Source organism: Chlamydotis macqueenii, chromosome Z, assembly GCF_036417535.1.
Source record: "Chlamydotis macqueenii isolate bChlMac1 chromosome Z, bChlMac1.mat, whole genome shotgun sequence".
Taxonomy (NCBI): Eukaryota; Metazoa; Chordata; class Aves; order Otidiformes; family Otididae; genus Chlamydotis; species Chlamydotis macqueenii.
In genome coordinates, this window is record NC_141593.1 from 54,818,916 (window position 1) to 54,963,094 (window position 144,179).

The window sequence follows — 144,179 nt, forward strand, 5'->3', positions numbered from 1 at the left end:
CCTGTGTCCTACACCCTGGGATGTGTTCTGAGGACGGCTAGTAAGTGTAAGCAGAGCAGAATTCATCAAAGCATAGAACGAGAGAATGGTTTGGGTTGGAAGGGACCTTAAAGGTTATCCAATTCCAACCCCTCTGCCATGGACAGAGACATCTTCCACTGGAGCAGTTTTCATATTATTTTGCTTATTCCTTTATCCTTCCTCATTTTGTTTCCTATTTTGGCTTTTTCTCCATACTGTCTTTGTATTTTTCCCCACTTCCTCCTTTCTTTTTGTACTTTTCTTCTCCAGTCTTCTGTCTCCACTCCCCAGAACCTTTTACTTTCAAGTCTAGAGCCAGCCTACGATCATCCCTCATTTCATCTTTCTGTTCTGAAGGCCAAAGCACAAATAAAAAGAGCCATCCTAATTTCAGTGAGCCCCTTTTTTCACTTTTCCTCTTCCCTGCAATTATAGTTTGAAAGCAAACAGCACTCCCCTTACCACTGGAAAACAGTATAGGCGTGAGGAACTCAGGGAATGCGTCAGCGTTACTCTGTGTTCCCTTCCCTTCAAAGTTAAAGAATGATGAAACCACTCGTAACTCATAGTCACACCACTTCTCTCCTTCATACCTCTTTTTTTTTTTTTTTTGAGAAGGAATATCTCATCCTGAAATCCTGAGAGTATGAAGTTGTAGTCTTGAGTGCAAATTTTGTGTTCTAATGCAACGGTGTTTCTGTGTATCAGCTGGATCAGTCATGCTATATATTTTCCCATTTACTTATTTTCTGTGCTGTTTACGTACATGTATATTTTTTGCTTCTATAATTATTTTTCTCAGTGGACAGTGTTTGATACCTTTCCTCTTCTGGACTCTTCATTTTGAAGCTTTACTACTGCCCAGTGTCACTTAGGTGTTTTCACAGCCTCTTCTGGGTGTACTCAAGGCCTTGAGATGCTGATATGGTCAAAGACAATCCCCTCTGTGATTTCTGCTCAGTGTCTGGAATCCAGATGTTCCACACAATAATTTAAAAGTTTTCCACGCTCAAAGAGAAACCAGATCAAAGACATCACCATACAATTGATTTTTCTTAGGAAGTCAGTGAGTGAGACTGGTTTTCACTTATTTTGAAGTGTTACCTGTGTGGAGAAATAGTCATGCTTACATAGAAATTATATGGACCATATGTGGGCATCATAATATTTTAAAACATTCAGAGTGTGTTGAAATTAAGCCTTATTGGTTGAATTGAAGAGTATTACTGAGAACAGCAGAGTGCACACATATGAAGTCTCATTGTCCTTTAGTCCTCAGAGTTTTAGGAGTGTTCAGGTTTCATGAACAAGTCAGCCATTTCAATCATCTTGTGATATTCAAGATATATAGCTGTCTCCTGCACCCAGAACAGGAATTATTTCCTGATTGCTGCAATTACTTGTTGAGAATCGTGACTTCTTGAGAGCAGCTTCTTCTGAGAAAGGCTTTGCAGCTCAGCATGTGCTTCTGGCCAGTAATCTGGATACACGTCCCTGAGTGTGCAACACAGAGTGGCTTTAATCTCATACAACCTGTCACAGTCTAAAACTTAAGATATCTCCTCTAAATCCTAGCTTGTCAGTAGTGATGGACAAACATCTTTAGAAGCCAGTTCTGCCTATCCCAGGACAAAGGAGTTACTGCAGGGAAGCTTAATTGCACTTTGCAGTGATGACTAGCTTAATTTGATGCTTTACTTATAGGGACAGTCGCATTTTAGAATAATGTTTGACCCTCTACAGGTTCAAAATTCTTTACAGAGAAACTTGAATTGTATTTCAAATTGGTTTGGAGTATATTGACTGAATAATGTGTTAAACCTTGTCTGGGTAAGGAGATCAGTTTAGGATGGTGAAAACGAAAATACACTTTTGTTCCCTGGTTGTTATCAGTGAGAATAATGTTCCAAATAACCAGGAAACAGTGTGGGCTTTTAGACTGAGGAGAGATGTGGAAACCGGCTCCTAAAGCAAATAATTTTGGCTCTGGCCCTTATTTGTTTGTCTTGCACATTAACGAATTCTTATCCTGATAGTAAGAAACGGTTATTGACAGTAGTGTAAAACGACTTTGGAGAGTTCAGTTTCAAGAGGTACCTGTTCCCCTTGCCCTACCCCCTCCCCCAAAAAATAAAAAGAAAAAAAGAAGTCCTTATCAAAGGCAGTCCAGTTAATTGGTTGAACATCTTCTCTTGGCATCATTTGGTGCTAAATTTGTTCATTTGCTACGTGGTATGTGTCCTTCCTGACAAGTGTACTACACAGGACGTTATCTTCAAATGAGAACTTCGGGCCGTATTCTTACAATGTAGTTCCGTATTCTTCCACAACTTCCCCTACAGAAAATGAGACCATTCACAGAAGAATGTGGTTCTCGGTGCAAAAGAGGATGAAAAATATAAATATATATAATTTCTATTTCACATTTATATGCCTGCATTACACACAAACAAATGGTTAAAAGAAGCAGAGAGGAGGCTCTTCAAGTTGTAAGAGACGTCAAAAAGGAGTAACAGACATTTGGCATTACTTCCTTTGATGTGTTAATTCGGGATCAGAGAACGAACACATCTTTCTGACAGCAAAGCTGGAGGAGCAGTGATGTGCGAGTAAATTACAGTCTTACCGTTTTGGAGAAACTGTAGTGTTTTAAAACACTCATGAGTCTTAAGGCACACACATTGAGAAGGAGCAAACAGATCCATGCTCCCACGAAAGACAATGAAGTTAACCAAACTCAAACAACAAGCACACAGCCGCCACTGGTGATCTTCAGTTGGTGAGATCACCTCCTTGTGCAGACAGCTACCATTTCGTTCTGGATTGCCTTAAAAAGTCTGGCTGTAATTAGGATGCTTAATTTGAAGCAGCCCGAAAGTTTTTCTTTTCTTTTTTTTTCCCTAAATTTTCCATCTTTGGGCTATTCTTAGTGTTTTACTTGCTATCTTTGTGCTTATTTCTAATCATTTAGGCTTGACATCGGAACAAAACCGCCGTCAGTTCTCACAGGGTGAGCCGCAGGGATCAGCAGTGCCCGTGAGACGAAAATCTGCGTCGCCGCTTTTTTTTCATTCGGGAAGCGGCAGACGCGGTCCGCAGCCGGGACGACACTGCGGTGCCGCCCTGGAACGAGCTGCTCGGGGCCCGGCACCGGCAGCAACACCAGGGGTCTCTGCAGCCCCGCGCATCCGGACGCGGCACAGCCCGGCCCCGGCCCCGGCCCCCCCGGCCTGAGGTACCGGCAGCGATCAAACCCGCCCGCTGTGAAGGCAAAGATGCCTCCGCGGCACCGCTGCCTGGGATGCGAGGCGCCGCATTCCATCGACGGGCAAAACAGCACCTCTTATGCCGGGCGGGCCATCCCCTTGCAAAAGCTGGTTTCGTAGATCAGCTGCTGCCCCCATTATCTACGATTGCTTTGCAAAGTTCAAACACACGAACGTTTGGTTGTGGTGCAGAGGCTGCGTTGGAAGAGCCGGGGTGGGAGGCGGGGGGGGGGGTGCTGGGGGACATTTGTCAGTCCCCTTTGGGCTCTCTCTTGCAGGAGGGCACGAGCAGCGGTGCTCAGCTGCGGAAACCATCTTCCTTCCCCTGCTCCCTGCTGCACCTGTGGTCAGGCAGCAGGCTGGGGGTCTGACGCACCTGGAAGGTTTGGGGAAGAACCAGCAGCTCCCCTTCAGTGCGCGAGAATAGACCGAAGCCGACAAGTAACGACGCCCGTCCATCCTCCCTTGAGAAGGGGAGCGCAGGACGTTGGTCTTCCGGTGGATTTGGGTCGCCGAGGACCACGTTCGCGGGGCCGAAGGGGGTTTGAGGGTTTTATCCCTCGGTCACCGCTGGGTAGGTACCCACCCTCCAGCGGGCTGAACAAAGCGACCTCTGTGGCCTTCACTTCGCCTGCAAGCGACTGGAACGGGGCTATTTTTGGGCGGCGTAAGGGAGGGGAAGGCAGCATCCTCGCCAGGGAGCGCCCCCCGGGGGACACCAGCCCGAAAAGCGTCGAAGTGGTGAAGTCTCTCTCCCTCCGCACGCCCGTCGTGGCTCCGCGCCGCTGCTCGGGGGCCGGGGCAGGGCCGGGGGCGGGGGCGGGCGGGCGGGTGGAGGAGGGGCCCGCACAGGCCGCCCCTGGCTCGGCACAGCAGCAGCAGCAGCAGCGGCGGCGGCGGCCGTGGGCTCCCGGCACGTCCGGTCGGACGGGGAGGGCGCCCGCGGGACAGGTAGGCAGGATCCCGTCCCGTCCCGTCCCGTCCCGCAGGTGCGATGCCGGGGGCGGATGCGGCGACATCCTGGGGCGGGCGAGGCGGCATCCCCGCCGCAGCGGAGCGGAGCGGGGTTTTTGCGGGGTTCGCCCTCGGCAGAGGTGTCCTCGGGGCGGCGGAGACTCACTTATCAGAGTTCTCCTGGTTTGACTGTTAGGTGGTGAAGCGGCGCAGCAGCCCGGCGCCCGCCGGTGTTTCTCTCCGCCGGGTCGCGGGTGGGGGGCGGCTGTGCGGCTCCGGCTCCGGCTCCGTCGGGGCTCGCTGTCCCCGGCTGGCACCGCCGCCGCCCCCCGCGCCAGCCGTCCGGAAGCGGGACGGGGCCGTCGGGGCTCCTCTCTGCAGAGCGGAGGATTTGCGCCAAAGATCCTCCTGGTTTTGAAAGGTCGCCGTTCCTTTTCGCGGGACGCTTTCGGCCGTCCTAAACGGAGGGCACATGCGGAGGCAGAGGGGCGTTTGTGTACCCGTGTAGATACGCCCGGCCTGCACGGGAAAACGCACATCTGCGAGATAAGACTTGACCTGGTTGCAGCCTTCGTCTTTCAGCAGAAGCGGCCGCAGAAGTTGTCAGTTGTGTGGCATCCTGCACAGATTTTCTTCTGGCGACAGTCGTAGTAGCGTAAATATTCCCCGTTTTGCGTTTTGGCCGAGAAGGAGGCTCGCTCTGGAACCGTGGGCACAAATCAATGGGGAAAAAGAAGCAGCTGCTTTTCCCAGAGTGAGCTGGGAGTGCAGGGCTCTTTGATAATCTTACAGATAATTTTAATGTTGCTGCCAGTCACTGAGTATTTAAACGTAGTCGAAGCAGACATATATTTCGCAGCATCACGTACAGCTCTGAAGTTTTTCTGAAGTACCAACTTTTGGCTATAGAGCAAGTTTTAAAGACCTCAGTTTGGAGCATGCTGTCAGTACTGATGATGTTTCATGGCATACATTCTCAGATTTGTAACTGAGCTTTGGGAGCAGCAGTTTGGAAAGCAAATTAACATAGTGACTCTATTTAGGAAAAATGGTTTTATCCAATAGCTTGGAAGAAAAAAAAAAAAGCCAAGTCTGAAGAATGACATTTGTTTCGCAGCCGATAAGCTACAGACCTATGCTGAAAAGTCTTAGATGCTTTGACTGAGCAGCATGTCTGATGTGAGACTGAAACTGAAAGCTGGCTTCAGGCTCCAGTTTCCTTGTCAACACCCTTAAATGGCACTTGTGCCCAATAACACAGTACTGGGAGTGTGTGCGTTCTTCTTGATGTGCAGGGGGGCGTGCAACTGTCTGTGCTGGAGACAGTATTTAGGAAAATAACAGCCTGGGTGGCCAAATTATCTGTATTGGTTGCCACTCAATGGCCCTGCAAATGAAATGGTATTGGAAAGCCTATTTTTATTTTCCATCTCAAGTCGGAAAGGCCAGCTGGGAAAGTGTGCTGCGCATTTTTAATAAGCTGGACAAACCGTGATTTATGCCCAAGTTTCTACTTGTTTGTTCATGTAACTCATGCACCTGCACAGCATCAAAACATGGGATTTTATCTAGTAAAATCTATTTTTTTCTTACACAGACAACTGTAATCACCACGTGGCCTTGTCAGACAATCAGATTTAAACGTTTATCACTCCTACAAGAGGTGGATCACTTGTATTGTGTTAGTATTGATTGTTAATACGCTGTGGAGATAGCATGGCTTTGCGTTTGGCTTCTTTAGATGGTGCTGTTGTAAGTCTGGAGTGTCAAAAGTCTTTGCTAGAAGATGAGCAGTTCACAGGACTGGCAATGAGTTTTCTGCGTCTCACTGATTTCAATCCATATCTTGCAAAAAAAATCCTCAACTGCTGGCTGTTCAGTGACCTGTGTGAAGTAAGCTGGTCCTATTTGTTTGATTTCCCAGGAAGTCACTTATCAGAGTTCTCCTGGTTTGAGTATTAGGTGGTGAAGCGGTCCAGAGTGTGTTCTCCAGGGGGAGGGCTGTGCACGCCAGTTTCCGTCCCCACAGACAGACCCAGTAGGCAGGAACGGGACTGCCTTTGCCTCGATAGCATGATGCTTTAGGCCTTTGTGTACCATAAATTTTACTGTTTAGTTGCTTTAGCTAAAATATGCATAGTGAATGCCAGCACTTTAAATGCACCTGGAGGTATGGGGTTGTGGCCTCACAGGGTGAGCGCGGTGTCCAGGGGTTGCAGTGTTAAATGAACGGTTCCAGCCCTGCATGTGAACAGGAGAGCTGACCAAGTGAACAGTCCTTTGGTGACTCTCATAACCCTTTTTTCCACAAAAGAGATGTGTCCTGCTCTATAGGGGCATAGACCTAGGGAAGCAAATGCAGTTTCACAGAAGCAGTGAACTCATCTATGCAAAGAACATGGGAACCATGCATTAGCATACTTAAGTTTGATTAACATCTAACAGTTTGGAGTGGGCTTTTGACTGCAGCTGGTAAGGATCCCTTGAATTTATATTCAGATTACTTGGCAGGAGTTTTACACCATGTCTTTACATCCCTTTTTCTTGCCTTTTCTAGGCATTTTCACTTCTCATTAGGGGAAGTAAGTGGCTTTTGAGGAAGGAAAAAAATAAACAGATTCTTTGCATATGTGCTACAGTTTTAGTCAAAACAAAGAAAGGTTGGTTCTTCCACAGAGATACTGTAACATGGATTTGATCCAATATATAAATTTTCTTTAAAATGGAACACAGCATGGAGCAGTAAAAATCCACTTTAAGCCTTTCTTTGGAGGTGGAGTGGAATGGTGTAGTGGAATTACAGTCAAAGTTCTTAAATCCTTATTCCCATTAAGCAATGTCTTCCTCGATCAGTGATGCCAGAGGCAACAGATTTCACTACATAGTAGTTATGTTGCTGACTCACTGTCGGCAATGGAATTTTACCTTGATTTTTAATGTTAAGAGATGAGTTTCCCAGTAATTGGTACTCATATTCCCCTTTGAAGAGTTGAAACATATGCTAGTATCTGTATATCATGAACTCAGATATAATAGCATTATTTTTTTCATCTATGAGAAGAATCTATGTCTTGATATTCCAAATGTTTTTCTTATGAAAAGAGTATGTATAATCTAAAGCAATCTGTCAGAAAAATAGGAGTGTTCTGGGGAAAGATTTGCTTTACTAGAATAGTTTTATTGATTGTGTCAGCGTTCTTGTTAATTAACTCATTCAAACTGTCTGGTATTTAATTGATGTTTTGCTTGTGTGAGGATTTGTGGTTCATGCCTTTGGATGCACACATTAGGTTTATATTAAAATGTAGACAGCCAGCTCTTCATCTTTTATCTGTGTTTTGTATCTGATTGTCAGAGAAATTAGCGCAATGTCAGCAATAAGGTACTGATTCTGAGCCCCTTTGATGTGAAAGACAAAGAAAGAATATAGATTGGGAAGCAGAAAGTGTAATTTTAACTTTGACACTGACTTGCTGTGTGACCTTGGGAAAGAAATATAATCTTTTTTCTGCTGCTGTAGGAAAACACTCTTCTAAGCTTACCAAATTATTTTTGTTGAACACACAGAAACACAAGTTAACTTTTGCAAAAAAACTTGACTATAAAGACTACTTATTAATTTGTCTTTTATTTAAAATAGAAACACTAGCACTGACAGCTGTAGGTTGTATGGCTCTAGTGTCTCACCACTCTGGTCACAGGAGCTGTACAACAGCACAAAAACAATAGCAAAAAATGATCTTTTGCCTTTTATAATCTAAAATTTAAGATGAAAAACATTAGGAGATAAGGAAGGACAGTGAAATAATGAAACCAGCTATCAAGCTACAGTCATATTATTATTCATTAAAAAAATCATTGAAATTAAAAAGTTTAAAGGTATTAATGATAGGTTTTTTTTTTTCAAGTAAGAGTCTTCAGATAGGAGACAGTGTAGAAATACTTCTTTGAAACACTGATATATTATCAATGAGGGCTGGTACCATGGCCCTGCCAAAGAAGAGGTCAACAGCTTCTTAAGTATGAGAAAAATTGAGAATGGGAAGAGACCATGAAAGGCCAGGGGAGGCTTGAAGAAGTCATGAGCTTAGGTTGATGTAGAAGGTGGATTTGTCAGGCGGGTCAAGAGAAGTCCAGCAGGGTTTTGTGGTGTGGGTGAAATTGCCCAGACCTGAGACTGGGGGGCCTTGATCCCTCCTGGGGGAGTCTCACATGGGCAGCAGTGGTCTGGGAGGGTGTGCTCTAAACAGTGGTGGAGGATGTAGAGAAAAAGGAGGGCTAGTCAAGGCCTCTCAGTAAAGAAAAATCATCAAGGGAGTGGTAGCATGTGTTTAGGACAACTGAGATGTCTATGAGGAGTAGCAGGGTGGAATACCAAACGAGAGTTTAGCAGAAGATATGTTACTTTGATGGACTGCAAAGGAAAGAAAAATGAACTGGACAGAAAACAGTAGGCAAGCTGGTATTTTGTTTTTTTTTTTCTTGCACACCCCCATTTCTGTTGGAAGGAAGCCTTTGCTTTGTTAAGTTTTCTGTACATCACAAGCATCATGCTATGAATTCTTGCTGCATCACGCTTATCTTCTTCAGGGGTAGATCCTGTAAGCCTTCTTCAAAGTGCGTAGTGCTGTATTCCATAAGTAAATTTACGAGACAAATATGCACAGCACAAAATGATTTGGAGAGACAGTAAGGGCAGAAGGATGTTGTTCTTGATATATTTTGGTCTTGGCCCTGTGAGAATATTTTTCATTAATGAAAACAAAGACATCCGTGCAGAGTCTCAATGAGTTCAGCATGTTCACAGCATCCTTTGAAGTTCCTCCCATACAGAAATCTTGTTTATCTACTTTTCAGGACTTTTTTTTGGGTACTTGGTGAATTTAAAGGATTTACACGGTAAGTAATAACATTGTCACCTGGCAAGTTACTCATCTTTGTCTTGTGGAAATGTTTTGATTTTATCTTGCAGACATTCTTCTGAAGTACCGGAGGAAAATATTCAAGTTGGAGATAACTTTGAATTGGGGGTTTTCTCATCTCCAACTGTTATTTGGAATGAAATACTCTGTCATCAAAGGGCTTAGGAAGAGTCATTATGAGATCCTCATTCGTGGTTTGCAGTGGATCGGGCCTGTGCTCTGCGGTCACGACGCGGCTCTGCCGCGGTGCCAGCCCAGGGCACGGGAGCCGCCTGAGAGCTCCCCAGCTCCAGCTCTGCCCCTGCGTTGTGGTTTCCCATGGGGAGCCAGCATGAGCTGGAGGAAGCTGTACGCTGCAGTCTCATTCTGATGTGTGGTTTTGACCGTCGTAGTTCATATCTAAAGACCAGGGTGACAGGGTGGATCTGCCTTGTGTTGTAGACGCAGGTGGGAACAGCAAAGTTGTTACCTGGTGGAACAAAGGGGACGAATTTGCAGCTGCAATGTTGTGCCTCTCCTCTCCTAAACTGGCTTTTAGGGGGATCCCACTGCCGTGGTGGCATCCTTCTGACCTCACATACTGGAAAGGTGAACTAAATCAAACTTGTTTCTATGCTTTCACTATCGTTGGCTTCATTCAGACCTTTTGTACCAGGGCAGTTTTTATTAACCATGTTGCTCAGCATCTGAGTTTGGTGTTGGTTCAGGGACTCACGCATAGTGATGTGGGATGATGGCTGTTTTATGTTACTTGCCCCTTTCTTCGTGTGACCCATAGAGAAGTTTCAGAACCCCTTGATTTGGATGAGTGCTTTTGAATCCTGACTTTTAAAGTTGCAGCATTGCTGAAGCGATTAACTAAAGAGGAGCAAGAGTTTTGATCGCAGAGCTCTGCCAAAAAGAGCCCCCAAAGTGAATGTTTTGTGTGAAAGCATGCCTTGCAGTTTAAGCCCAGAGTGACAATGATTGTAACACAACACTGTTCATGTGACAGCCAGACAAAACGGCCATTATGCATGGCTGGCTGGCATCAGATCCTCCCAAAGCCAATAGTCAGACTGAGCTTGGTTGCCCTGAGAACGTGAATACACTGGAAGCGCTTGCATGTTAAAAAAGAAGAAAAAGACACGTCTCTGTGTGTGCGCGCGCGCGCACGCGTGCGCAGGTGTGCGTGCACCAAGGTCCGGTTAAGTTCTAAGTACAAAATGACATCATTAGTTTGTTTATGTTTTTGTGGAAGTTGCTGTCAGGAATCAGCAAAAAGCATGTAATGTAGCACTGAGGACAGACATGGTGAGATTAAGACAGACTATGTCCACAGACCAAGTAGATCTTCCAGTTTTTTCGCTCTGTGTTACAAGATTGTTTCCTGCAGTGTGCTTCTGACCATGTATAACCAAGTTTTCTTTTCCTCTAAAGTGTTTACAAAATTTTGAGCTGTATTGGTCTGTCAACACACACGTTACGATCACTGTAACTTAGGCACAAGTGATGCTTATGTGTGCTTGTGGGAAGCATTTGTTTGGTGACTTGTAAACCCTCTTCAAAGGGTTCAAGGCCACCGTTAAGAATCACAGCACTTGATACTTCAAGAAATATCCCTGACAACTTGTGAGCTGCAACGGTCTTGGCCCCAAAGACGGCATACTTGCGTCAGCCATTGTAAATCTACTTAAAAAAAAAAAAAAGATACAGCAGCTGGAGTGGAAAGCTCTTCAATTAGAAATGTATTTGTTTGAAAACAACTGGTTTTGCCTCTGCGCCCTGAGGGCTGGATTGTGTCCTTCAGTGGACAGGAGGAGCTGGTGATCAGCACCAGAGGATGATTGGAGTTGCTGGTGATCACACCTGATAAAGGCACTTTGGCCTCATTCCCTAGCTACTGCTGTACATTACTATATTCCTTTCCTCCTCCTTTCCTCCTCCTCCTTTCCTCCTCCTCCTTTCCTCCTTCTCCTTTCCTCCTCCTTTCCTCCCTTAATTTTTTTTTTTTCTGATTGACGACCTTATTGAATGAGTGTTTGCTTTCAAATCCTGTTTGCTCCTAAGCACTTAGCTTAAGGGAAACACAAAATTTACAGAGCAGTCTTTGCCTATTTGTTTGTATATTGGTACTGGTATGAAAACAAAGCACCATGAGTTCAATTTCTTTATTTTATGTAAGGTTCAAATATTTTTTTTCATTTTTCTCTGACTGTTACACTTTCTGAATACAGAAATTCAAAATATAAAATTATTTCATATTCTGCAGTTCTGTTTTTTTTAGATACTGACATATTTTTCCTACTTTGTTTACACTTTCCTACTGAATATTTTACTTTAGAGAAGCTTTTGAAGTGCAAAGAGGAACAGAAAGCATTTTTTTTTTTTGCAACTGGTGACAGAGTAGTATTAAATAATTCAACTTTTTATTTATTTAGTTCTCTGTCATTAGGCTTTTCTTTGGAGGGATTTTCGTCTATACTTTTGGGAGAGATGAACACCAAAATTATGGCTATATGAAAAGTTTTATGTCATCAAGAATTAATGTGAAGAGGGTCAGGCTGTGTTTTGTGTTTGAGGTACAAATGAAAAATGAAGAAGTGTGCTGTATTGGTAACTGTATTTAAATACACAATACAAGTGTACTGTGAAGAGCTGGTGGTTTTGTTCCTCCTGCCTGCACCAAGGAAGGGCCAAGCTGGGTCCTGCTCCATCCAGCACATGCTGGGGGCTGCCCGCAGCAGCCGGCCCTCGCCCGCGCTCACCCCCCCGCGCTCCAAAAACGTGACTCTCAGGAGTGGTTGCAGGCTCTGTATGGACTTGGCACTTTTGCTGACAAATTCCTTTTTTATGCCAAGTTGCTTGTGCTTGAGAATCAAAACTAGAGAGCTTAATGATTTTTGTCTGAATTTTACATGTCAGTAAAAATCTCCACCAATTCTGGCCTGATGGTTTTTGGTGATTGTTTTCTTTCTTTAACCTGAGTGTACTTGAAGAGTCTCACTGCTCCTGGGAAAATAAACAGGAGGTGTTTGGTTCTGGGAGCAAGGTTGGCATAGTTGGACTCCTGACCAGCTTTCTTCCTCTTTTTGTTAGAAAGAAATACTGAGAATACAGCCCAACGGTTGTGAGAGGGAGACTGAGCTGTCTGTCTCAGAAGTTCAGTGATCTGTCTGAGTAAGTCAGGTGAACAAATGCTTGCTGAGGCTCAAGCTGGGCTGGACAGACTGTTTTTTTTTTTTTCCAAACAGTCCTCAAGAAAAAGATTGATAATATCTTTTTAAAAACTGTATTAGAAGGCTGCCAGACCGCATAGAAGTTAGGATTTCCTTTTCTCTTGCAAGCATATGGAAATGATGCTTGTGATGTCTGTCTGTGCTGCCATTAATGGATATTCGTAGGCTGCTGCACAGCCTTATGACAACAGTGGATTTTAATTATCTATATATTTACTTTTCTGTGCATAAGAATCTCTTCAGTTATGTCACTATGAGTGTCGTAAAAGTGCGTGTCAAGTGAACAGCACATTGTTCATCTCCTGAAGACGGCACAGCGAAGAGTCTCTCCAAATCTGAAATCCCATCTCTCAAGTGTCCCTTTTACTCAGTGAAAGGAAATTACCACTTCCAAATACTAATATTTGGATTTGTACAAATGAACTCATGTCCCAGATATGCTTTACTGTTCAAATCGCATCCGCCTGTACCACGTTTGGTTTTGGGACCACAAAATACAAGCACATTTGCGTGTGTATTTTAAAAATTATGGGTAGGGCTTAATGCAGAGATGATGCTGTATGATTCTTGCCTGCTATATGTGGTTTCTTATGGGTGTCGCTGTCACTCATCATATAAGCTCTCATGGTCCTGTTTGATGTTGTCAGATCCTCCAGTCCTTTTGGTATTTTCTGATGCATTGGAAGTACTGAAATTACTCTATTCAGTGACGTCAAAATTCTGAAATTTTGTTTTTTATGATGCAGCTAGGAATCTAGGAATTCCTTCTTCAGGAATCTAGACACCTGAAGAAGATTTTGTGGAAAGACGGGAAGGAGATTTATCAGTTGTGTTCAGTAAGTCTTAGTTTATATCCTCTCTAGAGTGGTGTTTACTTTAATAGAAAATCTAGATAATTGTAACAGATGCTTAAGTCCAGAGTTTTTGTGAACTCCTAAAGTTCCTGGGAGTACCATTTGTACCATTGTTCTATTTGCCCCTAATTTAGTGATGCTACTTCCAAAGCTGTTACTGATGTGCTTTGTGAGTTCTCGCGTGCTTTGTGAGTGAGCAGGTGAATATCCCCTGGTCGGTTCTTCCATCAGAGACTGCGTGTTCCCTGTGGACAAAGGCCCCCTTCCTCAAAGCAGCAAAGGTGAAGCAGTTGAGAAGTGATTAATACCTGTCCAAACTGGCTGTATGTTGGTTGGAGAGCATGGAAGAGAGGCAGAATAAAATGTTTGGAGCCATTATTCCTGCAAGGTGGTGTTGCTTTACCCTTTTGGTGGAAATATCTGTTATACTGGAGCTGAGCAGTGTTTGACTGGCTGCAGTCTACTATTATTAATTTGATTGCTTTTTATGCATAAGAATGCAAATTAAGACATTGGGGTTTTTTTTTGTTTTGTTTTGTTTTGTTTTTTTCCCCTGCCATGACGAAGATCTGGGCACCTGTGGCCAGATATCTGCTGCTTTGCGCTGGTGTTGTCTTCCTAGCATGCCACGTAGGAATGAAAAAATACATAACACTTTGTGGTTCCTCAGTGTGATGTTTATGAAGAGACAAACTGGAAGTCCAGAAGAAAAAAACCCAGCTCCTGAGCCCTGCTAGCTGTTTTGCTTGGCTGCTGAGGTGCAGGAAGGCTGATGGTCTACCAAGGATAACAGCCCCGGTAAAACTATCCCCTTCCCATGCAAGGGACTGAGGTCTTAAACCTTGGCCACTATGGGCTTCATGTGGGCTTGGCTGCTCTGGCTGTAGCCAGCTTGGGCTCTGAGGGAGGAGCTCTGCCTTTCCAGTGAATTGAGGAGGCATCCCAGTACGGGGAGCCTCTGTGCCGTGTACTCGGGTGTTGGACGTGGGCACTGCACCTTCCTCTGGTTTTCCGTTTTGATGACGGTGTTTCTGTTGAGAAGTTCGAAATCTGCACAAGGCTGCCTGACTCCATTTCTCCGCCACCAGCGAAATCATAGGCTGCCTCTGCACTATCGTCTTCCCCTTCCTTCTGCTTAGACAGTGAAAGTGTAAAAGAAGAAAAATAATTTGGGTTTTTTTTTCTGTCCTGGCCGCGGGCCTACCAGAGCTGTGCGTGGGCTCCTCCCGGTGCTGGGGCAGAGCGCGCGCCGGCTGGGGGCATTGACCAGCAGCACCGCGGGCTCATGCGTTTAACTCACGGCTCCTCCGCCTGTTCTGTAATGGAGCCTTAGCGCTGCCTTAATCCACGCCACATGCGGGTGACCCGAGCAAACCCTGTGGGAAGACAGAAGCCCTGTTGTGTGTTTGTGGAGCAGTTGCTCGGAAGCTGATGTACAGCTGTGGTTGGCTTGTTTGGACGTGAAGAGTAACTTGATCTTTTAATCTTTTTTTTTTTTTTCTCCTCAGACTGATATTGTAAATAACAACTGCTTCTGAAGGGTACCTGCCAGTAAGATTGAAATATATATTTTAAATTGAAGGGTAGATTTCATTAAGATTTTAGCTGTGTGCAAATAATGTGCTTTATTATTTTTTTAATAAATTAATTTTAGGTAGTTTCATTTCTTTTAAAATAAAAGGCATAAGGAAAGAGAGGCTGAGGGCCTGATTTTCTTACTTGCGTTGAGTAAATGAGGAATAGCTCGAGTGAAATCGGTGGTCTTTCAGAGTGACTGAGGTGAGCTGTGTGAACACGGATGCCTTGCATCGCCTGGGTAGTGAGTTACAGGATCTGTGAACACACACGCGTCTGTGTCATCCAGGTATCCCAAAGCTGCCTCCGCCAAAGCCAGAACAACTGACCTCTTCTAATAGGTTATTAAGTTTTCTTTTAGAAAAAAGCTGAATTGCCAGCTCTGTAAGGGACTCTGTTGAGAATTCATAGCACCGTTAGTGCTTTTTATGCTTTATGGTTGTTTTGGATTAAAGGCACTACATGTTGTTAATGTTGCTGTACAGATATGCCATAGGGCTTCACCACTTTAAGACAGAAAATAGTAGTGAATAGAAGTGAGTTTCACTAGTTCCAGGGAAGTTGATTAAACTCTGAACCCACAAAAGAGTGCATTTTTATTTACTGAATAAGCAGATCAGGTGACTGGTTGTTGAAAAATGAAACAAAAACACAGCAAGAGAGATGCTTCCTTGCTTTAGGTATCCTTGGCTGCTGTTAGATTTTTCCATCTCCATAACCCATTTCAGAGACCCAAGTCTTGATCTCATCTCTGGAACAATATTGTTCCTCTGCAACTTTAATGCACTTTTAAGATAGGCTCCATTCGTTCTTGCTGAGCACTAGTTCCTGCCAATTTGCATTATGTATGAATAACGACAGCCGGGATACATGCTCATGGTAAATGAACCTCAAAGGATGCAGTGATTTGGGGTTCTAGTCTGCACCACTGAAATAGAGAAATTTTTTTCTGTGTCTTTGCAGGCTGTCAACCTTTCTGTGTGTACCACCCTGTCTTACAAGTCATTTCTTATTTTGACAGTGGGTCAACTTCAGAAAATAGATTTTTGTTTCGTTTGGTTCGGTTTGCTAAAGTAGTACTGGGATGCAGGGAGGAAATGCTCTTTCTCATCTAGCAATGAGAGAAGGTGTAAAAAAAGTCTGAGGTTGCTCCCTCTTGGTCTTCAGTAGGGAGTTGTTAGAATGAAGTAGAAATCCATTGCAGTCACTCAAAAAATGTCTAGTGGCATTTGGAAACATCTCTGGAGGCTGCATCCTAGGATGTGCTTTAAGCTGCTGCTTCTCCTGTGGGAGCCTCTCACTACACTTCCAAAAATTACCCTTCTTTCTGTTGTATTGCTTATCACCAGGGGCATACCAAAGTTTCAGTACCTTGAGGTTTTCTCTTAGGCATAGATGTATGTTGTTCTCCATTGCAGTTTACAATAAGAGTACTAATGGGAAAAAATACGTACATGAAGAAGACAGACAAGAGGGCATTATTGACTTCTTCAGAGGTGACCCAAGTTCTCTTCCTTGTGGTATTGCTTGTGGCGATTCCTTTGTAAATATCTAAGGCCCAAAAGTCTGTATTTCATGGTTCTGATGCTACACCGATGGTAAGCACTGTAAGCATGATATGCATGTTATTGCTGCTGCGGCAAAATTCGAACCAGAGGCATGGGTCCTAAGGGTAGGCTGAAAATGGAGACTATCAGACCTAAATTCTGTTTTCAGCTCTGCTCTTGATGTGTTTTACGAAATGAGATAAAACGTTTAGACAGAAGTTTGAATATTTTCCGTGTACAGTGGGATTGTTAAAAGTAGCCTTAAGAACCAAAAGCCTTGGAGTATTAAAAAAAGTGTTGTAGATCTTACAGGGAGTTAAAAATACTGTATGTGAGATAATTACATAATATGTACTTAAAAATTAGTGTACCTAAGTAAGTGAATCCTACGTTTTGCTAAATTAAAGAGGTTGAAGGAGATTGGTTGTTTGCAAAAGGCACATGAAAGGAAAGAGACCCCGGAGAGAGAGGGCCACATGGAAACTTGCTGGAACCCCTTGCAGTATGGGGTTCCTGCCTTTTTTTTGCACTCCTCAGAGCCTTGGACTCCTGAGAGCACAACGAAGACCTTCAGACAGTGACAGAGAGCATCTGCCCTGGCTCATCTCACCCGTCGGGGGAGACTCTTTCCAAAAAACAGTCACTTGCTCTCCTGGAGGGAGGGAATTAAAGTGTCCCGGTCTGCCCTCTGGAGAGAAGAAAGATTTATTCATGGATTAGTTCACTGGGCAGCTGATAGGGTGGGTCAGACGAAGCACCCGTCACTTGCCCCAGCCCGTGGTAGACAGCTTTGCTTTTAACTTTCAACACAAGGGCATCCTTCTGCCTTTCAGGAGCGGATGCAATGGATACAGATATAGTTTTTGTTCCTCTTCTACACATTCCTGCCTTTCTTCGCACTCTCTAGAGCAGCTCAGAAAATCACTAAGAAAGGTCAAATAATCCCTTGCTCCTTACTGGATGAAATGGATGAAACGAAGTAATTTTAAGCAATATGGCAGCTGGCCTGTCTGTCTTCCTTGCTAACAATAGCAACATACATTTCTGTGCTCTTAGGAGAAAGTTTGTGTGAAATTGTAAAGAAGCAGCTAGTCGAGGGAGAGCGTGTGTGTAAACTCAGAGTTGTTTTGCTATGTCAGGACTGGTAGATGGTAAGAGCTTGGTTTTTAGAGCCAGAAGAAGCTGGCAGTAAAACCAGTCTAACAGTGGTTATTGGCCAGCCCAAGCACGGAGATTTCACCAGGTGTCATGATCGTCAGTCTGAATCTTTAGTCATCAAAATTCATCTATCGCCACCCAGCCTAAGGCCACAGGCATCATACGATCCCTCAGGGTGACTCCTCTGATCTCTCCCTCTTAGGTGGGCTTTGCTTTCCCCCTCCTCGTTTGCACTGTCTGCTGCCAGCGAGCTGCAGTCAGGTTTGCTCTCTCTGGACGCAGCACCCTGCTAAGCGGCCTGGAGCGTCCCTGCTGCGGCCAGCGAGGTGACCTGGCAAACACTGGCAGTGCTGGGCTGGTGGGTTGTGCTGGATTTCAAAAGGAACAAGCACTTTCATGACTGAGTTCAGGTTTCACCCCAAGTTTCCATGCAGATCGAAGGACAGCATCCGTTCCGTTTTCGCTCTTTCCCAGAAGCTCCCTCGCCACGATTGTCCGGTCCTTCTGCAAACGTGGTGCTGTTTTTCGGTGTCCTCTCAGCTGGTTGCTCGTCTGTTAGCAAAATAAAGCGGTAGACATACTACTGGACGTGAAATTTTGTCCTGTGCGATTTCCGAACTGTTACGTCTGTCATCTGTTCATGAGCGATGACACGTTCACACATTCAGATGACCACTGCATTTCCTCCTGAAAATAGTGAATGCATTTAATTTCCCTTTAAAAACACCCTGTGCATAATTTGCAATACTTGTTTTTATTTTTAATGAATGACTGAACCAAGGCCAACGTTCCTGTAGGTTTAACTGAGCGGCAGCAGAAGTTGTAACAGAGATGCTGCTAATGCCAGTTGGGCTCTAAGTTATAAGTCTGCTTACAAAGTTTGCCTGTTTTCTGGCACAGTCGCTGACACATACACTCCAGTCAATCACAGTAAAGTGCCTAATAACAGATGTGGCAATTAAGCTGAAGAATTCTGTCTCTCTCTTTTAATTTTTATTACAGAGAATAACAAAGTACCTCATTAAACCCACCATCACAGAGATTTTTTTTAATTTGGCATACGAATGTCTGCAAAAATTAGATCTCTGAATAGGGTGCCTTGTTATTAAAGACGCTTTGTCAGACAAATGCTATGAATAGACCATTTTTGTAATGACAGATACGTACTCATGCTCCTGCTGTCCTTTTACAACCCATACTGCAAAGAAGCACAGGTTTAAAGAAGACAACATGTGTCCTGAAGGATAACGTTTTGAGGGATTTAGGGCCTTGTACTCCAGTTAATAAAAATGTGGTCTTGATTCTTCTGGATTCAGATTACACTGCCTTCAGCTGGAATTAGCAGCAGACATTTAGGAAGGTTTCAGATAACCTGTAACCAAAGTAAATTACCATATTTTAATGGGAGAAGTTATCTTGAAAAAAGATATTAATTGCAACCAAAAAAAGTCTTCTTTTGATTGTTAGAGCTTCTGAGGCATTTTCCCTCATTAGTTTCTTTTAATGATGTACCGGGCACTCCTTTTAAAGGAGAGTCTGATTAAAAGAAATTAATTTAAGAATTTAATGATTTGAGATGTACTAAAATTATGGTAAGAGAAAACTGAAACTGATATAAATCAGAACTAAAAACTTTGATATGAAATTACTCTTTTAGTATCAAAGTGTTTTCATACATAAAATACAAAGTTGTTTATTCTGTCATTGTTGGAAAGAACATGGCTTTTACTGCCCACCTGGAGTATTGGTGGCGGTTTTATTTCTTAGAAGTATTATTTATCACTAAAGTACAGCACCTTGTCTTACACCTTCAGCTGTTTATCCAGGAGTGTACTGAATCTGCCTGCGTACATTTGCCTACATACATATATGCACCAGTGTGTAGGTGCGCATGCGTGCATACACACGCAAACACGTGAAAGAGAAAAAACCTGCAGACACCATTGGCACCTGGCAAGCTGAATTTCTCCCCGGGAATATTATTTTCTTCTCTGCTGACAGATAGGGAGACTACACACTAACATTATACAACTGCAAACATATTTTTAAGTTTGTAATACTTTTTTAAAAGAATGTAATTTTAAGTTTAGGTGTCTTAAATGTTCAGCTGCTCCTTAACCTGTTGTTCCTGTTATGTCTGTAGGTATTACAGGCCACGGATGTGATAATGAGACCAAATTGTCACCCTGTAATGTCAAGGAGCAGTGCAAATCAAAGAAGCTAGTGAGTGAAGGTCAGGGACAAAGCTCACAGATTGTTTCCATAACTGCAGGTGCTTACAAGCGTTATGAAAGGTATACAGTTAGAATAAAACTGAAGTCTTGCCCCAGTTCTCCTGGGGCAGTAGCAATGGTATACAGCTGCCACCAGTATAAATGGACACAGTACAATCACTTGATGATATCTCGTTGGGGCCTTCAGCAGTAGTAAGTTAACTGTGGTGGACAGAGACAGGGACATGGGTGAGAAGTGAAATGTGAAGGTGGGAAAATGGGGCTGGTCTTGCACATGTTAGTCTATAGAGCTCCTTCCCTTTATTCCAGCCAGTAGCAACTCTGAAAGATGCACTGGAAGGATCTCCCGATGTTGTTGAGCCACTTTACTGTGAAAATCAGAGTCTGACATGTTGCTCATTCTATAGGATGGCTTCATCAGGTTATATTGTAGTCTCCCTGAAAGCTGTTCAGGGCAGAATTTCCTTTGACTTTAATGGGAATAGGATTAATTGTGATTTTGTTAAAAAAAAAATAGAATTAACCAATCTCTTTTGGTTTTGCGTTATGGTCTTCCATTTTCCTTTGAGGAAGGAATGCAGGAGTACTAGATCCATTCTAACTTTAGCAAATGCCAAAATAAAAGATGGAAGAAGTGAATGAATGAAGTGTCAAAGGAAACACTTCTGGGTTTCCCATTCTCCTACTAGAATGTTTTGGATTTACTTTGCGGGGAGGGGTTGTGTAGGGGTGGGAGGCTTGTGCAATGAATCACAGATGCTTTGAAGTAGGTTGCTGGAGGTGGAAAAGAAAAACGGATAAGTGATGCGTTGAAATGTTCAGAAGCTGTTAAAATGAGATGGCATCAGAGTTAATTAACTTTTTTTTTTTAAAAAAAGCATATGATTTGAAAATTGAAGTCTGTAACAAAGTACTGTGATAAGGATTTACAGGAATGAAATGCTCGGTCTAAATCGTGAAAACAGGAGCTAACTGGAATGACAGCTTTGTTTTCTGTAGAACATTATTTGCAAAATGGCATTTCTTTGGGTGATTTATGAAGATAAATATACTGAAGCAGCGTTACCAACAAATTTGCTCACAGATTATAATGACTTCTAAGCAACCCAAAGCTACAAACAAATGAGGGTGTTCATATGTCCGATTTTAATAATGAAAGGGTCCAGTGAAGGCTGTGACAAGTGTGGGGACCTGCAGACTGAAGAATTTTGCTAGTGATAACGGAGGCTGTGTCTGGGAAAGGGAAGAATCTAATGTATGACGGAAATGTATTTGGAAAAAGAAAACATGCATGTAATGGGAGAGGGAAAGAAACAGAGGCAATCTTTGAAGAGGGCTGAAATAAGGAAGCAGAAGACGTTTAAAGGAAGGCAGGCACATTTGAAATGGATCCTAAATTGCATAGGAAGCTGAAGGAATTGTCTGAGTCCTGTAAGTGTGCTTTTTTGTGAGCTGGCACTAAACTGGAAGTGACACAGTGTCTGGAATGCTGGTACTTGAGATAATAGCAAAAGGGGGGTCACAAAAGCTGCAGTCAAGAGAGGGTAAAACCATGAATGAGAATTTCCACAGCAGTGGAACCAGGCAGTCAGTGTATTTAGGCAACCACAGGATTGTCCCAGGCAACTTGTCAGCAACCACAAAGTTTTCACAGTTGCATCCATGAATACAATATCCTTTCTTATGATTCCTGTTAGAAAAAAATGAAATATCAGTTGTCTGGTGATGCTATCTGCTTCAGGGACTATGCTAAAAATTCAATACAGATTTCTTATCATGTTATTCTGTAATAATCAGAGCTTTCATACATGCCACTAACTTGGGAAATAAATTTCCTTAAGCACATGCATCCAGCTGTTCTTACTCTTAGCCTTCTAGCATTCACCTGTACTGTTAAAACAGCACTGGATTAATATACAGACTGATGGTCCAGTAAGGAATATGTTATTTGATTAAAAAACTAAAAGGGGAAGAGAAGGGAAAGCAAGTCTGTGTGAATATGATTTTTGTATTGAGCCCTACACGATTTAGCCTCTCTTAAAATATGTTATTTGCTTTCATTACTATTAACTGACTGTTAACTGTCAACGGCCGCCCTGGGAAAGATGCCCAGGGCTGATAGGTGCCATCTGTGTACAGACTGAAAGCTGCTGGTCCCTGTGTCGGTGGCCTCGTCCTAGCCAGGGGACGTCAGCAGCCAGACCCTGGCTCCCACATGTCTCTGCATCCCACCACTGTTTCCTTCTAAAGAGTGGCCTGTGGCTTCCCTGGGAGCAGCTGGCCAGCCCTGGGGCAGTCTGCAGCTGTGGAGAGGGGCTGGAAGGGGAGGAGGAAGACCTTGAAGGTCTGGCTGGAGGATGCAGGCCGCAAACAGCTGCAATAGCTCAACCGCAAACAGGCAGTCAGCTGGGAGATGGCGGCCTCCAAAGATCTGCACATGCTTAAGAGAAAGAGATGGCGGTTAAGGGTGGCCTTCCTAAAACCAGGCTCCTGTGTGCCCTTCCCTATGCGTAGAAGGGGGAACTACTCTTGGTCCTGAGTTGTCCCCTGGTGACAAGCTGCACATTGCCATTACCCAAAAATGCCACCCTGAGGCAATGCTACCATTAACAGTATAGGCACACCCTGTGAAAATTTTCAGTGGTCTGTATTTACAAAATCGGTTTATTACAAATTCTTTTTAGAAACAAATTCCTTTTGTTTATTTTCTGCATCTCACATATAGTTTCTCCATCCGTTGCTTACTCTCGTGTCATTATTAGTCTTGGGACGAAGAAGTATTAAGCATCTTGAGGAATTTTGCCTTTTTTTTGGTACCTTGAAGTTAAAGCAATAAGTTATTGCCCACTAATACCCAGACCAGAAACAGATAATAAGGGTATTCATCTGATACAGTTTTATATGGTTCACTTAAAGTGTCTTGGGTAAAAGAAGTATATCAGGGATTGTGTTCTAGCTGCTATTTCAACTTCTGAAAAGTGTGCTTTTCAGATACTTTGGTTTGGATTCTAGGCAACTTTAACTGTCTTTATTTGGTAACTTTTCATCTGGGTGGAAAATAACTGGCCAGCACATTTAGCCAAAAGATTTTTGTTAGCAGTTCATCCTGTCGACTTCCTATGTGAATAATCTTTAAACATACAGTACCATGTGCTGTAGATAACCTTAATGATCAGAGGTTTGCATCTTCAAGACCTATACTTGTTTATTTGCCTGGAAAAAAAAGTCTTTCAATGTGAGCAGTGCTCTGATTTAGCGGACAATGACAGCTACAGTGAAGTGACCCCATGCTTGTGATGTTTGGCAGCCTGCCTCAGAGGAATAATAATGAGTCCATCTGCAAAGGATCTGTCATGCTGGCATTTGTCTTTACCATCCCTCCTTGCCTCGTGCAAACTTGACTTCCACTGAACTTTCATTCCCTCTCCTTTTAATACTGATTTGAGGGAGAAGAGGACTGATAAATGGATATATCATCCCTGCCAGCTTAGCGGCTATGGAAGCCCTCACATGGCAGCAAGTTAAGTTGGTGCGCCAAAAAGCGTCTTGCCAAAAAGTTGGTGGGCCACAAAGAGAGGCCAGAAGATCCTAGGGAAACTCTCATCTGATCTTGTACAGTAAGAAAAAAATCTTGTAAAAGATACTGCTGAGTGAGTTGCAGGGAAACACAGAGTCCTTGAGGACCTGGTTTGTGCTGGTGATGGAACTGCACTGTGCTTTTCTATCTGTACTGCAGTGCAATGCCGGGGCACGTGGTGCTATGGAGGGGCCGGCCATCTGAGACCATTCTGTGGCACTGGGTGGCATTGCTAATGTAAGGCTAGATGTTTGCCAAGAGTTAAATAATTGTTTCCTCTAGTGTTCGTAACTACCTTACTTCATTCTGGAAAGTGGAACTGTCCTTACAATTGCAGTCCAAGAAATTGTTTGACACTTATGAAACAATGTGCAGTGTGACAGCTCCCAACCTTTACAGGGTTCCACCTGGAAGTTTTCATGTTTAAGCAGAAGGTGCCTGCTCCAAAATACAGTTTAGCTGGTGCTCTCTGTTATTTAAGATCAGATAATGTATTATTACATTTATATGTAGAAGGAGTGGTACAGATATGCAGCCTGTGAAATGATAACATTATTTAAAGGATCATGATGCCATAGCTTTCAAAACAGGTATTTCCATGACTTATGGGCAAATAAACCCCGGTCTGCTCCAGACTTGTGGGTTATCAGTGTAGTCTCTGGAACCTGACAATTCAAGAGTCCTTCACTTCTGTTAACTCCAGTTTAATTGACCGATGGATCTGGAAGTTATTGGGCATGAGGCTAGAACTTATACACAGACACTGTGATTACATAAACCTCATTTTCCTAGAAATCTCTGATAATTAAAGAGAGACAGAAAAATGAAAATGGTCCGATCTATTAACTGAAGAAAAATGGCAATTCATTAATAATTTATAACTGTTTTTCAGGGGTACTCTTTTTTTGCCATGCACGACCTGCTAGCTTTTGCAAAGGGAAGCCTGGGATGTGGCTGCATTGGCTTGCAGAACTAAGCTTGTCTTAATTGGCATAAATGGCGGCCACCCCCAGAGGGACCTCAACAGTGAAAAAGCTTGCAGAACAATAAGTCTGTGAAGAGGAAAACTGGAGGGGCTAATATTTTTGTATGCTAGGGTAGAAAATAAGGAAATTTATTTTATGAAATTTATGTGCTAGTGGATGAGAAACACAACATGAACCAACAATGCACGCTTGCAGCCCAGAAAGCCAACCGCATCCTGGGCTGCATCAAGAGGAGCAAGGCCAGCAGGTCGAGGGAGGTGATTCTGCCCCTCTACTCCACTCTTGTGAGACCCCACCTGGTATACTGTGTCCAGCTCTGGAGCCCCCAGGATAAGAAGAACGTGGACCTGGAGAGGATGCAGAGAAGGGCCACGAAGATGATCAGAAGGCTGGAGCATCCCTCCTGTGAGGACAGACTGAGAAAGTTGGGGCTGTTCAGCCTGGAGAAAAGGTGGCTCCACGGAGACCTTAGAGCGGCGTTCCAGGGCCTGAAGGGGGTCTACAGGAAAAACAGGGAGGAACTCTTCAGCAGGGCCTGTTGTGATTGGGCAAGGGGTAATGGTTTTAAAATACAGGGAGGTAGATTCAGATTAGATGTTGTTTGCAATGAGGGTGGTGGAACACTGGGGCAGGTTGCCCCCAGAGGTGGTAGATGCCCCTTGGAAATATTCAAGGCCAGGTTGGATGAGGCTCTAAGCAACCTGTTCTAGTTGGAGATGTCCCTGCTTCTTGAAGGGGCTTGGCCTAGATGACCTTTAAAGGTCCCTTCCAACCCAAACCATTCTATGACTCTGTTCTATGAAGTTAATACACTGATCTGGCAGAGGGCTCAGTGTTTGGGTTAGTATCATTCATGGCTGGTCTTATATTTAACAAATCCATCCGGCAGGGTCAGGCTGTCAGTTAAGTGCGTGGCTAAGGCAACACCTGTCAGTTAGCACACATTTGGATGAGCAGGGAGGTTCGAAAGTAAAGAAGCATGAGCTAAGAGGGTCAGATTTGATTGAGCTGCATCAAGAAGGGCCCTTGTAATCTCTGATCATGGTGGGTGTGAAAAGGTCATTCAATTTAGGACACTGTTGGTTTATCGTTTAGCAAACTGTCATATTAGCTGCCCACATCCCACACATGTACTGTCAAGCTGGATTGCATTGCCAGATGGATTGCATGTCGATCTCTTCTGAGCTCTCCTAACTGGTGATGATGCCTTCAGAGTGACATATCTTGAGGATTTGAGAAAAGACCCGTCACTTTATTTACGTTTGCTGTGATTGTACTTCCTCAGCCAGTCTAGGGGCTGTGTAATAATGCTTCTATTCAGGTTAATTCATATTTAGTTTATGAGTGAGGCTTCATGTGACACAGTGTCAGACTGATTTACTGATGTCCAAAGGGAAAACGACTCCCACTCTTCACCCATTAATTCTCTAATGTAATCAATAAAAGCAATCAGTTTTTTTTTTCACAGAAGCTAACATGGGACTAATCATCATTGACAATATTAGGTCAGGTTCAAATTTTGTTTTGCCTGACATTGGTACTGTAAGAGATGATTTCATAAACAAATTGTGCCCCTGGTAGAGGAGCTGACCCTCAGGAGTGAGGAGGGTGTAATGTTATAAAAACCATTACGTAGGAAGTGAAGGACCAAACAATTCTTCACTAGAAAATCTTTAGAAAAAGTCTTGTCTGGAGCCCTGATTTCCAGTTGTGGGTGGCAGTCAGTAAGTCTGTTTTGGGGTGCTGGCTTTGTCATGCCCTGGAAAGCGTGAAGGCAGAGGCACCAGCAAGGGACTCTGAAGTAATTGTGGTTTACAGTTGAGTCTGAAAGTTTAATTATGATGGACAGAATGAAGATTTTTTTTTTTTAAATAGCATTTGCTGTACATGCAGGTTAATGCAATATAAGTGTAATTAAGCACAGTGCATGGGATTACAGCCCACAGAAGTTTGATGTGCCTGTGCCGTGTCACTGTAGAAAGACAGAAATGAGTGTTGTGAAACCTTAGAGATACCACAACAGAGTATGAGGAGCTCTTACTATTCTGAATTTTGTCTTCTAACTAAGTGCCATGTTCCTGCTGCATTTTTTATGTTGCAGTGGTAAAAATGCTTTTGCAACAGTAATGTGAAAGCTGCATCAGCATTTCCCTTGGTCTTGGGTCCATTATGTCATGTTAGCAACTGTACCGCACTATTCTCTGTTGCTCATGCAGTTCTAATCCTGCTTAATTCACTGACAGCGCTTGATTTTGCTGACCAAAAAATACTTGTTTGCAGCCTTGAGCAACCTTCACTTCTTTTGCATTGTTTTTCCTTCCCCTGCTCCCCCAGTTCCACTCAAATTTATTTACCTTTTGTCGTGGCAAATCTGAGGGAGAGCTGTGTGCCCTGAGTTTTGCTTGTGGATCTGCATTGGGTGGGTGGAGATCTTAATTTGTAATCGTAGCTCAATTTTGACTACACAGAGGAGACACATTTGTTTGCCTTTTTTAGTTACCTGTTCTTTCTCTGCTTTTGAGCCTGGACTCTATGGGGAAAAAAAACCCAAACCAAAGCAAAATGTGTGCAAAACTGTCAACACAGCTGGTAGTGGCAGAGAAGGTGCGTACCAATCTCAGATGATGGGTAGTAATGGTTAACTGTGCTTATACGGTGCACATACAGGCTTTTTCATCTGCTTACTAGCAAGATGCATGTAGCTTGTGTAGTTGGTCACGTGAAAATATATTTTAGGGGAGTATATTTTTGGGATACATGTACACCTGTTACACTATTTTAAAATGAGCTTGTTAGTAATTATGATATGCCTTGGGATGATCAGATTCATTTTTTAATATGACTATTATTGATGACTCTTAATATCTTTCTTTGATATAATAAACATATACTGAGCTAAATTTCCTTAATTAGAGTACAGAAACTTAGAAAAGTAGTCTATGGTTGCTTCATGCAGCTGCATTGCTTTCCTGTTAACGTTTTTAAACCATGGGCCTGTATTAAAATCCAGGGAAACAGAGAAGCCTCTGAGCTAAACACATCTCATGTTGAACAGTCTGCCTTAAAGATCCTGCCCAGGTGAGAGTTACAACGCAGCTTTGTCAGCTAAAGTTTTTGCCTCAGACAGTATAAGAAATGCTATGGGCAGATAATATTTTAGTGTTCTGTTGAGACATACATGTTCTGTTGTCTGCTTCAGTGAAGAAAGACTTGGCAGTAAAAGGCCATGGGCAAAGTTAAATTTGTTTTGTGGTCAGTCGGGTTGCAAAGTCAGAGACCTCACCTGCACTGAGAGAGTGGTACTTTCTGGTTAACAGTCAAAATGACTGGAAAATGTATTTTACTAACTCCCATATGAAGTCTGAAAAATGCCTTCCCCCATCCTATCCCACTTCATATATACAAATCTGTTGCTGGATACTGGAGAGCATTTTGGGAACAACCATCTGCTTCTTTGAAGTTCTTTATCATGGAGGTCAAGGGTGCTACTCACAGGAGGAAGGTCAATGCCTAGTAGCAGAATTCCTGCTCAGGAACATAAATGATACAATATGCTGTAGGGAGTCAGAGAAGTTTTCTGTCCGAGCATGAGTTGTTTGCTCTCTTATACATCTACTAATCACTGATTTGTGTAGAGAAGGCATTTTCCAACATGGGCATTTTCAGTACTTAAACCACAGCTACTATCTATGTGTAGATAGCAAAGATACTGAGGTGGTGTTGGATGAGATAATTTAAGCAATATATAATAAGAAAAGTGAATCTCTGAACAGGCTGTTTGCAGTGCAAACTGTAGACAGCAAGAGTTAAATGAGTAATCTGCATTTTTTATTGCTAATATAAACACTTTAGCAATGCTAATCAGTTGTACTGATTTTCTGTTTTGATTTTCCTTAATAATTAAGCAAGAGATCTGGAATGCAATCAAGTTTTACACTAGGGGGTTCATGCAAATGATTTAAAAAAAAATTGTTAAATGTATCCAAAAGGAAAGTTACTGAAGTTGAGAATAAAATAATAAAAAAAAGGAAATACAGTTTATAGTCTGCATAATCAAAGTGACTGTCTTCAGTGACGGAAATCACCACTTTGTTGAAGTTAATAGGTGAAAATACAGCTGCTTTTACTGCTTTTTAAACAACTGCCCATTGACTGCTCTGCTATGCAGTGTACATGCAGAGAAACAGTTACAGACCATGAAATGTCTTTCAGCAGCCCTGATTTTTCAAGAGGGATTTAGCAAAATGGGATCATCTCTGTGTTCTCAGATGTCTTAAATATAATAGTTTCTTTTTGTGAGCTTTTTTGTGTTGACTTCTGAAGAAGGTATTGTAAAGTAAGACTATTTCATCTCTTTTTCATGGCCCAGTGGACTTTTTTCTCGTAAAATGAAGTTATTAATGTGGTTTGCTTTGTTCTGTTCCACAGTATTTAAAGCAATAAATTTCTGGTTTTGATTAATTTACTTTGTTAAAAATATTTGTATTATTTCAGAACAAACATTTATTAGAAATTATTTTCTTATTATACCACAGATTAGACTCAATGATCCCCCCCCCCCCCTTTTTTTTAATTGGTAATCTCTGTAGCCACAGAGTGTTAAAATTAGTGTAAAAATTAGGATATAAGTCAAATGTTCACTGAAACAGAAATATCATAGCTTGAGTCATTACAAATTATCTGTTACCAGCATTCATTCTGGCATTTGTGGATTAATGGCAGGTTGGATTAAAAGTGTTTCAGTATGTAAATTAAAATCTTTTGCTTGAAAACAAAGATAGACCTAGTCAAAGTGTTAGGATAATCTTTTTTTATTTTTATTGTGTTACAATAGCTTTGTTACAAACAGAACTTTCATTCTATTCAGGAGTTGTATGACTGCAAACTGTATTGGGAATTCAACTTTAAAGAGTCGTAATAATGCAGGATAGCATGTGAGGCTCTCTGTTAACAATGTAAAGCAAAATCATTTAACTCCTTCCCCTAATTAATTAATTTTTTGCATGAAAGTTATAGGTTAGTTAGCAAAAGCACTGTGCATTTTTTTGCAAGTCCTGAGCTCTCATTGCACCTTCTAGTAGTGTCGTTTAACATCTTGAAGAACTGATAAGGAGTATTCACGCCTATTTGTAATTTCATTTATGTACTTGATTCATGTGTATATATAATTTCATTTATATATTTGCATTAAAAAAATAATGAACAATACCACTTGAGTCCTGTAGAACATCTTTATGTTGCTTTTTGTTCCTCTGACTTGCACCCCTCCAGGTGATGCTGTTGCTTGGGCCCTGCGGGAAGGCGGTTTATGGAGATACTCTGGTTGAGGTAGCACTCGAGTGTTAGGGCACAGCCTTTCCCAGGCAGACCCTGGGCATCACCTGAGCCCTGAGTGCTCAGGCATCCTTAGAGAGGATATGTAATTTTGGGGAAAAGCATCTTACAAAAGATGCTGGTTGAGATGAGGAGGCATCTGGGGTTTTTAAGAGGTCAGCGTAGGCTGCAGGACTTGGGGATGCTGCTGGCAATGAACAGAGTAGCACAAACCCTTCCTGTGAGTAAGTGATGCGCAGGATTTCTGATGCTGTGTTGTCAGCTGAAACTTTCTTCTCTTGCAATCTTGAGCTATCCTTTGTTTTAGATAGCAGCTCTGTGATTTGATGTGGACAAACAATCACTAAACAGACTGAGCCTGGCTGCCTGCAATTTGATGGGACAGTGGGACCTCTAAAATGCAGTTTGTTCAGCAGCTCACCACCTTGCCATTTGTGTGAAACTACTCCAGTTGGGTTCTGCTTCCAAAATGAACATTATTTTGGTGGTGCTAGGCAAGCACTGTGTGTTTCTTGAAGTGCCTATTGCTTTATATCATATATATTGATTATATATGGGTCAATGGTTTTAGCTCCTTTGTCATTTGTATAATACTGTTAAAGCATTATAAATATTTTTTTCTTACAGCCACCTTTTTGGAAAGATGGTTCTTCATTTGAACTTGTTTTTTGGCTTCCCTGCCATCCTCCTGTACCATTGGATGGGGACAACCTTATCTTTGAATCTGGAAGATCCCAATGTGTGTAGCCACTGGGAAAGGTAATATTTTCTTCTGGAAAATACATGACCCAAATCTGATTGTAATAATTATGTTTTGTTTTACTTGGTGCATTTTAAATGATTAAAATATTTTAGTTGAGTAATGCACTGAGAAGAAAAATCACATTACTGCATGTGTTGCTGGGGGAGGGGGAGCACAGTTCAGCCCACTGCTGTCAGCATGGCGCCAGTGCCAGCACTGAGGGTCCAGAAGCTGAGGAGGGATCACAGATAAGTGCAAATAAACCTTAATTGCAGTGCAATAGCAGCCCTGTCGCTCCAGCCAGCAAGTCGGCTTTGTTGGGAGCCCAGCTGAAGTGTCTCTATACCAATGCACGCAGCATGGGGAATAAACAGGAAGAGCTGGAGATGCTTGCACACGAACAGGGCTACGACCTCATTGGCATCACGTGGTGGGATGACACATACGACTGGAGCGTCAACATGGAGGGGTATAGGCTTTTTAGAAAAGACAGGAAGGGGAGACGAGGAGGGGGTGTCGCTCTCTACGTCAGCAACCGGCTGGAGTGTGTGGAGCTCTGACTGGGGATGGAGGAGTAGCTGACAGAGAGCTTATGGGTCAAGATTAGAGGATGGGGACGGACAGGGGACGTCACGGTAGGGGTCTGTTACAGGCCGCCTGGCCAGGAGGATAGAGCGGACGAAGTGCTCTATAGGCAGATAGGAGCAGCCTCACGGTCACAGGCCCTGGTCCTCATGGGGGACTTCAACCACCCTGACATCTGTTGGAGAGACAACACGGCAGGGCACAGGCAGTCCAGGAGGTTCCTGGAATGCGTGGATGACAACTTCCTCCTGCAGGCGATAGAGGAGCCGACAAGGAGGGGTGCCATGCTCGACCTTGTGCTCACCAACAGGGAGGGACTGGTGGGGGATGTGAAACTGAAGGACAGCCTTGGCTGCAGCGACCATGACATGGTGGAGTTCAAGATCCACGGGGCAGCAAGGAAAATATATGGCAAGCTCTCTGCCCTAGACTTCAGGAAGGCGGACTTCGGCCTCTTCAGGGACCTGATGGGCCAAGTGCCATGGGAGGCGGCCCTGGAGGGAAGAGGGGCCCAGGAAAGTTGGTCCATATTCAAGGAGCACCTCCTCCAAGCTCAGCAGAGGTGCATCCCGATGAAAAACAAGTCGGGCAAAAAGGCCAGGAGGCTGGCGTGGATGAGCAAGGAGCTCCTGGACCAACTGAAAGTGAAAAAGGAAGCCTATAGAGGGTGGAAGTGGGGACAGGTAGCCTGGGAGGACTACAAAGAGGCTGTGCAAGTGGCCAGGGATAAGGTAAGGAAGGCCAAAGCCCTGGCAGAACTGAATCTGACCAGGGATATAAAATGTAACAGGAAGAGCTTTTATAGGTATGTAGGGGACAAAAGAAAGTCCAGGGTAAATGTAGGCCCCCTCCGAAAGGGAACTGGTGTCCTGGTTACCCAGGACATGGAGAAGGCTGAGGTTCTCAATGACTTTTTTGCCTCAGTCTTCACCGACAAGAGTTCCTGTCCCACCACCCAAGCTGTAGAAGGTGCAAGCAGGGACTGCGAGAATGAAGAACTGCCCATTGTCCTCGAAGAGCAGGTTCGGGATCATCTAAGGAACCTGAAGGTGCACAAGTCCATGGGACCTGATGAGATCCATCCTCGGGTCCTGAGGGAACTGGTGGATGAAGTTGCCAAGCCACTGGCCATCATATTTGAGAAGTCGTGGCGGTCTGGTGAGGTCCCCGATGACTGGAAGAGGGGGAACATAACCCCCATTTTTAAAAAGGGGAATAAGGAAGACCCAGGTAACTCCAGGCCGGTCAGCCTCACCTCTGTGCCTGGCAAGGTCATGGAGCAGATTCTCCTGGAAACCATGCTAAGGCACATGGAAAGCAAGGAGGTGGTTGGTGACAGCCAGCATGGCTTCACCAAGGGCAGATCGTGCCTGACCAATTTGGTGGCCTTCTATGACGGGGTGACGGCATCGGTGGACAAGGGACGAGCAACTGACATCATCTACCTGGACTTGTGCAAAGCTTTTGACACTGTCCCGCACGACATCCTTCTCTCTAAACTAGAGAGACATGGGTTTGATGGACAGACCACTCGGTGGATAAGGTGTTGGCTGGATGGCCGCACTCAGAGAGTGGTAGTTAACGGCTCACTGTCCATGTGGAGACCGGTCACAAGTGACGTCCCTCAGGGGTCCGTGCTGGGCCCAGCCCTGTTCAACATCTTTGTTGGCGATATGGACAGTGGGATAGAGTGCACCCTCAGCAAGTTTGCCGATGACACCAAGTTGTGTGGTGCCGTGGACACGCTGGAAGGGAGGGATGCCATCCAGAGGGACCTTGACAGGCTGGAGAGGTGGGCCCGTGCCAACCTCATGAAGTTCAACCAGGCCAAGTGCAAGGTCCTGCACCTGGGTCATGGCCATCCCAGGCACAAATACAGGCTGGGTGGGGAATGGATTGAGAGCAGCCCTGAGGAGAAGGACTTGGGAGTGCTGGTGGATGAGAAGCTTAACATGAGCAGGCAATGCGCCCTTGCGGCCCAGAAGGCCAACCGCATCCTGGGCTGCATCAAGAGAAGCGTGGCCAGCAGGTCGAGGGACGTGATTCTGCCCCTCTACTCTGCCCTGGTGAGACCCCACCTGGAGTACTGTGTCCAGTTCTAGAGCCCCCAACACAAGAAGGACATGGACCAGTTGGAGAAGGTCCAGAGGAGGGCCACGAAGATGATAAAAGGGCTGAAGCACCTCTCTTATGAGGACAGGCTGAGAGAGTTGGGGCTGTTCAGCCTGGAGAAGAGGAGGATCCGGGGAGACCTGATAGCGGTCTTCCAGTACCTCAAGGGGGCCTACAAGAAAGATGGGGAAAGGCTGTTTAGTAGGGCCTGTTGCGATAGGACGAGAGGTAATGGTTTTAAAATAGAGGGGGGTAGGTTTAGATTAGAAATTAGGAGAAAATTTTTTACGATGCGAGTTATAGAACACTGGAACAGGTTGCCCAGAGAGGTGGTGGAGGCCCCATCCCTGGAAACGTTCAAGGCCAGGCTGGATGAGGCTCTGAGCAACTTGACCTAGTCAGGGATGTCCCTGCTCCTTGCAGGGGGGTTGGACTAGATGACGTTTGAAGGTCCCTTCCAACCCTAACCATTCTATGATTCTATGATTCTATGGGCAAGGTAAGTTCATGGAAACATGAAAGACTGTTTCATACTTATCTGAAATGCAGTCATCTTTTCGGTAGAGGTTAGGATGCAAAAAACACTACAGTGGTACCAGCAATGTTACACAACCATCTGGGTACAAGAAGTGAATAAAAATATCTTTTCTCAGTTTAAGTGAAAAGAAGCTTTTACATATGCAAAATATAATTAATCATATTGGAGTCTGGCCAAATTTGATTATGCTGATTCTTTCCTATTCAACATTCGGAGAATCTGAATTAAGATTTTTTAAATTTTTTTTGATGAGGTTTAGAATTTTATAACATACAGTTATAAATTAATCAGTTTGGTTGGTCTGTTTGTTCACCCAGTTTCACGTTAATTGCAAGGAGAATGCCACTATGGGTAGGAGAGATTGAGCCATAAACATTTGCAGTACCTCTTTTCTGGTGTAAAGGTTATAGTCGTGCAACCAAGCCTACAAGCAACAATTATTATTGTTATTATTATTACTGTGCCCATGATTGATCAGCTAGTCCCTGAGACAGTCTAACTGTTCACTTAACGACATCAGTTTCCTGCATTTAAGGTAAAGTGTGTTTTATGCATAATCACTGAGAATGCTGCTAAGCCACTGTACATTTTATTTGTACAAATGTACCATTTGTGCATTTATTGCTATGGCTGAATCTTTACAAAGAAAATTGAAATTTGTATTTACTTTTTTACGAAGTCTCTCTGTGTGTGTATATATATATGTATAAAAATAACATAAGGACTTTCCCCAGCTTCATGTGAAGCATTTCGAGTCTCTGCCCCCACTGTTGTGTACAATTTGGCTTATACCAGAGTGTGTATATGAAGTAGTTACCATCCTAAATACCTGTTTACACTAGTCAGGCACACGTCTATAATGTTACTGGATACTGCTCTATAATGTGTATACTTTGTTTACTGTTTTTATAGAGAAAAGTGGTTTTGAGGGGAGCTAGAATGTAGTGAAAGCAAAATGGGAAAAAACCTCCAAATATAACTGTTTACATTACATAATGTGTTTTAAAACAAACTAATCGACATCTCCAGAAAGAAAAATATATCTAGCAAGCATGCTCATTTTGTTGCATTAACTTTTTTCCTTCTTCTGCTGAGTTTCAGAAACGGGGAAGAGCTCCAAGTAAACTTACCAAAACATTCACACAGTTGCTCAGAGCAGGCGACAGAGGTATATAAGTATGAAAGAGTAAAACCTCAAATACAAGCTCTTTACTGCCGCTGTCACTGGTAATGATATATACTTTAAATAAATCTACCCCAGCCAGTAATAAATCGGTCTTTACAAATGACCGTCATCACAGCAAGTAGGGGCTCGAACAAAGAGCGCAGAACATTAGGCAAGCCTCGGCACCCCACCAGCGTTTTGTCAGACTGGAGCGGACAGCTGGGTGGATTAGGGCAGCTTGCCTTCACATGGATGTAGGAAAAACAGGGAGTAAGTTTGAGGCAGTTCGAGTAAGTGGGTCTGGATGTGCTTTCCCTCAGTATATGTGATGACAGTAGGAAGAGGAGATTGCGGCTGTTACCCTGCAATAGGTGTTAAGAGGTCAAAGAGGGTGTGAGTGAAAGTGAGTGAAAGCCGTACGGGCTACATACTTAGCAAGTGTTTTGGCTGGTCCTGGGAATTAGTCCTACCACAGGAACTTGCCATGCATTCCTGTATTTTCTAACCCCCTTGCGCAATCAAGGACTGAGTGACTGCCAGCACAAACAGCCTGCTGAAGAGTTTTCTGGGATGATTCAGTATTTTTCCGTTTTGCAAGAGCGCTCTGTTCCTCTTGCCCCAGTGACAACTCTGGAGGCTCTGGACTTCAGAGCATAGATTTATTTCTAGGACACTGCTCTTATATTTTGGCAGAAAATTATAATAGGACTTCAGTATAGTATTTCTAAAAAAAAATCTCTGTTAAAAATTAGCCAGTAAGCAAAATAAGGTATGGACTTTAATATTTATAATTTCTGATTACTAAATAGACTGTTTGATGACATAGTTGTGATATAATTTTTTAGTAATTATTATTTAGGTGTATTTCTGTGCTAACATCCACTTAGTATCTAAATACACTGGCAAACCTTTCCGCTAGCAAAGAAGATACTTTGCTATGGATACAGCTACAGTTTTAAAAATAACTTTCTCAGAAAACCCAGTGAGATTTTTCTATTTTGTACAGTAACAGAAGAAACCTTGTTTTCTGGCTCTTAACTAGTTTTCCAGCTATCCAGTGATGTTAGTAAGTTTACTGCCACAGGAGAACACATACTGCACACTACTTCAGTTTGCTGCTCATTTGAAACACAGGTGGTTTTGTTTGGTTTTTTTTTTTTAATTTAGGCTTACATTACTTTTCTTTAAATGCCTAGTAAATAGTATTTTGTCAATAGACATGATGGGTCTCCGCCTATATATTTTTGTTTGCTTGATGGAAGAAAAACCTTTCATTTGCTATCTTCTGTTTTATAAAGTTAATTGGTTAATGTTTTACTTAAACTTGAACTTTCTGTGAGTTTTTGTTGCACATGAGTATTTTGTTATCTTTGTTCCTTTCTATACCAGGAGTCTGTAAAAGACTCCTTTATAGCACAGTCTGATTTAAGTGACTTATCAATGATCGGTCTGCTTTCTCTCTCTCTCTCCCCAGTTACTCAGTTACAGTGCAAGAGTCATATCCACATCCTTTTGATCAAATTTACTACACCAGTTGTACTGACATCCTAAACTGGTTTAAGTGCACGCGACACAGGTGATGTATATTTGTTAATATTGTCAAACTGTTAATATTGTAGATAGTTGTAAAGATTTTGTGTCTGTCATAATCAAGTGTGATATGTAGGATATTTCAGGTATAGTGACTAACTATAGTCTGTCTAACTGCTGTGGTCTCAGTCAACTGGCAAGGGCTTGTCCAAACAATCACATATGCGGGTCGGGCTGTATCATTCCATGAAGTGCTAACAGAAACAGTAAATGAACAGATTGGGAAAAAGCGTGCAATGCACAAAATTAAATTCCCCAGACCCTGTGAGGTGTATTTGCTCAGAAGTGTCATGAGAAACCCATTGCTGCTTGCAATCATGTGTTCTGGGGAAAGCGTACGCTACTTGAAAGGAAAATAAAAAGATTTGTTAAAGAAAGCTCCTTGTGCTTGCAGAAAGTAAGCAAGAGGTGAATGATTAAAAGCTGGTGGCAGCTGTAAAAAGCATTTTCCTCAGAGGAATATGCCCATAAAATATGAACCATCAGCAGTGGGAAAGGCTCCCTGGGGCACAGCAGCTGCGGGAGACAGATCAGTACATAAAAAGCAGGTACTGAGTTAAAAGATTACATTTTGTTTACCTATGACACCATTTATCTGTGAGTTGTTCTTTGCTGGGAGTTCAGACTGCCTCAGGTGTTGTAGGGATGTCCTTACTGCTTGGTGGAGTATGTTGTCAGCAGCCAGGAGAGCCGCAGAGGGAGATTTACAGACATGGTGAGGAGCAGAAAGGAGGGAGTGGTGGGAGACCCCACTTCTGATAAATACTACTTGCTTATGTCAGAAGGAAGCTGTATTTTCTGCCATTCTTGACAGGTTTATGTCCTGATTTCTCTCTGTGCTGCTCACCACTGCCCTGCAGGACCGCCTTTGGCAAAACACAGCCGCCCCCCTGGCAAGAGGCATGCAGCAATGCCGACTGCTCAGGAGGTCCAGTTCTCCCTTGAGCCCTCCCATCTCTTGCCTTAACCAGAACTTCCCTTCTTGTGATGTCTCTGCCCCTAGAAAACTTGACTCATCCTTGGGAGGATGATCCCCAGACATCTTTCCCTTGGAAACTGGCAGCTGTAATGATCCAGCAAACTGATTTGTATTGCCAGCCTTTAGTCTCCATAGGAACTACTAATGGCAAAGGCACTGGTGCTGTGGTTTGCATGTTAGTTAAGCAGCCAAAATCCTTAACTTATTTTCCTGTTGTCTGGCCACCCATGGATGTAAGGCTTGCTGGGGAAGCGCTAGGACTCTTGAACGCAGCAACAGATAAATCGAGGTCTCTTTGAGTTTTTTTCCTCTCCTCTTACTGATACTTGAATGTTTTTTTAAATCTGTAAGAACATATATTGTTTTGTTTCTGAACCAGGAGTTTTATGTTACAACAATTCATTCTTTTCTTTAGGATCAGTTACCGTACTGCCTACAGACATGGTGAAAAGACGATGTACAGGCGTAAATCCCAGTGCTGCCCTGGATTTTATGAAAGCAGGGAAATGTGTGTCCGTAAGTTTAGCTTCTTTTTGCTTTGAAATTCCATGCATTTATCACTGTGCTGGTTTGACTCCTCTTTGATGGGCCACTTGTGGAAGCTGAGTTATGAGGGCTCAGTTGTTCATCGGTAGTGCACGTGCAGCTCTCACTGACGTCAGTTGGTCTTGTGCATATGCAAATGACAGGATAATTGGATCTCAGATGTTTAAGTAACCATCCTTAATGTGATTCTAGCTAATGATCATATGGAAAATGCACAACACAAGTGTCAGTGCATTTTCCAACACAGTAGATAAATACGAGGTTCAAAACTAGACGGAAAATTAGGGTAGGCCCTGGTTGATCGCCATACTTAGCTTGTCTTACAGATGCAGAAATCTGTAACAACTGTTTGAAGGCGGCAGCACTGTGTCTGTGTGGCACATGCCCCCGTCTCCACATCTTTCTGAGTCTAAAGATGAAGAGCTGTGCCCAGAGCCTGGCAGTGGCCTTGGCTCACACCTTTTTTTTTCTTGCTCTTGGTTGGCCTTGTGCAGTCCTAGGAAGGTCTCATTCTTAAAATGGTGTTTATTCAAGACCATCGTAGAAAAGTGGAATGAAAATAGAGGAGGTATTAATCCAGAGCCCTGGAATTGTGTGGTTAGTAGTTTAACATGGGGTTGTTCAAAGTCATACAGTGGATTGGGTAGCTCGATGCTGGTGTCGGCAGGACTGACAGCAGGGAACTTGCGATAGGTAAGCAGTTGTGAATCATTGCATGTCTTTGGAGATTGGCACATGTGTAGGGCTAAAAATGAAATAAATTCAATAGTATTTCAAATTATTTGTCCCTGTGAATGCACATGCACAGCAGGGACTCAAACAGTAAGTTTTCCAGAAGTCAAGGAGCCAAGTCTCTTCATCTTTTCATCTCCTTGAAAAACTGGGGCTCATCAGGGGTGATCTTTTGTACATAATGTCATTTGTATGTTGACCTGTCTGTATACTTTTATTAATTTTAGGAGACAGAAAGGGCATGCATTAGAGTGGAAAACAGCTAAATTCATTCCTTAGTCTTGCTTCAGCTCTTCTAATAGTGAGATCTAAAAAACTTGCAGAACCCTAGCAAACAGTGTCAGAGGGACTGAGGTGGTATAGTTGAATTTTTTCTGGAAATATGGGGCCCTGTAAGAGCAGATTGGTGAGGAGCTGGAGCGTCTGAACTGCGGGGTTTGCCCTTGGGCTTGCTGTCCAGTTTCTGAACAGGTGACTGATGGGCAAGCCTTGCCAAGAGAAAAAAGTGAAAAGCCCAGCTTATTGGGAAAGCCACAGCATGTGAGCTGTTTTGGCAGCTGCTTTGGCTGCCTTCATGTGAAGCTCTGCGTCACATTCCCCGACTCGGCTGGTCTGCGTGGGGAGCCCATCGGCACACTCCCACTACCCTGGAGCAAGGCCTGGACCAAGGCACATGTGAAGGGCTAGCTCTGTAGCAGCACATTCTCAGCCTAACTCTCTAAGGCGCAATTTTTTACCTGGTGGCTTCTTCTCAGCTGAGAATGAGAAAAATGGAGATATATTAATTGCTTTGTTGTCTGCCTTATGGCTATAATGATAGTGGTGAAGCATAGCACTCAAGGTATGGAGAAGCTTGTCCAGGAAAACGTTCTGCAAGAGAACAGATAACAAGAGATATGTCATTGCCACTGGATTTTGCAACCCAGTTTAGGAGATGGCAGTGCAGTGGATAAGTCTTTGGTCTTTACTGATAAATGAGTCTGAAAATCAATATCAGTATGTATGCTAAATGTATTTATTCAATACAAATGCTAACTAGTTTCTTAATTTTTGCCTTTTTGTTTCTTGTGAGGTGCATACTGGAAGTGACTGGCAGGATTTATTTGTATCACTGGAAAATTATACCCTGTGAAAGTCATAACACATCACACTATCCTTGTTAATATTTTTATTTTACAGCACTTCCTGGAATTTCAAAATGCAGCAGTAAGATATTTGATTTAAAGTGTTTTCTGCACATGAAAAAGGAAGGTCAAAATGATATTTTCTAAAAACAATTTTTAAAAAATTGTGCCTATCTGAGATCAGATTGGCGATTTTTTTAACCTTTGTTCTTAACATGTACATATTAGACTGATAAGAACCAATTTCTAACTACATTCAGTTATTATAGAGCATATATGAATGATCATATTTATTTTTTTGATTAAGTAGTGTACTTTTTAAAGTATATAACAGTTTGATCACGTGAGAAGTGTGATGATGACTCTTACGTGACTATAGCTTTTACATAGCTATAGTTTATGTAGTAAATTTATTCTATATTAACATAGTAATATTCGAAACCCAGTAAATTCAGATCACACTTGTACTAATTTTTTACTGTTATTACATAAAAATATGCCAAATGCTGATGATACTCAGGACATGTCTGCTCTGACTTCTGAAGCAATTTTGGAATGCCTCAGACTTCAAATTATGTAAAAATAAAGATCTCTCACTGGAGCTAGCTTTGCATTTATTTGATTCTGTAATGGTTTACCCTGGAAGGCGTTGAGAGACCTTCAGTCCTCATGATCTTCAGTTGGAGGTGAGGATTCAGGGCAAAGGAAGAGCTCAGCAGTTAACAGAAGGCAGCAAATATTTCATGCTTCCCATTGTTTCAACCAGCTTTCTTCATAGTGAACTTGTACATGCTAGAGTAGATGATGCCTGCATACCCTGTGATCAACCAGTTTAACTTGGAAAGCAAGTGTGATGCTTTCAGCTGAGATCAAATTATAAGAGACAGTGATGTGGGGAGATATCTTCTCTTATGTCATAATAGCAGAAATATCACTGGGAACACAAAATTTTTTTCTGCAAGAAAATGGTGATCACATTGAAAAACATACATGCACCTCCCCCCTTTTTAATATGCAAAGACAGAAGCAAATCAAAGCCATTTGAAGTGTTGCAGGTATCCTCTTTTATGCTGTTGCTGCTCCACAATGCACACAGCATTTCCATTAGGGTAGTTTTATTTTCCATGCAGTGTGGATTATTTTTTATGTAGTGGAGGATATAGGATGCTTCTAAAAGGCTAAAATATTTGTGATGCTGTTGATGTTTTGTTATTAGTTTGTTCCTTTCTTTGACTTCTCAATTTAGAAAGCTCAGTTAGAAAATTCTAGTGGTAGACGATCCTGGTATGATTCAGCACTTCAGTGCATGCAGTGATGAATTGAAATCTTGTGACTTCCTTTTTAAAATAATAGTTAGGGATCTACAGCGTGAATACCTAAGAGTCACTGTTCCCCTAGAGGCAGTACTTATTCGTGGTAGTGCCACTTCACTGCCTACAGAGGGAAGAGAATTATTTGTCACTGCGTAAAGAATTGCAAGAATATGCCAGATTCCTGTTGCTAAAATCTGTAAATGTTGCATTTGCAAACAAAAAGAATGACCAACAGCCAGAGAAAAGCACTGGCTGAAATTTAAGTGGGTTTTTTTGGAGTCTTTTGGAGGCCAGTCTGAACAGGGGAATTTGAATTCATCTTGCGTTACAAGATTTCGGTGGAATTGTGACTCTAACTTCCATACTTGTTCTTGAAAACTTTCAACAGGTGAAACTTGTATTATGTTTTAACTTTTTAATGAAAATTCCTCTTGTGTTTTGTCTTTGGATTCAGTGTCTACATACATATGGAAAATATGCAAATAGGCCTTTTGTATCACTTCTGTGAAAGTATTCGGTTTGTTTGTTCTTCTTTAAATTAAAAATAACTGTTGTGCTATAAACTATCCAAACTCTAATACAGAATTTTAGCATCCTTTTCTTTTGACTTATGCCATTGATAAGAAGAAAATAGTCACACTTGAAGTAGATATCTGTTAAGAGTTTTATGGAAGGCACCACGTCACTACAGCCATCATAAGTTTAAAAAAAATTCTATTAAGCAACTCAGATGCCTGTCTTTCCAGTGTTTCTGAGTTTGTTGAAATGATGCTGCATTTCCATCACTGTTAGTAAGCAACAAAGTGGCAAATTTCTTACTCCTGGCCTTAGAAAATCCATACTAGGTTTAGCGATTAATTTTGTCTCTTACTTAGTCCAAATAATTTACTGTCACTTATCTCTTAATATCAGTGACAATCCCTAGGAGATTTGGCATATGGATGGTAGGCTGAGATACAGACTGAGAAACTTTTACAAAAAAGTGTAGTCTTCTGTTTTGTTTCTTTTGGATTTACAAAATCCATTCAACTTTTCGCATGTTTCTGAAATGAAAGAATTCAAAGACTTTAAGATGTCTTTTGGTGGCTTTCTTGTAGAGTGACATATATGCAGAAGGTAAGTAGGTAGGCTGATCCTTGTATCATTTTGGTAGCTTGAACATTAACTTCACATACAACTGACAATGTAGCACGTTTCTAAGGACATTAAAGGAAGATTATGTCTGTTGAATTTCCTTTAACCGTGAAATAGAAAAGAAAACATCTATCTTAATGCATAACTGGATATCACGTACTTTAATAGCAACTAGTCATCAAGCATAGGAAAAAAGGATTAACCAAAGGATATATTCTAGCATACTGTTTGGAAGTGAATAATTTATTTGAATAAATGCATTTATAATGTAATTTAAAAGAAATGTGAATTTTATTTTGCACAATAAGTGCTGAGGGACGTTATTTTAATTAATTTTGAGGAAGTCGAAGTTAAACCCTGTGAAATATGTAGAAGAGGTTTTTTTCTATTTCCAGTCTAAAATGGTTTGTGCGTTCAAGTTTAATTCACAAGATTTTTAAAAGTTTAACAGCTAAATAAGCTTTTTTTAAAAAAAATTATTTTAAAAAAATAGATATATTTATTCAATTTGCTCTTTTCAAAGATTATGTGTCCAAATCAGTATAGAGTGATATTAGCAGGCATGCAGTATGACTTATTTTCTTGGAAGTAATTTATCAGAAAGAAATATTATGGAGATCTACTTAGAATCCAAAAGCATGTCTGGTTCAGATACTACTCCAGTCTTCCTAATATGAATTCTCTGTGAAGTTGATAGGAATTTTATTTAATAGATTTCAGGTATGAGATGTCATGAGATCAGGTCCTATTTCAAGTATATGCTCATTTGATGATGTGAATGAATTGTTTAAAAGGTGTAAGTCTAATTGCAGAAGTGTAGCTGATCTCCTGATCATTTACTTAGGTGCATGATGACAGACAAAATATTTAAAACTTTGTGTATTTTAATTGATTTATGTCTGGCTTTTCAAAATGACACAGCAACAGATCAAAGAATGCATGCATAAACTTTCATTAAAGAAAAAAATATCTTTTAAAAAATTTTATGACTGGAAATTCTTCTGTATCTTCTTTTAACATCAGATAATGCAATGCACAGCTATCCAAATGTAATCTATGGTGACTTACAGTGAAATAACTTCATGTGACTGTCTTAATCACAAAGAACAGATTCATAAAATGCCATTCCGAAATTTCAAGCTTTACCATGTTCCACTCTTCATATATGCTCTAGTTCGGAAGTGTGAGTGTAAGCTATATGAGGCACTGGAGTTGCTCCACTCAGCTGTAATTCTTTAAGTAGATACAGCAGTGGAGGAGCAATCTGCATTTGCACTGCAGAGGGTATGCAGGAGCTCATCAGCATATAAGTAGGCGTGGAATTGCAACTGTCTCTTGAGCTGGAGCACCATCTTCCTCTCTTCATTGATATCAGTATGAGACACGTGATTGGAGTTTGAAAGTGGCGGCTTGACCTAAAATTGTATTAAACATTCTACGCCTGTAGCATGACTAGCTTGATCCTTCTGATAGGAGCTCTCTTCCTGAAGCTGTGGTGCTAGGGCATGTCTGTGAGCATGTTGTCCAAGCCCTTGCCTCACATTGCTTTCAGCCTGCTGTAATAATGGTGTGGATGACCTGGGTGGGTTACCATGTCTTTACACATGGATTCACTTTGCTGAGCTTCCTCAGCAGGGCGTGTTCATTTGGTGAGTTACAGAAGTACCAGTGCCTGCAACTGTGGTGGGAACCAAGCTCAAGCAGCCTGGTGGACTTGTGTCCAAGGGATGGGGCAGCTCCTCTCGTGGTGCGGAAAGGGCTGCTGCAAGGAACTGCATGTGCAGCAGCAGGTATTTTATAGATAATTCAGGCTGGCTGATACTCTGTAATCGGAAAGAGCAAATCTTCCTTTTGTTTTTTTAAGAAAATGAAAGGATATGATCTGCCGAAATAGACCTGTAAGTTGGACAAGACAAGATTTTGGAGAAGATTTTGAAGGAAATAATAAGACACTGAAGAAAAAGGGGAAATGAGATGTAAAATGAAATATGCAAGAGTAAGCTCAGATTGCTTTTCATATGATAATTGATTTTTCCCTTGCAAAAGAAGATATGACTTATGCAATTCACTGCTGCCAGTGAAGCTTTGGTGCTTCTTTACACTGCTCAGTACCAGAAAGGCTTCATGTTAAGTTTTTCACCTGCTATTGCATTTAAGTGTTTCCTTATATCGTGTCCATCAATTCAATAGAAAACTGAGAGAAAATAGTTTATCTATCCTTAATGTCATTCATGTCTTTTCAGGTTGTTCTAGTGCTTTTTATGTTGTCCTCACCTTACACTTTTTTGTAGGTCGTGTAGTAAATTTTGGTTCTCTTAACCCTATGTTCAGTGCAATAATTTTTCTACAGATGCTGTCTCTTAGAATGTTAACTAAGATTCAGTTGCCAAGAATTGGTTAGCCCATAAGGTGTCTAAGAATGACTTATTTTGGTTACATAATAGGTTTTTATGTATATCCAGGGTGTAGAGAGAAGTCATTCTTTGATCAGATATATTTCTGGGCATTAAGAAACTTAAAACTAGGAAGTATTGGATATCTTTAATTATTTTGAACACCTTTTGAAACATTCTTGGCTTTAGTTTAGCTTCTTCAAAGAAAAGAACTACATGTTCCTCTTATTTGAGAAAGAAATGTGTGTATTTGTATACCATATATATATATATATGTAAAATTTTAGCTGATCTTCATTGAATTAATTTGGAAGCAGCAATATTTATACTGTACAAGTTTCTTCAGTAGTTCTTATCCCATATTTCTTCATCGTTAGAGTCAGTAGAGTTTTGACTGTCAAAACCCCTGACGTTGTTACCTACAGATAACTTCTATAGAGACTTAGTAGTGGTAGCTTGTTTTGAAGAGTTGTGTTGATTTATATTCTACTACTGGAAAATTGAAACACCACTTCAGTGGCTGAAGACAAGCTACTGTTGATTTATGTTGCTGTGGCTAAGAAAATAATACAGCTCTAATTTGTGAGATGCGTCTGCGTTGTGAACACTGTTACCCAAAGTTTCATCTGTTGTGCATTTGTTCTAAGACAACCCTATTTTATTATTGGAAGAAATTGATAATTATTTGTAGAGTGCCGTAGCATGTGCTTTTATATAGGGACTGTAGGAAGGACCTATGTACTCAGCATGGCATGAGGGGCAGTGCAAGGAGATGCTGGAAGAGCTTCTTCTGTACCCCTCGCTTTGTCCAGTTCCTTACAACATTTTGATTTTTGTATTTTTTTCCATCTGTCTCACAAAGTATGCGATGGAATGTTGCTTTATTGTATTTAGCCTTAGTGCTCAGAAATTTGGGTTGAATGTGTTGATATTCACTGAGTTCTTCATATATATGTGCACATGCAGAGATGTGTATGTGTATAGCTACTGTCTATTGTCTTACGGCTTGCTGGTAAGATTTTTCACATGTTTGGTTTAGGGGGAGCTTCAGTGCCCAAGGCAGCACTTATACTAGGCAAGAATCTTCAAATATACAAGTAATTCATGTCTAGTTATAAGACTAATGGACAATTGCAATGTATTATTTAAAGTAATTAATTTCATAATAAATAAATAGAGAGCAATGAAATAGCTTTTTATTAATTTCTTGTAACATTTAACAGTTAAAAATCCATATTCTCCCTGTTGATTTCTAATGAAGATCATTGTAATGCGCATCTGAAAAGTAGCTTGTTAGAAATAAAAGTTGAGAATGAAAACTAAAGGCTGTAAAAATATACAATTAATGGCTGGGATTCCGGATAAACAAAGATGTTAGTAATATAAGTGATTGATCTCTGTGTGGCTTTCTTTTTTCTTGATCATACAAAATATAAAGATGGCCAATGTGCTTAATCATGTTTAATTAGGAGAAAACCAGGACATTTTGCAAGTATTTTTCCTAATTACTGTAGAGCACTTTCAGTCCATTCAGAACTGAAAGTATGCACATGTAGTCCCGTTAAACTTCCTGTAAACACCAATTTTGTTGGGTTTTTTTTTCCCATTGTTCGTCTTTTATTCATTGGTATACAGCTCAGATTCCTGTTGTACTTTCTCTGGAAATGTTGGTACAAAGACAATTCTCATCCTGTGCACATTTTTAAAGTTTGGTGGTGGTTCAGACTAGAAGGAGAGTATTACAGTGTATGTAGTTTGGAAAGGCAGGGGTATTTTGTGATGAATAGGATGCTGGAAAACTGTTGTTGGTTGCAGATTGTTGCTCTTCAGTGTTTTGTATTCTGAGTCAGTTACATTGACCTGGGTATCAAAGCCATTTCAAGTTTTTCTTAAAAGTTTCAAATAAAAGCACTTTTTTCAAAGTAAGCCTTAACTGTAGAAACACATGCTTGCAAATCATGAAAAAAAATAGTAAAGAAAAATTTCATTTCATATACATTACAGGTTGCAGTGATTCACAGGGTTTGTATCTCGTGCCTTACCTTAATCGTAATCACTGTTTTGTTGTGCTTCATTTGAACTGTGCAACCATTCAGAAAAATCATTAATAAAATACTGGTGTGTAGCAAATCCTATTTGATCCATGCTGTTCCAAGAGGACCCCTCTTTATATGTGTGCAGAAGTTCCCCCCTTTTTCTTGTTGTGAGAGTTTCCTTCAGAGAATCACAGGGTGTTTGAGGTTGAAAGGGAGCTGTAGAAGTCATCTTGTCCCACTTCTCTGCCTAGGCAAGGGCCACCTAGAGCCTCTTGCCCAGGATTACGTTCAGATGGATTTCCAACCTATATCAGGGTATGACTCTTTTTTTCATTAAATGTGGACAATATTCTCTTTGTTAAATGTGAAGCTATTTGCGTAGCACCGAAATGGTTTTAGTTAGAGCCTTCAAACTTAGGAGAAGCAAAAGATAGTGAAGCAAGAAAACTTATTTTGAAGAGATGCCACCAAACATTAATACACTAATGTTTATTTTGCTTTTAAAAGGTATTTGAGACATGAAAGATTTGTATTAGGAATAAGTTTAGAATATTTTTCCTAGTGCTAGGAGTTCTTCTTTAATTCCTTTTTAAATTTCCTTCTCTGACAGCTCATTGTGCTGATAAATGTGTCCATGGTCGCTGTATTGCTCCGAACACCTGTCAGTGTGAGCCTGGCTGGGGAGGACCCAACTGCTCCAGTGGTGAGTTCTCACCTGCTTCTGCCTGTCTCATGCTCTTTCCACGGTGCTGTCCTCTCTTTTGGGCAGATTATCATTGATCCTGTGCTTGGGCTCCTGCTTTCTGGTCAGGGGGTTGTTTTGAGTTATCAGGTTACTCTGTGTGACCTGGATTTTCTTAGTTTACTTGCAAACATTGTTAGCCTGTAGCAGCACTAAATGTCATGAGCTATTTAGTGCTCAGGAAGACGCCAGGTAATACAGCACTTAGTAAAGCGAGTAAAGCGTATTTAACTACAAGAAAACCTTAATTTTTTTTATTTTCCTTATGCATAAAGAATGATGGTGCCAGGTCATGTTTGAAACCTATGAGCATAGCCTTCCTCACAACCCCCTCCTTCTTTTTCACTCGGCTACTAATTTGTCCTTTTTTCCCCTCACTCTTGCATTATTAGTTGCTGCCTGTCTGCTCAGTCTGTTTCCATTTTACCCTCACTGACCAGTCAGCTTTCTCCAACTCTCCTCCCCTTTCCCTTTGCCATGCGAGTGCGTGCGGGAGACGAGGGGAGCACGAGTGGACCGTGGAGGACGCCGGCGGCAGGAGATGGGGCGTGTTGGCACCTCTCCTCCTTGGCCTGCGGGTGCAGTCGCATGTGACCCAGCCAGCAGGTGGTCGCGCTTAATATGGATGTCGTGAGGATCCAGGCCGTGACACGCTTGGTGCAAGAACCTAGCAAAATGTCAAAAACACCAAGTGAAGCAGTAAAATAATACCAGTTCATGACCTTTTTAGTTGCTGCTGTTCTCTAGACTCTTTGAGTGTAAAACCGGGCACTGCAGGCTGCAGTAAGGTCTGGACAGAGGGCAGAAACCCCTCAGTGGCAGGACTCAGTTTCTCAGAGTAATTCTTGATTTTTTTATTTGTTACAGGTTTTTTATTTATTCTGTCTTTCTGTTCGCCTTTGTGTGGTCTTTGGAAATGTAATGTTTAGGCTGACATTACAACCATATACTTCATTACAGTCAAGTTCAAAGTGTGTCACTGCTAATGACTGTCTGTTTGAAAGGAATGTGTCTTAGTCAACAATTAAAAAAATGTGCTTATAATCTAAATTCCACAGACCATGTAAGATTCTGATTCATAAACCAGAGCTTGATGTCTTCCAAAGGTATTATACTGCTAGTTTACTTAGTATAAGATTCTTATAAAAATAACAACTGTGAAAAACCTAGATCATCAACAAGACAAAAATTATATGGTTGTATTTTCACCCTCAATTTTTTCCACTCAATAAAAATAGGGAATTGTTATTTTTTTGCAAACAAGGTGCTATGGGGACTCTGCATCTGGAACCGATCTGTTGTTGAGGCAGCGTATTTTGTGAAATTTGAGAGACAGAGAGAGTGAATAAAAATAGTTAATAATAAATTACATAAGAAAAAATGTAAACATTTTAAAATTATTACATTTGTTGTATAGTCTTTGAATATGCTTACATGTGATTCTTTCAATAAACAGCTCTAAAGAAACACCAAGTTTTGAGTAAGGCATAGAACTGAAAGAGTTAGCAGTGCAGTTACTGTAATACTGATCTTAATCTAGTGTGCTGAGTTATCAAAAGAAATTGTCAAAACAGGTTATCTTTCTTTCTGAATACCTTATGTGTCAAGCTCTTCTGTAACTCATCAAGTGTGCAGAAGAAACGTGTATCAATAGACATGCAGAACGGGGAGATACTGTTATTTATTGAGACTTCCAAGTTCAAAACTCACTGAAGGGCACTTTAGATGAGACAGGAACCTCTAAATCTGTCTTTGGAAATAATCCTTCCTCTCACAGGATTTTCTAGATTCCATTTCTCTGACCTGTCTGGTATAATTCATTTTGAATGTATGTGCAGCTCTTTTTCCTCTCCGTCTTCCTCAGCTGGTTGCCTTTGATTGCTTGTCACAGCAGCCTTAGTAGCAAAAGTATTTCTGGTGTGCATACACAACAGGCCAAAACTGAAAGGGCCTTTGTTCGTGTACCTTTGAGCAGTCTGATCTCTGGAGAGGCTGGTGATCCTCGAAAGGCTTCTGCATGATGCTAGAGCTAACTGGAACTGCTGAAATTCGTTTCGGATCGCTAGTGTAGTCCTAGGAGAAGGGAGTGTAGGCTGAGGAAGAGGGTAATTTTGTGTGTGTGTGTGCTGCAGGGACATTTGTTTTGGAATTTATCCCGTTCCATGTGGGCAAACTTAAGAAAGATGTTATTTTCATCAGATTGTCCTTCCAAGTTTGAGTGCTGCTGTTTGTTGCTAGCTGTGTGGGGTTTCCTTATCCATGCGTCTTAGAGCTACAGCGCAGATCAAATTGCATTGAAGAGCAGTGAATAGGGTTGTAAAAGCAGTAAGTGACAGAGTTTTGTCTCTCTGGCACAGAGTTTTGTTGTTACTTTTCCTATGTAAGCAATTTTCATATTTTGCCTTTAACTGTATTTTCTGCATGAACCCAAACTTGCTTAGTTTTAGTAAAAGGAAGGTACAATGAGATAAAATAAAGAGAAGCATTTTAAAAATAATTATTTTGTTGATATGGCAAGCTACTCATTCAAGAAAAATAGATGCAAATTGCCACACTGTAATAAAGTCTATCCTGTAAACATTTTAACTATGTAATTATTTAACTGAATAATGGAGAAGTAATGATTGCAAGGCAGGCCAGTGTTTTTGTAAGGCGGACACTCAGGAATTTAATTATTTCTGATGACCAAATAAAGTACTGTGATTGAAAGGGAGAGATTTTTCTCAAAGTGTGAGATATTAGGCAAACTTCCAGATTTAGTAATCAGTTCATTTTCATGGATGCGAACATGTCGGAAGCAACTGTTCTACCTGAGCACTAAACTTCTTTGTAAAATTGCAGAACAAAACTTTTTGTTCTAATCTCTATTAGGTTTGCTTGTTCTCCTTCCAAAGGAATTTAATCTGTAAGTATCTGAGGACAGAGTTAGTCCTATTGCAGCATCTGTCCATCTGTCAACCCCCAACTTGATTTTATCTGTTATTTCTCAATTGTATTTACCCAGTGTGTTTAAAATAAATTTTTTAATGATATGCCACATCTTCTATGTGACAGTGGCTTTCTGGATGGTAATTGCAAACAAGTGCTTCCTAAATGCTGTTATATTCTCTCCAGAAATTACAGTGTGATTGCATGGACTAAATTCTTGCATTGTACGCGAAAAGCTGAATAAGCAAGCTTCCTCCCCTGTCTTTGCATACCACTGTGTGCTACGGCCTAATAACCTTTCCAGGGACTAAACCTTCTGGGAGACTCCCATTTGCTTTTGTAGCAACCATTGCCTCCTTTTTGTGACAAGTCTTACCCAGTTCCTAATAGCCTACAGTAGGCTGCCTTCAGTTTAGGGAGAAGAGGGATAAAGATTTGACCAGCTACTGAGGCTGTCCTTTTTCATTGCTTAATTCTAGCCCAACCCATAACTCTCTCCTTCTTCACATCCTCTGCCTTTCTGAAAACCTTACATCCCACCTGAGTGGAAAACAGGATTGGATGTATTCTTCTGTGAATAAAACCTGAGTGGTGGTCTCAGAATTTGGCTAATTAAATTATATCTCCTTGGAGAACATTTCCCATGTGAGGTATATGTTTTCTTCAGGCCTTTTCTTTTTAGTAAAGGAAATTTACTGTATTAGGCAGTGTTTGCTTGCAGTCAATTTCAGTAGGAGATGATGAAGGAGATGATGATGACTCACATATATCTGAAAAGAAGTACTACTTGGATTGAGAGATTGCTTATTTGCAGAACAATTCCATTCTAGCGGGAGAGATGACAGTCATGTGAAACAAGTTATTCTAATAAAGATTTATTGACTGAGCACAGTAGTCAGGTCAATGACAAATGAGTGGACAGAAGATGTGTTGAACCGATCCCTTGGACTGAGCAAGTCAGCACAACCAGCACACTGTCAGCACCACTGTGAAGAGGTGTTTGTGAACTTCAGGAGTATAAGTTGAGTGGTTGTGGGCTGGTGGCAAGAACAAAATTTAGAAAAAAGGACACAATGGCAAAGATAGATATGTTTGTAGATAAAATGTAAACAAATAGATTTTATTGAAAAACAAATCAACCAACCCAACCTTTCTTCCCCAACTGGAATATGGTTTATTTCAGATTTTTAACTTGCATGTGTCAGATTGGATTGTTACATGTTGTAAGAGCGTTTTTGATGACAGGTTGTGTATAAAGCAGTCTTCTGTAAGAGTTGCTACATGTAGGGATAGTTGGCCGTCTAGATGTGTAGAGACAATCAAGCCATGTTTTACAGTTGTAGATTATGTTTTCAGCCTGTTTTCTGCCCACGGTTTTGCAACAGTATTTGCTGTAATATGTAATATATGGACCAGTTTGTCAGTTTTGAATGTGTGTGCAAGGTAGATACGCTTGCAGCCTAACATGGACCCCCACTAAGCAATCAGGACATTCGCGTTGTTTTGATTCTCATGCCTAGTAGTCCACAAATAATTCCTTCAAAATCAATAGGACACTTTCTGAAAAAGCTGGAGCAGAGGCAAAAGGCCAAAATCAATATTACACTGCCTCATCTGAAAAGGTTATAGCCTTTGTGATCCCCCAGCTGGCCTTATAGTAAAGCAAAAAAGGAATGACATGTTTATGACAAGTATGTTAGGATTGTTTATGGAAATGTGAATAGGCATTTTCTGGTTTTATTGTATTTAAGTAATCTGATATTTGTTTGAATCACTGGATTTTAATTTGTAATTTGATTCTGTTGGTGATTGATAGAGTTTCATTGGGCCTGGGAGTAGAACAAGTGACACTAAGGCATAAGTTGGCTCCAGGGTTTTATAAAGCGTGAGAAGAGAACTGTCTTTTTCCTTAATACATTAAGCTGAGCATTCAAAGCTGGCATCTCAGAGGAACATCTTCTTGCCTTTAAATGCACTTGTTAAGGAAGCTTTAAGGGTACAGTAGCTCTGCTGCTGTCAGATTTCCTTCACTGTCATGCGTGTTTTTAAAGTTCGCAAATTCCATGAAAATCTCGCTGTTTTCTTCATGGTACTTGGCAGATGCAGAATATGGCAGAAACTGGATCCCTTGGCATAGCTTGCGTGAGGCACTCACGTGAGTTACGAGCACTGCTAGTTTCTCATCGGAGCTTATAATTTCTGTTAACCCTGCAGAGGTGGGTGTGTGACTATTTTCCACAGACCCCCTTGCACCCCAAGTGAAACAGCGCCCTTGGTGTGGGTACCAGGCAAGGTGTCTGGGAAGGATCTTGTACACTCTGACGGCACAGCTTGTGAATCTTGAATTGAGCTTCTTTGACCAAGACATTGCTTTCCTTTTTGTTTGTTGAGAGCATTTTGACTAACAGAGCTTGCAAGATACACTCAGAAAGCTAGCTCATCCTTAAGTTTTCCAAGACATTCAGAAGGCTGTAGAAGTAGGTTCTGGTTTTGACCACATGCTTGCCACAGAAAGGCTTGATTCACGGAAGTGAGAAACTGCTAAACACACAAGTGAAACTGCAGAGTATCCTGACAGAGAGATACTTGCTTTTATGGAAAGTGTAGAGAATTCAAGTAGTGCAGAACTGCCTCCTGCCCTGGCTCCCAAATGACCACATGTGCAAGTGCATCCTGTTAGCAAAAATGACAACAAGTCATAAATAGTCTTAAATTTAACCCCTTCTTATTACATGTGTCTTCCCCATACTTTTCACTACTCTTAATTCTTCTGTAATTATTACTTCTGTAATTCCCCTGACTACTCCTCTAACAAGGCTGAATATCTTTTGGTTGAGAAACTAACCTGCCGGCAAGTTAAATCAGGTGCTACTAGGGAAAACAGGTATTAATGGAAGTTGCCATCACCTTTATTGTCAACAGAGTCACTACAGTGTCACTATGGTAGGTGGTATCAAAATTCCCAGGGCTGCACAGCAGCTGTTCTTTTCTAGTTTTCAGTACGACGACATAGTTGCAATTATATTATTCTTATTTCTTAATTTCTGTCCTATAAAGCATTTTGGTTTTGAAGTTCTAGGGAAATTAATAGATTTTATGGACGTGCTTCAGCATTTTGCTGAATTACAGTTCCAATCTTCAAGCAAAAGCAGAAACAAAAAAGTGTTTTCTACAAAACTGAGTTATTAAATTTGCTTATGTTGAAATTTACTGGCAGAAGGTATTGCAGTAAGTCATGATAGTTCTACTGATTGTAAACATTTTCTATATTAGAGATGCTTTTCATTTCTGCTTTTCACCATTTCTTAAACTGAGTATATTTGTGGTCTTCAACTCAGTTGATTTCTTGAATAATATCTATGTAATTTTTTTTCTTTTCTAGTAACAGTACAAAAGTATTTTTAATATTGGTTTTATTTCAATCTGCCTTATATGTTGTCAGACGTATTGTCAGTAGACAGCAGTTCATTTTATACAGTGCAATCAGATTCTTATAATTTTATAACTTTTCCTGTAGCAGTGATTATTTTGAACAGGTTGATCTAGTGGCAAGATAAAATGAAGACCACATCATCTGTGTATGTTTTTCTTAGCAATTATCCAGCCTTGTGTTCTGATGTCCAAAGAACTTTAAGGAGTCTTCTGAAATTTCCGGCGTGTGAAAGGCATATAGCTCCAGTCTTTCATAGCATCTGAAAAACACATTTTCATTGTTCTTCCACTTCATGGATCAAAAGGCTTTTACAAAGTAAAAAAGAAAAATCCCTAAATTAAATTAAAGCTTAGCATTTTGAATAAAAATCCTTTCTTATACACAAAACAAAAAGTAAGAATGAAAAATATGCCACAGGGTAAAAAGCCTAACAGTATAACAAATGAAATCAGACAGAAACAGAAGACTCAAAGAAAATCCAGATTTAATAGAAAGTGTGTTCTGAAAAAAAAACACTACTATGCATTTCTGTGTCTGGGATGTAGGTAAAATAAGTCTTTTACTAAAAAGCATTGATATTTTACAATTATTAAGAGTGATTCTCTAAGTAAGAAAGATTTAATTTCTGATATGCATGTGCATATATTTTCATAACATGCTGAGGTGCGTAGAACAGAGCATATAAAAAATGTCTGGAGAATGATCTCATGTTTTTATTGAATAAGACTTTGAAGGTTTTCTAAAAGGTGTTTTTATTCTACTTTTCAGAACAGCTGGCTTTGTTTTCAGTCTTTTTCAACTCATCTTTGAAATGTCCGTTTGCCACATTCCACATTTACTGTCTCGCAATCCAGTCTGACATACAGGGTGATGTCACTAGGGACTTAATACATCTTGTCAAATTTTGAACACACTTGAGTATTTATAGCTTTCAGAATCAATGGGAATACTTTTATTTGGCCTAAATTCCAGTTGGGAGAATTATTATCTGTTTCCTGTCCTGCATGAATATCCTAAGGGTAACAAACACCATCAATTTAGATCCACAGCTAACCAATCATAGTAGCAGAGAGTAGTTTCAAGAATACTCTCTAAACGTTCCAATAAGGATGATGTGGATTTAGATTAGTGATAACGTTCATATTTTTGTCATGGTTTTTGCTTAGTGAATCAATGAATGTTGTTCTGGACACAAATACACTCAGAAATTAAGATCATTAAGACTAGCATCTACATGACTATGGCTTTGCATGTCCTTATCAGCTAAGAGTAATTGAGGGTCTATGAAGTATTATCCAAGTTTAGTTTTGCGTAGACCAAACGTATATGATGCCTTAATGTAATATGTGACCTGTGTGACTGTTGCCATGTTATGTGAAATACCTTCTTTCCTGCAAGAAGGACATCAATCCAGTTTTCTGACAAAATTTTAATCTCATGTGGTGTTTGCCATGTCTTTGCAAGCCCCTGTATTTTAATTACGGCACTCTCTTTGGGCAAAACACGTTTTCAGGTACGCAAAATACAAGACTATTTAATACATGAATTAGAATTAAGTTTCTCTTTTGTTGAAACTTGAAAGTTAGATGGGCATACGTTGTGGATGGAGAAAAGGGAGGACTTCTCCTGGCTGTGTTTCCTTACTGAGGTATCAGAAAAAGAGTAGTGGTGAGTGGCTCCTCTTATCTATGAATTTAAATGCCACCTTCATAAAAAGTTACTCTATATTTTGCTGTGAAATTCTGGATGAGATTCATTAAATTCTGCTTCCTGACAGTTAGATATCTAAAGTATTAGTTCCACTAGTGTGGAACGAATGTGCCTTTATGTTAAGGCAAGCATGTTTCTTGCTTCTGGAACAGAGGGAAGAGTCATTGTTCCAAATACTAAACTCTGAACAGCCTGAGGGCAGTTTATGATAGCAAGATTGTCAGTGGGCTGCTCCTTTGGATAAATCAAAGTTTTCTCAGTACTGGTCTATTTTACTTACATTGGTTATGCTTGGGTATTAGTGGTGGTTATTCCCTGATAATGCAAGTCACTCGTGGGACCTCCTAGAAATGTTACTCTTTTCTTATTTATATCCTCTGCTCCAGAAGACTGGAATAGTTTTTAACAGGGCATGTTACAGTTGGTCTACTTCTGGTTGTAGATGGTGGTCATTCTTGCTCCATGGTGGATCTCATGATTGTCCCTGCTGGGGGTTTGTGAACTCCTTCTGCAAGTGAAAATACAGAACAGAAAGTTGCCTCTGCCCCTGAGAGAGAGAATCTGTGATTGTAAGAAGAGAAAAGAGGTAACAAAGCTGGAAATATGTAGGAGATGAGGAAGAAAGCAAACACTAGTAAATGACTGTGGCAGGTAGTGGTTTTGACACAGTTGCTGCATCAACTTTTTGCAGATTTCACAGGAAGGAGGGGTCATAAGGTAGGGTCATGAAGGAGTACAACATGTCAGTTTTGTGGCTTGGGTATGGAGAGCTATGCCAAGTTGTAGACGCAACTTGAGGAGAAACAAGGTAGACAATAGTCTGAAAATGCAACAAAGGGGCTAACATGACAGGCACTGTAAATGTGAGGGTTGATATTTGGACACTGAATGGGAAATGATAGATGAGAGATACACCATAAAGGCCATGAAAGTAAGGACAAGACAATAGAGAGCTGAGAGTCAAAGGAGGGATGCAAAGGAAGACACAAAGATTTAAACTTGTCCTTGGTGTGACAACCTAGAAAGGAAGAAAGGACAGTCAAAGATGGTGTTGAAGTTACGGGCAGCTTCAGTTTGTTTTACATGCTGGAGCAAGGAAAATCGACTTTCGCTTACTAAAGGCTGTGGCTCCTTGAACCTATCTGAACAAATTATGTTGGAGTTTTGAGGAGAGACAGAGAGAAAGGAATTCTGCGTATTTGTCACTGTTTGCTTATTTTACATTTGTACTTCACAATATTATTCCCAGTGAGGGAGCGTCCACCCTGTTTCTGCTGCCTGTGGTAGGGAGTTTTGTTTTCAGTTATTCTAAAAGACCATAAAAACACATTAGCCTAATACTGTGGTAAGAATCTCCTCTGTTTGGATGACAATGGTACATATTTCCAGAAACACACAGCAGTGGGAGTTGCAGAAAGATATGTGAATCAGAATAAAATCTCATTCTGTTACCTTGAAGCTACATACGGGACAGCCACAAAAAAGTAAATCTTAGTTTTGCTGTGATCTTTCGCTTTCACCTCCCCATTAGCAAAAAAAGAGAGACAAAAAGAGAAGAAAGATCTTTAAAAAAGCATTGCAATAAATGTTGTCGGGCTTGAATATCATGTAATAAAGGAAGCTGTAGCATACTTAAAAGACAGTTGCAAGTCAGAGTTTCTAAGGAGGTTTTTCTTCTGAAATGTTCTTTGACTTGATTTGGTAGTCTTATTTTGTTCTCATTATAGGCCATTCTTTAGAGAAGTACAGAATTGTAGGCGATCAAGGTGGGTAAAACAGACTCGACTTGGGGAAAACTATTCATTTATTTCTAAAACTAGCAGGAGAATGAGACAGGGAACAAGATAACCTCCCCCCACCCTCCCTCTTCCCAAGCTTAACATTATCTCTACTACCTTTCCCCCCTGAGCAGCACAGGGGGGAAGAGAAAACCAGAACAGGTGAAGGAAAGGACCCCGTGAGTCTACTGCGAAAGCTGATAGGGAGCAGTACAGCTAGCAGGTTCTTCTGTTTAAAACAGAAAAACCTGAGAGTGAATGTAACATACGTGAAAAAGGGAAGGAGAACAACTTTTGTTTTGAAGGTGCTCTGCATAAAACAGAGCAGCATTAGTACAGAAAACTGACCCTGGTTTACTAATTGGGTTTTGCATTTCTGCAGGATTCAGACTGTTTCCAGGAGTTAGTGGGGCTGAGATGCATCATCCTTGTGTCGAAATCATTCTCAACGTGGGACTCTTGTCTCTATCCTTTGCTCCCCTTTCATGTACACCTTGTGCTGAGACAGATGATTTACGGCTCCAAATGTGTTCAGAAGCCAGTAGCTTCTGAACAGATTTTGCCTGTGCGTGCATGTAGTGTTTGCATATGTGCATGTGCCTGTGACCTTGGTGCAGTCAGGACAGTCAGAGCAGCTCTTCTGATTAAACTCCAGCTGACAGTCTGTAAACTGACGATAGTCATTAACTCAGTGACTATCCCATTCCACCAGATTAGCAGCTGTGCGACTTCCAGCCCGGCTTTCCTAGTGTCTGAATACTAGGAAGCAGCAGAAATAGTCTGATGTAAATTTAGCCTCCAAAACTAATTAAAAATAAACCAGACTTGCCACAGGAAACATTTTTACCCTTTGCCTTCTTCTTTGTTAACAGTAAACTGAGCACCAGCTTCTGACAAATCACTTTAATTTCCCATGGGAAACACGATTATCAGTCAGGGGACACAGAGGTAAAACATGGGGTTTATCCGTCTCGTTCAAAATTATTATTTATTCCCATTAATCCTCCAGATTTCTCCACAGTTATTCCCATAACTCACAGACAGATGCTAGGCTGGTGACAGACCAGTAGAAGAGTGTCGTGCAGTCGTACTGTGGTGGGACTACTGTTGTGCTGGTGGAATGCTTCACCAGTCTGCTGCAGTGAAAAATTGTGTAGCCAGTATTTGTTACGCACCTAGCTGCTGCCAGGAGAATGGTTGTGAGACTGGAAATCCTATTAGCAGCTGTATGATGCTTTTTATTTTAGTGAGTTCCTGCAAACATAATGAGAAGATAATGCCAGGAAACTAATAAATTATTATGTACTGTGCAATACATGCCCTTACAGTAAAATAGTCGAGAAAGGTTCAAGTTCACAGACACAGCACGTTCACCTTGGACATCAGTAAATTTTCAGAGACAGCAGGACGCAACCCTGGGAGGCAGACTCAGAGTGGGACTGTAAAAAGAGCAGAGGGAATAAAAGGCCTCCACTGCTTCAAAAGTGAAGCAGTTTCTAGTAATACAGTCTCGGTGCCCGGGTGTTGGAGACAAACAGCAGTTTGGTCTGAGTGGCTCTGAGACTCATTACACTGAGTCTTCAAGCAGCTACATGAATGTTGTTGCTCTGCACCAAATATCCAATTTCCAGCTATTGGTGAAAGAAGACAAGCTTGCACTTGTCAAGCAAGAATAAGACTTACTTGCATGGTTATGTCTTTATATCTAGAACCTGTTCAGACCACATTCGTCCTTGACTGAGCTCTGCTCTGGAACAGTCGTGGTCTGGTGATCAGTCTGAATTCTTCTGTTTATCGGACATGCCAGGATAGGTTTTTTTAAAAAAAAAAAAGTTATTTTAATTTTTTTTTTATTGTTCCATGAGGAATGGCTGAAATGAAAATTGTCTATTTTGTCTGGGAGCAGGAGGAAGACTCTTATCTGAATCCAGCCCTAATGTGTGAAGTAAAAAAAAAGTAGAGGTGTTTGCTCAGTCATGACAGAGCATGCAACTGTCTCAGACATCTCACCATCCATACATATATTTATATATATCCCAAAACAGATGGTTTCCTGACAACAATTTAAGGACTGGTTGAGCATGACGGTTACACTTTCTATTCCATGCAGACGTGTTGAAAATAAACATACAGCGGTTCTAAATGAATGTGAGTGATCATGGGGTGATCGTGGGGAAAGGCAACTTGTGACATGCTGTGTGCTGTAGACAGCAGTGCATTGTAGTATAGCCCAGAACAAAACCCACATATCTTCAGAGAGGCCAGTAATAAGATCGACAGTTGTTCTGTCGGTTGTACAGTATTGCTGAGTGTTTATAATACATACAATACTTTGTCTTGTTCTGTATTTTGTTGTGTGTAGTTGCTCGCAATATCTCCATTATGGATGCATGTTCTAGTGACCTCTCCTGAAAAAAAAAATCTTAAAGAGTAGAGTCTTTAAAAGACCCTAATCCCTTTTTATTTATATAGCCTGAGTGAACAGCTCCTATAGCTGAATAGTTCCTAGCCTGAGGAGGATCCTTGAATTACTTTGCATTAGTCTAGGAAAGCATGCCTGTTCTGAGTTTGGCTTTTTTTGCCCCAGGAGGAGACTGGGAGAACAATGGTTGTCAGTCTCCAAGAGCAGAGCGCAGGCTTCCAGTCACTGCAATTGAGGTTTTCCCCTTGTACTGCTGTTATCAACTGAACATAAAAATAAAATCAGATCATTTGACCATATGATTAGCACATTCTTGTTGAACTCTAGGTGACCTTAATCTTCTGAGTCTTTACAGAACTCCTGTATTTCTCACTTAAGAAAAATTTCCTCCTTAACATTAAGGTTTTTCTTTTGATGCTGAAATAACCTGAGTGGTTTGCTTATAGGGTTTTAATGGACTACATTGAGGCAGACAAGGAAAGATTTACTTGAATGATCATGAAGACCCATTGGATAGCCAAATTTGTAACATCCAGATTAAGTTTAACCATATAATAGTTAATTTCTATTGCTTGGTGAAGCACTCGGTGTGTTTTCTTTTGCCCTATCAGTATATTGCAAGATTGAAAAGGAAATATTCCAATTATGTAAACAAGTAGGAACTTCTAGATTTAAAAAAAATCATAATCCTAAGTTGAGTAAGCTTTGCAACTTCCTTGTGGGACTTGTACAGTTGTCTGTGGATTTAGATTACTTTTTTAAGGTAGCAGGACTTCTCTGCGTAAATGGAAGCTCACCACAACCATACCTGTTATTTGACGATAGAGAGTCGTAACGAAGAGTGTTGACAATGAAGAGACTAGGACTTGCATTTACGTCACAGCTTCACTTTTCAAGTGTTTGCTTTTATTCTTAAGAAATTAATTTGTGTGCATAAATTAAGTTCTACTTGCCTTCCAAGATCCTTGAGGACCAAGAAGAACTGAGGATGTACTACATAACTATTTCCATTTTATAACTTCCTTTTTTTTTACAGTTGACTCATAGTGTCTTCAGCGCTGTAACATGACCTCTTATAAAACTGCTGTAAATTTTTCCTTCTACCCTTCAGCATGTGACAGTGACCACTGGGGACCTCACTGCAGCAGCCGCTGCCAGTGCAAAAATGGAGCCCTGTGCAACCCCATCACTGGAGCCTGCCACTGTGCATCAGGTTTCAAAGGTTGGCGCTGCGAGGAACGTTGCAATCAAGGGACGTACGGAAATGATTGCCATCAAAAATGCCAGTGTCAAAATGGAGCCACCTGTGACCATGTGACTGGAGAGTGCAGATGTCCTCCTGGATACACTGGTGCCTTGTAAGCAGAGAGTATCTTATTTATGGGGGAGAGACACAAGTTTTAAATAGTGCTAACAAGAGAAATTAAGTTTAGATTAACTTTTAACACTATGCTGTTGGTCTGGCTGATGTGTAACACAGGGAGATAGTGCTGAGAAGAAGCAGCTGAGCAAACCATGTTGCAGTGCACGTTCAGATGTGGAGCTGAGAGAAAGCCCTCTTTGTCTGGTCTGCTAAGTAAAAGCCACGAAAGTAGCAGCAGGAGCTTCTTCATGACCACTGTGAAAATGGTTTGGCTGCAAGTTTGGAAAATTGCATTGAAACGCAAAGTTATTTGGTGTTGTCATTCCAGAATAAATTTTGAGCTTTTTCAGTAACAATGAATCAACATCAACCACATAGCTTCTAGATTGCCAGATCTGTTTCCTTAGGTTTGTTGCACGGGTGCTATACAATATTCGGTGTGCATCTCTTTGTGTTGGACTGCTTTGTGTTTCATACTTTTGGCCAGAAAAGTTAACGATAGCATTAAAAATAAAGAGGTGTCTGGAGACGAGTGTGTGCCGAAGTAACGGTTGTCTCTGTTGTACACCACCACCTCACCAGCTGCGAGGACCTCTGTCCCCCTGGGAAGCATGGGCCACAGTGCGAGGAGAGGTGCCCATGCCAGAACGGAGGCGTCTGTCACCACGTCACCGGGGAGTGTGCCTGCCCGCCAGGATGGATGGTAAAAACACTTTCTGTAATTGACACAACCCCATAAAACTTCCATATTTGTAGATTTTGGGCAGCGTCAGAAAAGGGTAGCAAATGAGGATAGCAAATGCAGTCTGCCTGTAGCCAGGAGTAATGAGAAACGTATTTTAGCATAAGGAACTGGAATAAAATACTTGCAAACCCATCTGTTACTGAAAATAGTCCAGTTCTGTGTGGCCTTTTTAACCATATCAGATTCTGGGAAGCAAAAGACATGAATCATACTGTGATGAGGCAACATCCTTTATATTTTGTCTGGGAGTCATTCATTTCTAGATATAATATGATATTATGGGAGGTAACACCATTATATATTTTAACAGTGGGTTTTGTGCAGGTTTTGTATATATAGTGCGCATGGCAAAACCCCTAAACCTTTAGATACTGTATTAAATGTTGGTGATGGAAATAGGACATCAAGAACTTTGGCATTATCTTTAGACTTCCTCCGCTTTTGTCAGTGGGTAGGGAAAGAAGCTCAGAGCTGCAAGTAGCCTCCCCTGCTAACAGGTTGCCCACTCTGAGCTGGCAAATAATGGAATTGGAAGGTAACCGAAAGACTGGAAGGTGATTAAAGCCCTTTCTTTGAATACATTTGTAGATAATATTTATCAATTGTATTTGTTAACAATATTTTCTATTTAAGTGTCCATTTTGGATTAAAATCCTCATTTACTGAATTTTTAATGATCTCATTATAATTGAGATATTATATTGAGATAAACTGTGCCAGTGATCACTTTTTCACCAACTAGAGAATGTAGCTATAAATTATCATCTCTATTTTTGTGTTCGAGTTGCACCACTCACCTGACTACCTAACTTGGATTTTGGCCATTTTTACTTTTTATTCCACTATGTTAGACGAGTGAAATTATTGGTCGTAGAATACAAATGTTTGTATAAATTCTTGACTCCCTTTCTCTGCCTAAATACAGGTAATGAAAAACGAGATAGCGTACAGAGCAGTGATGGAAATTTTACAGTAGTGTGTGTCTTAACTAATAAATTGCTATTTAGTCCTTTGACTAATTTTCCATTCCAAGTAGTAATTTAAGCATAACTCTTTGTTAGTGTTAGATTTTTCAGTTCTGTGAAACAGAACTTTGTCAATACAACCTTTTTTGCTTTTCTTGTAAGGAATGTTTAAAGTAGCCAGGTATAAATTTTGCAGTATATTATGTTAGTTGAAATACCTGCACGTCTTTTGTCTGATGAAGTGCCTGTAAATACATTTTTCTTGAAATGGCTTCTTAAAAGTCTTAAGATTTGATGCTCCCCTCACTAGACAGGTGTAATAAGTTCCAAGGATGTAAATAGCAGTGCAGAAATTCAAAACCTGTTGAAGGCAAGCAGATATCCTAAGCTTTTAAGATACGCTGCTTTCAGTGTAATTACAAACAGCTTTTCCTTTCATCAGAAAAAGAGAACTTGTAGTATAATTGGGGCATTACAGCAATTACTGATTTCTACACCACTACTTGCTGGAGGGCATTTCCAAATGTCTTGATATATACTACTCTTGATAAATAAATTGGTAAGAGCTTGACATCAATTAGTCTTAGATGTCTAACTGTTTTCACTGTTGCTTAGAGATAGTGTTTTTCATAAGCTTTGGCTTCCAGAATGGGAATCCGTATTTAAAGCTGGAGAAGAGTTTGGCATTTCCAAGATCAGCACTAGACGAGTGACATAAGATCTCCTTGATCGTCCTTCATTACAAACCTTCTTTCTTGTCCATTCAAGCTGTAATACCAAATCTAATATTAAGACTTTTTTTCTGCATATGCAGGGCATGGTCTGTGGTCAGCCTTGTCCTGAGGGTCGTTACGGGAAAAACTGTTCCCAGGAGTGCCAGTGCCACAATGGAGGAACCTGTGACTCTGCAGAAGGTCAATGCCATTGCAGCCCAGGTTACACAGGGGAACGGTAAGGAAAACTTATTTTTACCAGACTGCTGAACCTGCAAGGGGTCTGCTATGACAAAGTTCACAAGCTGGTAGACAGCAGAATTAAAATATTTGTGATACAATTAAAAGAGTCTTATGAAATGTTTGCCATGTCACTTAGCTGAGGCGAGTGAGGAGTTAAAAGTGCCTATGTGATTACCCTTCTGTGAGGAACTGCTTGGTTTCAGGGTTTTCCTGCTGTGGCCCGTGCTCTGGCAGTGTCTTTTGGATCTTCACTTGAGTGGCTTGCAGAATGACGCAGTTTGGGGTATGGTGAAGGGGTGAGGAGGGAAGCTCTTGGTTTTGTGCAGATGTTTGGCAGTCATAGTAGCAAGGGAGGCTCATTTGGTTCCTCTTCAAAGTGAGCAAGCTGGAGAGTTGTCTCCAAAAGTATTTCATTCAAATGAAGAAGTGGCACAACTTTATTTTTTGACCTGACTGTTAAAAATTGCATTTGGTAGATTGGAAAGATGGTGTAGCAAGACATCATTTTTGAAGGCAGTGGAAAGTGGTGAAAGAAGTGTTTTCCTGCATATATTTTAAACAGCACACAACTCATTTGCTGAAGTCACTGGGGTCAGTCCAGGGGATCTCTGCCAACAGTAGTAGGTATTATAACCATATGCGCTTCCCACGCAAGTGTTCACAGGACATGGGGAGAGCTGTGCCAGACATAAGGGGAGAAAAAAACTCATGAAGAAGAGAAACAATTAGTCCAGAGCCTTTTGGATGCCAAAATTGAATTTGCATCTGTGAAGAAACAGTGCAGAAGGTGGTAGATACATTTAAAGAGACACAGACAAGTCAGCAGGGAAGTCTAAGGAATATCCATATGAGAGTTGGTGCACTGCACCACACTAATGTTTCTGAAAGCAATTAATTTTTTTTGTATCGAAATTTAAATCTGACTTTAATCTGAAATGCCTTACAGGCTGCAGCATTGTTATAACTTTTGCAAGTTTGAGCTCCCTCTTTTCCTGCAAAATAGTCTCTATTTGCTATTCTCTTGCTTTTCAAGATACTCCAAAGGCAGGAATGGGTCAGAAGCAAGGTTTCTTATTTCATGTCAGTGGACTGGCAAGGGAGGGAAGTCTTACAAGAAATGTATGGGTATTGTCTGGGCTAGAATGTACATACCAGCAGCAAAAAAGACGTTTTAAAATGTGGTAAACTATTCTCCACTTCCATGTGTAACTTCAACACTATTTGTCTGAGATTTCAGTGTGGTGGTGACTCCTGAAACTTAGTCATACAGCAAGAAAAAGAGGAGTCTTGGAGCATGTAACAGTTTTTAGGTGATCTCAGTTAACACAAGGGAATCTAATCTAATCTAATCTAATCTAATCTAATCTAATCTAATCTAATCCAATCCAATCCAATCCAGTACCTAAAGGGGGCCTACAGGAAGGACAGGGAGGAACTCTTCAGTAGGGCTTGTTGCAATAGGACAAGTGTTTCACAATAACGGAAGTAGATTCAGATTAGACATTAGGAAAAAATTGTTTACAATGAGGGTGGTGGAACACTGGAACAGGTTGCCCAGAGAGGTAGTAGATGCACCATCCCTAGCAACATTCAAGGCCAGGCTGGCTGGGGCTCTGAGCAACCTCGTCAAGTTGAAGGTGTGCCTGCTCCTTGCAGGGGGGTTGGACTAGATGACCTTTAAAGGTCCCTTCCAACCTTAACTATTCTATTCTAAACTAATCTAGTTTAAACAACCGTTTTAATTATTCTGCCTGATACTGATATCTGATTGATACCTGTCCTTACCACAAAGTGGAAAAGGGTCTTTCAGAAGCTACTGAAGATGCAATTAAAAAATGAAGCTGCTGGAAGTTTCCCCTTTATCAGGTGGACTTGGCCAAGTCTAGAGCAGACCTGCTGCTGGCCAGGGCCGAGCCAATTGGTGACGGAATGTTCAGTGATAACGCTTCTGCCATAACGTATTTAAGAAGGGGAAAAATAATTTTAAAACAGATAAAAGTTCTGAAGAAGCAGAAGCGGGGACAGAGAGGGGGAGGCGCGAGCCTTGTGTGCCTTGCAGCCCTCACCCTCTGGCCTCCTCCCGGATGTCGTCTGGGCCCAACTCGGCCCGGCCTGGCTGCAAGAAGTGGAGAGGAGATGAGATGTGAAGAGAACCTGAGAGGCGTCTGCCTGAGCCGGTTGTGAAGAATTTCTTGTGAGAGGAACGGCTGCAGATGCCAAGGTCAGTGAAGAAGGAGGGGGAGCAGTAATGCTGCTCCCGGCAGAGATTCCCCTGCAGCCCGAGGTGCAGCCCATGGTGAGGCCGGCTGTGCCCCTGCAGCCCATGGAGGCCCACGCAGGAGCAGAGATCCACCTGCAGCCCGGGGAGGACCCCACTCTGGGGCAGGCGGATGCCTGAAGGAGGCTGTGGCCCATGGAGGGCCCGCCCTCGGGCAGCTGTTCTGGAGGGACTGCACCCCATGGAAAAATGACCCACACTGGAGCGGTTTATGAAGGACTGTAGTCCGTGGGAGGGACCCCAGGCTGGAGCAGGGGAGGGATGTGTTCTTCCCCCGAGGAGGAAGGAGCAGCGTAAAGCAACAGGTGATGGTCTCACCGAAACCCCCATTTCATATTCCCCGCTGTCCCCTCAAGGCGGGAAGGAAGTAGACATAATTCAATATAAAGTTAAGACCAGGAAAAGGAACTTCTGGGGTAAAATTACTTTGTTCTCTTTCTCATTATCCTGCTTTGGCTTTAATAATAAATAAATAATTTTCCCCAAGTCAAGTCTGTTTTGCCCGTAACGGTAGCTTTAAGAATCTCTCCCTGTCCTTCTCTCAGACCTCGAGCGTTTTTTTCTTACATTATCTCTCCCTATTCCCTTGGAGGGTGGGGGGAGTGAGAGGGAGACTGCATAGCTTGATCCCTAGCAGGGCTAAACTACGACATCATCCTATGGATTTTTGAAGGGCAAAATCAACAAAAAAAAAGAGGTTTAGAATGAAATTCTGAAAATAAAGGTATTCTGGACGCATCATGAGTTTGGAAACACAATTAGAAAATATTCTTGTCAGAGACTGCGAAGCGTGATTGCCAGAGAACTTCCTGGCCTGAGCGTTTGCAGGGGCGTGAGTGTCTGCTGGCTATTCACAGTATTACTAAGTGGAGAATCTAGGTCACTTAAAAAAGTTACCGATGGATGGCTTTTGAAGCAAAATACTTGAAAATTTTTTTCCTTCGTACTTCAGGTCTCATTTAAGAGGGTTTGGTTTTGTTCTGGTTTCTGAATGTGAAGTGCTGTGGTCTGTGTATGCACCTTGTCTCCTTTGTTGGAGAGAAGGGAGACCTTTTCCAAAGGAATTTGCAGAGCCAGTGTTTTTAAGCCTGTTTAGCTAAGCAGCAAAGGAAACCAGAGACACAGGCACTTTTAAATATGAAGTTATATAAATTCCTGCTCTACTTAAGGGATGTTTCAGACTGGTGTAGGAGATTCCTCATAAACCATAATTCTCTTAAATCTCAAAAGGCTATCGTTTTTGGGAAATAAAACTATTTTTCATTTGTTTGATTTTCTCACAGGTGCCAAGATGAGTGTCCAGTGGGAACCTATGGAGTGCAATGTGCTGAGACCTGCAAGTGTATGAATGGTGGGAAATGTTACCATATTAGTGGTGCCTGTCTCTGTGAACCAGGATACACTGGAGAGCACTGTGAAACAAGGCTTTGCCCCGAGGGAATTTATGGTCTCAAGTGTGATAAAAAGTGTCCTTGCCACATGACCAATACCTGGAGGTAGGCTTTACACCCTTTAGCCTGTTTTGTTTTCCTATATAGAACATAGAAATACAAATATAATCTGAAAATAAATATTTCCTGATTTTTCTAGTACTTAATGCAAATGGAAGCAGCCAAAGAGTATTTGGTATTCTCTACCCATATCAAGAAAGAGCATGTCAACCCAAAAGAGCTTCTGAATTTTAGTACTTGCAACTACATTTGGTCTTAATATTCACCTCTGTATTTAGTCTCTGACCCATGAAATAAATGTTAAGACAAAGTGTGATCTTTTCCTATGTTTACAAAATGTATAAATCATTATATTGTTCACTGTATAGTCAGTATCCTGAGAAATTACTGAATTGGAATAAATGGAGGTATAGTCTTACAAGTTGGGCATGAGAGGAGAATCCATTTCTCTCTCTTCCTCTCTCTCTGTATAGATATATAAGAATTGGTGTAGGTGACTATTTTAGTACAAAAATTCCAAAACCTTACCAATTGTAAATCTAGGTTTCAAAAGTACTTTTTTTTTTTTGTCATTTAAATGGATTTTCTAGCAAACAGCTTAAAAATCTGATCCCTGGAAACGGAAGGAAAATAGTTTTCCATTTGGCTTACCTTTTACCATCTCTACTTATTCAGGCGGTAATGAGTCCTGGTTTTTCATTTTTTTGTGTCTTTGTGGGTTTTGCAGTGTTTCAGCATATTGTTATGAAAACCTGGAAAATAGCTTTTTGGAGACAAACTTTTAGCTGTGAGGGAGGAATGTCAGATGTCGGTCGAGGCAAGCCAACATATTTATAGAACAATTCTGGGCAGCTTTCTTCTGTTACAAAACACAGTTTTTCTGATGAAATAGTTTGGTCATTGTGCTTTCTCTTATGTAGTCACTTATACTTAATTGCATTACTAATCACAGTACCTCAGATAAGGTTTGTGAGCATAACCTGAATTTCTGCTGTTGAAAATAGCTGTGAAAGAAATTTGCAGAAACTATTGGCTGCCGCATAGAATGCTGCTGTATGTTGTATATAAGACGCACTTCTCCTCCTAGGTAAAACAAAAGCCTTTGGTCAGAATTTAGCAGTGCTTTTAAAGCACTCAAGCATATACATGGAAATACTTGTTCTCTTAGGCCTCCATGAAAAATTACTTTGTGGATTGCCTGAGTTGTTCAACATACCTTTCGTTGACAAACCACGTGACAGCAAATGGAATTCTTTTCACTTTCCATCCATATGCTTTCACAGTTGTGTGCTTGCACTTCTGTTTATCCCATTTACTTGAAATGTCTTTTGAAAAAATACAGATTTTTTGACATAAAATTGAGCAGTTTATTCATTGGGCAATGTCTTCAAGAATAAATGGCGCCATAATGCTGACCTGTGTAGCTCTCAGATTATGCTAGTAGACCAAATACTATTGTATTATGAATTATAGTTAGCTGTTTTCCTGAAAATTTGTCTGCAGACTGTTGTAGCAGCCTTGTTTAACAGGAACGCATTACACTGTATAATATTTCTGATATTACAGGGATTACTTCTGATTCATGTTCAACACAGCTGTTCCTTCATTTATACCACTGGAAGACAGCTTGTGGTCAAATAGGATCACAAATGTTCACATGTAAACAGCAGCATATGGCTGTTCTTTTTTTGAATGTTTTCCCCTCTGTATGGAAAATCAAAGGGAACTTAACAGCCTTGTAGGTGTAGGAGCATATTTACAAGGGGACAATGATCTATGAGGAAAACAAAGATTTTCATGCCTTGACAAGTGTGTTTTTCATATATAGGTTCCTTCCCTCTGGGTCAGGAAGATATTAAGACCACCAAATAACAGAAAGAAAAGGGCATCTGAGTAGTGATATAGAAGACAAAGCTCCCTGCAGACACTTTATGCTTTTGAGAATCTTTTGAGAAGCCAGTTGTGTCTGGCTGATTCACTAAATATGAATCAGCCAGGAGATAACTTTTTAAGCACATCAGGGAATATCCTCATCCCTACTAGTCTACCACAAGTACTGTTTGGGTGGGCTGTAGCCGAAGGATCTTCTTCATAGCATGAACCCATTTAGCAGCAATGTAGCAACCAGTAATGCCAGGGCACAAAAAAAGAGGGTACAATTCCTTCTTCAAATATGTTGTGTGTTTGTAGGTCTGGGATTTTGTTAGAACTTCTAGAGGGCTTGATACTGTAAAAGCTTTTTTCACCTTGGTATGACCGCTGGTTTAGATATTCACGAAGAGGAGCTGTTGGTAGGCCTAGAGCCCTAAGTTATTGCTTACATTCTTGGTATTCATAGATATAGAAATGAAATAAGGGTTAGTTAAAAAAAACTTAGCACCAAAAAATACTACTGTAAAATGTGTACATAAGTTGCAGTATACATGTATATGTCTAGCCATTTTCTTCAAATACTTAAAGATACAAAAAATTATGATAAACCATAGTTCAAAAATGTATATATATTTCTATTACTTTTTATGATTGAAGAAATTGCATAAAAACAGCATTTACAATAATTCATAATTTGCATTTTGGGTAGGCTAAGCTAGAGGGATTTCACTGCTGCTGTTTGTTGATGGCAGCTCCTGGGAATGAAAGGCAAGCTTGTTCTTGTTCTTAGCTGTGTCGGCAGTATTTATTAAATGCTTCGTAAAGGGTTAGGTATAGAGATACTTGAGAGATTTTTATTCTTTTTGAGGGATCCAGAGGGCAGCAGCACATAACAACCCTCTTGTGCCAAGAGTTTTTCCAGAAATAGCTCTTCTCTATTGCATCCTTTAATATATGTGACACTATGATTTTTCCCTTTTTGTTCAATGGCCAAGAATGAAACCAGAGTGAGCACTACCTGGCTGAGACTAAGACCACATAAAACACGCTTCCTCAGTGTGGCACACTGAGCTAGTGGGAGCAGGCCTGTGTCCCTGCCACTTCCATCCACAGTTTGTGGGGCTTACAGAAACTTCTCATTCTGAAGTTCCAGTTTGCAGGAGTGAGTGAAAGCCTAAACCACTTCTAGACTAGGTTTTATCACGCCTTTACTCAAATGGCACCTTAGGATCATTCAGAAAATGTAAAAGGAGCAGACTATGGCTGCATATTTATCTAGAAGTTTGCAAAGGGTATTTGTTACACCTATGTTACAGCACATGAAGGCGTTTCAGGTTGTTGTCCAAGCTAAACTTGAGATGTCCTTTTTTTTTTTTTTTTTTTTTTCTTCTTGTAAACTCTTTCTGTGATCTTTCACCACTGCTTCACACCTATAGGTAAGATCAGCTGGGGTGATTCTGTATCACCAACTGATTTGGTATAGTTCAGGCTGGAATTAGGGTTTATTCATGACATGAGCTCTAATGGGGTTTATTTTGTGTCATGCTTTTTTGAGATACATGTATAGGGTTGAGTGGAATTTTATTATTTGATACATGCTTAATTCATATAGTGTGAGTCTGTTTTTAAAGTCAAGATTAGGGCATTTTGCAATTTTACATTTTTCTAGTGGATTTATAAGTACATATATGAGAGCTTTTCATGGAAATTTTATATTACATGGGATGCTGCGGAGTTTGGTAGGATGTTGTAATAGTGAAACACCTATATAAATTACGTCAAAAACATTAAGTTCATCTAAGTCCATCAAGTATGTAATATCAACTACCCACAAGACTTTTTGTTTCTGTACAGAGTAGGGGGTTGTATTTCCAGAAAGTGTGAATAAAAGACCAGGAATAAAAGCAGATGTATGGGAAGTATCTCTCAGCATCTCTTTATTTCCCTATCTTAATATATAAATCTTATTGCCAATTAAGCTAACTGCATGTGAACCCATCAGAGAGATTCAGAAGCGCTCCAGCTTCCTACATTTAATTACAAAATATGGAATACTAATTTTGGTGTCAATCAATATATGTGCAAGTGTGCCTTAGTAACACTGACTGGGAGGCACAGAATATCAATGCTTCTGCTTCATTGCCCAATGCTTGCTCATGTGTGTGGTCTCCCACTCTTCTGAAAGAAAAACAACAGCAAACAACACTGAGATTTATGTCTTAAAATGATGGTACAACTTATTTTATGTTTTAAAAATATACTAGTTCGTGTCCTAATGACTGTTCAGTTGTGAATTAAAAATTCTTTTCATGTTCCTTGCCCTGCATTCTTCCACTGATAAGAAATGTGGGAACTGGATCCAAAATGCCACTGGGTGCTTACAGGAAGTTAGGAATAGGGGACAAATCTTATTATGTTGCTGCATCATGAGTTTTCATAATTTTGCATGTATTTTATATGATAATATTACATTTCAACTTATTTCACGGCAGGTATGCATATAACTGAACAAATAACAAGAACTGTTCGACTGTGAACACCATGAGTTTTGAACCATTTCTGCATACATCATTTAGTTGAAAAGACTTTTCCTCTCACTTCATGTAAATAGGCTTAATACTGTCAAAGAGACTTCAATAGCTTCAAGACCCCCAAGTTCTTATGATGTTGTAGTGTATGCAATAATATATAGACAGTAGAATGCATAATGACATTCCAGCCTTTATAATTAGTACTTTCCTTCAGCCTTTATAACTAGTACTTTCCTTGATCAGCAGTATGTTGTCAGTTGGTTGTATATTTGGCAATAGGAAACTCGTAGTTAGACAAGAGTAGTCCTTGAGTCCAAGAGCAGTTGCAACTAATACTGCATTCCCTTGTTATGCCGCAACCTTTTAAAAGAATATTGATGATACTTAGATAACTACTGCCTAAAAGTGCAGTAGGTATTTTTCAAACTTTCAAACGGTCGGAAAAATACTCAGTTTCAAACACACACCCACACAAGGAATTAGCAAATCTTGCAAAATCAGCCTCTTGTCATGGGTCATTTAATACATCTAGACAAAGGCACATTTTTTTTTCCAGCACACTTAAAGGAACTTCACTTCAATCAGTGGCAGACAAATATCTTTAAACAGTCTTCCCTTTGTAAATATATTGGATTTGGATATTAAGGCTTTCCTTTGCTGAGAATTAAGCAAGTGCTTTGTCTGCCAGAGTGCTACAGAGTACCCCATTGTGCCCGCTTTTCCAGCACATATATCTTTGCACAGCTGATGATGTCCATTTGTTATGAGGCAACAGCTGTCTGACTGGCCCTTCAATAAAACTGCTGTTCCAGGTAGGGACAGCTGGTGTGCCACCAGGTATGGCCAACATAGGGGAGATACTCTCCAAAAGGTCACTGCTCTGATGGTGTATCTGACTTCTGCCCAATGGAAATTATTTTGTATTATCCCTGGAGAGATGACAGTTGTTCTTTTTTCAACCAGTGATTCAAAGAAAAGGGCATACTTGCTACTCACTCGGTCCTGTGTTATTATTTTGTTTTAGATGCCACGCTATTATACCAAAGCATCGTCTTTCCCAGACAGTATGCTGCTGGGTTTGGGCAGTGTTGCGAAAATGATCCCATTATACTTGGAATGGAAACCTAACAATACTATTTTCGGGAATTTAATGGTTTAACCACCTTAATATTTGTAACTATGGATATCTATTATATGGTAAAAACTGTGTTTCAGATAGGTTTTTTTTCAACTAGCTACAGAAAAATGATACCTCTTCTTTTCTTTCCATGTACTCCCAGAATGTCTGTTTGTTCTAGGATGTAATATTTCTTGTCTTAATTGGCATGCATTCATATATACATATACAACAACCTTTGTTTTGTGGTTTGGGGAGTAAAATCATCTCTATGTATAGCATGCAAGATCCTTTATGCAACTTATCTATAACAGCATTTTGTTGTCTGGAAAAAAAATATTGGTGTCGCGTTTAGTCCTAAATTATTTATCCTTTCATCCCCTTCTGGCAGCTGTCACCCTATGTCTGGGGAATGCTCCTGCAAGCCCGGCTGGTCTGGACTCTACTGCAACGAGACGTGTTCCCCAGGATTCTATGGCGAGTCGTGTCAGCAGATCTGCAGCTGCCAAAATGGTGCTGACTGTGATAGCGTGACTGGGAAATGCACCTGTGCCCCTGGATTTAAGGTAAATAAGTCTCACTTTCACAGTCCATTTTTAACTCCACTGGCTTTAGCTCTGTGCTAAAGGCACAGATTCTTCAAGGTGCCAGAGTGTCCTTTCTCCACCACAGCAAAAGAGAGGTAAAGATATTTAGGTACAATTGGGTGTGTTGTAGAGATAGAATTTGTGATTGGTTCTCAGTACTGAAATTAAGCCATTTTAAGAAAGGAAGGTTAGTCGCTTTATAAGACACTGAGGCTGTGCTGTTGAGGTGTAAATAAAGGGAGGAACGGTAGGTTTCTGTCATTATCTTGTTGTACCAACTCCTCATGAGCCGTCTAGAGAATAACTACACAAAGACATTTGTTATTACGGTTCAGGACAGGTGGTTCTGCAGGTTTTACACACGTTTGCTGTTACCTGTGCACTGGATGCTGCTGTCTTACTGTGTTTTGGTTTCATAAAGGGCTTCTTTATTGCTGAAAATACTGCCCATTGATCTGACTAAGTGCTGTTAGCTATATGATCTGAGGTGTCTCAGCAAATAGAGAACTAATGCTTACTGTGAACTTAAGAAGCATGAAGGACTGACTCTCCCTTAAAATTCTGGATAATGTAGTGACAGCCTAAGGTGGTCATGGACTTGTAGCACCTAAGTCAAGTCTAGGTCACGTATTAGTTATATTGTCTGAACCTCCTCAAATAGTTTTTAGACTCTATTCTTGTATAATTCAGGGTGCTGCTTGTGGTACTCCTTGTCTTCCGGGGACATATGGAGTAAACTGTTCATCTGTGTGCAACTGCAAAAACGGAGCCATCTGTTCACCAGTAGATGGTTCTTGTGCCTGCAAAGCAGGTAAGTGTCTCTTCAGATTAATTTTCTTTTACTGTGTTCATAAAATGAAATTAAGTTTTTGAAGTAGAGAAGAAAAAATAAAAAGTAGACCAACTTGAACGCCACTTTATACTTACGCTGCTCTGGGAGGCAAAAACTAGGAAGACATCTGCTCAGAGAACAGTATGCGTACCATGTGTTTGTGTGTCCTTGATGCAGTTCTCAGTGGGCTGGATGCTGTGGCTGGGTGAATTACTAGTTTTTACCGTGGGATGGGTCACCAGTTGTCTCTTGTAGCAGTGCTATGGTCTGCTGGGAGGACTACTGGTATGCCATTTATCTGCCAGCCTTCCTAGTCAAAGTACATAGCCCTGTTTCCCTTCAGCCATCTCTGGCTGCCGCCCTCGCCCCTCTCAGCATCACAGAAGCACAGACTTCTTCCTGCTGGTTTAGCACTGATGTTGATATCTACTGGCAATTTTTCCTATTCCAATACTATTTTCCTCAGCAATCATCTGACAAAACCTTACATAACCCCCTTGCCAGCCTATGCCCTTTACTTTTCCCTGCTTCTGCGAGAAACTTTCTGAATCTCCTAGTATTAGTGCAAGTGAATGCACATTCCTCAGTCCCCCTGCCTGGCTTTCTTCTCTCAGGAGTAATTTTGATGATCAGTGTACCTCCACCAGAAACTGTGGGCCTGCCTTTGTTTGGAACAAAGATGTCTCAGACATCTTCCAGCAATGGTTCTGCAGAGATCTTTTCCCATATAAAGGTCTACAGGTCCCTGTTCAACCCAAAATGTGGTACTAAACGCTGCTTAAAGATCAACTCTTGCAATCCACTTGTTCTCTTTTTCATTTCTGCTGTGAGGAGGGATTTAAAGTCCAGCGTCCCTCAGCTGTGATGATGGATTCTGAGAGGGGTAGGCTGTTGAATGCTCCCAGGCAAATCCCACGCCCAGCCTACATTGTAGACACCCTTGTCTAAAAATTTTTTTCTAAAAATGCATGGAGATTGGGAGTAGGGGAGAAGTGTTAGAGTTACCTAGACAAATAGCCACTAAATTTGTCAGGGACTGATACAATTAAATCAGTCATGTAGCAAATGTGGAGAGTTTCCAACTTCTACTCTTGCCAGAGACCGTGGAACTAATTTAACTGTTAAAGTGGTAGCTGCTACTAAGTAGTAACTTAATGTTAAGTAACTACTGCTGCTAAGTAGCTTGGTTGCGAGGAGAAAAACTATTCCTTGAGCAATGCATAATCCTATCCTATGCATCGTGCAGTTTTAGTTATATTGTGATGAAAAAGGATAGCAAATGGTGAAATTAAATGAAAGCCAGATACTTGACATGTAAATGAAGGAAATTTATATATTCTGGAAAGACACTTGAGAGAAAGTGTCTCAATTTTCTAGCTAGCACAGTATAACATTTTTTCCCAAAATGACCCCAAATTTCAAAGTTATCGATCCAGGGCATGAGGCAGCTTCATTTCAATACATGTGTTTTGCGTAGTCTATTGATTAGGCTCAGTGCAGAATTATTTTTCTTTTCACTTACTGTAAACAAGGTACAAAATTAGAAACTTGGCTTGTGTCATTGCTGATGATAACATATGACTGGCTCACGCCGTTTCTCTTGTATGCAATAGATGATCACATTTTTAAAAAATGTATTTACATTTTTGTCTATCCAGTACGGTCTGTAAATCATTGCTATCAGGCATAATCTGTGGTGAATTAGGAAATATTCTGAATTTTTTTCAGGCTATGCCTTAAAACTTTCAGTATATATTAGTACATCTCAGTGTAATTTCAAGGTGTATCTGTTTTCATTTCAGATCTTCCATCAATTGTTTTTGTATGTTGGCACCCATCTGCGAATGTGTGCTGTGCACAGATGTTACAAGGTGCCCTTGAGCACATTTATTCAAACCTGGACAAGTCCTCAGCTGAAACTGCTGATACTACCCTGTAGTTAGTGTTACCCTGGTATTGCCCATCTCTGAGAGCTGCCACATGGTAGACAGAGGGAAATATCCTCAAAGAGGAATAGGAGAAAGTCTGATTAATTTGTCTCTTTAATTCTTGGTTTTGGCAGGTTGGCATGGTGTAGATTGCTCAATAAATTGTCCCAGTGGTACCTGGGGACTTGGCTGTAACTTAACTTGCCAGTGTCTTAACGGAGGGGCTTGCAATGCTCTGGATGGAACCTGTACCTGTGCCCCAGGCTGGAGAGGAGAAAAATGCGAACTCCCTTGCCAGGTAGTTTAATACATTTACTGAATTTTGCACTGTAGGGTAATACTGGGCAGGGGGATGCTCCTGTCATTCTTCTGACTTAGTGGGGATAAGTACCTAAGGAGCACTGCACCTGGTAGCCCGTACACGACTGGGTTCAAGATCGGGCACATGAGCAACAATTCCTCTGGAAGAACTCCGCTGTGCAGCACACCAAAGCACACAGAAAGTGCCTACACAAAATGAAGATGCATAGATGAACCCTTTTTCTGCTTTCAGACTTTAAAGTCTCAAACTTTTCACCAGCTCCTTTAAAATTCATTGAAAAACACAAAACCAATTTTTTCCCTCTTTGTCAAGGATCAAATGCTATCCAAACTGCTTCTGTTAAACTACTTTAAGTAAAAATGATGAGTGAAAAAATGTACCAAAAATATATCCTGCATCAAACAACATAATTTTAATTAAATTAGCTTATATCTGTGGAACAGTAGGAGTGAAGACTTTTAATTCCTTCTCAGTCAGACATGAGAAGGCACTCTTACTGCCCAGTCGCATGATAGATATTTGCTTTTCTATTGGGGCTTTAACTTCCACTATCTCACAGACTTTAAGAAGTGCAAAATTAGAAATCATTGTGTTGACAAAGGCATGCTTGTCATCAATTCTGTTGCGACTTGTAATCTGTAGTTTGGCGAAGTCATAAAGATATATGATTTCAAAATTTAAACAATGGTAAAATTCAAAACTGATTTGTTTTATTATGTAACTGTTTGGTTTCAATTAGATTTCATACACAAAAATGGATTTTTTTTTTTCTTTAAAAAAAAAAGAAAAAATTTCAGGAATTCCCTGAACTAAACATAAACCTTGTAAATTCCCCTCCCATATGTTATTCAAGCTTCTGTTAGTTTATACTAGCTCTACTGAGCAATAAGATGGTAGGAGTGGCTGAACTATAACATAAGACTGGAAACCACACCTTTGTTTTGAATGAGAATTTGTTCTGTTGAAATGCTCTCAGAATACTCAGAAGTGATTTTTTGGGAGTTTTTGGTTTTAAGATGAGGTAAAGCACAGAGTGATACAGTAAGTATTCCAAAATATTCTGGAAAGCTGATTAGAGTACCATCTGTGCATGTTTATGCAGTGTTTCCAACAATGCATCTCCATCAGAAGACACATTTTTCTTTTTCTAAAGCAGCTTTGCTGCTACGACAATCACTTAGTGTCTGATTCAGAAGAATGATGAGATCTCTCAGGCTCCATTACCTCTTCCAAAACTAACTTATTAAATAGATAGGTATTGTTTCATGGCATTTGTTTCACTGTTCCAAATTTAGCAAAATACTGCTTAAAACCGTTTCTATATCAGATAATTTAGCATGCCCATGCTAATTGTCTTGCGCTCTCTCTATGTCATATGATGTCCATAAGCATTTACGTATTTCAAGCACATATTCTGCCTCAAAATTCCAGAACATGAGAATAAACAGAAAACTAATTCAGATGTGTCCAGTGTTGTCTGATTTTTTTTCTTCTTTGAGCAGAGAGTTTATTTAAATCTATGTGTTTCAATTTGTTTCAATAACTTCAGAAAATTAGTATTACTGCACAGATTGTTAGTCAAGATTTAACTGAAGTTCAGACTTCAGTCCAAATACATAGCAGACTAAAAATACCACTTTTCAACAACATATTTGAGGATTTTGTTTATTTCCAAATCTGATTATGTGCAAACGAAATGCTTAATCTTTTCTTTTTCTCTATGTAAAAATGTATTGTTGAGATAAGCAAAAGGCTCCTTATACTCAAGTAATGTAAGATGTTGTTCTACTTTAGGCTTGGAAGGCTGGGAATCGAATAGCTGAATCCTGTGGAACTCAGTAGAAATGTAGGCATGAACATCAAAAAACAGCAGATGAATTTCCATATAGGTTTTATTGTGATTGTTAATGTGACTGAGACCAATTTTTAGCATCAAATTTAGATTTTAAACTTGACGTATTTTTTTTTCCTTTTATGCCTTTTCTGTGGGTAACTCCAAAAGTCTTACTTTAAATTATACTGTCTTTTTTCCATGTGTTTTAATTTGGTTTTGACACTTTTTCTGTAAGATCAATTTACTATTGTAGTTTGCCTTGTTTTGAGAATGCAGTTGTAAAGATTTTGCTCTTTTCAGTTTCTCGGATTGATTTTGTGTGGAATTACTCCCAAATGTATGTGCCACCTTTTATGGAAGAAGCAGAAAAGGCAAATTCAAATGTTTAGATGTAGTTCGGTGAAAATCAGCTGTGGTCTTTTGGCACAGCTGGATACACCAAGAACGGTGTTCAACTTGTAACTTTAATCTCTCTTGTTGGTTCAAAAAATTTTACATAGACAAAAAATAATTTTGTTTTGTGTACTGCATCATAGCCAAATAGCTTAACTTTTTAACATAATATATGCTGTAGTGCGGAAGGAAGGATTTTTAATCAAAAGAAAGTAATACAGTTTGCATTGTTTATGCAATAAACTTCACATTGAAGTTCTATTTTAATCTAATGTTTTGCTAATCTTTTTTTTTAGAAATTGTGGCTTTATGTGCTATCCTTTTTGACCAACACATAGAGAACTCAGGGTCTGAGGCCAAAAGGAGACTGAGTTACTCTCCCATTGAGGGACCTCCAGGTCCTGGAGCAGGAACTCAGCTATAAAGGAAATTAGAAGGATAGTATAATAATCTTTCATTGCACTCTCTGATAGTGTAGGTTACTGTGTTCTGGATCACTGTCTCCAGGTCTGTTAGTCTGGGATTTTTCAAGACAATGTAATTCATTCTTTGTCTTCACCTCTTAAATGAAAGAATGAAAATGCAGGATGCTAAAATGTTCCAAAAGCCAGAAATGTTTTAAATTAAGAAATCAGATTATGGAATCAGGACAGATCTGGGGTTGCTTTTTGACTGACCATAACTTGCTCTCCTCTAACTCCCAGTTGTCATCATCTCTGGGTTATGTTTATTTTGTTGTCACAGGACGGCACATATGGTATGGATTGTGCTGAACGCTGTGACTGCAGCCATGCGGACGGTTGTCATCCCACCACGGGTTACTGTCGCTGTCTACCGGGATGGTCAGGTACGAAAGAGACTGTCTTGAAGGCCAATAAGAGTTTCCACTATGGTGGGACTTGGTCTTACCTTTTGTTTTTGTGGTTAGAGGAGGAGTATTTGAGGTTGGAAGGAGAAAAGGGCCAGTTCTGTGGCTACTGTGTCCCTTCTGTGATTCACAGGCCTGGAAACTTTGTTGAGCATGGGATCTGCAGAAAACTGGCAATAGAATGGGAAATCTTAAAACCTGGGTGCGTCGACAGTGTAGTTTCTTATGAAAGTGGTGAATACTGTACATACTCAAGGTTGGCTGGCAGTTTTAGAAGGTAGAGCATCACATCCAGGAACTCAAAAAGCTTTGCTCAGGCAGTCAAGAAGAGGATAAATCGTGCAGAAGCTGTGCTGCCCTTTGAGTTTCTCAAACTTTTGAAAAAATTAAGTTTCTCTGCATATATTTTGTTCTCTGTGAAAATTGTTGCACTTTTTCCACAAAGTTGCTCCAGCATTTTCATTGTGGTTTTAAGTACTATATACATTTAATTATTCATAAAAATTTGTGTTTGACACTGTTGTTGCACTCTCTTATTTGTGGAAAGCAAGATTTTTTTTTGAAAATATGACGAAACTATGCAGAAGAGCAAGCTATCATGAAATGTTCCCTTTTTCTCTAGGAGGTAGTTTTAGTTGTCACATAGATTTCCAAGCTCTAAGTGTTAGGAAAACTCTTTGATCTTTCTCAAGCTTACATTTGGATCTGCTCAAAATATGATTTCTTAAATTAATAAATGTATTAACCAAAGAATACTCACATTAAGAACATGTGAGCAGTTGCTGATCTTGAGCAGCCATGGTGTAGTTAGAGCTTTTCACAAGTTTCAGATGTACTGCTCAAAATACCTCTTGTGAGTTACCTGAAACTGAGATAAATCATCAGGGACCAAAAGTAGATTAATGAATGAAGTCAGATTAAAGTAGATACTTTTGAAAGGCCATACTGAAAATTTAGCAACTTTTTGTAATAGGTTATAAAAATTACCTAGCTAGTGTGATACAACTGACCTGGGATGTGACAGAGGCTTCAAGCATAGCACAAACCTTGGCTGTGGTATTGAACTCAGGTACTGAAAAAGAGACAATATATTTGCCTCTAGTGAAATCTTATTTCATCTTCATGTTTAGGAAGGAAGAAGATTTTGCTAGAAAGAGACTTCATGCGTGATTATAGATAAAACTAAGTGTCCATCCCTGGATGATGTCATCACAACAGTGTGTGCAGCAGACTAGTTTCAACATGTTGGTGATGTCTAGACACACCATATGACATTAACGGCATAGTTTGCTTTATTCTCCATGTCTGGAAGAATACTCCTCCCACACTCTACATGTCAGAGCAGTAGCCGTGAGGAGTCTGATCTTTGTGTGGATACTTATATTTAGAAGGATTTTTAAAAAGGAGAGAATCCTTTAGAAACAGGTTCTCAAATAGCTGTACTGTAACATTACATTGCAGAGATAGCATTACGTTGTAGGATTAAGAAGAGAGGCCGTATACATATTTGGATGCATAATAGGTGGAGAAGCAGATGGAGGATTTGTGAAAATATAGGAAGGTACTAAAATGCAACAAATTATATTAGAGTAGCTTAGATTTTTTTTTCTGTTAGAAAGTAACCATCAGACAGACTTATCATCAGCCACCAGACAAAAAAAAAAAAAGGAGAGAGAAAAACTGGTTTTGGATCAGTCTAATGCTTATCTGACCCGAATGAAGGATTTATTTGTTAAAAAAACATTGGAAGGGTAGTTTTAAAAAATAAATACATTTGAAGAACCTTAAAAATGTGAACTTGTGAATCTTTTTTCTTTTTCAACAAGAATAAGTTGATAAATCCAAGGTGAACTTTCCCAAATGCTTTGATACCACCAAAATTATATAAAGTTTCTGAAAAGTATTTTAAATGTCGTATTTTTCTCAGCCCTGTGAACAGGGCAGCTGTCTACACTTTCCCCAGGGGAATAGTTTATATAACTTTGCAGAAGTAAATGAAGAGTGGAAGATTTTTCCCTTGCTGGATGACATAGTTGTGCCATAATGCTGGGGAACGGGAAACATGCTGCGTGGGGAGGCGGGGAATCACTAGCCTGGTACAGTGCGTGTTCCTTTGGGTAGCAAGGGAGCTCTGAGCTGCTGGAGTGGGCACAAGTGCTACTGTCATGTACCAAAAGGTAGCCTAGCTAACATGCTACCCTTTACTTTAGTCTCAGGGTATAGCTACAGCTGAGCATTGGTTCAACAATAATATGCTGTATGGTTTAGTTTTTTGAAGTAGTTTTTTCTTTATTTTTGAACATGCCCAATGTATTAACTTCTACTTCTTAGGTCCTAGTTGTGAATGAAAGTTTAACTTCAGTCATTGACTATTGTGTTGTCATGAGCTGTTCTAAAACTCAAGAAATAATTAAAATTGGTTTAATTAGGTTCTGGTTTAGTTTAGGGTTTCTATTTTTAATGCAGGTTCTGTTGCCTGGGAGGATACTTAGATTTTTCGTTCTAAGCAAAAGTGACTTCGTTTATAGGACTCTTGTTAGAAATTCTACCCTCTCTGTAGTTTACACCAAGTGCTCTCTGTACAGCAACCCAATTCTGCTTAGAAAAGCGAGAGTTAAGGGTGATGTTTTTTCCTGGCAGTCTGACCATTCCATCACGTTCCAGGAGCCACATGACAGAATGGCACAAATGAGAAACATCCGCCCACGCAGAGGATGATGTCTGCCCCAAATGCTCTCGTCCCTTGACATTTTCACTGTATCTTATAAATAACTTTTCTTTATTTGGAGAGAGCACAATGCCTAGACCATGGAAAGGAGTAAGAACCATTAAAATAGAAAGCAGAAGAAAGACCTAGACAAAGTACTCCCCCAATAGGTAATGATAATTAATTCTCCTAATAATTTATATGAAAACTTTGTTGTCTTCCATTAAAGAGCCACATCTCCTACTTCTCTCAACGACCACAATCCAGCAAGCACCATGGTAACTGTTAAATTCATCCCTTAATCTTATCTGTTCTGCAAGCAGCTGTCAAAATACACTTTTCAAAATTGCCTAATAATTAGAGAATTCATATTCTTGCAAACTGAGATTTCACATTAAAGATTGTAAAAAGAGCAAAGGTTTTTCTCCAGATAGTTTGTTTATTACTGTATTACAGCAACATGAATGTTACTGATAACACATTACTTTTGTGCTTTCTTGGGTGCAGTTCTGCTGGACCTTTCTGTTTGTGAAGAAATGTCATGTCACATGGATACAACATTTGTTATTTTAAAAATCAATTTAAAGGTTATGTGATGCCAGGGGTTATGAAATACCACTAGTCTGCTATCTGTACCAAAACAATAGCGTCAGTTTACGGAAAAGACAGATGCAGTAATATCAGTCTACATTTTACCAGCATTCATAGTATTCATCCATATGCTACAGCAGATAGGGTGTTGGTGACTTTTTGCTGCGCTGGACACCTGCTGATGCTAGTCAGATTGCCCATCACCAGATGTGTTGTTTCTGTGAGGAAGTGCTGTGTCTTTCCATGTGCTTCTCACATTATTTCTAAGAGGCACATTTGTTTCTGGATTATAACAGGGAGGACTGTCATCTGACACCCGCCCTGCTAATGCAAATAACCAGGTCCCCTGGGAAGCATGAACTGGAACTCTCCCTTGCTCCTTAGCTTTTAAAGTGTACACATTTTTTTCGCCTCCTACATAGAAGATAAAAGACATAATAGAGTACTGTCATGAGTCTCCCTTGCCTTAAGGCTGAGAAGGGAGCTGCTGCTGGAACAGTGTGCTTGGTGCTGGTACTCTGGTGTACCCAAGCCAAGAACCTCTTGCAAGAACATGGGTTTCCCTCCACCTTGGCCAACTTCCCCTGGGCTTCTGAAGCACGAGGTCCCATTGTGATGAATATTCAGTGTGCCACAAAATGAAATCATATGTGGGCACTGTGTCATGATAAACAGCCTGTTTACTTTGCAAACTTAGGGAGACAAATTCTTCAGTAAGAAGTCTGGCCTACCCCTACATCTGGACTTCACTGTGTCTGTATCTCTATTGCCTGTGCCTTGTGGTGGGTCAGTATGTGGAAGAAATACCCTCTTTTATAAGAAGAACTTTGAATCAGTAATTAAGTATATTTATTTTCTACGTATCAAGAAGGTAAGAAAAGAAGTATTATTTTCTTGTGGCTCCCTAAAATGTGGTAGATGAAGAGTATCACTGGAGCAGATGATAGTATGTAGCAATGGTATGGCCTTCAGAAACATTACCGGGGATATCTGAAAAGTGATCCTTCCACTAAAATTTGCAGATACTAATATTTGCCTTCAAACTCTGATACAGTGCTGTTTTTGTTGACAAGCTTTTGTAGCTGGCTTCCTACCAAAACTCACGGGCACAAACTGTCCTGCCGCCGTAGTGGAGAAGCAGCAGTCTGAACATCCAAAGAAAAATTTTCAATCCTTTCATTAGGTCCTTAATTTGAGACAGTTTTATTTTGTCTTCTGACTGTCTTCACCCAGGGAGCAAGGCACTTCTCTTCCCTTAAAGACAATGAGGGTACTTCTAAATAGTGCCCATAAAGTTTTTCACCACTTCCCTGTGTTGTTTCTCATCTTTCTTTGGGCTGCTCATCCATCATTTGACAGAGAAATAGGGAAGCGATTCTCACCATCAGAAGTCTTAACCTTTCTTGAACAGAAGTCATCTAGTGTTTTATTTCTCTCAAATGGGAAGGGTGAGATCTTGGACCATAATGGAAATATATCATTAGCTTTAACGACACAAAGATTTCCGCAAGTTTTGAGGGCTTGATCCTTCTCTTGTTTAGGCTATTGTATATCAAATTAGCTCTGATATATGAGAGGTACACCAGTATACAAATAGGTTTTATACTGGAAAGTTCCATGTGTTGTGAAGATAAATTGTATAGCAAATCCATGTTCTTTATGAAAAAAAGAAATCTTTTTAAAGTTCAGATAACTTTTTATCAGGCTAATGGAAACATAGTAAGCTGGAAAAGAGCACTTAGTCCAATAATAAATTCGCCTGAGAAGGTTGTAGGAAGTAATTGGTAGATTTTTTTCCCCTTTGAGTGCTAAAACAAATTAGCACTCCATTGATCTAACTTAGATGGATCGTTGAGTCTCAACTTAAAAATATAGCATAGGGAGTATGTAAACACTCTGCTAGCCCGGGCAGAAACGCTTATATCCGTAAAGAATTATTTACTTCATTCATGCAATTACGAATGCTGGGGGAATGCTGATTTAGATGTGAGGCCCCCAGCATAAAGCACTGGGCATTAAATGCATAAGCATTTCTTCAGAGCAGCTTAGCTGAAGTTTATCATGACCATTCAGCTATTGCCTAGCAACTTGTGAAGGCCATCAAAGAGCTCTTTGTCCATAGCTCTGGCAAAAACGTTTCCTCGCAGATATCCTTATCAGTATCAAAATCAACAAGAAAAACTTATCAAAACCAATTTTATTGCATAAGAGATTAATACTCACTTGAAATTGTGGTAATCGTAAGCCAGTGCACTGTTGATACCATTGTTGTAAAAGCTGAGTCTAATCTTGCTTTGTGAGTTCTAGTAAAAATGTTTCTTTTTCCTCACCAATTTCTAGCTTTTCTGTAAAAGAAATTTATTTGCTGAAATTTCATATAATGCATCAGAGTCTGGAATTTTTTTTTTTATGTTTTAATGCTTTTGATGTTTCTAACCTTTCTCAAAAATATGCATATTTGATTTTTACAACTAGAAGATGTAAAACTCAGTTGCTCACCTTTAAGTGCCTTGTGAACTTATCTAAAGAACAATGAATGAGTGAGATTATATATATTTTTACAAATAGAGATGCAATGAATCGCTGTATGAATTAATATTTCTGCTTTGCTACATTCATTCTTGCTACTAACACACAGAAGTGAAATTGATTTTGCTTATGATCAATAGTGAATATAATAAAATTTCTTTTATAGTGAAACAAGTAATATTCAGCACTCTTTCAGTGTGTTATATTGTCATAATTATTATTCAGTGATATTTAGAATATACTGTTTCTTTGCTAAGTAAAGGGATATCATTCTTCACCTGACTACCTCCTCATAAGGGGTGAAAGTGGGAGGTAAAAGGTAATTTTTTCAGTTTCTCTAATCGATAATTTTCTCTGATGTGTACTGGAGGATCTTTTTCCTTTTTCATTTTTAATAGTGGTTGGCTCTTTTGACTATCGTGGCTCTATATAGTATAGCATGGGGCCCATTGTCTTTTCTATCCCTGTGAGCCCAGCATCACTCTTTGACACCATGCTGTCATAAAGCATCCTCTGTGCACAGATCAAGACGATATAATTGGGCTTGGTGTTATTGTATGTCACTGGTCTACATAATCTCAGATAATGCACTATGGTAACTCTTGGCAACCGCTGACTTGTTAATAGTGACCATTGTATACTGAACACCACTGAAACCCATTAAGACTCTGTGAAAAATGTCTTTTCTCTAGCAGGGTTCACTGAGTGAAGCTATGTATGATATGACAGATAACACTCACATGAGCAGAATGCCAGGCTCAGTTCTGAAATCGTCTGCAGTGTCTGCTTGTGCTTTCGCAGACGTCTAAACTTGAGTTCTCACATTTGGCAATCTCAAGCAGAGCAATTGTACACATCTGAAATAAGTGATCTTGTTTCTAAAAAAAAATGCTGTAATCTCATCCTGCTCATCAGCATCTCTTAAAATCAAACCACTCTCTTTTATCTATTTATCTACAAATAAGGAGTTAATAAAAAAGTTGACCCTGGCTACTCAGAACAAGTCTACCCTGCCTTTTAAATGTAGATGAAGATCTACATTTGCCTATGCAGGCAAAAATGAAGAAGTAATTATATAAAAAGCCTTTAATTTTTTACAACGATTTTGTTTTAGGTCATTATTAACCAATGATCATTGTACAATTAGGGCTTTTTGGTGGCCTGTGTACTGTCTGCTGCTGGTTAGCATTTGGATTCTAAAAGGCAAGTGTTTTCTCTCTTGCTTGTGTTAGTTGGCGCAATCTTGAACCACATATTTCATTATTCGATCTGTTAATTGTCTTGCAGAGCAACAAACAATTTGAGAGTCTGGAGTTTCACCTTTCCTCTAATTAGATAGTTAGTCTTTGGATATAGGCAACTTTACAAGGCATGTGCTGTAGGAGCTGAGGAATCACTTCTGAGTCTGGTCAATCAGTAAACAGTATAATTATTTTTCAATATTGTTATGAACAGTGGGTTTTGCTCTTCAAAGTTAAAAGATTTTTTTTCTTGTCACATGTGAAACTTTTGCTTTTTTAGGACTCTGGCAGCCAGTGAACCTGTGGCATATTCTACTGGAAATACTTACAAAGCAAGACATGCTTGTAGTTGGATTCAGTCCACTTTTCCCTTAGCGAAGGGCTTCATTCAGTAGAGGAGCTACAATAATACGTAATTGTTAATGCAAAGTACTGTAGACACAATATGGTCTGAGTTCCACAGGGGTGGCTGCTGGTATTTAACATGCAGCCTGCTTTTTAAAAGCAGATAGTGGGAAAAATAAACAGGAAAGTTATATTTAGTGTTGCTACATTGCAAAGAAAAATCCATCCCATGATTGGATGATTATAATTACTGGTTTGTATTATGATTTATACAGGGGTTCAGATTGTGGCCATTTTATAATCAATTTTCTGCCAAAAATTGTTAGACAAAGCACTGACTGACCAGCATCCTTAACACTGTTGCAGCTAAGCATTTTGGAATGCTCACATGGTGTGTTTGGAAACTCTTTGTGTGCACTACATTTTTCCATTTGGTATGAGGCTTAGCAGTAATCAGCTCACCACTAATTAGAAATCATTCTGTGTCCTGCACCCCATTATTACACAAAATTATGTCAGTCCTTAAGAATTTTTACATTCAAAAAGAAAAGTTTCTACAATACCTTTTGTCAAGCATTTTAACTGCTTTCTACTTTTGATTCTTTTTATTGATACAAGTGGTGAAAGTGAGAGGAATAAAAGACCTTTTTATATTTTTATGTGTATAAAGGTCTTGGAAAATTATGGAACTCTCTATATGGTTGAGAAGCTTGCATTATCTTTGTAGATCTTAAAGTATCGGTGGGCAGCAAGCCTGGAGGGAAGCATCCCATGGAGCTCTTGTGTTGCATGTGAATCTGCAAAAGTGCTTTCCTGTTACAGAAATAAGGATCAGCCCTTACATACATCTTGTCAAAACCGGAATACAAAAGAAATTTACTGTTTTGGGAGAAGGCAGGAGAAGAGAAGCAAGTTTATCTTGTACTATTTTCCTGATGTTAGTGGTATTTTCATAAACAGGTTTTGTGAGCTGTGTTTTAAAAATAGTTCTCTGAGGACCAAAGGTTTGAACTAACTATGCATAAGTGTTCTTTGCAAAGGCTTACTGTTTATTTGTGCTTGCAGGCATTCACTGTGACAGTGTGTGTGCTGAGGGACAATGGGGTCCAAATTGCTCGCTGTCTTGTTACTGCAAAAATGGAGCATCCTGCTCTCCAGATGATGGAATCTGTGAGTGTGCACCAGGATACAGAGGCACAACCTGTCAGAGAAGTAAGGACAAAATGAACACTTTAACATCTCTGTTTTTCCCTCCCTTGCTTGGACTACATATGATGTAATACTATGATGGTTTATTAATTATAATATTAAGTACTATGAAACACTCCTTGAGTGGACATTTTGTCAAAAGGTGTGACTATACAGAAGAAAGTGTTACCTGAAAGTAACAAATGTTTCCTACAAGAAGTGCTTTTCTTGTTGTGGTACAACTTTAGTTTTTTTCACTGTCTGTGCTGTGGCATCATTATGCATGTGGCTTTCTAAGAAACAAATTTAGTAGAGGATTCCATTCTAAAGGGAAGCATTTCCAAATGTGATTGATGAACATCAATTTTGTAATACATATTTTGGTAGGTAAATAAAACATGCACAAGTTTCAGAAGCTAGAAATCAGCTTCCTGTTGAATCTGGCAGGGATCATTGGCTTACTTGTGTTTTTAAAACACTTCTTTTGAAGCAGCAAGGAATGGCCAGTGAGATCGGGCCTCAGAGTAAGTATAGGATGTCCTAGGTACCTGTTACTTGCATCTGAAAAATCTGTCTCTGTAAAATTTAAATGTTACAAGGAAAGAGATATAGATGAACTGAGGCAAATCATACTAGAAACAGGGAGGCGAAGATAAGATGATGTGCAAAATATCTACCCTCCTATGAAGATTCATCACAGTTTGCCAGCAGTCTAGCTGTCTTCAGTTTGAATTGTTGAAGCTGTGAGGGAGGGTTGTTCAGTGAAGAGAAATGTGAGTCCTCTGCACTTGGAGAGTAGACCTGTTGTCAGAGGAGGTCTCCCAGAAACAGAGTCAAATAGCAGGTGGAGTAAGGCGAAGCAGAGATACTACTGGGTCCTCCAAAAGAGGCTTAAAAGGCAAGAAAAGACATGAAACAATTACTAGAAGGTAGGAGAACCAGAGGAGGATGAAGTTCTAACAGTCCAGAAATGGCAAGATTTCAAGCTGAAGAATGTGATTGCCTGTGGCACTACTAATTCCCACATTAGTGTGGCATTAGTATTCCTTAAGCGTTTCTAAGTGCAGTAATTATTCTCACTATCTAATCTCTGCAGGCCTTGCAGTTAATCAGTTAATCCAGAGGCAGACTAAATGTAACACTACATGTAAAAATGTTCCCTGTGTTTTGGAGTTGTGCTTATAACCTGGACAAGAGGCTTCCAAGCCACTGGCTCTCACAGTCCCTCTCTGATGCACAGTCTGGAGGCCAGGAAGACAAAGGTCATACGAATAATTTGGATCCAAGTCAGAAAGTGCCTTCTCAGTAAACAGGAAGACCTTTTGGCACGGTTTCACTTGGAAAAGTTGATCTCTCTAGAGAGATCTGGCCACGTAACTTATATGAAGTGTATAATTAAAAGACTGAATCTTGAATGAAATTAAAATATTGAAAAGATTCCAAGTTAGTTTTCATGAGTGCTAATTGCCACTGTGCAACAGGTATTTCTCTTGACGCATTACCTAATACTCTAATTTATCAGGAAATAAATGCCAAATGGGATTAGAGCAACAAAGAAGATCTTATGCGACAGCCTTTTTTTAAAGAAACTAGGGCCTTTAGCGTAAGAATTAAGTGGAAGACTCTGTATTTGTGGTCTCTCTAAAATTTAGATAATCCGTAGCTATCTGTACTATGTAATGAGTACAATAAGTACCTAAATGAAAAGATGACTGGAAAACGTTTGTACATTTTTCTCTGTGAAGTAATGATTATTTGTATTCCAAGTTAGGAAACACATAAGAAGTCAAGGTCTAAGATGACCCTACTAATCTACAAATAAAACTATCCACTCAATTTTTTTTAATTATCTTTCTTCAAATATGTTTTAAAAGGTGGTCATGTTGTAGAGGACATATAATGTATAGCCAAATAAGTATAATATGTGATGTATATATGCATTTCAAATATAGCCCAAGTACAGTGTGGTCTGAGCCAAGTAATAGAATGTCAACTAAGTCATTACTAGTGAGAACATAGTAAACCCTTGAGGAAGATGAGTAAATCTCCTTTTGTGAGTGTAAAGCATTGAACTGTATGAATAATAACAACCACCAACTCTTGTGTATTTAGAAAGCAGAAGTCAGGAACAAATGCACTGATGAGTAGTTCATGGCTGTGTAGAAAGTACAGGAGGCAATGACAGCTGGTTCTTTCTGATTCCAGTTTGTTCCCCTGGGTTTTATGGACACCGCTGCAGCCAGACATGCCCCCAGTGTGTACACAGCAGTGGTCCCTGCCACCATATTACTGGCTTATGTGACTGCTTACCTGGATTTACAGGAGCCCTCTGTAATGAAGGTAAAAGTTGTAATAAAGATTCTGTGGGATGTAGAGATCAAGCACTGTAATGATTTTAATTCCATCATTTGGAAACTATACAACAAAAAGTAGTTTCTGTTGTAGTATGTGCAGTTTATAGTCTTAATTAGATTTAAGCTCTTTGAACATTTGATCATTAAGTATGAAATGCACTGTATTATTATTTGTATTATTTGTATAATGTTTAGGTATAATGGGCTTACCAGGATTTATAAGGCCTTACTTTAACGTTTAACATAAGCAATATGTTTATTGATCCAGTTGCTTTCTCTTGAAATAAAGAAAATAAACTCTTATTCTGATTACTAAGGAGTTCTAATTCTAACCACTTGTTCTCAGTGTGTCCCAGTGGAAGATTTGGCAAAAACTGCATTGGAATATGCACCTGCACCAATAACGGCACATGTAATCCTATTGATAGATCCTGTCAGTGTTACCCTGGCTGGATTGGTAGTGACTGCTCTCAGCGTAAGTATCAACCTTTTTCCCTTTATTTTTAAAACAATTAATCTGGGTTTGGCTATTTAAAATACCTACTTTTTGATAAAGAAACACTGTCTTACGTCAGAAATGAGGACTTCATGGTATATAGTGAAGAGATCCTAAACTTTTCTGTATTTCATCAGTACTATCAGAAACACTTTTGCACTATCTGTAAGTGGGCTGGAGCATATGACAGGAGGGATCAATTTTCACTCTTCTGCTGCACAAAGAAGAGTTGTAGAGAAGCTGGATCAGAGTAGTTTCAGAAGTGCACTGAGAGAAGATAAGAGGCAATGCTCACATGTTGCATCAAGGGTGACTTTTACAAGAAAAAAAAAAAATCCTTACTGTGAGAGTGGCCAAACACAGCAGCCATGCAGAGAGGCTCTGAAGTCTCCAGCCTGGAAGAGGTGGCGAAATTATTCTCATTGAAGATCCTTTGAATAGGATGTTGGACTAGGTGATGCTAGAGATCTCTTCCAACATGAATAAGTCTCTAAGTTGATTAATCTTGCATTGCAGAGAGGGTTCTTGACCTGTTGTTTGCTTATCTGTAATTATTTGATCTTACTACAGTGTTGTGAATATCGCTGAGCTTGTATCTTCAGGACAGTCTTATGAATAACAGAGGTATTACTTCACAAATAAGGAGCTCAGGCACTGAAATACGGCTGTTTTTTCGTACTACAGTTGCACAGAGAGCTACTGGCAAAGTAGCTTAGAACAAAGCCAAGATTTTCTTAGATACAAGTTAGTACTCTGGCTGCAAGACCAGCCTTATTGTTGTTCAACATTTGAACATTTTGTTAAGAAATTTTTCACCATGAATTTTGTAAAGTGCTTATAATGTTTTGATGGATTTTGCTCTTTCTTCCTTTTATAAATGTTTCACAGATACACATTTTTGGTGTCATTCTGCCTCACTCGATGCATATTGTCTTGGTATGCTAAACTTGGTGAAGACTTCATTACTAACTTAAAAAGGAGAGGGGCTAGGCCCTAATTTTATTATATTTTATAGAGTTATTTTATTAAAGAATTAGGAATTCTCCAAATGCCTTGCTGGGTCTGTGCAAATTACTAATGACAGGAAAGAAATACCTGAAGCGAAATTCTCACAAGAAGCATATCCAGTTCCATAAGGTTCCAAAATCCACACAGCCTGAAACACATGCATGCCAAAATATCAGTCAACCCATTTTTATGAATAAAAGAAGTTGTACCAGACCCTGATATGTCAAAAATTCAAAAGACATTGTGCTGGGGTTTCTGGGGAGGTGCATTTCCTAATAACATGCCCCATTGGTTTATATAATTTACAGTTTGACTGGTCCAGGTTAACTGGCTCTGTACCAGTGCAATGTAACATCTGGTCAGTTTGGAAAAAAACCTTTGCTGGCTAAATTCTGCAAAGTGATTAGCATGCACAACTCAATATGATACCAAAATAAATCTTGGGCCTATTCCTGTGGAAGCCAGTAGCAACAAAGGGCCCTGTTTTTATGGTAAAATAAGTAGGTAGTTGGGAGAGTAGCAGAATAGGGGTATTTAGGAGGAGGAGGGACTTACTCACTGAATCAATAACAAGAAAATGGTGCCAGCAATATGAATGGAAGAGTCTATTGAGGCTGTGTTCATGGACTGTAACAGAGGAAGTTTATTTGCTTTGTATAAAGGCCTTTCGTTCACATGGAAAATAATGATTCCATTAATTTCTTTTGGAACTAGCCTTTTTGAAACTTCAGACCTTTCATCCCTATGTAATTTACGTTCTTTCTTAGCAGACCACTAATTTTAAACAAAAAACAATAATAAAAATTATTTTAAGGCACAACTGAAGTGGAAACAATGAAAAACAACTTAGTACTTTTTTTTCAATACAATATAGTATATTTCTTAATGAAGTGAAATTTGGGAAAAGTAGTACTTCGCAAAAATACACCCCACACATAGAGGAGTCATTATGCAAACACTTAAAAGAATCAGGAGTTTTATTGCTCTCAGACAGGTCTCTGGACAACCAAATCAGCACACAAGAATAAGGAGTTATCAGCCTCTTCAGACTTACACAGGAAGAAAGCTAAGGCTTCCGTGTCTGACCTGTTTCTTCTCTCCTGTGAAATACTCATGTTGTACTTCCACAAAACTGTTTTTTAAATTATACATCTCCTTACTAAAGAAATAAATAAAAACCTCCAGATGTGAATCCTAATCAACAGAAAGGGGCTATTCTTAGAGTGCCCTCTGCACTTAGTGATATTCTAACATGAAGAAAATTATCTTGTGCTGTCTCTGAATAGTAATTAGCATTTTGGAACCACTGCACTGTTCTAATGGCAGCACATAGTACTGAATTCATTCAGCATGACATTTTCAAAGCAGTAAGTAAAATTCTATATCATAATGTGTCAAAATGATTGTGAGTGAAAAAAAATCTCCATTTTATAGATAATTACTTGCTTTTTATAAATATTATATTGATTAGTGGACCCATGGAAGCAACTGAGGTAACTTGACTGAGGTACAGTCCTGACTATACGCACCATATTTAGGCAATTATGTAGAATCTAACAGTGGAAGTACAAGAAGTAAGCTTAGTATTGGGTCTAAAAGTATAGGCTGTAAGATATTTTTCAACATTCTCTGTTTCAACCTTCTCCTTCACTTTTAAGGTTTAAAAGGGTTATCTCTTTGACTGTACTGAACAGTTTGCAGGTTAAAAAATAAATTAAGAACAGAAACTTCCATGGCTTTCTTGATGAGAAAGCTGGTAAGAGTGCCCTAGTTACTGAGTATCAAGTATGTATCATAGAATAGTTTGAGTTGGAAGGGACCTTTAAAGGTCATTTTGTCCAACCTTCCTGGAAGGAGCAGGAACATCTCCAACCAGATCAGGTTGCTCAGAGCCCCATCCAACCTGGCCTTGAATGTTTCCAGGGATGGGGCATCTACCACCTCTCTGGACAACCTGTGCCAGTGTTCTACCACTCTCATTGTAAAAAAAATTTTCCTTATGCCTAGTCTGAATCTATCTCTTCTATTTTAAAACCATTAACCCTTGTCCTGTCACAACAGACTCTGATAAAAAGTTTCTCCCCATCTTTCCTGTAGGCCCCCTTTAGGTACTGGAAGACCACTATAAGGTCTCCCTAGAGCTGCCTCTTCTCCAGGCTGAACAGCCCCAGCTCTCTCAGCCTGTCCTCATAGGAGAGGTGCTCCAGCCCTCTGGTCATCTTCATGGTCCTCCTCTGGACTTGCTCCAGCAGGTCCGTGTCCTTCTTATGTTGAGGGCTCCAGAGCTGATGCAGTACTGCAGGTGGGTCTCACGAGTACAGAATACAGGGGGAGAATCACCTCCCTCAACCTGCTGGGCAGTGGTTCCTTTCACACATTTAGTCTTTTTCAGCACTTTTTATCTAGAGTAAAATGATTCCTTAGTTAAAAAAAAAAAACAAAACAAACTGTGGCAATTTGCTCAGAATGGAGCAGCCCAAAAAATGCATCTAAAAGAAAAACAACAAACCCCAATCGAAGTAGTGCTCATCTGTGAATATAAGCAGCTCTATTCATCAGTATCAAGGATCTTTGTCATTTGAGATTAATTAACTACTCTGGGTTGTTTTAGCTTGCCCACCTTCCCACTGGGGACCAAACTGCATCCACACGTGCAACTGTCACAATGGAGCTTACTGCAGTGCTTATGATGGGGAGTGCAAATGTACCCCAGGATGGACTGGCCTTTACTGTACACAAAGTAAGTTACTTTTGTTATCTGTTCATAGTCTACAAAGCAGTGACAGAATTTTCCTTCAGTATTTTCACACTTTATTGATTGATTTCTTCCCATGCTGCTGAACCTTTTTTGACCCAGAATATGCAACACATTACCTCCATGGTTGCAGGGATGCCCCTGTATAATCACTGGCAGAGTAATGGCCAGTGTAGTGACATTCTTTAGCCTTCCGTCATGGGAAGACAACTTTTGGCTGCAGCCAGGCATCCCTGTGGAAGAGTCTGTCACATGCACATGCAGAATGAATGTGACATTCAGATGCTACCACTGCAGATGTGCGGTTATAGCTGCAGTCTGTAACATGGATGGTGTCAGCTCTGCAAGCATTCCCCGCAGGACGGGATGATGATACTGTCTAATTCCTTTACTCTCTGAAACCTCTCCAAGAAGTACTCCAGCAGCAGGGACCCAACAGCCAAGACTGTAAGATAACACAGAGCTGACTGAAGCCACAGTTTCTAGCTTATAGCTGTGACTGTGGTCTAGTGAGGCACAGTCCCTGTTGTCACTGCAAAGTGATCATACAGTAAATCTTGTATCTGTAATTGTTACCTCCTGGGGGCAATTGCAACAACAGCTGTAGCTCAGCACCTGTAATTCAAATACTGATATAGAAGCTATTTTATTTGGAACTTAGAAACTTCACTTCAGTACACTGTAGTGTTAAATTTGTTATGGAATTTTCTTCATGTAATTAAAGCATTCATATTGATTTTTTTTCCAAGAGCTTCTCACGAAAATAAAAATACAAGCAGTGCAGTGACTGGGTCTAAGTATTTGGCACTCGTTATATGCTGAGTAAGAGTTCATACAAAGTTCGAGAAATTAACATTTGTTAGATAGATATTGATAAAGTTGGCTTCTTATCTTTATCATATTATAGCTTCAATTTAGTGTATCATCAGTCCAGGCACCCTCACTGTCTGTAATCTGGACACAGCCATTGTCTTTGAACTCAATAAAAATAAGGCTGCTAACTGTGTTTTGCATTCAGTGTTTAAGTGCATGGTTTTCATAAAATCAGAACTCTCCTTTTTCAACTGAATCATGTCATTATGGCAGGAAATAACAGATATATTATAGGGCCATAGAGAAGCAGCTCTGGAAGACATTCACTATACTGGTTCAGCTGTTAGCTATCATGGTTATTTTGCTTCCTGCTGATGAATAATGGTCTCTTCACCATGATATGTCTTCTTTGTACTGAAATAGTGTATTTGTAAGGAGCTGAGATACAGGATTTTATTACTTCTAATTTTTTATGCTTCAGCATGAACTGTGCAGAAAAAATACGTTCAAAGGTTCCTTCATCACTGAACGGTTTCCCTGCTCTGGTTCACAAACTGCCCTCTTTTTCCTCCTTTATCTTCTTAAATGCATTTCTTGAGGAGCCCTTGTTGCTGCCTTCTTCTGAACATCTGCTGTCCACACAATTCCCCAACCTCACTTTTATGTAGTTTTTGTTTAATGTGTATTTTAAACCACTTAAAATAGAGTACTTCTTGATCTATTTTGTTTATAGAATGCCATGTTGAGTAGCGGGGCTATAGAAATTACTTCTCAATAACATACTTAACCAGAATATTTGCATTTTATTTCCAGAGCAGTTGTTTCACTCCTTCTCCCCTCCCTCTCCTTGTATTCCAGGATGTCCCCTAGGGTTTTATGGGAAGGACTGTGCGTTGATATGCCAGTGTCAGAACGGAGCTGACTGCGACCATATCAGTGGGCAGTGCACCTGCCGCACAGGGTTCATGGGGAAGCACTGCGAGCAGAGTGAGTACGGATGGGAACTGTTTGTGCCTGGCAGCAAATACTAAACCCTGAGCCGACCCTCTGTTGCTTTGGCCAGTGTTGTGATGCAGCCCCTTGGCTTTAGTGGGAATTGTGATGTGGAAAGAGCTTCAGGAGTTCAACCTAGGCTTTTTCCAAACAGATAAAAGCCCACAGAATTAGTTATTAAGACTGATTATGACTGTGATGGCTATTTCTTTCAATTTGTAGCTGCGTCTAAGAGGCGTTTGTACTACATTCTGGCTGTTTTGGACATAATGCTAAAAAACCCCAACGACTCTGTCATGTAAAAGTAACAAATGAATCCAAGTAATTGTTATTAGCCTAAAGCACAATGAAAACTAATGGAAAACTAAAGATAAGAAGTACCACATCAATCCTAGTGGATAAAATTAATCCTTGCAATGTGGTTTTAGAGTGCAATTGGATTATAAAAGCGTAATAGATGGCATTTTGTTTTAATATGTCTGTGATTCTTTACCCAAGAAAATAAAGAAAAACACCACTGCCATCAGTGGTGCTATAATGTTCTACAACATTAAAAGAACAGTCAGGCTCATAAGCACAGAACTGTTAGTCCAACTCTTGCTAACATTATGGAGTGGTGCTGCCACACTTCATGCATTATACTGCAGTGCAAAGCAATCCGTTCAACCTACCATTGTGATGTGCACAACACTGATGCCAACCTGTCTTTGGCATCAGTGTTGTGCACGGGGCTTTGCTTTTGATGTTTGGAGGACACTACATATTACCTGTAACCAGGACTGATTTAGCTGCATCTGGATCTGAAGGGCTGTGCAGTGGCCAAGATAGCATGTGTCACACCTGGCAGCACTGTAACAGAAGGGAGGGGAGGTTACCATCCCTGTAGACACACTTTATTCCCTCAGCAGTGGGTCTAGCCCCAGCTGCAACAAGAGTTATGTTTTTAAGGCTCATCAACATCTATGGTAGAACCACTAAAAATTTGGAAGTGGATTTTTTTTTTCCTAAGAAAAATACAGTTGCAGTAAATTCGGAGTGGTTTAAAGGAATATATTTATTTCAGTGACATAATAGCTGGGAACATGTAATTATTCGCTATTTCAATTTTCTTATTATACTCTGATGATTTCAGTGTTTCACTTCAAAAAAGCAATAATGTTTAGGATACACTTTTAAAGATCCTACCTTGATGTCATGATATTAAAAAAAAAATTTGAATACTTTCACAAGTCTAACTTTATTATTATGTTTTATAGATTTTATATTTTATCCTGTGATTTGACAGTAATGATTTAACAATAGTAAACTAGATGTTTTGATATTTCTGAATTTCAACATCAGTTTTAAAAATTGACTTTTCATTCCAATTCAGATTTAAAAATGCCAGAATATACTACGACATGATGGTTTTTGCGCAGCCATTTACTTCAGTAGTTATAATCTTGTTTTATTGAATGTAACCAAAAGAAGGAAAAGGTGTATAAGCATGAAATTCCACTTAAGTCTGGATTTATCAAGACTGCAGGAATGTTTCTCTGGTGCCTGTTATGTTACATTACCTTGTGCATTATTTTAAATTGGGAATACATATAAGATGACTTACATTCCTTTAAAAAGACAAAAATAAAAATTGCAGACCTCATGAGAGATTTCAGAAAATTGAGTCTCAGAAGGTGAAGAAATACCACACTTCCTCAAATCATCAAACTACAATAATGTTACAAGCCACACAGTAACAGAGGTAGCTGTTTAAAAGAAATAATTTTTGTACCATGCTAATTACATGATGTAGGAGACCCCTTGATCAGTAATTAATTACTGTATTCACATAATTCTGGGAGAGAAAAAAAAAATAATGTAAAACTCTTCCAGTTATCTTATTATTCATAATCTAGCATTTTCCTCCTGTAGGTAGTTTCTCAATGTGCCCATTACATTATGAAAGTATGCTATAATCAGCCTAGGACCAGTTTTATTTTTATATAAATGTGTGGTGTACGTTGGACTCATTCTTATGGCCCTTACCTCTTGCTCTTTTACCACATCAGCACATCTGTTCTGTGACATGACACTAGCCAGATGTCTGGCTCCACTCGTATGGTTATGTGATTTTTCAAGCACTGGGATGCGAGTAACCTGGGAGACCTGACATTGTGGCGGAGAATTGCAACTTTTTTCACATGTTGTCTATTTCTTCACTGTCTTCTATCCTGTTAATCCTTTTTGGCTTTTTTTCCTTCCTAATTTCACTGCCTTAGTGGAAGCAGCATTACAAGTAAAGGAAAACCACTTCTGAATACAATTGCTTTCACCTTTTCCTTCTCCTTTCCTGTGCATACACGCACACACGCTAACAGAGAGACAGACAGAGAGGTCCTCTTAAGAAAACGTTTTCCGTAGAGGTCTACCACTGATAACACATTGCCATCTGCTGGCCATGCACAAAACCGCGTGGGGGTGAGAAACAAACGGTTAAGCACTTACGGCGCTGTAGATCTGTAATATCGAAACATTTAAGAAGTACTGACTGTGTCTGATTTCTATCTGCACTTATTTTGTGCAGAATGTCCTCAAGGTACATATGGCTATGGATGCCGGCAGATATGTGACTGTCTGAACAACTCAACCTGTGATCACATCACAGGAACATGTTACTGCAGCCCAGGCTGGAAAGGGGCCAGGTGTGATCAAGGTAAAGCCTGGATGCAATAAAATTACTGTAATTGCTTTATATAAAACTTGGATTAACCTATTAAATTCCATCTCTGTATCGTTCCTGAACTTAATCTGATAAAGTATGTGTGTTTAAATAGTCCATTCTATTAAATTAGATATGTTCTGTATATTTTTTAAGTATTAGATGCCTCAGTGATAGTTTATTGGAGCAAAGCACTCAAGTGTAGGTTGCATGAAATGTTTTACAGTGCTGTGCTGTCCAAAGCTGCTGACAGAGCATGTGCTTTATCTGCTCTCTGCTTTTGCCTAGAGAATGTTTTTAGTTTTTCAGTTCCATGAAGATATCTCATTCTGTGAAGATGAATACTCTTCCTTAAAGCTAGGATTGTCTTCACATTGGTTTCTGATGCAGTTCTATTTTAGAATTATTATAGTTAAATCAGCAGGAAGATTTAGAAGTGAAATATTGTCTTCTGCTTCTGACATATAAGCCTCTGAATTTATGCCATACATTTTCATTTCTTCTTTCAGCTGGTGTAATTATAGTGGGAAACTTGAACAGTTTAAGCCGTACCAGTACTGCTATCCCTGCTGATTCTTATCAGATAGGAGCTATAGCAGGCATCATCATTCTTGTCCTGGTTGTGCTTTTCCTGCTAGTGCTGTTCATCATTTACAGACATAAGCAGAAAGGGAAAGAAACAAACATGCCTGCAGTGACCTATACTCCTGCTATGAGAGTCATCAATGGTGATTACACCATTTCAGGTAAGTGACATTTAGAACAGGTTTCTTTCTCCATCTCCTGACTTTGTGCTTTTTCAGCTGAGCTCTGAAGGGGTTCAGATCTGCCCCTAACAGGGCTTGAATGTGCACGTTTCACCTTTTCACATTAGCGAGGGCTGCTGTGAGCAGGAACATACTCGATTCCGAAAAGGGCATCTACAATTCTGCCTTGGAAGCCTTGCTGAAAAGAGAGGCATGGGAGGGAAGAGGAATACTGAAACACTGCTCTCAACGGCCTTTTTCAGGAGAGTAGCCCAGCCCCTGAGACCACACTGACAGTGGTGCTGCTGAACTGGCACATGAGAACAGCAGGATGTGATGGTAGACTTGTGTACTTACCTGTCAGCTGTCAGAGACATTTCACCCAAATTCAGAAGGATGCTACCCCAGCATCTATAGCTGCTTTGTTTGTTCTGCATCAGTCTTTTATTCTCTGCTTTTGATACTATGAAGGTGGCTTACCCTGGTAAAATGTGTTAATTGTGAGGAACAGGTGACCATACACTGTGATTTACTGTGTGACATTTTGCACCCTCAAATGTTTTTCTACATTAAACAGTGGAAGTATAGACATTTCTCTTTCTCTGTGCCTATTTTTAAACAGAATTGGAAAGTATGGAAAAATATGATTTCTACTGAGACTTTAAATTCAATGCCAACAGCTTAAATACAGAAAAACTGCTATAAGTGTAGAAGATAAGGATTTCACACTAGCTGTGGCAAGATTCTGTAGAGAGGCGCATAGGAGAGTAGCTCGAGTGTCAAACAAATGAAGAGAAGAAGCCATGCTCCTGAAACAAGCCAGGAGTTTTCGATCTATGAAAGTGCATGTGACTTGGGGTGCAATGGGTACATGAAACTTCAGCTGTACACAGCTATTAAGGAAGGCAGCAGGTAAAGAAGCTAGCAGAGACAGTTATCAGAGTCAAGAAAGATGTATCTGCAAAGGTGGTGGTGCTCTTGAAGCACTAGAAAATGTTGCTGTTAATTTGATGGTAGAATTGTCTGTAATTAGAACAATGCTATGACTACAGACACAAAAGAAAGAAGGGACCACGGGAGGAGAAGTTAGCAAGTTACACTTGTGAATGCTCTTTGCTGAAAGTGAGAACATGACTAGTATGTTCTACATGCTCTGTATCTCTAATTTCTTTAAAAGAATGCAAGGTTTTTAGATATTTTTTCAAGAAACTCCAAATGAGATTCTGAAATCAGTGCAGCACTGTCAAAGACATATCATAAGAAAGAAATGCCATGTTGTTTTTACTTGTTCTTTTTCTTTTTAGAAACCATCCCTCATAATAATGGTGGAAATGCTAACAGTCACTATTTCTCTAACCCCAGTTATCATACTCTAACTCAATGCACTACCCCACCTCATGTCAACAACATGGACAGAATGACCCTGGCAAAGGTAAAGCATAAAAATCTAGATGCTTGTGTGTAAATTAGCCTTTGGTTTATTTTACTTTGTTCCCTAATATTTAATGTTTCATTTATTTTTGCTTTCCCTGAGTATCACCTGGACATTCAACAACTTCCCGTCAGTTTCAGTTTCTATTACCTATCTTTCTTTGAAATAGGCAAAAAATAATCAGCTGTTTGTGAACCTCAAAAATGTGGAACCTGGAAAACGAGGCACTATCATGGACTACACAGGAACATTACCTGCAGACTGGAAACATGGTGGCTACCTCAATGAGCTCGGTAAGAGGAAAAAAAAGGAGGAGAATGTGAATGTTATTCACAGAATCATAGAATGATTTGGGTTGGAAGAGACCTTAAAGATCATCTAGTTTCAACCCCTCTGCCATGGGTAGGGACACCCTCTGCTAGGTCAGGTCACTCAAAGCCCCATCCAGCCTCCAGGTACTGGAAGGCTGCTATAAGGTCTCCCCAGAGCCTTCTCTTCTGACTGAACAGCCCCAGCTCTCTCAGCCTCTCTTCATAGGAGAGGTTCTGTAGCCCTCATTATTCATTGTGTTTGGGATGGATTGGAAAGCAGGGATGTTTTCCTGGTTCTGCACTCACGGTTGTGAGACTGTGTGTGAAGTTCAGTGTTATGGGTTTGACCTTCCTTTAAGGCAGTACTTTTAGAGATAAAAAAGTGACTCCTTGTGAGGAACAGTGAGTCAGTCCAATGCCTAGTGCAGACATGATATGCAAAATATGTAATGTTATTTTTATTAAAATATTTGCTTATTAATTAGTTTCATAAAACAAGGGATGTTGTACAATACGGGTTTGCTTTGGCAAAATTACTTGTTCTTATTAAATAAATCAAAAGTTGCATACATCCTTTTTTTTAAATCTCCATCAAATTGAACCAATGCTTTAAAAAGTAGTTTCTCATCATCTGAGCTGCTTCAGATGTAAATTCTAGGAGCATCTTCCCATCTAAGCCTCCTGCTTGCTATAAGACGGACTGTAGTCCTTACGAAGAAAAATTCTTGAGAAGTTGTGAGAGTTGCTGTATCCTGCTTTATGCTGTCTTTTACTGTCTTTTCATCCTTTCCCTATCTCATGCATTCCAAACAGACTGGATTGTACTGATCATATCTATGACCAGTGAAACCCTTAAAAGGGACAGTGCCAGTACAATTTAGATCATTTAGTTACTTTCATTTCTCGTCCTTATCAGTGTCAGATTCTGGAAATCAGAACAACAGTACGCAGCATTATTTTTTTCCTTGCTCATCATCAGTCTTGGACTACCCACAATTCAGGCTCAGATCTCATTTTTTTTAGAAAAGGGTTTCAGTAATAATGCTCAATGGTCAACGTTACATTTTCTTAAAGCATTTGTACTAGCCCTTAGGACTCCTGAGAAATACTGACTATCATTAACTGACTGCAGTACATCTTGAGTAACAGGGAGATTCTACAGGACTGGATAAATGCTGGTATTATGTCTATTTTCTAGAAGATCAGTTGGGATTGCTTGGGTAACTCTAGGCTGGTGACCCGGGCGTTAGTCTTGGTAAAAAACAACAGAACTGCTGACAGTTGAGACAGGAATAAAATTAATTGGTTTAGGTCTCCTCAAATAACGTAATTTCATTCTTGGAAACTGTGAATTTTGCTTATAGAGATTTGTATAGATAAAATTATTTTAGACTTCTGTAAGACTTCTAGCATAGTACCACAATACAATCTGATTTTAAAATTAGCACTCCTTAGTATCAATCAAAGCTAGTAAGTAGGTACGTGCCAGGTCTCCGAAGACAGTTGTCAGGCATTGCTGATATTTATATTAGGATTTATATTGAGAGAAATCTGTTGCTAACAGATAATTGCAAAGCTGTAGACTTAGGTGATAGGTGTTTAGGACATTCCTGCAGGGCAAGAGACTGCAGCAGAGTGACCTTGGACAACACAATAGGAGTGATTAACGTTGGAAGCAAAGTACCAAGAATTGGAGTAAACTTTGCATACCTTGAGATTTTTAGGTCAAGATGGGATGCTTTTCTGGTAAATACGGTTATCCGGACCAAAAAAAAATATGCTTTAATCAAACAGCAGTTATTAGGCTCATTCAAGAGTAACTTGGGGAAATGTAATGGACTGTGACATATGTGAGGTCAAACTAGATAATTTAGTGGTCCCTTATGACCTTAACCACTTTCCCTGTTCAGGAAGATACTGTTTGAAAGACTGCAAGCAAATAGTAACAATGCTTCTGTAACCGTATACTGGGCAGTTTCACAGTGCTTATAAGAGAATTATTCTGCTAAGGTAGAAATCAGTCCTAAAGAAATTTTTAAAGCTTTAGCAACTGTTATCTAATAGCTTTTATTTAATTTTAAAATTGAATTTTTTTTTGTATAATTTTTCTCAGGTGCTTTTGGACTTGATAGGGGATATTTGGGGAAGTCTCTGAAAGGTGAGGTTATTTTCTGGTGCATTTAGATGGAATGACATGGATGTTCAGTTTACTATTCTAAATTATCTTTGATTTCTGTGTGAAGAAAATATAAAATAATTTTGGACTAAATATTCCTAGACACTGAATCAATGCATGAAATTTTTTGCTTTTTTTTTCCTTTTTTGAGGGGAAGGTTTTTAAAAAAAAAAAAAAACAACAAACCAAGCCTTTCTAAGTCCACTATGTGTCACATACATCAAATATTGATGCTTGAGTCACAAAATTAGTCTGTTCTAGAGAGCAGAAGGGAAATGGCCTTTGAATTCAGCCTAGTGAGCCAGGTGAGGATGCATGCTGCCTCTGATGAAAGGCTTTAAAAGAGAGACAATTCCTTTTGCAGCTGGTGTGGTCAGTGTAGGACTGCATGACTACAAGCCTGCAGTGCTTCATCACATTCACTACAGGCCTTTGAAAGGACACCAAAATATGATTACATAGAGAGGAATGAAAAGCTTCAAAAATTCAGGGTAGTGATGATATTTTGATCTTTTGAATTATCCAGTTCTCTCATAAGACTTTATAATGGACCATACTGGTGTGTCACTATTTTTGTTATATGATTAAGGTATGCCAAGGGTGACTAGAATGCCTGTCATTGTCAGAACAATGAAAAAAAGTGTAGCTAAGTCCATATGAATAATGAGTTAAATATGTAGACAAAAGCAGCTGGTTTGTCACCTTGTGTATAATACAGGACAAGTAAGCTGAAGGAGTGATAGTGATTTACTCTACCTGACATTTCCTTGTTTTGGGGGATTAGGGGAAGCCAAATTTAAAATATCTTATAGGAGTCACAAAGTTATGAGCCCCTATCCACTGACATGTTCACCGAGGTCAGTCTCATGCTGGATATTCAGAGTCAGGAACAAGCTAAGGAATTCACCACTCTAAAGGTTGAATAACACAGCATGTCACAAAACAACACACAAACCAAAGTAACACAGACACCACAAAATCTCTTCCTAGTGTGAAAAAATACATTTTTTCTTAAACTACAGTTATCTGTCCTTCAGCTAAATCCTGAAATGACAAGCCACCTGATGTTTCCTTTTCAGTTCTCCTACATGCACTTTGCAGAAGCTTAGAAGAAGCTAGTTGTTCTTTAAATTAGGCTGCATACTCAAACTTTGCACCCAACAGGCCATCCCTAGAAGTCATCTTACCATCTGCCCAGACATTGCTATTTGGAACAGTCTTAGATCACTTATTTTAACAGTGTCCTGAGTTCAGCACTTAGAAAGGCAAAAAGTATTCTGAAGTGCCTATTAAAAACTGATTCTACACATTATCTATTTAATGCTAGCTGTTATTTTAATCAGAATTGAAAGTGGTCAGACTTAGCAACAGGAATTTGCTGATGGCAAATTGAAGCCCATAAAAGAGGATAGCAGTAGAGATGCTTTCATAATTACTGTAAAACAATTTTGAAGTGTGATTACTGGTTTCATTTAAATATTCATTTATGAGTGACTTTTTAGAATTCAGAATTAAAGAACACCCTGTTTAGTAGCAATGTCCATAATAGGTAGCATGCTTGAGAGAGTAATAAGTTTTTATTTTTGCAGATCTAGTGAAGAACTCAGAATACAATTTAAGTAATTGCTCATTAAGTAGTTCTGAGAACCCATACGCTACTATAAAAGACCCGCCAGCTCTTGCACCAAAAAGTTCAGAATGCGGATATGTTGAAATGAAGTCACCAGCACGCAGGGACTCCCCATATGCTGAGATCTCCGGCTCTGCATCAGCCAATAAGAACGTTTATGAAGTTGGTAAGTCCAAAATCTAATTCTAGATGCAGGAGGTTAAGAACAAAGAACATAGGACTTCTTTTCTTTGAATCAGTTTAATCAAAACACATGAAAAATAACTGAAAAAAAATTATGTACTCAGATTCTATTTTCTGCTCAAAAACTGTACCAACAATCTCATTCTTTTGCAATAAGTGGTGTAATTCACAAGAACAGTTTGAAATACCTTCAGCTCTGTTCTATAACCTAGAGGTACCTCTGAATTTCCCTGGTTCAAAAGCCTTTCTTTAAACAACAGCGTAAGATAAGCTTAACATTTGATTGTAATATAATTCAACTCTAGATTAGGCTGTTAAGTACTGAACACAGCTGGAGTAAGTGTATGGGAGGGATAGAAAAGATGTGATTTTTCTGATCAAGATCTTCTTGATCAGAAAAAACAACATCTTCACCTGCAGATGTATTATTTCACTGATATGGGCCCTGTCTAGTTACTGTAGTTACTGTAGTTACAGAAGACTGTGGGGTCTTGTAGAATGGTCTCTGGACTGGAATAAAGTGTATGTCACATGTTATAGGATATGATTTTTCTTTTCTGTCCTCAGTTAGAGATTCCTCTGAAATCCATCTATATCCCGATTGTGTTTCTAAGGGTTATTATAAAAACTTGATTAAAAGCCCCAGATTTGGGCTTTTTTTTTTTTTAGCTTGTTCACACACAAAGAACAGATAATGGCCCACTTGCTTCTGTCAGTAAATCTACTCATGGCAGGGCTCTGCTGCAAGCCCACAGGCATACCATAGTGTAAAGCCAAAACACCTTAACATCAACCTTTGTTTGTACACCTGCATTTCAGGACTCAGCATGAGAAGGAATCTCTGTATTGAAGCAGAAAGGAGAGGATATTTTGTAATGCAAACTGAAATGAAATAGAGTGTTTGGCTTCTGTTTATTGCTATTGAATGTATGTGCTCTCTTTTATCACAGAACCTACGGTGAGCGTTGTCCAGGGAGCATTCAGCAGCAGCGGACGTTTCAGCCAGGATCCTTATGATCTTCCAAAAAACAGCCATATTCCATGTCATTATGACTTGCTACCAGTTCGAGATAGCCCCACATCCTCTACAAAGGAGGTCAGCAGTGAATGACCCCAAAAGCTGATGTGTACTACAGTGGGACTCTCAAGGGGCAAAGTGGCATGGTTGTGCTCCTTCCTTTAGTTTACCATCATATTTGGCTCCTAATCTGTCCAGCAGACAACTGCTGTACATTAAACAGAATCTCAATATGAGGTTTGTATTGTGTATACAAGTGACAGATGGACAAATGCCACACTCTGGGGATCCTGATCATTCTTTTTTTCATGGCAGTAAATTTTGTAGAAACAGGTATGCAACACATTTATACTGTACTATACTGGCTTAAAAATACTAGTTTGCAGATCAATTTTGATAACATCCCATTTCAGCGACTTTATAGACTTCATGTTTGTCATCTTTCAGAGTAGAAATACTCCCAGGACAGTGCAATTTACCAAATACCACTTTGTATTCGGATTCACTAGTTACATAGAAGAAAAACTGCCTTGCCAAATTTTACCTTCTATTCTGATCTTTAGTCAAGACATACTAAGAAACAAGATCTGATGGGGATGAGTAAGCACAATACTGCAGTTGTTTGGGAAATCCATCATCAGGCATTTTTGTCCATTACTGGTGGTGTGCATACCTTGCCTCAGTAGGTTTTGGAGATAAAAGCATTGCATACATCAATATTATATGATGCCTCAAGATCTTTTGGTACTCCAAACCCAGCACCGGTCTTCAACAAATCTTTTGCTACCTTTCAACCCCATATGTTGCAGTTCTGATGACTATTTCTGCCATACACAACTAATAATTCATAACATATCAGTAATTACTTCATTAAATATGTAAATTAAATCAGTTTATTTTTGTCACCATGGACTGATTATGTAAGGAGTGGACAAAGGTGATGACTGCTGTAAATCTTAACTGCAAGGAAAGGTTTACATTTTATAAACAGGTAGTAATAATGACTGTAATATAGGATAAAAATAGTAAAGTGTTCTGATTTTTTTTCTTAGAAATAACTAAGCAATCTCTGTGCATACTTGCTAAAAAGGCACCTTTTCTTTTTTATAGTTGATGTAGGGAAACACATGCTTAAGCTGGTCTTTTGCATTGCTAATAATGTGACACATGTACCCCCATTCTTCATTAACTTGTGTCTCCATTTTTATGCTGTGTGTCTGTGTTTCTATTGATCTAGCTTGTAATTGCAAAAATATTCTACTGTGTGTCCATTTCTTTTGCATTTTTGCCAACTGGCCTTTATTTTGTCTGGTTAAAGGGACCTCTGGGCAGAGGGAGTGGATTAAGTGAGAATTCCTGTCATACTGATGTCTGTCAGAGGTGGTTGGCTGATACATAATAGTTTAACTTAGTGAATTAATTGGGTAAAAAAGATAAGATGGTGTTGTCAGGGTTAAAAACAATAATGCAGAAGAAAAACAAGAAAGAGTCCCTCTTTAAAGTTAAGCCTATTCTGTTGACTAAATGGATGGAGATCATCTTTCCAAAAGACTCCTTCCTCTCCCTCTAAAATAGTCTGTTATGAACTGCCCAATTTGGTGGGAATCAAATTTGCCAAGGTATCCATCCATTGAAGCAAAATTGTCCCCCAGACAGATCAGCCCAAAAAGAAAATGATTGATATAGACTGGACATTCTTTTTCAGTGGAAAACTAGAAATGATGTAGCAGTACTACTTCCAGCTGCTGCCAGTGTCAATGATGCTACCCGCTAATGACCTTGTAGCATAACCCCAGCAGGATTTTCCTCTCTGCCATGGCAATAACTGTGTAGCTTCTTGCGAATAGCTTGTCCCAAGGGTTGGTATATCCCTGATGGATGGGGAAGGGATACAGGCAGTTGCACCATGTGGCATGTAATGGGAAGCACTAGTTCTCTCTTCCTCCTGTGCTGGGGTCACATCTCGGCACATGAGACCTGTGATATACTACAATGTTGTGAAGAGCAGTCAGCAGGTCAAGAGTTTGGTGTATATATTCTCTGACTTAGCACAGGGAGTGCCACGACCATTTTTGTCTTTGCGTCTGGACTGCAATACAGTCTGAGACAAAGAATTATCCCTAAGGAAATCACAACCAAATTGCCTTTGGTATACTAAGTGTAACAGGATCAACTGGAAGAAGAACTGAAAAAACTTAGAGAAAATTTTTTAAAAGGAATCCCAGAGCTGAAATGGAAATGCAGTTTGCTTTTATTTGTTGTCACTGAAGTAGTGATAAACAAGAAATCTGCATCCAAAGATGCTGTGGATGTGTTCAAGCCTGGGAATGTATATGCCTATATGAAGCGTCCTGTAACATTCTTGGTTCTCACTGGCCGTGAGCACTGGCTGTTTTGCAATTCCCTGGGCATTTCTTGTATGTCCTTGGAATAAATAATTTTTTTTTTTTATTATTTTACAAGTGCAGAAATTAACTACAGGATTTCAAGAGCCAGTTACCATTTAATCCCCCCGTAAGATAAAGTGTTGATTTGGTTTGTGTGCATTTAGGTAACATGTAGAGCTACTGGTATATACATGCGTTTGTACTGTGTGAAACAGACGTTAAAATAAAACCTTTCTTCTCTGAAACCATGAATAGCAAATGCTGTATTTAGCAATTGTGGGCTCACGAAAATTTATTTTCTTACTCTTTGCGAAATTTGGGGGCCACTAGATCAATTAGTCTTCATAATATAAAGTTCTTTTTTTTATACGAAAAAATGAAGAGCTGAATAAATTATATTTGTTTGAAAATTTCTGGTATGTCACATATCCTCAAGTGATACACTCAGCCAAAAATTCATGAAAACAGATGAATTTCTGAGATTTTTGCCTATTGTGTATGTTCTAAATATACACATTACCGAAGTCTGCCTTTCTGTATCTGGGTAAAATTCCTGGTGTGTAGTCACCATAAGCAATGTCTGCATATATCTAATCAGGATTTGCAGTACATATAGGTGAAGTAAATGAACTTGTGAGTTTACTTCAATGAATGATCATTGGTAGACACTCAGAAAACGGATTGCCTGCAGGGGTAATGCATTCTTGTTAAATGATAGCTGTGTATCATTCCAGAGGAGAAGAGCACATGGGTCTTGCATTAGCGATCCTGCTGTCTCCTGTACAGCTAGGGAGGCTTGCTCTGGAGTATACACCCTGCTATCAGTTGAAGAGACCCCCCCAACTCAATTCTCATGACTGTCACATAGCCCTTTTTATAGATCCCAGTATGCTTTTTAAAGAACTTACGTATTTCTGAACATGCATACTATATTGTGGTGGGAACTTAATGAGTAAGTTGATACAATTTAGCAAACACCATCTTACTCAGAGGTTTGGCTTCACCACAGACAGGAATGGAAAGATATGCCTTACCTCTATCTATTCACATTGCAATAGTGAGAAACATAGCATTGAAAATGGAGATAACTGTCCCCTAGCCACTTGTTATCAGTTTAATAAATGCTGCACAAAGTTAATAGCTAATTTTAAAGTAAGTAGTGAGTATAAACTTTAGGTTTTAAGTAATGCAGGCATATTAATTCTGGTCATTTAGAAACATAATGAACCTCAAGGCTTTTTACTATATCAAAGATTTTTAATCATGACACACTGTTACACATAACATTTGTCCTTATCTTGATCTACTCAGAGAACTCCTGTTAATTTAATTGGAGATGCGTATGCAGATTACAGGAGAAAGAAGATTTCATTGTACTCATACTTTCTGCTTAGACAATCTGCAAAGTCAAGTTAATATGGAAGTGAAGTTAGGATAAAACAAAATCAAAAGTATGGAATGTGTTATTTCAAATATATCAGATTTTCCAAGAACTATGAGTACAACTGCATTTTTTATTAGATAGGTGTCCAAATAATAATCCTTATACTGAAGCTCTAAAATCCAGACTAAAGAATACGGAGCTAATTTTGACAAAAATACTTTATATTAAAGATCGCATATATGGTAGTTTAAAGGATTAAAAACATATGGGTGCATGTTTATTAATTACAGTAGAGAAAATCCTGTCAGTTGATACACTCATACTAGTGCTAGAGCACTGAACCTAACTCTTCTGTCTTCAGTTTTTTAGCCCACAAGACTTCACTTTGATATGATTGAACTGTAATATATTTTTAAAGAAAACCTATCAATCATGCCTGGCTTTTTTTTCTTAACTGTAACAAAAAAGTGTTTTGTTGTGAAAATATATTTGTTTTCCAAAGATGACTGATGTTCATCATTCTGCCCTTCACTACCATTTATTTCATTTCACATACCTGTAGGTTAATGTAATAAAGTTTCTAATGAACTATGGGAAATGCTTTGAAATTTTTTCCTTTTTTTTTTTAAATTCTTTTGCTTAGGATGGATCTTCAGATACGGAAATATAAAAAAATTCATCCTTGCCCATGCTAGACTACCAAGTAATGTATTTTATTTTCTCTCTTACAGAAAGCAAGTAGTTTGTGAGGTGCTTTATGGAAAATCAAGGCTGATAGTGAACTGCTGAACTTCTGTGATTACTGACTGTTCCCAAATGAATTAATTCTGTAAATGCAATGATTGTTTCAAGCCTGTCTCTTGAATGCTTAAACCTTTAATCTTGAGAAAGATGGGGAGTTGAGTTGCCAAACCCACAGAACTTCCCCTTTTTAGTAGGATAATAGCCTTAGATTAAAAACTAAAAAGCCACTAACCAAAGTACAAAAATGGCCTGAAAAGAACATAATTGTGATTTGTTTTGTAACTCTGATCCCGTAAGATTAACACCCTGGCTACAGATTGATGGTGTGGGAACTTGTTGCTTACTATCAGAGTTGGATCAAGGATGACTATCAGAGTTGGATCAAGTTCTTAGCATTAAGAACTAATCATAGAATCACAGAAACATAAAATGGTTTGGGTGGGAAGGAGAGAAAGACAGGAGAAAACCCCTGAGAGTGAGCCAAGTGCTGCCTGTGACCCCGTGTGGGAGGGAGCAGGGGAGCCCAGAGGGCTGCCCAGAGCACTGGGGTGTGGGGAGAGCCTGTGGGACTTTGTCCTGCGGCCTCACAGGGAGGCACGAGGTGTGATCCAATGAGCCCTCTTGCCATATGTGCCTGGAGACGTCTGTCACAGTCAGGGTGACCTGGGAGGGCCCTGGGAATCACAGGTGAGGCCTCAGTGACTGGTATGAAACACCGAGGGTGAGCACAAGACATGAGATGGGGGGCGGAGTGGGCAGTGGTGTTGCGCTAAGCCCAGGCACGTGTGCTGGGGCCGCAGCGCTGCCGGGACAAGTACCATTGCTGAGGATGGCCCGTCATGACATCTCCGAGCAATGGTTCTGTTGTCAGCAAGTCGCCAAGCGATGGGTTCTGTTGTCTCCTAGCGATGGAACTGTCATTCGCTGCTTACATCTGGGTGCCGAGTCCCACCCAGTTGGCTCGTGCCCAGACTCCAGCTGAGCGGTTCGTGAGGCTGGAGTGTGGCGTAAAGCCTTGGTGCTGGTGTCCAGACTGGGGAGTTGCTCCTTGCAACTCTCTGGGACTGAGCCCACAGCCCTCTCAGGTTTATCCCCGGCCCTGCGAGCTTCAGCCACCCAGGGCACCCAGAAGACGCCCTCACAGCAGCAGAGGTGAGCTGTGTGGGGAAACTCCCCCTGGGGAGCTGGGGCGGTTTCCTTCCTGAGGGACCTGGGCATTTTTTCCACCTTTCCCTGGGCCAGCCCCTGATTGTGCCCTCTCATCCTTTTCTGGTGTGACACCAGCCCCTGCAGCACCCAAGAGAGGGAGTGGCACCACATCCCCAGCTCCCCCTAGCCCACTGCAGGGAGTGGAGAACATGGCTGCAGAGCTGGCGGAGCGCTGTCCCATATGCCTGGACAGTTGGGACAATGCTGCATATGTCATCCCATGCCTCCACCGGTTCTGTTACCAGTGCATCCTGCGGTGGGCTGACAGCAAGCCCAAGTGCCCCCTCTGCAAGAGGAGAGTGCAATCCATTGTGCACTCGGTGCGGGGAGATAATGACTTTGAAGAGGTCATCATCAGACCATCGGGGCTGGCAGTATCATCGGCTGGCACCCGCCAGGCAGAAGGAATGCCCAGGCACCCCGCCACCCACAGCCCGCCTCGCCCTGTAACATCCTGTAACATCTGAGGAACTTAAAGGTGCACAAGTCCATGGGACCTGATGAGATCCATCCTCGGGTCCTGAGGGAACTGGCGGATGAAGTTGCCAGGCCACTGGCTATCGTATTTGAGAAGTCGTGGCGGGTGAGGTCCCCAATGACTGGAAGAGAGGAAACATAACCCCAATTTTTAAAAAGGGGAATAAGGAAGACCCAGGTAACTACAGGCTGGTCAGCCTCACCTCTGTGCAGGGCAAGGTCATGGAGCAGATTCTCCTGGAAACCATGCTAAGGCACATGGAGAGCAAGGAGGTGGTTGGTGATAGCCAACATGGCTATCATGCCTGACCAATTTGGTGACCTTCTATGATGGGGAAACAGCATCGGTGGACAAGGGACGAGCAACGGATATCATCTGCCTGGACTTGTGCAAAGCTTTTGACACTGTCCCGCATGACATCCTTCTCTCTAAACTAGAGAGACATGGGTTTGATGGATGGACCACTTGGTGGATAAGGAGTTGGCTGGATGGCTGCACTCAGAGAGTGATAGTTAACGGCTCACTGTCCATGTGGAGACCAGTCACGAGTGGCATCCCTCAAGGGTCCGTGTTGGGCCCGGCCCTGTTCAACATCTTTGTCAGCGACATGGACAGTGGGATAGAGTGCACCCTCAGCAAGTTCGCTGATGACACCAAGCTGTGTGTTGCCATTGACACACTGGAAGGGAGGGATGCCATCCAGAGGGACCTTGACAGGCTGGAGAGGTGGGCCCGTGCCAACCTCATGAAGTTCAACCAGGCCAAGTGCAAGGTCCTGCACCTGGGTCATGGCAATCCGAGGCACAAATACAGGCTGGGCAGGGAATGGATTGAGAGCAGCCCTGAGGAGAAGGATTTGGGAGTGCTGGTGGATGAGAAGCTCAACATGAGCCGGCAATGTGCCCTTGCAGCCCAGAAGGCCAACCGCATCATGGGCTGAATCAAGAGAAGCGTGGCCAGCAGGTCGAGGGAGGTGATTCTCCCCCTCTACTCTGCCCTGGTGAGACCCCACCTGGAGTACTGTGTCCAGTTCTGGAGCCCCCAGCACAAGAAGGACATGGACCAGTTGGAGAAGGTCCAGAGGAGGGCCACGAAGATGATAAAAGGGCTGAAGCACCTCTCTTATGAGGACAGGCTTAGAGAGTTGGGGCTGTTCAGCCTGGAGAAGAGGAGGCTCCGGGGAGACCTGGTAGCGGTCTTCCAGTACCTCAAGGGGGCCTACAAGAAAGATGGGGAAAGGCTGTTTAGTAGGGCCTGTTGCGATAGGACAAGGAGTAATGGTTTTAAAACAGAAGGAGGTAGATTTAGATTGGATACTAGGAAAAAATTTTTTTACGATGCGAGTTATAGAACACTGGAACAGGTTGCCCAGAAAGGTGGTGGAAGCCCCATCTCTGGAAGCGTTTAAGGCCAGGCTGGATGAGGCTCTGAGCAACCTGACCTAGTCAGGGATGTCCCTGCTCCTTGCAGGGGGGTTGGACTAGATGACCTTTGAAGGTCCCTTCCAACCCTAACCATTCTATGATTCTATCCCAGCCACTGGCAGTAGAGTCTGTGCCCAGGGCTCCAGCGGGTGGCCTCCAGCCAGACACCTGGGTGTCCCTCTTTGATGACCACCCTGCTCTCCTCCAGCGCCTTCTGCCTTGGCTGCAACACCACCTGTGGCTGAGATATGTGGAGGAACCTTCAAGAGCAGCTGTGACGGAAGACCTCATCCTGTCTGTCCTGCGCTTCTTTGGGCGGATAAAGAGGTCCTGGTCCAGCTGCTGCAGGTCAGCCTCCACAATTGTGTGGCGACGTTTGTTGAACAGCTTATCAGCGTCACCGTACAATGCTGCAGTGGTGAGGCCCACTGTCTGCTGGCCTTGAGAATGGCCATGCTGCCGAGGAGCAGGAGGGCAGCCTTGCGGCTGTCCCTCATCCTGCTGCCTCCCGAAGGGGGTTTCCTGCCCCTGGCCCAGCCCCCTCCAGCAGCCTCATCAGAGCTGATGAAGAGGAGCGCCCCACCACCTCAACTGTGGCTCTTTGTGAGGGTCCCAGCAGCCCCCCCAGTACTCCCATTCCCACCCATGGGGAGCAGGAAGAGCTGCACGAAGATCTGGGGGAAGCTCTGCCCGGGCCTTCCACCCTCAGCCAGGGCAGGGACCACTCCCCTGGGGGGCCTCGTCGACGCCTGAAGAGGAGAGCCAGCAGCTCCCACGACTCTTCTCAGCCCCGCCAAGAGGCCACCCCATCAGCAAAACTGAACCAGGCCCCAGGAGCTGACAAAACCAGGGCCGGGCCAGCAGCTGGGGCACGTGCTGGCCCACAAGTCCATCAGAAGGCTCTCAGTAGCCTCGATTGATCAAAGAAAATTAATTGCCCAAAGGCAAGTGCTGCTGGTCCCGGGGCAGATGTTTCCAGCTGCGGGCTCTCCAGGGCCAGCCCATGCTCCACCGCTCATCACCGCAGGCCTGGCCTCCACCTCACCACACCCTCCGCCCCCCTGTCCTGGGGTTCTGCTCTCCCACCAGCCCGCACTGCCTGGTGCAGCCTGGCTACAGCAGCGCGCAAATCCCTCCTCCTGCACACAGGGTCGTGACTCGGTGCTGCTCTCTGCATCAGCCTTGGGTCACGCCCTACCGAGGCAGGACCCTCAAGAAGTTCAGCAAGGGGAAGCGCGAAGTCCTGCACCTGGGGAGGGACAACTCCAGGCACCAGCACACGTGGCGGGCTGCTCGGCTTGAAAGTAGCTTTGCAGAAAAAGCCCTGGAGGTCCTGGTGGGCACCAAGCTGATCATAAGCCAACAATGTGGCCTTGCCAAAAGGGACACTAACGGGCTCCTGGGCTGCATTAGGAGGAGTTTTGCCAGCAGGCTGAGGAAGGTGATCCTTCATCTCTACTTGGCACTGGTGATGCCACACTTAAAGCAGTGCGTCTGGTTCTGGGACTCCAGTACAAGATCATCAAGTCCAACCATCATTATGCTACAGGATAAATATTTTCTCTCTCTTCTGGTCATCTTCTAATTTTTATTTCAGCTCAAACTCTTCACTCTTCTTGACCTTACTTTGTCTTTGTGAGTACTTCCCAATGCTGTCCTTGCTTTCAAGGGGAAAAAAAAACCAACACCACTATAAAATAAATTATTCACAAGGGAACAACAACAACAACAACAAAATCACACATCTTTACTTCCACTACTAGAAGTAAATGAAACCATTTCTCTGCCTGACCCTCAGGCTCCACAGTCATTTTCTGTCCTTCACAGTGTCTTTCATCTTTTTCTCCAGTCAGGATCACAGAATCATAGAATGGTTAGGGTTGGAAGGGACCTTTAAAGGTCATCTAGTCCAAGCCCCTTCAAGAGGCAGGGACATCTCCAACTGGATCAGGTTGCTCAGAGCCTCATCCAACCTGGCCTTGAATGTTGCCAGGGATGGGGCATCTACTACCTCTCTGGGCAACCTGCCCCAGTGTTCCACCACTCATTGTAAACAATTTTTTCCTAATATCTAATCTGCATCTGCCTCCCTCTATTTTAAACCATTACCCTTTGTCCAATTTCAACAGGCCCTGCTGAAGAGTTCCTCCCTGTCTTTTCCTGTAGGGCCCCTTCAGGTCCTAGAATGCTGCTCTAAGGTCTCCTCGGAGCCACCTCTTCTCCAGCCTGAACAGCCCCAACTCTCTCACCCTGTTCTCACAGGACAGGTGCTCCAGCCCTCTGAGCATCTTCGTGGCCCTTCTCTGGACTCGCTTCTTTTCAAGGAATGACAGTCCAATCGCTCCATTAAGTGGCAGTGTACCATATGACCAGCCCACAACTATGTCCTCCAAAGAAAGTAAAGAAGAGAAAAAAAATTGTATGTGAATGGAACAAAGTCTGTAACCTTAAATAACAGAATGTAATCTAATTAAATTATGTAACCTATTAATTATTCAAGAAAATTAATTGTGTGAAAAAAGTAATGGTCGACAGATATTCTACAAACAGCATACCATAATTATGCCTCAGGCAACGTTTATACAAATATGCATCAAGAGAAGCGTGGCCAGCAGGTCAAGGGAGGTGATTCTCCCCCTCTACTCTGCCCTGGTGATACCACACCTGGAGTACTGTGTCCAGTTCTGGAGCCCCCAGCACAAGAAGGACATGGACCAGTTGGAGAAGGTCCAGAGGAGGGCCACGAAGATGATAAAAGGGCTGGAGCACCTCTCTTATGAGGACAGGCTTAGAGAGTTGGGGCAGTTCAGCCTGGAGAAGAGAAGGCTCCAGGGAGACCTGATAGCGGTCTTCCAGTACCTCAAGGGGCCTACAAGAAAGATGGGGAGAGGCTGTTTAGTAGGGCCTGTTGCGATAGGACAAGGAGTAATGGTTTTAAAATACAGGGGGGTAGATTTAGATTAGAAATTAGGAAAAAATTTTTTACGATGCGGGTTATAGAACACTGGAGCAGGTTGCCCAGAAAGGTGGTGGAGGCCCCATCTCTGGAAGCGTTCAAGGCCAGGCTGGATGAGGCTCTGAGCAACCTGACCTAGTCAGGGATGTCCCTGCTCCTTGCAGGGGGGTTGGACTAGATGACCTTTGAAGGTCCCTTCCAACCCTAACCATTCTATGATTCTATGATTCTATGAAATACAGAAGACATTTCTTACAAAAAAAAAATTAAAGTACACAAACAAGAATGCAGCCAACCCATGTGTACTTAGCAACCTTTTTCAAGAGCTACTCAGTTTGTCATTTTGAGCTTCAGAAATTAAAGTTTGGTTCAGAAATTGTTAGCCAACAGTGTCTTCCTGTATTGATGCCATTTTATCTACTTCTTCAACCAATTAGGCAGCCAGTGACACACATTACAGTTTGGTTTGGATTCTTTCTCTCCAGCACAAACCTCTCTGGTTTCAGGAGATGCCACTGCCTCTCACCCTCCCAGAAGGCAGTGCTGGGAAGAGCCTGTCCCCATGCCCTTGACGCCTTCTCCAGAGGCACCGGGGTGTGCTGCAAAGTGCCCCAACACCTCCTCTGCTCCATGCTGAACCAGCTCCACGGAACCTCCTTGCCTCCCCTGAAACCCTCTGCTTGGTTGACCTCCCACCTGCCCAGGATCACCCCTGTGCCCTCTGGCCAGGGGAGAAAGACAGGAGAAAACCCCTGAGAGCGAGGCAAGTGCTGCCTGCTACCCTGTGTTGGGGGAGGAGAGGAGCTCAGAGGGCTGCCCAGAGCGCTGGGATGTGGGGAGAGCCTGTGGGACTTTGTCCTGTCGAGGAGCAGGAGGGCAGCCCCGCTCTCTGTAGATTTACAGATTTCAATAAGGCCATTGTATTTGCAGCTATACAGTCCTTCTAGCAAACTCTCTGTGCTGTTGAAGGCAACAGATCAGGCACACAAGCTTCAGTGTGTCTCAGAGTGGATACAGCAGCTCAGTATGCATTTATAGCATTACCTTTGGGTTTTATTGATGGAGTTTTTTTTTTTCCTTCTTTTTTTGTGATGTAGTCTACCCTCAAATTGCACTGGAAACAAGGCTACAACCTTTGCTTTCTAACACATGACAAAGCAGAAATGACAACTTATTTTTACACTTCAGCACTTGAAAGGTGCAGAAGCTGACACAGTGCCTGTTAACATGTGGTCCATCAATCATGATGTAGATCCACAACCGAAAAAGGCGTAATACTGTAGGAGGGAAACACTTGCATGGTACTTGATGCCATAGTTCACTGCACTGTCTCAAGAACAACTGCAGCCACTCCAGATGCTATAACGCATTTAAGTACACATAGCAAGCAAAGTAAATGGAAGCCACAAATCCTGGGGCACAGAAGACTCTTTCTGTAGGTTTTTCTAGGGAAAAGAAGTCAAGGCTATTGTGCCATTTTAGGCACTTCTAGAGAAAATATCACTTCATACCCCACACTGCAATCAAAAGCATCTAACAGAGGTAATAGCGTCAGCATGAATATCTGTGTGTTGATTTTCAGGTTCAGGTGACCTGCACTGGAAGCCAGACTTTAAATGGAAATTGCTCTCCTCTGCCTCTGCAGAGCACAGTTAGGAGGGTGTCACGTTCTGATTTCGGATGAGAGGAAGGCCCCCTTGCATTCCAGCCGACCTCAGACGAGTCTGGGAGGCTAGGGGTGGCTGGACCGACCTCTCACACACTGGAGCGTGGTTTTGTTCATATTCTCGGGAACAGAATTAAGACTCAAAACAGAGTCAAGTGCCAGGTAACTTTATTAACCCGACAAGAAGTTTGTAAATAGAAGAGAAAGGAGAGAAAGGAAAGAGGGAAAAGAGTTTTGGTTGCAATAGCTACCACCAGGGAGCTGCGGCGTCCCGACAGTTCAGTTCGCTCGATGGGGGGACGATCCCTCCGGTGTTGGTCGTCTTGATGTCGGTGCCGTGGATGTGTATTCTGGCGAATGTGTATTCCCTTGAATGAATGAAGTGAAGAGAAGTGAAGTGAAGAAGTGTTCCGTTGAAAAATGTTCCCCTTTTTATGTTGGTTGTTTTCATTGTATTTCAAGAGCTGGTTTTCCTAGCCGCACCCCTCACCTGGCGGTGATATGCCTGCCCATTACCGGGTGATCCATTACCGGGCGATATGCATCTCTGGGCGCATGCCGGGGCGAGGGCTGGGGGGGGCGGTTAGGGCTAGATTTCTCGGAACAAGCTCTGCATTCAGGTTCGCAAGACAATAGGAGTTACCTTGCAAGATAACGGGAAGCCATTGTTCAGGTGGTGGTTTGATATTTCAACAATGTTGAGACTGTTGACACAGTCTTTTAGAGAGTGCTGGCTGAAAGCCAGAGATGGTTGTGCAACAGGGACACTGTCTCCATACCTCCTCTCTCCTGGCCACACTCTCAATGGCCGCTGAGATGAGGCTGAGAGAAGGCTACTCAGGGTACGTCTAAATGACATGTTTGCATGTTGCGTACATGTAAAGCAGCCTACGCACATCAGCACAGAGCTCTGCAAAGGGCACCGTCTGCCATGGGTTATATGTGTCTAAGCAGAGCATCAGATGAAAATTACAATCTTTAGGATGCAAGAATCTGCCCAGAGCTACCCCAGGTATGTATCCATGGCCCTGAACTCCCAATGGAAAATGTTCCTTGATGCCTGTCCCTTGCTAGTGGACCAAGCAGGCAACAAGCTTGAGCTGAGCCTAGGGTCAAGCACTTGCAACAGCACTTGCCTGGTAAGGAGGCCAGGAGTGCCCAGACACTCCAAGACTCATTTTGTCACAGCCTTTTCCATAGTGTTCCCAGAAGGATTACGAAAAATATGAATTTTATAAGTTACCTCATGCCCTGGTTCTTTGGGCTGGATAGCTTCCAAAACGCACTTTGAAGCAGACAGTCCTGTCTCATGTAAAATTCTAGGTGAAAAAAGGTATTTTTGAAAGCAAGAGTTCTTCTTTTGAAAGACATTTCTTCAGCATTTTGATACCTACAGCCAAAGAATACTTACACAGCTTTAGTCTCTGTTCTCTGCAAGAGCTTATGACCAGAATATTATTACTGATAAAGAAATATATTAATTCTTACAAAACCACTGCTATGGTAAAGCAGGAATGAGTCTAGAGATAAAATTATACTCTGTTGAGCAGCTATTTACATTTGACTTTTACAAAATAAATGTTTTCCTCTTGAAATTTCTCAGGCATCATCTTCTACTGAGTAAAGGTCCTATGGAGAGGTTTTTAAATTAAGACATGACTTTTCCAAGCTCCTAAATTTTACAGAGTTTTCTTTTCCTTCTTCAGAAAAGTTTTCTGTGCCCTATGGGATTCAAAAAGAAAAGCTGCTTCTGCCTAAAATGTTCCTGTGCTTTACACAAACAGAGTTTCTGATGAAACCTTCATCTTTTTCCTTCAGTTCATTGTTAGATTTCCTAAAACTGGACGTCCAGGCTTGAATGACAAGTTACTCTCCACAAACCCATCCCTGAAAACATTCAAGGCCAGGCTGGATGGGGCTCTAAGCAACCTGATCTATTGAAAATGTCCCTGCTCCTTGCAGGGGGGTTGGACTGGATGACCTTTAAAGGTCCCTTCCAACCCAAACTATTCTACGATTCCAAGATTTGCAAGTATATAGGCTTCTTCCAGTTATAACACATACAACTCATTACAGTAGTATGTATTTTTACCACCACATTGGTGAGATGGTGGTAATTTACATAGCTCGGTATTTTTTCCATAGAAGAATATGTTCAAGAAATAGCTGAGATCATGAAGGAAGCAAAAGTAACACTTCTCATTTTATTATTAATCAGGACATTTTCAGAGCAAACACCTAAGACAGAGTAAAGTTTCTAAATATTCTTTCTGTTATTAAAAAATACCTGAAGGTTAGAAAGCAGCTGGTAGGCTTATAGAATGAGTGTGTATATTTTTGTGTATATATGTATTCATAATGGTATTTGTATTTTTATATCTGTAGTTTAGATTATCACAAAATGTTTTTTTTTTTTTTTTTCAGAAAGCAGGTTTGTATGTTAGGCAGTTTAAGAATCTTCACGTAACTTTCTAAAAATGTTTGCAATATCCTAGCGAGCCCCTCAGCGTTGCATATTGCCTGGCGCAGGAAGCTGTACATACTTGTAAATGGTAAAATATCTTTTAACATGAAACACAACACATATTTTGAAAAAAATAAACAAAAACATATCCTACATTTGGAATATTAGGATTCTTTTTTTTTTTTAATTTTACTATCACCTTTGTACAGTTTAAATTAAATACAAGCAGATTTGACCTAAGGACCTCTCTATACCATTGACATCATTTTCAGATTTGTTATTGTTCAAAGGACCGAATTAGAGAAGATCTTGAAGTGCTAACAACTCCATCCAACACTAATTACAGGCAGGATGTGGCACAGTTACTGAAATGTCATCCTGACAGATTTCAGGGATGTTTTCTTCTACTGTGTCAAAATTATTTCGTCTGTTCTGCATTAGAACTTAAACGGATAAATGATTGCAAATGTACTCGTTAAACCTGATGTTTATTTCAGAGGCCAAAATCATGCCTTCCTTTCACAAATCCACTTGAAAACTCAGGGCAATTTTCTCAAGATCTCTTCATTCAATTTCCTGTTATATAGTTTTATCATTCTAGAGGAGTTGGTTACTAAGCCTTGCACAGAATATCTAACAGCTCAAACCTGAAAGACATTATTGTCATCATTGACTATTGCTATATGTACGCATTAGTACTGGTGACAACAACACTACGTAGCTATTAGCACATAAGCCTATCAGTTAACTTCTCATTAGGGCCAAGTCCCCACGGAGCTCTGCAATGATGTCGCTAACCTGCTTGGTACTCAGTGCAGTCAGTTTAAAGCAAGCTCAGCTATCTCTGCTAAGCTCAGGTATCTCTACTATGTTGCTGTCATTCTTCACGGAAGAATCATCTGATATATAGCTGTCAAAAAAGAAATTAAAATAAAATAAAAGGATCTTCTTTCTTCTCATTCATGTACATGGACACCAACCCATTTCTCTGCCCTCTTCCCCTTTGTTTTCTTACATTTGCCTGTCAAGTTGCTCTGGGATTTCTTGCTCCAGTACTGTTGCCTCCATGCCAGCCACAACAGGTTGTCAATCGCTCACTCTGAGATGGCAGTTCTCATTTGAATGTATCTGGAAAACAATGTCAGCTAGCAGAGGCTACTTGGCTGTTGTTTCAATATCTAAGGTGACAACTTCCAGCTGCCTGGCAGGTCCCTAGCGCAGAGCACCAAGGAATTTGTCACCTCCAGGAAGATGCTGGTGGAGGATAGACCATGCACTGAGAGCTGCAATGGCAAAGTCCACCGTGTGTGTGATGCCACTGACACCGCTCCCTATGGCGCCAGCAACTCCTGCGGGCTCATCTGGGACCCAGCAGGACCTTTCAGGCCATGTCACCCAAGGGTGAGCCCGGTGGAGTATTTCAACCACTGCCTTGACAACATCTGTGCTGCTGATGGTGCCCGTGACATCCTGTGCCATAGCCTCCAAGCCTACACTGCTGCTTGCCAAGCCACAGGGGCCAAGATCAGCAGGTGAACAACTGCTTTTTACCTTAAGTGCTCGAGAATATCTGCATGGAGCCACTTCAGCTCCTGTTTTCCTCCAAAGCCACATTCTCCCCCAGGAAAATGCTCCAGTTTTGTAATCATGCCTTTTTTTTCCCCGCTTTCAGGGGAAACTTGCCTTGATGTCCGGACCAAGATGACACATGAATGACCTGTGTAATATCATGCAGTCATACTTAAACACCCCCAAAATCAATCAATTACCCAGAAATCATTTTTAAACCTCATCCAAAACCTTACTTGGGGGCTTCAATCACCTATTTCCCACCAAAAACACCCTGGAAGAAATAAATTCCAGCTCACCACCTCCAAAATAGCAATATTTATGTCAAATTAGTGTCCCTCTACTTTGCCTTGAGGTGATTAACGATATGCAAATACTTTAACTTGGATGTTAAAAGTAGGATTTGTTTGGTTTAGCATCTTTTGGAGCCACCAAAGATATCCCTTGGCTGGCCAACAGTCTCCTGTCATCCACAGGGATGCCCCATTGGATCCAGAAAAAAAACAGTCTCAATTTTCGGAGGGTAAAACTGGTATTTCTCCCTTTTTTTTCCCAGCCCTCTCCTGCCCACCCCACAGCCACTACAAGCTCTGCGTCCATACCTGCAATTTCACCTGCGCCAGCCTCTCTGTGTCGGCCCTGTGCAGGTGGACCTGCTTCAAGGGCTGCCAGTGAGACGACGGGTACCTCTTCGACGGAGTGTGCCTGCACTGCACCAGGGATGGTATTTCAAGGTGAGGTTGGCCATCAAGTCTTGGCATTGGCATTTTTGGTGGAAATGAAGTTGAGAAAGGATTGTGGGGTGAGTTGTCCCATCCAGATGATGCAACTGGTTTGTGGCCTCAATTTTTGATTATCTGGGTTGTCCCATTGAGTCAATGCAACTAGCTTGGGGTCTTAATCTTTAGTCAGGTGGCTTGTCCCATCTAGATGATGCAACAGATTTGGGGATCCCATCTTTGATGAGGTTGGTTGTCCCCCCTTAGTTAACACAACTGGTTTTGGGACTCAATCTTGATAAGGGGGGTTGCCACTTCATTTTAAGGACACATGTCTGAAATAATGCAATTAACAGCATCCTAAAATGTATATTTTGCTCTGCTGGACCAGGGGAGAAAGGACAATTAATTTGTTGAATTGCACAAACTCCACCAAATCCACCTCATGGTTGTTCTTTCTCTCTCTGGGACTTCTTCCCCGCGTTAAAGAAGGGAAATTCCCCTAAAATTTGGAGATGGTGTCGATGTGGATTGACCTCTGAGCCTTTCCTTTCCAGGAGGGCAAGACCATCACCTCCAGCAACTTCTCCACAAAATGCAATTGCCATCTGTCCCAGTGACTTGTCTATGAGGACATACAGTGTCCCCCGGATGAGGTCTGCACCACATAGCAGGAAGGCCAGTGCTGAGTCTCCCCCAGAGTCTCCTTGACCATGTTTGATGGCACTGGGGGCAGGCTCCTCGCCAGCAGCACCTACAAAGTTTGTCCTTTGCAACGCAGAGTCACCCAGCTGGTTCAAGGTGGTGGTCGAGGTCAGCGAGTGCTGGAACAACAGCATCCCGGTTGCCATGGCTGTCTTCATCTTCTTCCGTGAAGCTTTTATCACTGTGAATAACAACATGGAGGTGTGGGTAAGCCAGGGCAGGGCATGGGCAACCTTTCCAGACAAAGAAGATGAGCAATTAAATTAAGACATAGAATTTGGGTGGGATTTATCTCCTCTTCCTTTAGGTGTTCAATCCCAATGATATCTTGGTGCTGGACTACTTTTATGGGGTGGTTTGGGATTTTTTAATCCATTTCTGGCATTTTACCTTGCTGCAGGTGGTCTTTTCACCCACCTTCCAGCTGTGGTGTTCAAAGCCATTTCCTTGAGCATGGTGGCGGGGAACATCACCATCTCCCATACATCAGGGATGGATGTGATCTTCAGCCCCAATGGGGAGGTGATGGTGACCATAGGAGCCGACTTGGTCAAAGAGCTCTGTGCTCCCTGTGGCAACTTCAGTGGTGACCCCAGCTATGACCTGAAGCTGGCCGATGGCTGGGCCATGAGAAGCATCGCGGAAGTAGTTCGTGCCTGGAAAGTCAGGGATTTTGCAGGATGGTGAGTGACTCGAAAAGACCCCCCCATCAAACCATGGGTTGATATTTTTTCAAGCCTGGGCAAGCAAGAGGGTATGGAACCGGGCATCGATGGGTTGGGCTAGGCGGCATCTGGGAAGCACTTCTCCATCTTCTTTGGTTTCATCCACAGCGACTGACACACAAAACCACGGAAAATATTCTGGTAAGTGACTCTTCTCCTCCTTTGCTGTCACATCTCATGCCACAAATGCTCCTGCAGCCCCAATATTGGATGAGGCTTAGTTTGTTCAACCCTCCCTAATTAATTACCTGAATAATTGGGGGGTTCTGTGATATATATGTATAGTGATTTTGCCAAATAATGAGCAGTCTTGTCCAACATGGAGCCCTTTTGCCCAATATAGAGCCATTTTGCCAAACCCCAAAGCCACTGCCACATGTGGTGGATCAGAATCAGAAGATTCCTCCAAGGGCCATCCCATCTTCACCTTCTGCTCGCTTGCCCCCACACCATCCACTGCGAGGTGCCATGCACAGGCACATCACCTGAACGGCAGGAGCCACCACCTTCAGTGCCTGTCTCCAAGATGTCAGTGGATCCACAAGCGGTAACGCTTTTTCTTTTCCTTTGTTCCTTTTATTTTTCTCTGGTGCTTGGCTATGGTGGTGCAATGTTCTCTTATCATTGCCACTATCGAGCTGTCGCCACTCGGCGGAGAGACCCAGGCGAGAACCCGATCACCACGCGAGGCAATCAACGAAGTTGGTATCATTAATCCCAAGAGGTCTCCTTTAACTTTCATGGTTGATTTAGATAGGATCAAGGTTTTTCTTCTTCTTCTTGTTTCACTTCCAGCTCCAAGAGACCTGCTGTGGGGACAGAGAGAGAGGCGGTGCCACCCGTGGCTGGGCTGTTGAAGTGGTCAATTGGGAGCATCTAAGAATATTAGGTTTTTTATTGTTAGGTGTTGCCATTGTTGCCAATATTTCATTTTGGTTTCTGTTTTTTTTTTACTGCTACTACCATAATTGTTGCGAATAAGCGGTTTTCACAGTTCCTGTTTGTTTCTCCTTGTTGTTAATTGTTGTTAACCTGGTTTATATAAGTTTTGCAATAAAATTAAGTTTTGTTGTTCAAGAGTCTCTTTTTCATATATCTGTAAGCAAAGGCGGGAAGTGGGGACTATGTGACCAGGTTTTAGCTGTTTATCCACCAATTTGGGTAGTTGCAGCAGTTTTTGGTTTGTTTTTTTTTTCCCTTTTGGGAGAGGATGCTGGTGGGGGCGGGGGCGGGGGCGGTGTGTGTGTGCAGCTCGTAGACGTTCTCCCGCTCCCCCGTGGGGCAGCCGGCGGCTGCGGCAGTTGCCCATTCAAGCGCAGCAGACAGGTTATGGGGGGCGGACGGGGGGGTGTGCTTTCGGGGCGGGCAGCCCCGCCTCCGCCTCCCGGCCCTTCTTGCGGCGCTGCGGGGCCGGGCGGGGCCCGGGTCTCTCGCTGGCGCTGTGGGCAGCGCTTCCTTGCTCGGGGCGGGTGGGGGTCCCGTCCCTGGCTCCTTCTCCAGCGGCTCCCGCTGTATTTACAGAATCGTTACTGACAGGTACTAATTCTTGATTTAGGACAAAAAAGGAAGCACCCGTATCAAACAGAAATTTCACTTCCTTTTCCTGCCCACCCCCCCGCCCCCAGCTTAATTTTAACCAGTGGATCCACTCAGGGTAGATGCCGCAGGTTCCCGTCAGTCTGATGTCTCCATTTCTGTTGAGGTATTTCTGCACTTGGGGCACTCATTTTTCTAATGCTCTTGCTCCCAACAACATGCACATTGGTTCCTTCCCAGCATCCTTCCGCCTTGTCCCCCTCGAACACCAAATCTGCCTCTATTCCCAGAACACATTCCCCTTCCATGTCCTCTAAATCTTCCTCTATTTATCACTCCCTCTTGCTGCAAGGCCGCCACCGTACCTGTAGCTATCACTCTAGCTGCTCTTCTTTCCTTTGCCTTCTCTCAGTTCCTTACTTTCAGACATCTTTCTCTAATACTACATGCTGATCACCACCTCTTCAACTTTCCTTGTTCCTTCTTCTTATCCTTTCCTAATGCCAAGACAAGGGGATCCTGGGGGCCCAGATTTATACCACATTCCTCTTGCCACTCAGAATAATTTCTTAAAGTGAAAAACATACCAGCATATACCACCTCATCCCATTTATCATTCCTTCTGAGAAACAGCATCAACTGCAATAAAGTATCATAATTCAAAGTTCCATTATTCAGCCACTTTTCTTCATCATCCAACTTATGTAACAGCCACCACTGATTACAATATTTAATCAGAGTCTTCTTATTCACATTACTCCCTGGAGGACCCCCAACTTCTTTCCAATGGTGCAGGATACGCCTTAAAGGACTTTTCTTTAATATACCTCTGCTCTGACCTCCTCCCATATATATTGATCTGTTATTTGATCCTCTTTTCCACCATACACAAACACAGCCCTTTCTTTCCTGTCCCAATTTGTCTAAAATTTACACTTAGGACACTTGAAATCCCAGCCAAACTCTACCCACAACTTTTCACTACAACACTCACACTCTAGAACAAATATAGGTTTACAAGAGTTATCGTGGTGTAAAGGACACCATTCAGGACTGTTGGGGTCCCACCACAAGGGAACAAAGGAATCTAAAATGACAAAATACAATCAACTACTACTGCAGTTATAGACACACACACACACACACTTTGGATCCAATTCAATCTTCGCACACAAACAATACAACTCACACAGACACTATGGTTCAACAAGTCTAAATCAGTAGCCAGCACCAAATGCCTTATTAGAATATCCAAAAATCAATACCGAAAGGGATTTAACATAGCCATGGGAGGTAAGGTGAAGGTTTAAAACACTGCTGTGCGTATAACAAATGATCATACTGACCCCTTTCACTACAGCAGCCTCAATTCCCAATTCAAGCTACATGAGAGTTAGTAACCATGTAATTGAACAATTCCAGATCAGCAGTCACAACCCAAAACCTTATGTCCATAGCCTGAGTTCAAAACCCGAAATAAACGGTTATCACATAATACATTACTCCAGAAGTGCTAGTCTTTAACATGTACCAGCAGCCAACGTATCAATATTTCCACAGAGTTCACTATTGCAGAAGTACGTAGCCTAAATCATGCTAATACCCAACGTATGAAAACTGAATATAACAGAAACCAGATGTATACACAGGTGCTAGCTACCTGGTACACACAGCCTAGCGTAGGACATTTCCTATGGCTTATGGGTCTTCTCCTACCCTGAAAACTGGTCCCATTATCCCAAAATACTCCCAAAATACCAGAAGTAAAAGAATACCTTGTTAGTTAGATGGTCCTTGTCTGCCCCCGCAGCTATCTGGATGAGGCAAAGAGTCCCTCCAGGAGAAATCTCTGGGGGTACCCTAGGGAGTCTTCTTCTCAGCGGGTTGTGCAGCCGGGCAGAGGTGCTCCCATTAGTTGTCCCATCGGTAGTCCCATCTGGGTCGCCAACTGAAGCCAAAAAAAGCTGTAATAAAAGAAGCTTAATAGTCCACATAATTATTAAGCAGGTATTCTTTATTACAGCACCAGGCACACGGGAGATTGCTCCTCCAAACGTGTGCAACGTGTTAAGCAACAGGTACAATATTTATGCATCATAGACATGTATATTCATAGAATTCCCGTGGACTTGATTATATATTAATTAGGTTTCCGAGAAATCATTATCATAAGTTTCCTCCCACGACAGGTTATTCCCCGGTCTCTGCATCCATCTCGTGTCTGTGCTCAGGAGTCACTGTCTCTCTGGCGGACGTTCTCTCCTCCTGACCACTATGTCCCGCTGGGTGGATTCAGACCTTTGTCCTGCTTTGTTCTTGCTGCCAGGGAGGTTTCTTGCTGACTCATCTTTGCTGGTTCCTTGGTTATTCTACCCTGTCAGTTGGTTCTAAACTTCTTAAATCCCCTTATCTTGGTCTCAGTGTGTCTGTACCCCCCCAGCATGTTCCCATCTAACTTATCTTAGCTTCTGCTAGAGCATCCTGAAAGTATCTTGTTATGTTAAGTTTATGGCTCTACTGTTCTTTCTCTCAAGGTTAGTAGTTTATATTTTCATAGGCGAATTAAATTGTTAGGGTTCCTGTGACATGCGGATCAAACTCTACAACTCGGAAAGAGTTATAAAGCAGGCATGTTTATTTGGCACTGGGTGTGTGGGGGATCGCTCCTCCAAAAGCACGCACACCGACAGCACATTTTACCAAAAATTTATACGGTGCAGGTATACATATTCATAGAATTGCACAATACAGACATACATATGCATAAGTGAGGCGGGGTTATTAAAAAAAACACTTGCGTTAGCATTTCAGATCTGCCTCTGGTGGTCGTTTATTTCTTCAGGGGTCTGATCTTCCTCTGGATGAACTTTAGTCATTCACCCATGCTCTCCTTTCGCTTGGGGATTTCAGCAGTTTCCCGACTTCTGACCGAATTTGTGGTGGAACTAACATTCCGTCCTTTGCTAGACTTTGAGCTCAAATACTTGCAATTGTTGGAGTTTGGCGAGTTCCCCGGAAAAAATGTTTTCGCTGATGTTGCTCATAAACCAGTTGGTCTCTGTTCTAAGAAAGGGTGTTTCCCCAGAGAATTAATTCCCGGGGGTGAAGAAATTGTTTTTTTTCCCCCCAAAGATTGAGTAGAGGTGACCCCAGGAGATCAGCCCTTTCCAAGTGGAGTTGTGCAATGGCAGAAAACTTTGCAGGGTGCATGAAAACGGGATCAGACTCAATGCAGGTGAAGGAATCAGATGTTATCCCCCCACAAATGTCAATTATATGAAGATCCAGGGAAAACCCCCGCAATTTTATTCCCAGTGCGACAAGGAGGGGATTTTTGCAACTGTCTGCCCGAGGGCTTCAAGGTCCTCTAGGAATGGGTGAAATGCAAAGCCAGGCTGATTGCAATCATATGCAAAGTGCATTGCAACCTGCAGCGTGGTGCATTGCAACCTGCAGCATGGTACATTCAACTCAAAAGTGTGAAGCATTACAAAACAAAGCTTGGTGCATTGCAACCTGCAGTGAGGGGCATTGCAATCCACAGCATGCTGCATTGCAACCCAAAGCGTGACGCATTGCAAAACAAAGCACGGTGGACTGCAAACCCAACGCCACAGGATTTGCAATCCACAGCAAAAGGCTTTGCAATCCGAAGAGAGGTGCATTGCAATACAAACCAACGTGCACCGAATCCAAAATCAGTGGTGTTGCAATGCAGGTAGAAGGCCTGTTGCAATCCAAAGCAAGGGGCATTGCAAACTGTGGTGACGGAAACTGCAAACCACAGCGAGGGGCGCTGCAAATCAGGGCAAGAGGCATTGCAAACCACGGTGAGAGAAATTGCAACCCACGGCAAGGAAAATTGCAACCTGTTATAAATGAGTTGAGTCCCAAAACAGAATTCCAATTATGGTTTCCAATTTATTGAATAGAAACAAGCAAACAGCGCTGGGTGCGCCGGGAGTCTTCGCTCCACCAAGACGCACACCCTTTGTTCACAGTTACAGTATTTATAACCTCTCCCGGTCCCCCTATCGTGCCCGTCTCCTTTTTTTGGGGGGAGCTCACAACTATATTCCATTGGTTACTCACACCGTTCGCGGCAGGTACTGATTGGCCAAGAGCATATAACTAGCCGCTACACAAGTGTTAATTGGCTAAAAGTACAGAAGCAGCTGGTCCCATATTTGGGGTTGTTTACGTGCCCGTGGTCATGTGCCCCAGCCCGCCTTTCCCGCGTTTTGTTCGCTCCATTGTCAAGTGTCCTTCTTATGCAAACAGCGCTGTTAAGCAGGTAAAATCCTTAATTACGTCAAACTACTAAGGCAGGAGTGAATCCTGCCAAACACATTTTTAATAACTTAAATAAACCTCCCAAATACATTTATAACTTTAAACAAAACTTATAGAACTAGGTACATATCTTCCTGTTTCCCCTAAGCCTGTGGCTATATAAAAACACACAGGATTATTAAGGATTCCATATACAAAGAGGGTCGCATTTCACCATGCAACCCTAGTATTGCTTCACATTAACACGAATCAGGAGAACATATCTCACACAACCCAAAGCAAGGAGTACTGCAAACTTGCCAGGAGGGGAGAAAAAATATCAGGTGTCTCCCCCCACCTCCTGCCCCCGGGTATCCTATCAGCAGCCCCAGTCCCCTTACCGCCCTCGAATGTCCTCAGTCACCCTGGAACCCCAGAACCCCTCCGAGGAACCCCCAGATTCCTCCTGGGACCCCTAGATGACCCCAGAGAACCCCTATCCGCCGCCCCCCCCCCCCCCCAGGGAAACCCAAAACCACCCCAGGGACCCCCTGATGTCCCCAAGGACCCCCCAGACACTGTGGAGACTCTCCTATGCCGCCCACCAACATGCATCCAGTCACCCTGAAAGCCCCAAATCCTTCCAGGAACCCCCAAATCCCCCTTGGGACCCCCAAAACCACCCCAGAGACCCCCTAAACATCCCTGGCAACCCCCAAATCATCCTAAACTCCCCAGGGACCCTTCAACCCCCTCAAGTACCCCTTCAAAACCAGCCCTGGGACCATCCTAAATTCCCCAGAGACCTCCGAAAACAGCCAAAGGACCCTTCAAGTCCCCAGGGACCCCCCTTCCAAATCTCCCTGGACCTCCTCAGCCTCCCTGAAGCCCTAAAACCACTCTAGGGGAACCCTTGGCACCACTAAAATGACGCCCAGAGATGCCAAAATCCTCCCCTGGGAACACCAAAACCACCCCAGGACCCCCCCCACAAACCTCCATAAAGATCCTTCAGCCCCCTCTAAAATCCACAAACCCCTCCAGGGGACCTCCCAGAACACCCCAGGATGCCCTAAACTACCCTAGGGACTCCCAAACCTCCCTGGGACCCCTTCAGTTCCCCTTAAAACCCCAAATCCCCCCTGGCATGCCATAAACCACCCCAGGGACCTCCCCCAAACCTGTCCCTGGGTCCCCTAAATTGAGGGAGGAGAGATGGGGAGAGGGTCCCCAGATCTGTGAGTCCCCTAAGTCCCCTATAAGGGGTGGAGGAAGGCATGGGGAGGGGGTCCCAGTCCCCTGGGTCCCCAGTTCCCTGGGTCCCCTAAAAGTGGGAAGGGGGACGATGGGGAGTGAGTCCTCAGACCCCTAGGTCCTCTAAAAGGGGGGCGGCGGGGGTCCGGGGTGGGGGAAGGGATGAGGAGGGGGTCCAGAGTCCCCTGCGTCCCATAAAGGGAGAGGGGGTCTTGGGTCCCCAGACGCCTGGGTCCCTTAAAATGGGGAGGGAGGAAGGATGGGGAGGGTGTCCCCAAACCCCTGGGTTCCCTAAAAGGGGTAAGGAATTGAGAGTCCCTGGACACCTGGGTCCCATAAAATGGGGAGGGGGGGTGGATGGGGAGGCAGTCCCTGGATGCCTGGGTCCCCTGAAAGGAGCGGGGGCGGGGGGAGGGTGTCCCTGGACACCTGGGTCCCCTAAAAGGGGGGCAAGGGGGGAGGAATGGGGAGGGTGTCCCTGGACACCTGGGCCCATGTTGGGTGAGGGGGCGTCCTTGGGGACATTTGAGGTGTTGCTGAGTAGAGGGACCAAGGTGTCACCAAACAGAGCCCTGAGGGGTGGGGGAGCAGAGAGGGGGAAGAGGGGTGAAAGGTCAGAGTGTGGGATGGAGGGAGGGAGGGAGGAAGGGAAGGATGGATGGAGGGATGGATGGATGTTTGGTGGGATTGTTGGAGGGATGGAGGAATCGTTGGATGGATGATTGGATGGATGGAGGGATAGTTGGATGGTTGAGTGGATGGTTGGATGGATGGCTGGAGGGATGGAGGGATCGTTGGAGGGATGGTGGGGTGGATGCTTGGTGGGATCATTGCATGGTTGGACAGATGGTTGGATAGATGACGGTTGGACGGATGGTTGGATGGGTGCGTGGTTGGATTGATGAACAGCTGGTTTGATTGTTGGATAGATGGTTGGACGGTTGGAGGGATCCAGGACGGACGGACAGATGACATGCCATTGGGTGGATGGATGGACGGAGACACCATCACCAGGGGATCCCTGTCCACCCCACCATCGCTGCCCTGCTGGTGCCAACCCGGCCCCAGATGGATCCAGTCCCACATCTTATCTCTGCCCTCCCCTCCCCCACCTCGGGTTCCATCCCTTTCACGTGGAACAATGGGGTGGAACAGCAGGGGCGGAGCCAGAACACCACTGGTGGATGCCACCTCCCCCTGTCCTCTACAAAAACCCCAAAGTCCTCAGAGGAGAGGCAGCGCTGAGATGGTGAGTCCCTTGCTATGGGGTGGGTCCTGGATACCTGGGTTCCCTGTAGGATCTATGGGGCAGGGTGGGCCCCGGATATCTGGGTCTTCTGGGGGATCTGTGGGGCAGGGTGGGTCCTGGATGCCCGAGTGCCCTGTGGGATCTATTGGGCAGGATGGGCTCTGAATACCTGAGTCCCCGGTGGGATCTATGGGGCAGGGTGGGCCCCAGATGCCTGGGTCCCCTGCCTCACTGTGGGGCAGAGTGGGTCCCAGATGCCAGGGTCCCCTCCCTGCCCCCTAACTGAGGATCTCTTTCTCCCACGTGTGGGGCAGATGCGGTCTCTGTGGTGGCTGCTGCTCTTGACGTGCTTGCTGTGGCAGTGCGGTGAGTCCTGTTGGCCAAAATCCCCATTTCTCCACCCAAATTCCACCCAGCTCCTCCTTCCCTTGCCTGTCTCATCTCTCCCTTTTCCCCTCCAGCCCCAAATCTGGCATTTTCAGACACAAATCCACCCACGCTTTCCTTGCAGGTCTCTCTTTCCATTTCCAAGCCCAAATTCGGCATTTCTAGCGCCAAATCCACACACCCTTTCATTCCGCCTCTCACTTTCCATCTCCAACCCCGAGTTTGGCATTTTCAGCCCCAAATCCATGCACCTTTTCCTTGCTCCCTTTCCAGCTCTAACACCAGATTTGGCATTTTAACCCCAAATGGATGCACCTTTTCCATACACCTGTCCTTTTCCATTTCCGACCCCAAATTCAGCATTTCGAGCCCGAAAGTCACACCTTGCACCTCTCAAGCCCCAAATTTGGCATTTTCACACCCAAATCCACCCACGCTTTCCTTGCAGCTCTCCATTTTCCTCTCCAAGCCAACATTTTGCATTTCTAGCCCCTAATCCACACACTCTTTCATTCCACCTCACCCTTTCCATCTCCAACCCCAAATTTGTTGTTACTAGCCCCAAATCTACCCACTCCTTCATTTTAACTCTACCTTTCTTTCTCCAAGCCTAAATCTGGCATTTTTGTCCCCAGATACACCCATCCTTTTTGTGCAGGTCTCCCGGTCTCCCTACAGCACCAATTTTGGCATATTCAGGCCCGGATCCATGCGACTTTTCCTTGCATCTCTCCTTTTCCATCTCCAACCCCAAATTCTGCATTTCTAGACCCAGATCCACACACCGTTTCATTCTACCTCTCCCTTTTCCTCTCCAACACCAAATTTGGCATATTCAGCCCCAAATACACCCACCCTTTCACTCTATCTCTCCTTTGTCTCTCCAGCTCCAAATTTGGCATTTTCAGGCCCCAATCCACACACCTTTTCCTTATACCTCTCCTTCTCCAACCTCAGATGTGGCATTTTGAGCCCCAAATCCACACACCCTTTCATTCTACCTCTCTTTCTCCATCTCCAACCCCAAATCTGCTCTTACCAGCCCCAGACCCCCACACCTTCTCATCCCACCTCTCCCTTTGCCCCTCCATCCCCACTTTTGGCATTTCCAGCCCTAAATCCATACGCCTTTTCCTTGCACATCTCCCTCTGCCTCTCACACCACAAATTCAGCATGTCTGGCCTCAGATTCCCTTTGGAATGCGCAGCAGGGCTTGCTCAACCCCTATGCAAGCCTCTGGAGAATCCCCAGCCTTAAATCATGGACCAAAAAATGAAAGAGCGGGTTTGAGTGGGAGGAGAGCAAAAATGTTGGGGAAATTCTGCCTCACAGGAGAAGAAGCTGCCCCACACAGCAGTGGATTCTCTGCTGTCTGATGCGGGGTTGGGCTGTCGCTCACTGATGCCCTGGTTTTATTTCCCAGGGGCTGCTCGACCAGACGCCAAGCTCTGCCTTGAGATGCAATGCGCATCAGGGAGCACATGCGTTGTCTTGGCCACCGGGCCCAAATGCATCCCATTGCCCTCGTGCAAAAACTACCGGTGCCGGGAGGGGACGCAGTGCAAGATGGTGGACGGGTGGCCCAAGTGCATCAAGTCCCTTTCGTGTAAGGACGTCCACTGTGAAGCTGGAAGCCAGTGCAAGATGGTGGACGGCTGGCCCACGTGCGTCCCACTGCTGTCACGTAAGAACTTTTCCTTGCATCTCTCCTTTTCCATCTCCAACCCCAAATTCTGCATTTCTAGACCCAGATCCACACACCGTTTCATTCTACATCTCCCATTGCTCTCCAGCTCCAAATTTGGCATTTTCAGGCCCCAATCCACACACCTTTTCCTTATACCTCTCCTTTTCCATCCCCAGCCTCAGATGTGGCATTTTGAACCCCAAATCCACACACCCTTTCATTCTACCTCTCTTTCTCCATCTCCAACCCCAAATCTGCTCTTACCAGCCCCAGACCCCCACACCTTCTCATCCCACCTCTCCCTTTGCCCCTCCATCCCCACTTTTGGCATTTCCAGCCCTAAATCCATATGCCTTTTCCTTGCACATCTCCCTCTGCCTCTCACACCCCAAATTCAGCATGTCTGGCCTCAGATTCCCTTTGGAATGCGCAGCAGTGCTTGCTCAACCCCTATGCAAGCCTCTGGAGAATCCCCAGCCTTAAATCATGGACCAAAAAATGAAAGAGCGGGTTTGAGTGGGAGGAGAGCAAAAATGTTGGGGAAATTCTTCCTCACAGGAGAAGAAGCTGCCCCACCCAGCAGTGGATTCTCTGCTGTCTGATGCGGGGTTGGGCTGTCGCTCACTGATGCCCTGGTTTTATTTCCCAGGGGCTGCTCGACCAGACGCCAAGCTCTGCCTTGAGATGCAATGCGCATCAGGGAGCACATGCGTTGTCTTGGCCACCGGGCCCAAATGCATCCCATTGCCCTCGTGCAAAAACTACCGGTGCCGGGAGGGGACGCAGTGCAAGATGGTGGACGGGTGGCCCAAGTGCATCAAGTCCCTTTCGTGTAAGGACGTCCACTGTGAAGCTGGAAGCCAGTGCAAGATGGTGGACGGCTGGCCCACGTGCATCCCACTGCTGTCATGTAAGAACTTTTCCTTGCATCTCTCCTTTTCCATCTCCAACCCCAAATTCTGCATTTCTAGACCCAGATCCACACACCGTTTCATTCTACCTCTCCCTTTTCCTCTCCAACACCAAATTTGGCATATTCAGCCCCAAATACACCCACCCTTTCACTCTATCTCTCCTTTGTCTCTCCAGCTCCAAATTTGGCATTTTCAGGCCCCAATCCACACACCTTTTCCTTATACCTCTCCTTCTCCAACCTCAGATGTGGCATTTTGAGCCCCAAATCCACACACCCTTTCATTCTACCTCTCTTTCTCCATCTCCAACCCCAAATCTGCTCTTACCAGCCCCAGACCCCCACACCTTCTCATCCCACCTCTCCCTTTGCCCCTCCATCCCCACTTTTGGCATTTCCAGCCCTAAATCCATACGCCTTTTCCTTGCACATCTCCCTCTGCCTCTCAAACCCCAAATTCAGCATGTCTGGCCTCAGATTCCCTTTGGAATGCATAGCAGGGCTTGCTCAACCCCTATGCAAGCCTCTGGAGAATCCCCAGCCTTAAATCATGGACCAAAAAATGAAAGAGCAGGTCTGAGTGGTAGGAGAGCAAAAATGTTGGGGAAATTCTGCCTCACAGGAGAAGAGAAGAAAAGAAGCTGCCCCACCCAGCAGTGGATTCTCTGCTATCTGATGCGGGGTTGGGCTGTCGCTCACTGATGCCCTGGTTTTATTCCGCAGGGCCTGATCCACCAGACGCCAAGCTCTGCCTTGAGATGCAATGCGCATCAGGGAGCACATGCGTTTTCTTGGCCACCGGGCCCAAATGCATCCCATTGCCCTCGTGCAAAAACTACCGGTGCCGGGAAGGGACGCAGTGCAAGATGGTGGACGGGTGGCCCAAGTGCATCAAGTCCCTTTCGTGTAAGGACGTCCACTGTGAAGCTGGAAGCCAGTGCAAGATGGTGGACGGCTGGCCCACGTGCATCCCACTGCTGTCATGTAAGAACTTTTCCTTGCATCTCTCCTTTTACATCTCCAACCCCAAATTCTGCATTTCTAGACCCAGATCCACACACCGTTTCATTCTACATCTCCCATTGCTCTCCAGCTCCAAATTTGGCATTTTCAGGCCCCAATCCACACACCTTTTCCTTATACCTCTCCTTTTCCATCCCCAGCCTCAGATGTGGCATTTTGAGCCCCAAATCTACACACCCTTTCATTCTACCTCTCTTTCTCCATCTCCAACCCCAAATCTGCTCTTACCAGCCCCAGACCCCCACACCTTCTCATCCCACCTCTCCCTTTGCCCCTCCATCCCCACTTTTGGCATTTCCAGCCCTAAATCCATACGCCTTTTCCTTGCACATCTCCCTCTGCCTCTCAAACCCCAAATTCAGCATTTCTGGCCTCAGATTCCCTTTGGAATGCGCAGCAGGGCTTGCTCAACCCCTATGCAAGCCTCTGGAGAATCCCCAGCCTTAAATCATGGACCAAAAAATGAAAGAGCAGGTCTGAGTGGGAGGAGAGCAAAAATGTTGGGGAAATTCTGCCTCACAGGAGAAGAAAAGAAGCTACCCCACCCAGCAGTGGATTCTCTGCTGTCTGATGTGGGGTTGGGCTGTCGCTCACTGTTGCTAACTGATGCCCTTGTTTTTTTCCGCAGGGGCTGCTCGACCAGACGCCAAGCTCTGCCTTGAGATGCAATGTGCATCAGGGAGCACATGCGTTGTCTTGGCCACCGGGCCCAAATGCATCCCATTGCCCTCGTGCAAAAACTACCGGTGCCGGGAGGGGACGCAGTGCAAGATGGTGGACAGGTGGCCCAAGTGCATCAAGTCCCTTTCGTGTAAGGACGCCCACTGTGAAGCTGGAAGCCAGTGCAAGATGGTGGACGGCTGGCCCAAGTGCTTCCCTTTACCTTCGTGTAAGGATTTCCGTTGTGAAGAGGGTACGCAGTGCAGGATGGTGGATGGGTTGCCCAAGTGCGTCCCCTTGCCTTCGTGTAAGCATTTCCGTTGTGAAGCAGGAAGCGAGTGCAAGATGGTGGACGGCTCGCCCAAGTGTGTCCCACTGCCATCATGTAAGAATTTTGATTGCAAGGCAGGAACTGAGTGCAAGATGGTGGATGGCTTGCCAAAATGCATCCCGCTACCGTCGTGTAAGTATTTCCGTTGTGAAGCTGGAACACAATGCAAGATGGTAGATGGTTTGCCCAAGTGCGTCCCCTTGCCGTCGTGCAAGGACTTCCGCTGTGAAGCTGGAAAACAATGCAAAATTGTGGACGGGTGGCCAAAATGTGTCCCGGTGCCATCATGCAAGGATTTCCATTGTGAAGCAGGAACCGAGTGCGAGATGATGCATGGGTTGCCCAAGTGTGTCCCACTGCCATCATGTAAGAACTTTCATTGCAAGGCAGGAACACAATGCAAGATGGTGGATGGGGGGCCAAAGTGCGTCCCATTGCCATCGTGCAAGGATTTCCGTTGCGAAGCAGGAACCGAGTGCAAGATGGTGGATGGCAGGCCAAAATGCGTCCCGTTGCCATCATGCAAGGATTTCCATTGTGAAGCAGGAACCGAGTGCAAGATGGTGCACAGGTTGCCCAAGTGTGTCCTGCTGCCATCATGTAAGAACTTTCATTGCAAGGCAGGAACCGAGTGCAAGATGGTGGATGGGGGGCCAAAGTGCGTCCCATTGACGTCGTGCAAGGATTTCCGTTGCGAACCAGGAACCGAATGCAAGATGGTGCACGGGTTGCCTAAGTGTGTCCCAGTGCCATCATGTAAGAACTTTCATTGCAAGGCAGGAACCGAATGCAAGATGGTGGAAGGGGGGCCAAAATGCATCGCATTGCCATCGTGCAAGAATTTCCATTGCGAAGCAGGAACTGAGTGCAAGATGGTGGATGGCGGACCAAAATGCGTCCCGTTGCCATCATGTAAAGATTTCCTTTGTGAAGCAGGAACCGAGTGCAAGATGGTGCACGGGTTGCCCAAGTGTGTCCCACAGCCATCATGTAAGAACTTTCATTGCAAGGCAGGAACCGAGTGCAAGATGGTGGATGGGGGGCCAAAATGCGTCCCGTTGCCGTCGTGCAAGGATTTCCGCTGTGAAGGTGGAACACAATGCAAGATGGTGGATGGCGGACCAAAATGCGTCCCGTTGCCATCGTGCAAGGATTTCCAGTGTGAAGCAGGAACCGAGTGCAAGATGGTGCACGGGTTGCCCAAGTGTGTCCTGCTGCCATCATGTAAGAACTTCCATTGCAAGGCAGGAACCGAGTGCAAGATGGTGGATGGGGGGCCAAAGTGCGTCCCATTGACGTCGTGCAAGGATTTCCGTTGCGAACCAGGAACCGAATGCAAGATGGTGCACGGGTTGCCTAAGTGTGTCCCAGTGCCATCATGTAAGAACTTTCATTGCAAGGCAGGAACCGAGTGCAAGATGGTGGAAGGGGGGCCAAAATGCATCGCATTGCCATCGTGCAAGAATTTCCATTGCGAAGCAGGAACTGAGTGCAAGATGGTGGATGGGGGGCCAAAATGCATCCCGCTGCCGTCGTGTAAGGATTTCCCTTGTGAAGCTGGAACACAATGCAAGATGGTGGACGGTTTGCCCAAGTGCGTCCCCTTGCCGTCGTGCAAGGATTTCCGCTGTGAATCTGGAAAACAGTGCAAGATGGTGGACGGGTGGCCAAAATGTGTCCTGGTGCCATCGTGCAAGGATTTCCATTGTGAAGCAGGAACCGATTGCAAGATGGTGGATGGGTTGCCCAAGTGTGTCCTGCTGCCATCATGTAAGAACTTTCATTGCAAGGCAGGAACCGAGTGCAAGATGGTGGATGGGGAGCCAAAATGTGTCCCATTGCCGTCGTGCAAGGATTTCCGTTGTGAAGCAGGAACCAAATGCAAGATGGTGCACGGGTTGCCCAAGTGTGTCCCACAGCCATCATGTAAGAATGTTCATTGCAAGGCAGGAACCGAGTGCAAGATGGTGGATGGGTTGCCAAAATGCGTCCCATTGCCATCGTGCAAGGATTTCCATTGCGAAGGAGGAACCAAGTGCAAGATGGTGGATGGCAGGCCAAAATGCATCCCATTGCCGTCGTGCAAGGATTTCCGCTGTGAAGGTGGAACACAATGCAAGATGGTGGATGGCGGACCAAAATGTGTCCCCTTGCCTTCATGTAAGGATTTCCATTGTGAAAGTGGAAGGCAGTGCAAGATGGTGGACGGTTCACCCAAATGCGTGCACAAGCAGGTCTTCCAGAGTGAAGCACCACCAACTCCACGTCCTCATGTGCCGTCTTCATGCCACCATCATCCCTGTCCCATAGGGTCCACGTGTGAGGTGGTTGATGGTTTGCCTCGGTGCGTCCCAGTCAAGACATCCTCAAGACGACCTTCTTGCAGTGACATTCATTGTCCAAAAAAGACCACGTGCAAAATGAGGGACGGACAGCCAAACTGTGTCCACATTGGACCCACCTGCCAGGACGTCCAATGCCAGAAAGGAAGCACATGTCAGATGGTGAAGGATTGGCCACGATGTGTCCAAACTAAGACATCTCCAAGTCAACCTTGCCAGGATGTCCAGTGTCCCAAAGGTACCTCGTGCAAGATGATCGATGACCAACCACGCTGTGTCCACAACCCGCCCTCCTGCGACGATGTTCAATGCCAGAAGGGAACTGTGTGTCACATGGTTGATGGGTGGCCTTGGTGTGGGCGAACCAAGACCTGCACCAATGTCAGTTGTCCCACAGGGACCAAGTGCAAGAGCATAAATGACCAACCACGGTGTGTCTACAGCCCGCCCTCTTGCAGAGATATCCAGTGCCAGGTGGGAACCACCTGCCAGATCATTAATGGTTGGGCACAGTGCATCCAAATCAAGACCTCCATTATGACACCCACTTGCAGCGACATCCAGTGTCCCAAAGGGAGCAAGTGTGAGATCATAAATGACCAACCACGGTGTGTCTACAGCCTGCCCTCCTGTGGAGACATCCAGTGCCAGGTGGGAACCACCTGCCAGATCATTAATGGTTCGCCACGATGCATCCAAATCAAGACCTCTATTATGACACCCAATTGCAGCGACATCCAGTGTCCCAAAGGGACCAAGTGCAAAACCATAAATGACCGACCACGGTGTGTCTACAGCCCGCCCTCCTGCAGAGACATCCAGTGCCAGGAGGGAACCACCTGCCGGATCATTAATGGTTGGCCACAATGTGTCCATATCAAGACCTCCATTATGACACCCACTTGCAGCGACGTCCAGTGTCCCAAAGGGAGCAAGTGTGAGATCATAAATGACCAACCACGGTGTGTCTACAGCCCGCCCTCCTGCAGAGACATCCAGTGCCAGGAGGGAACCAGCTGCCAGATCATTAATGGTTGGCCACGATGTGTCCAAATCAAGACCTCCATTATGACAGCCAATTGCAGCGACGTCCAGTGTCCCGAAGGGAGCAAGTGTGAGATCCTAAATGGGAAACCATGGTGTGTCTGCAGCCCGCCCTCCTGCAGAGACATCCAGTGCCAGGTGGGAACCACCTGCCAAATTATTAACGGTTGGCCACAATGCGTCCAAATCAAGATGTTCATTATGACACCCACTTGCAGCGACATCCAGTGTCGCAAAGGGAGCAAGTGTGAGATCATAAATGACCAACCACGGTGTGTCTACAGCCCGCCCTCCTGCACAGACATCCAGTGCCAGCTGGGAACCAGCTGCCAGATCATTAATGGTTGGCCACGATGCATCCAAATCAAGACCTCCACTGTGATGCCCACTTGCAGCGACCTCCAGTGTCCCAAAGGGACCAAGTGCAAAGTCATAAACGATCGACCACGGTGTGTCTACAGCCCGCCCTCCTGCAGAGACATCCAGTGCCAGGAGGGAACCACCTGCCAGATCATTAATGGTTGGCCTCGATGTGTCCAAAACAAGACATCCATTAGGACACCCACTTGCAGCGACGTCCAGTGTCCCAAAGGGAGCAAGTGTGAGATCACAAATGACCAACCACGGTGTGTCTACAGCCCGCCCTCCTGCAGAGACATCCAGTGCCAGGAGGGAACCACCTGCCGGATCATTAATGGTTGGCCACAATGCGTCCAAATCAATACCTCCATTATGACACCCACTTGCAGTCACGTCCAGTGTCCCGAAGGGAGCAAGTGTGAGATCATAAATGACCAACCACGGTGTTGTTCTCCGGCTGTTATCAGTGAGAATAATGTTCCAAATAACCAGGAAACAGTGTGGGCTTCTAGACTGAGGAGAGATGCCGAAACCAGCTCCTAACGCAAATAATTTTGTCTCTGGCCCTGATTTGTTTGTCTTGCACAGTTACGAATTCTTATCCTGATAGTAAGACACGGTTATTGACAGTAGTGTAAAACGACTTTGGAGAGTTCAGTTTCAAGAGGTTCCTGTTCCCCCTGCGCTACCCTCTCCCCCCAAAAAAATAAAAGGAAAAAAGAAATCCCTATCAAAGGCACTCCAGTTAATTGGTTGAACATCTTCTCTTGGCATCATTTGGTGCTAAATTTGTTCATTTGCTACGTGGTATGTGTCCTTCCCTGACAAGTGTACTACACAGGACGTTATCTTCAGATGAGAACTTTGGGCCGTATTCTTACAATGTAGTTCCGTATTCTTCCACAACTTCCCCTACAGAAAATGAGACCATTCACAGAAGAATGTGGTTCTCGGTGCAAAAGAGGATGAAAAATATAAATATATATAATTTCTATTTCATATATGCCTGTATTACACACAAAGAAATGGTTAAAAGAAGCAGAGAGGAGGCTCTTCAAGTTGTAAGAGACGTCAAAAAGGAGTAACAGACATTTGGCATTACTTCCTTTGATGTGTTAATTCGGGATCAGAGAACGAATACATTTTTCTGACAGCAAAGAAACAGGAAAGTGTCCTCTCGCGTCCGTCTCCGTGTGGTTTCACTTACTGCATAGGGTAGACAGGGGCTTCCACTTCCATCCGTTAGAGGCACGACTGGAAGAGACAAAATGCACTTGGCTATCAGGATCCCCCCCTTTGAAGAGGAACCAACGGCCCTTCCTCACCCTCATCATCGCATCCCTGCAGGGAGGCAGAAAATTTCATCTTCCCCTTCCTAAAAGGTGAGTTTTGCTCAATGCAACCATGTTTTTGCAGGGCCGATCCTGCCCCCGTGCTTGGGATTGCGCTCAAAATGTTTCCAAGCCCGGCTACTGCTTTACGGTGCTGTTGGCTTCATCTTCCACGTCATGGATATCGCCAAGAAATTGCAGTTCCCTCCCCACTCCACCACCCCGTTGCTGCAACCTTGTCCGATCTCCCTCCAGGGCATCCTTGTAGGCAGCAGCAGAGGGGAAGTAGGGGTTAAATGGTTGTGTCATGGCACGTTTGAGTGTTAGGCATTGGTGTGGAAGTGCCGTGCAGGACAGGCAGTGCTGTGGCAGAGGGGCTGGGGAAGGCAGTGGAGCGAGGGCAGGCCCGTGGGCGCGCTGGGCGTGGTGTGGGGGCAAGCAAGCAGAAGGTGGAG

At 42.3% G+C, this 144,179-nt stretch overlaps 1 protein-coding gene and 1 long non-coding RNA gene across 2 annotated transcripts; both read left to right on the top strand.

Moving 5' to 3' along the window:
- The first annotated feature begins 4,189 nt into the window (after nucleotides 1-4,189).
- MEGF10 (multiple EGF like domains 10) lies at nucleotides 4,190-107,970 on the top strand. The gene is made up of 25 exons (XM_086770713.1): nucleotides 4,190-4,238; nucleotides 30,274-30,405; nucleotides 36,263-36,364; nucleotides 37,773-37,873; nucleotides 47,246-47,338; nucleotides 60,760-61,006; nucleotides 61,594-61,714; nucleotides 63,536-63,672; nucleotides 67,239-67,451; nucleotides 73,318-73,492; nucleotides 74,204-74,324; nucleotides 76,408-76,571; nucleotides 79,567-79,669; nucleotides 88,169-88,315; nucleotides 90,497-90,631; nucleotides 90,992-91,120; nucleotides 94,761-94,889; nucleotides 96,576-96,704; nucleotides 99,274-99,402; nucleotides 99,918-100,154; nucleotides 101,459-101,586; nucleotides 101,756-101,879; nucleotides 104,011-104,055; nucleotides 105,663-105,869; nucleotides 106,837-107,970. The coding sequence occupies exons 2-25, from the start codon at nucleotides 30,290-30,292 to the stop codon at nucleotides 106,995-106,997; spliced, it is 3,393 nt and encodes a 1,130-aa protein (XP_086626839.1). The 5' UTR covers nucleotides 4,190-4,238; nucleotides 30,274-30,289; the 3' UTR covers nucleotides 106,998-107,970.
- A 25,348-nt stretch (nucleotides 107,971-133,318) lies between these two features.
- On the top strand, nucleotides 133,319-137,417 carry LOC147596351 (uncharacterized). Its single transcript, XR_015261392.1, has 3 exons — nucleotides 133,319-133,645; nucleotides 133,960-134,011; nucleotides 137,357-137,417. It is a non-coding gene; the product is annotated as an uncharacterized LOC147596351 (long non-coding RNA).
- The last annotated feature ends 6,762 nt before the right edge of the window (nucleotides 137,418-144,179 follow it).

Bases quoted from the DNA above. Each gene is read 5' to 3' on its own strand.
- MEGF10 (XM_086770713.1), top strand. From the start codon at position 30,290: ATGGTTCTTCATTTGAACTTGTTTTTTGGCTTCCCTGCCATCCTCCTG. The intron at 47,339-60,759 runs GTGAGTTCTCAC...TCTACCCTTCAG, and splicing joins AGGACCCAACTGCTCCAGTG to CATGTGACAGTGACCACTGG. The intron at 96,705-99,273 runs GTGAGTACGGAT...TATTTTGTGCAG, and splicing joins GGGGAAGCACTGCGAGCAGA to AATGTCCTCAAGGTACATAT.